The following is a 135,079-nucleotide window of genomic DNA, read 5'->3' on the forward strand; positions in this document are numbered from 1 at the left end:
AAATGCAAATTAAAACAAGGAGATACCACTACACACCTAATAGATTGATCAAAATCCAGAACACAACTCCAAATTTTCTTGAGGGTCTGTAGTAATAGGAGCTCTTATACATTGCTGGTGGGATTACACAATGGTTTAGCCAGCCACTTCAGAAGATACTTCAGCAGCTTCTTACAAAAGTAAACATACTCTTGCCATATGACCCACCAGTTGTGCTTGTTATTTACCCATTGGAATTGAAAATTTATGTCCACAGACACATGTGCAAATGTATATTTGTAGCAGCTGTATTCATAATTGCCCAAACTTGGAAGCACCTACAACGTCCCTCAGTAGGAAAGACAATGTAACTAAAATGGCTTAAACAATTTATTAAAAGATTTATATAGTGCATGTTATCAGTCTACCTGATTTTAAGACTTTGAATTGTCACCATTATCAGGTCGGCATGGTTTTGATGAAGGGAAAGAGACATATCAATGAAACAGAATAGAGAACTCAAAAATGGGCCCACAGAAATATACCTATTTTGGACTTGCTTTTGACAAATTTCTAAAAGTGGTTCAATAGAATAAAGATGGTATTTTCAATAGTAGGTTCTGGGTCAATTAAATGTAAATTTTAAAAATAAACCTTGGCCTAAGCCTCATATATCTTCTACCCAAATTAACTCAAAATTGATCATAAGCTTAAATATTCAAAACAATAAAACTTTTAGATCTAATGATAGGTGAAAATATATGATCTAGTGCTTGGCAAGGTATTCTTAATCATGAAAACAAAAGCACAATCCATTAAAGAAAATTAATTGATAAGTTGGATTACGTCTTTTATGCTTTTACTCTGCATAGTTTCCTATGAAGAAAATGGAAAGACAGTCTGCATTTTCAGAGAAAATATTCACAAAACACTAATATGTTACTGGACTTGTGCCTAAAATACATAAATGACCTTTAAACTCAACAATCAAAATGCAAACCATATAGTTAGAAATTGGGGCAAAAGACATGTAAAAGAATTTTACTGATAAGGCTAGAGAAATGTTACTAAGGACATGGAAAGATACTGAAAATTGTTAGCAATTAGGGAAATCTGAACTAATACCATGATGACATAAAATTACATACTTGTTACAAAAGTTAAAATATATAAAATTAACCATACAAAATTCTGATGAAGATGTGGAGAAACTGTAACTCATACATCTCTGATGGGTATATCACATTGTATATCCACTCTTTAGAAACCACTTTAGAAGTTTCTTTTAAAACTGAACACACAGTAATGGGTTTTTATCTTAGAGAAATGAAAAGTACCTACCCAAAAGCCTATATTTAAATATTTCCAACAGTTTTATTTGGAATAGTCACAAACAAGTCAATTTACATTTCCTTCAACAGGTGAATGGTTAAAATTTTGTGGTACATCCATACCATGGAATACTACTCAGCAATAAAAAAGAATGAAATATTGACATACACCAAAAATTGGATATTTCTCAGGGGTAGTCTAATGAAGGAAACACTTGTTTCAAATGCTCACATATGCATGATTACTTAATAAAATTATTCAAATAGAAACATTATTGTCATCTGTTAGGTATGGCAGAAGGTATTGGTGAGTGTGATTATAAAGGAGTAGCACGAGGGATATCTTTGCAATAATGGGATAGTTCTGAATTTAGATTGTTGTGGTGGCTACACCAATCTCCATATGAAATAAAATAGCATGGAATTATACACAAACTTTGTATTAATATTGATTTTCTGGATTTGATATTGTACTATAGTTATGCTAAAATTTTAATTGTGGGGAAAACTAGATGAGAGGTATGAGTAACTTTCAATACTGTCTTTGCAATATTATGTGTCTGCATGATTATTTAAATATAACTTGTTAAAAATATAAATCACCCAGAAGAAAAAGAATACTCACTTTAAATAGAATAACAAAGTTATGGTACAAGTAATAGGAAGATAAATTATAAACCTTGTGAACATGAATCAAAAGAAGGATGGCATGACAAGACTTGAGAACAGAGAAAATTACTTATGTTATTCCTAAATTTGGTTGCCGCTAACTGCAGGTTTTCAACATACATGAAACAAAAAATCAAAATAGAAATAGATCCAAAATTATTCTAGGAGACTTTAACTATACTCTCATTATTCATTAATTTATTATCTTTTTTTTTCATTTGCTGTCTCCTTTTTCTTTATTAAAACATATAGACAGAAAATATAATGGATGTGGAAGTCTGAACACTATCAATCAACTTGACTTAAATGACAGTTATGGAATACTCCATTCCACAACAGTAGATTGCAGATTCATTCACTTGAAACATTCAGCAGTATTCACCATATGCCTGACCAAAAGAAAATCTGATCAAATGTAATATAGTCATAGAAAGCATTATTTGTGGCAATAATGGAATTAAAGTAGAAATCAATAACAGAAACATCTAATAATTACCACAACATTTGGAACGTAACCAATCAACCAAAAGCTGATTGGTTTAAGAAATTTCAGTGCAAATTAGAAAATATTTTGTACTGAATGAAAAGGAAATATGATATCAAAACTGGGATGTTTCTAAATAGAACTTGGAGATTTTTAACATTGAGTGCTTATATTGGAATTACAGAAAGGTTTTAAAACAATTGAAACTTTCCTTTGAAAAAGCTAGAAAAAACAAAATGATGGCAAACAACAGTAATGAATAATAAATATGAGAGCAAAGACCAAGAAGTTGGGAAGTGGGAAACACTGAAGGGAAATTGGTAAAAGCATAGGTTTTTTAAATCATTAATTTGATAAGCTACCAGCCAAAATCTGCAAGAAAAGAGACAATACAAAATTATTCTAATTAGGAGTAAAAGAGGTGACATTACTAATACCCAAAAAACATTAAAAAATATTAAAACACTATTACAACGCTCCAAAGAACAGAAAATCTAAATAAGTCCATATTAATGAAAGCACTTAAATTTATAGTTAAATAACCTTTCAGCTTCAAAATTCTGGTGGAAAGTCAATGACCTAAATTAGGTGAGAGACATAGTGTGTCCATGGATTGGAAGACTCAGTGTAGTAAGGATGCCAGTTTTCCCCAATTTGATCAGTAGAATTAACAGTATTCTAAACACAATCTCAGAAGTTAGTACAGTGCCCTCCTACTAAGTTGTGTTCGATAAATATTTTTGTATGATTCAGTGATGAAATCAATGACAAAATGAAAATACAGGGCAGCCTGGGTGGCTTAGTGGTTCAGCGCCGCCTTCGGCCCAGGGCCTGATCCTGGAAACCTGGGATGGAGTCCCACGTCAGGCTCCCTGCATGGGGCCTGCTTCTCCCTCTGCCTGTGTCTCTGCCTCTCTCTCTGTCTCTGTGTTTCTCATGAATGAATAAATAAATAAATAAAATCTTTTTTAAAAAAGAAAATACATTATAAGTAAACCTTTTATGTAGAACCTATTTTTAAGTTTGAGGCTTCGTTGTACATCAGTTTTCATTTGTTGAATTAATATGTGAGATTTTAGTTTTTAAAAAATTCTATGCAGGGTATCATATGATTATAAAATATATTTAATTGTATTCAGTATCATGACCTAATACCATATGTTTCATACATATATTTTAAAATTTTATATATTCTATTATACATTTTCTTATTTGTTTACCAGAATGTTTTTTTATTTCTCCATGTTCCCATTGCGGATGTATTTTTTAAATGGAGGATAGATGAGAAGTAATATGTAGTGACTACCATGAGATTAATTTTATGTGTTTTGGGGACTTTTGCTAAACTCCATAATGTTGCTGCCTCAGCATCCATTTTGTATGGCCAAGAGTCTGCAGGAACCTTGACTGACACTATTCCTCCCAAGAATGCATGCCCTAGATAACAGCCCATAGAGTTACAACTAAATATAAGTTCCTGATATGACTACCTCAACTGCCCTTTTGTTTTTTTTTTATAAATTAATTTTTATTGGTGTTCAATTTACCAACATACAGAAAAACACCCAGTGCTCATCCCGTCAAGTGTCCCCCTCAGTGCAAGTGTCCCCCTCAGTGCTCGTCACCCATTCCCCCCCTACCCCCGCCCTCCTCCCCATCATCCAGAGCCTTCCCCTTGTGCACCTTATATAACACCTCCAAGAAACTGACCAAAACCCTGCTCTTTTTGGTTTGCATTGCCTAATCTGGCCGTAGCCTGAGAACCCCAAAGCACTCTACCTGAAGATCCTAATAAAGGCATGTGCCCCAGCTCCTTCCCTGCTGTCTCTGCCTGCACCCTTCCTCGAACTCTCCTTTGTGGCCCCTTGAGGATGCTATGTACCTCCACCAGGACCTGTGAATAACAAAGTTATCTATTTTACTTCCCCTGGCAGTCTTTTGTTGAGCTGTGAATCACCATTTGACAACCTGCAGTTCTTAACAAATGTTAATTTAACAAAGTTACAGCAGGCTTCAACTTGACTGGGCTAAGTGATGCCCATATAGCTGTTAAAACATTTTTTTCTGAGTGTGTCTGTGAGAGTGTAACCAGAAGAGATTAATATTTGAATGAGTAGGCTACATAGTATCTTACAACTCTGTGGATGGGCACCATCCAATCTGTTGAGGGAGTGAATAGAACAGAAAGGCAAAGGAATGCTATGCTCTAACTTTGAAACCAATAATACATTATATGTTAATGAATTTAATTTAAATAATAATAATAATAAAGGCAAAGGAATTCTCTCTCCTTCTCTCAGACATTTGAGCTCCTGGTTCCCAGGCTTCAGATTCCAGGACTTCTACCAGCACCTCTTGCCCCTCCCCTGGGCTTTCAATCTTGACTAAGAGTTAAACCATTGTTTCCCCTAGTTCCCACAAGTTCAGACTGAGACTGAATTATACCACCAGATTTTCTGTTTGTCCAGTTGACAGCATTCATAACCACATGAACCAAATCCTATAATAAATCTTCTCTCAGGGAGTCTGGGTGGCTCAGTTGGTTAAGCATCCCACTCTTGATTTTGACTCAGGTCATGATCTCAGGGTCGTGGGATCGAGACCCACGTCCAGCTGTGTGTTCAGTGCAGAGTCTGCTTGTCCCAGCTGTGTGTTCAGTGCAGAGTCTGCTTGTCCCTCTCCCTCTGCTCCTCCTTTTACTCTCTCAAATAAATAAATAAAATCTTAAAAAATAAGTCTTTTACACATTTGTATATATATGTCTGTGTGTGCATACGTATGTATATAACACATAAAGTTGTGTGTATATATGTAACAGAAACAGAACACTTTCTCTGGAGAACCCTGACTAATACAACTCTATGGGTGTGTACTCGAAGTAGTAAGAAACAACACTTAGAAATTTAAATCTCAGGGCTTAGAATGCTCAAATTAATTTTGGAAGACTGACTTTTAACAATTAGATTAAAATCCTCACTTCTATTTCATAATATTGTCAAATGTTAACTTTAAAAGTCTTGATTTTGGCTCTGGTTATGAGATTGATCCTTGCATTGGGCTCTGCACCAGGTGTGGAGCCTGCTTAAGATTCTTTTCCTCCCTTTTGCCCCTTCCCCCTCTAAAAATGAACAAGAAAGGTTTACCAGTAAAGCAGTTATACCCTACTCTGGAAAATTTATTTTTAAGAACCATTATAACTGCTTATCAGTACTTTTTTTAATTTTGAAAAAATTCCATTTATTTTTTTCATGAGACACACACAGAGGCAGAGGGAGAAGCAGGCTCCACGCAGGGAGTCCGATGTGGGACTCGATCCCAGGACTCCAGGATCACGCCCTGAGCCGAAGGCAGATGCTCAACCCTGAGCCACCCAGGTGTCCCAGCTTAGCAGTATTTTTAAGTTGGGGTATATTAATGATACTTTATTCTCCAAATAAAATATTTCCTAATATATTCACAAGTGTCTGTCATCAAGATTTTTTGTAGACTAATAGAAATAAAAATGTTTTGTTGTGTTTTTTACTATAACAGTATTAAATATGCCAATTATTGAAGAGTAAATTGCAATTGCAGGCATTAATAAAAATATTGGAAAGCAAGTAAATTATTTTATATACATTTAGAATTCATAGTAGCTGAGTATTTTCTTAAGTCTGGGAAATATGTTTAGGTAACAACACCCCTTGGTCCATCATTTTTAAAAATAAGTTTGTAGCAAACAAATCATAAGGCAACCCCTAATTTCTTACCTACTAATGTTGATAACAATTTATGTTGGCAACAACAACAAAAAAATCCTTTCCCAAGGTAAATATTTGTGATTTACCCTATAGAGAACCAAATGAAGAATTCCCATGACATACAATGGGAAGAGGCCATTTTGTCTTGAATGACATATTCTAAATATTAAATATACTTATGAAGACCTCTATATCACTGAAGATTGTCTTCATATTAAGTGGCATGGGAAGCTGTTATATAAATAAACCAAAAATGGCCCCTGTGTATTAGTCCTGTATTTCCTTCACAGCAGGCCAGAACAATTAACTTAAACACCCACTAGTGGCAAACTCCATTTTTTACACATTTAAAAATTCATACAATTTTTACAAATGTATACATTTTATGCAGTTGCTTTAAATGCAGCCCTTATAAGCATATGTTTAGCCGTTTGGGACTTGCCTGATCTGCATGCTTTGTAAAGCTGCACTTGTAAATCTGGCCACAGATAAGATAAACCCTGTGCTATAAACGACTCCAAGCCACTGCTGCCCTGTGGACTCTTGCCCAGCAAGAGTCCCATCTTGCTGCTGAGTGGTATTACACAGACAATAAGACCCTTTTCCTATTCCCTTCTTTCTTTGAAGTTTCTTTGCCTCCTCCTCTTCTGAGTGGTGAGACTCTGAAAGGTCCTATGCTGTAAGGAACTAACCCATTTCCTATTCATAGAAATCTATAAAGTACTACCTGAACAAAGCTTGTGGTATGCTACTGCCACCTTGTGGTCACATATTTTTCCTAGTTTGGCCAGAGACTTCCAAACTCACTACAGAAACTGATTCTGCTTATAAATGTTGTCTCCTTCTCTATAAAGATCATTTCAGAAATATAACAGATAATTGTCAAGAACTATTTCTAGAATCCATTTGAAGAGGCTATTACCTATTCTAATAATATTTTATTAGCACTGGAAACTATTACCATCTAGTATATTTTTCAGGACTACTCTTAAAAGTTTAATCTTTTTTTCTTTATAAGAGGGTTTATGAAATATCTACTGTGATGTAACAAACATTGCCCCCAAAATGTAGTGGCTTAGGAGAACAAACACTAATTACATCGTTCGTAGGAGTTAGAAATTTGGGTGTAGCTTAACTGGTATTTCTGGCACAGCATCTCTTGGGCTATTGAAAATAGGGAGTCTGCTCAGACTACAATTATCTTGAAGGTTTGACTGTTTGTAAGATTAACTTATAGATTGTTCAATCACATTAAAGGTCAGCAGGTTTGGCTGAGATAGAGCATTGAGGGCACTGGCCTACTCCTGGAGAGAAAGCAGGCAAACAACCTGGAGGCAGACAGCATGGAAACAGCTATATGAAGAAGACCTGGGGCACACAGAGGGTAGATTATTTGTTCTCCCAGTGCATCCCTGAGAGGCAGTATTTACAGAGACACTTCTCCAGGGACTAGGGAGCTGGTTAGCACCATTTCCCTCCGTTGCTCCTCAGGATAAACACAGAGCCATCTGTGGGAAGCATTGCAATTCTGACACAGGCTGCCTAACTTGCTTAAACCAAGCCCCACATACCTGCACCCTGATTGGACTGCCCTTCTTGGTCAAGCTTGCTTCAGTCCCAGTGTGGTGGAATCCTTTCCCAGGAGACCCTACTTGTAACACACCTCCCAACCAGGGAGTTCTACAGGGCTTAAGTTCTAGTGGAAGTAATTTCAGGTCTCATGTAACAAGCGGGCCAGAGCACACCAACTTAAAACTTGCTGCATTCAGGCCGAGGACTAAATACTGGCCCACTGTAGGCAAGAGATCTTCTGCAGATGACTGGTCTGAAGGATAGAGCAGCCAAAATACAATACCAGAGTGCACACAGCACACAATAGAGACATTTCTTGAAGCTCCAGGCCATGGACACTACATGACCTCTTCATAAAGCCATTACTCTCAGGGACAGTAAGCAAAACTGGCATTTCTAACACAGAGAAGAAGGCAGACACTTAGACAAATGCCAAGATGGAGGAATTCATTCCAAATGAAAGAACAAGATAAGGCTACAGCCAGGAGTCTAAATGAAACGAATATAAGTACCATGCCTGATGGAGAAGTTAAAGCATTAGGATTCACTGGGCTTGAGAAAGAATGGAAGACCCTTACCACAGAGATAAAAGAGTTAAAAAAGAATCAGTCAGAAATGAAGAATGTAATAAACAAGATTAGAAATAGATTGGTTGCAATGAACAGCAGGCTGGAAGAAGCAGAGGAAGGAATTAGTTACCAAGAAGACAAAATAATTAAAATCAATGAAGTTGAACAAAAGACAGAAGGAGTTATGGAACACATGAGACTAGACTTAGGGAACTCAATGACTCCATCAAACATAATAACATTCATATTATGGGAGTCCCAAAAGAAGAAGAGAGAAACAAGGGTCAGAGAATTTCTTTATTTGAGGAAATCATAACTGAAAACTTCCCTAATCTGGGGAAAGAAAAGACATCCAGATTCAGGAGGCATGGAGAACTCCCATCAAACTAAACAACAGCAGGCCAACACCAAGATATATTGTAATTAAATTTGCAAAATACAGTGATAAAAAATCTCAAAAGCAGCAGCACAACAGTCCTTAACTTACAAGGGAATACCCATAATACTAGCTGGAGATCTCACAACAGAAACTTGGCAAGCCAGAAGAAAGTGGCATGATATATTCAACATGCTGAATGGGAATAATCTGCAGCCAAGAATACTCTATCTGGCAAGGTCATCATTTGGAATATAAGGAGAAAGAGATTCCCAGACAAATGAACAATAAAAGAATTCATGACCATTAAACCAGCCCTGCAAGAAATATTAAAGGAGACTCTTTGAGTGGGAAAGACCCAAAGTGACAAAGACAAGAAAATGTCAGAGAAAATCTCCAGAAACAATGAAATAACAGGTAATACAATGGCACTAAATTCATATCTATCAATAATCACTCTGAATATAAATGGACTAAATGCTCCAATCAAAAGACATAAGGTTTCAAAATGGATTTAAAAAAAAAAAACCTTTATATGCTGCTTCTAGGAGACTCATTTTAGACCTAAAGACACCTGCCAATTGAAATGAGAGGATGAAGAAATATTTACCACACAGAACGATGGCGAAAGGAATAGCAATACTTATACTGGAAAAACTGGACTTTAAAACTAAGACTATAACAAGAGATAAAGGGTACTATATTATGATATAGTATATATAAAGGGGACAATCCAATAAGGTCTAACAATTTTAATTATTTATGCACCCAAAATGGGAGACCCAAATATATAAAAACAGTTAATAATAAACATGAAGGAACTCATTCATAATATCATAATAGTAAAGGACTTTAACACCCTACTAACATTGATGGGCAGATCATCACAAAAAATCAGCCAGGAAACAAAGGATTTTAATGACACACTGGACCAGATGGACTTAACAGATATATTCAGAACATTCCATCCTAAAACAGAATACACATTCTTTTCAAGTGCACATGGGACATTCTCCAGAATAGATCACATATTGGGTCAGAAATCAGACCTCAACAAATACAAAAAGGTTGAGATCATACCAGGCAACTTTTCTGATCACAACACTATGAAACTTGAAGTCAACCAGAAGAAAAAATTTGGGAAGACCAGAAATAAATGGAGGTTAAACAACATGCTACTAAGCAATGAATGGGTCAACCAGGAAATCAAAGAAGAAATTTTAAAATACATGGAAGCAAATGAACATGAAAACACAGTGGTACAAAACCTTTGGGATACTGCAAAAGCAGTCCTAAGAGGGAAGTATATAGCAAACAGGCCTACTTCAAGAAACAAGAAAAATTTCAAACAACCTAACACTATATCTAAAGGAGCTATAAAAAGAACAACAAACAAAGCCTAAAGCCAGCAGGAGTGAAATAATAAAGATTAGAGCAGAAATAAATGATATAGAAACTAAACACACAATAGAACAGATCAATGAAACTAGGAGCTAGTACATGGAGAAAAATAATAAAGTGATTGACCGCTAAAAAATTGATAAACCTCTAGCTAGCTAGACTTATCAGAAAGAGAAAGGATCCAAATAAATAAAATCATAAAGGAGAAAGGAGAAAGAAAAACCAACACCACAGAAATACAAAAAAAATATAAGAGAATATTGTGAAAAAATATATGCCAACGAACTGGCAAACCTAGAAGAAATGGATAAATTCCTAGAAACATATAAAATACCTAAACTGAGGGGAGCATGGGTGGCTTGGTTGGTTGGGCATCTGCCTTTGGCTCAGGTCATGATCCTGGGATCCTAGGATCCTGGGATCAAATCCCCCATTAGGCTCCCTACTCCATGGGGAGTCTGCTTCTCCCATTCCTGCTCCTCCTGCTTGTTTTCTCTCTTTCTGAAATATATATATATATATATATATATATATATATATATATATATATATATATATAAAATCCTAAACTGAAAGAGGAAGAAATGGAAAACTTGAAAAGACCAATAACCAGTGAAGAAATTGAATCAGTAATCAAAAATCTCCCAACAAACCAAAGTCCAGGGCCAGAGAGCCTCACAGGTGAATTCTACCAAACATTTAAAGAATAGTTAGTGCTTTTTCAAACTATTCCAAAATCCAGAAAAGGAAGTAAAACTTCCAAATTCATTCTATAAGACCAGCATTACCCTGATACCAAAACCAGATAAAAACGTGCCTAGCTGGTTCTTTCATTCATTTCATATGAATAGCATATGACTCTTGATCTCAGGGTCATGAGTTTGAGCCCCACATTGGATATAGAGATTACTAAAAAATAAATAACCTAAAAAAAAACAGAAAAAGACTCCACTAGAAAAGAGAACTACAATCAATATTCCTGATGAACATGGACGCAAAATTTCTCAATGAAATTCTAGCAAATTGAATCCAACAATACAGTAAAAAGAATCATTCACTGGGATCAAGTGGGATTTATTCCTGGGTTGCAAGGGTGGTTCAGTATTTGCAAATTAATCAACATGATACACTACATTAATAAAAGAAAGGTAAGAACCATATGACCCTTTAAATAGATTCAGAAAAAGCATCTGACAAAATACAACGTCCATTCATGATATAAATACCCTCAATAAAATAAGTTTAGAGGGAATATACCTAACAAAGCCTATCTATGAAAAACACACACCTAGTATCATCCTCAATGGGGAAAGCTGAGAACCTTTCCTCTATGGTCAGGAACAAGATAGGTAAGTCCACTCTTACCAGTGTTATTTAACATGGTACTGGAGGTCCTAGCCATAGCAATCAGACAAGAAGAAGAAGTAAAATGCATCCAAATCAGCAAGAAGTCAAACTCACTATTTGCAGATGACATACTACTCTATATAGAAAACCCAAAAGACTCCAATAAAATTTTGGTAAATCTGATACATGAATTCAGTAAAATCACAGGATATAAAATCAATATACATAAATCTGTTGCATTTCTATATACCAATAATGAAGCAGCAGAAATAGAAATCAAATAACCAATTCTATTTATAATTGCACCAAAAACCATAAGATACCTACAAATAAACCTAACCAGAGGTGAAAGATCTGTACTCTGAAAGGTATAGAACACTTATAAAAGAAAGTGAAAATGACACAAAGAAATGGAAAAATATTCTGTGCTCATGGATTTGAAGAATAAATATTATGAAAATGTCTATACTACCCAAAGCAATCTACACATTGAATGCAATCCCTAACAAAATACCAGTAGCATGTTTCACAGAGCTAGAACAAACAATTCTAAAATCTGTGTGGAACCACAAAAGACCCCCAAGTAGCCAAAGCAATCTTTAAAAAGAAAGGCAAAGCTGGAGGCATCACAATTCTGGACTTCAAGTTATATTACAAATACTGTGGTGATCAAATACAGTATGGTACTGGCACAAAAACAGACACATAGATCAACAGAACAGAACAGAAAATCCAGAATAAACCTACAATTATTACAAAACAGGAAAGAATATCCAATGGGAAAAAGATAGCCTTTTCAACAAATGGTATTTGGAAAACTAGATAGCAACATGCAAAAGAATGAAACTGGATCACTTACTTACACCACATACAAAAATACATTCAAAATGGATTGAAGACCTAAATATGAGATCTGCAACCACTTTTTTTCTGTCTTTTAGGTTACATTAGGATGGGACATTAGGTCCCTAATGTTTTAGGGACCCTCTTGCAGTTTTGGTGGGAATGCAAACTGGTGCAGCCACTCTGGAAAACACTATGGAGGTTCCTCAAAAAGTTAAAAATAGAACTGCTATGGGATCCCTGGGTGGCGCAGCGGTTTGGCGCCTGCCTTTAGCCCAGGGCGCGATCCTGGAGACCCGGGATCAAATCCCACATCGGGCTCCCAGTGCATGGAGCCTGCTTCTCCCTCTGCCTGTGTCTCTACCTCTCTCTCTCTCTGTGACTATCATAAAAAAAAAAAAAAATAGAACTGCTATTGTGATCCAGCAATTGCACTACTAGCTATTTACCCAAAGAATAAAAAAATACTAATTCAAAGGTATATATGCACCCCAATGCTCATTATAGCTTTATCTACAATAGATAAGCTGTGGAAACAGTTTGACCAAAGAGTGGGTAAAGAAGATGTGATGTGATGTGTGTGTGTGTGTGTGTGTGTGTGTGTGAATATTAACTGTAAAAAGTAATGAAATCTTGCCATTTGCAATGACATGGATGGAGCTAGAGAGTATTATGCTAAGCAAAATAAGTCAATCAAAGAAAGACAAATAGTATGTGATTTCACTCATATGTGGAATTTAAGAAACAAATGAGAAAATGGGGGTGGGAATGAGAGAAAGAGATGTGGTACATGAAGAAACAGAATCTTAACTATTGAGAACAAACTGATGGTGACCAGAGGAGAGGTGGGTGAGAGAATTAGTTAAATAGGTGGTGAGGATAAGGAGTGTACTTGTGATGAGCACTGAGTATTGTATGGAAATATTGAATCACTAAATTGTACAACTGAAACTAATAAAAAAATAAAGTAGAAAAAATAAGAAAAAAAAGAAAACTCATCTATATGCTGTCTGCAAAAGATTCACTTCAGATCTGAAGACACCCACAGAATAAAAGCGAAGGAATAGAAAACCATACACCATGCAAATGGAAGCAAAAAAATAATCGGGGGTAGCATTACTTATATCAGACAAAATAGACTTTAAAACAAAGACTGTAGCAAGAGAGAAAGGTGGTACATGATGATAAAGAGATCAGCTGAAGAATGGAGTATCACAATTATAAATATCTATGCAAGAAGCATGGGGACACCATGATAGATTAAAAAAATGCGAACAAACATAAAAGTAGAAATTCACAGTAATATAATAATAGTAGTGGATATTAACACCCTACTTACATCAATGGACAGATCATCCAGACAGAAAATCAGTAAGGAAAATGAGGCTTTGAACAACACATTAGAACAGAATGACCTCATAGATATATACAGAACATTGAATAAAAATACAGAGGAATACACATTCATTTCAAGTGCACATGGAACAGTTTCCAGAAGAAATCGTATGTTAGGCAACAGAACAATTGTCAAGTAATTTTAAAAGATTGAAATCATATCAAGCATCCTTTCTGACCACAGCAGTTTGAAACTAGAAATCAATTGCAAGAAAAAATCTGGAAGGAACACAGATATATGAAGGCTAAACAAAATGCTATTAAACAATGAATAGGTGAACCAACAAATCAAAGAAGAAATTTTAAAGATTTCTTAGACAAAAGGAAGTGAAAACACAATGGTCAAAACCTTTAGGATGCAAGAGAAGCAGTTTTAAAAAGGAAGTTTATAGCAATATAGACCTAGTTCAAGGAACAAGAAAAATCTCCAATAAACAACCTAATGTTAAACCTCAAGGAGATAGAAAAAAGAATGAACAGGGGCACTGGGATAGTTCAGTCAGTTGGGCATCTGATTTTTGGTTTTGGCTCAGGTCATAATCTCAGGTTTCATGGGATTGAGTTCCATGTTGGGCTTTGTGCTGAGGGCGGGGGGGGAGTCGGCTTGAGATTCTCTTCCTCTGCTCCTCCGCCATTCTTTTTCTCTCTCCCTCTCCCTAAATATTTATTTTTAAAATAAATCTTTTAAAAAATAAACAAAGGCCAAAGGTAGTAAAGGAAATAATAAAGATTTGAGCAGAAATAAACTAGAGACAAAGAAAAATGGAAAAGATCAGTGAAACCAAGAGCCAGTTATTTGGAATGATAAAATTGAGCACTCTTTAGCCAGACTTATCAAGAAAAAATGAGAGAGGACTCAAATAAAATCAGAAATTAAGGATAAATAACAACCAATGCCACAGAAACAAAGGATTTTAAGAGAATATTATAAAAAACTATATGCCAAAAAATTTGGACAACGAGGAAGAAATGAATAAATTCCTAGAAACACAACCTCACAAAACTGAAACAGGGAAAATAGAAAATTTGAACAGGACCAGATGAAATTCTAAGACCAGAATTTGGTGAATTCTGCCATACACTTAAAAAGTTTATACATATTCTTCTCAAAGTATTCCAAGATAGAAAAGGAAGGAAAACTTCCAAATTTATATGAAGACATTACTCTGAATTCAACAATACATTAAAAAATCCTCTTCCACAATAAAGTAGGATTTATTCCAGGGACACAAAGGTGGTTCAACATTTGCATATCAATCAATATAATACATCATCTTCATTATATATATACCACATCTTTCTTATCCATTCGTTTATTGATGGACATTTAGACTGCTTCCCTATCTTGGCTATTAAAAATAATGGTGTAATAAACATAGGGGTGCATATATCATTTTGAATTTGTGTTTTTAATGAATCAGCAGAAAGAGAAATTAAGAAAACTCCTTTTTACAATTGCACAAAAATAATAAAATGCCTAGGAATAAACTTAACCATGGAAGTGAAAGAACTGTTTCTGGAAACTATAAAACACTGATAAAAGAAATTGAAGGGACACCTGAGTGGCTCAGTGGTTGAGCATCTGCCTTTGGTTCAGGGCATAATCCCAGAGTCCTGGGATCGAGTCCCACATCGGGCTTCCTGCATGGAGCCTGCTTCTCCCTCTGCCTATGTCTCTGACTCTCTCTGTGTCTCTCATGAATAAATAAAATCTTAAAAAAAAAGAAATTGAAGATGACATCAACAAATGGAAAGACAAATGCTCATGGGTTGGAAGAACAAATATTGTAAAAAATGTCTATACTATCCAAAGCAATCTAACATTTAATGGAATCTCTATCAAAATACCAACAGAAAAAAAAAACCAACAGCATTTTTCATAGAACTAGAAGAAACAATCCTAATATTTGTATGGAATCACAAATACCCCAAATAGCTAGGGCAATCTTGAAAAACAAACAAACAAACCCACGGGCAGCCTGAGTGGCTCAAGGGTTTAGTGCCGCCTTCAGCCCAGGGTGTGATCCTGGAGACTGGGGATGGAGTCCCACCTCAGGCTCCCTGCAGGGAGCCCTGCTTCTCCCTCTGCCTGTGTCTCTGCCTCTCTCTCTTTCTCTGTGTCTGTCATGAATAAATAAAATCTTTAAAAAAGAAGGAAAAACAAACCCAGAAGTATTGTAATTCCAGATTTCAACTCATATAACAAAGCTGTAGTAATCAAAAGAATATGGTACTGGAATAAAATAGACTCATAGATCAATGGAATGGAATATAAATCCCAGATATAAACCAGTGATTATATGATTAATTCATCTTCAACAATGGAGGCAAGAATATGCAATGGAAAAAAAGACAGTTGCTTCAAAAAATGGTGCCCCAGGAAAACTGGACAGTTACATGTAGAAGGAGGAAATTAGACCGCTTTCATACATCATACGCAAAAGTAAACTCAAAATGAATTAAATACCTAAATGTGAGACCCGAAATCATGAAGTCCTAGAAGAGAGCACAGGCAGTAAGTTCTCAGACATTGGCCATAACAACATCTTTATAGATATGACTTCTGATGCAAGGAAAACAAAAGTGAAAATAAACTATTGGGACTGCATAAAAATAAAGCTTTTTGACAACAAAGGAAACAATGAACAAAACTAAAAGAAAACCTACTGGGGCGCCTGGGTGGCTCACTTGGTTCAGCATCAACTTTTGATTTCGGCTTGGGTCATGATCTCAGGGTACTGGAAATGAGCCCTGCATCAGGCCCCCCTGCTCAGTGGGGAGTCTGCTTGTCTCCCTCTTTCTTTTAAATAAATAAATAAATCTTTAAAGAAAGGATTAGTATCCAAAATATATAAAGAACTTATACAAGTCAACACAAAATATACAAATAATCCAAGTAAAAACATGTACAGACATATCTCCAAAGAAGACATACAGATGGCCAAAAAACAGAAAAGATGCTCAACAACACTCATCATCAGTGAAATCAAATCAAAAGCACAATGAGGTGTCACTTCACACCTATCAGAATGGCTAAAATGAAACACAAGAAACAAGTGTTGGCAAGAATATGGAGAAAGGGGAACAGTCATGCACTGTTGGTGGGAATGCAAACTGGTGCAGCCACTATGGAAAACAGTATAGTGGTTCCTCAATAAGTTAATAATACTATTACCATATGATCCAATAATCACCAGGTTTTTTTAAAAGATTTTTTAAATTTATTTATTCATAGAGACACAGAGAGAGAGAGAGAGAGAGGCAGAGACACAGGCAGAGGGAGAAGCAGGCACCATGCAGAGAGCCTGACGTGGGACTCGATCCAGGGTCTCCAGGATCATGCCCTAGGCTGCAGGTGGCTCTAAACCGCTGCCCCACCAGGGCTGCCCAATCACCAGGTTTTTACACAAATATGAAAACACTGAGTCAAAGTGATATATGCATCCTATGTTTATTGCAGTATTATTTGCAATAGCCAAACTAGGAAAGCAGCCCAAGTGTCCATGGATTGATGAATGGATAAAGAAGATGGAATACTATTCAGCTATAAAATTAATGAAATCCTGCCATTGGCAACAACATGGATGTATCTAAATGGTATAATGCTAAGTCAAATAAGCTAGTCAGAGAAAGACAAATACCATTTGATTTCATTCATATGTGGAATTTAAGAAAAATCAAACAAATGAACAAAGGGAAGAAAAAAGAGAGAGAAACCAAAAAGAAAAGAAAACAAAACAAAACCTAGAGAGAATAAACAGATGGTTAACAGAAGGAAGGTGGGTTGGGGGATGGGGGAAATAGATGGAGGGGATTAAGAGTACACTTCTGCTCCAAAGAAGACATATAGATGGCTAACAGACACATGAAAAGATGCTCAACATCACTTATCATCAGGGAAATACAAATCAAAACTACAATGAGATACCACCTCACACGTGTCAGAATGGCTCAAACGAACAACACAGGAAATAACAGATATGGTGAGGATGTAGAGAAAGGGGAACTCTCTTACGCTGTTGGTAGGAATGCAAACTGGTGCAGCCACTGTGGAAAATAGCATGGAGGTTCCTCAAAAAGTTAAAAGATAAAAATAGAGCTATCCTACGACCCAGCAATTGCACTACTAGGACACAAAAATACTGATTTGAATGGGCACACGCACCCTAATGTTTACAGCAGCAATGTCCAAATAGCCAAAATATGAAGAGTCTAAAAGTCTATCAACCAATGAATGGGTAAAGAAGTGTTGTGTATATATGTACTATATTATCATTACTCAGCCATAAAAAGAGTGAAATCTTGCCATTTGCAACTATGTGGATGAAGCTAGAGAGCATTATGCTAAGTGAAATAAGTTAGAGAAAGACAAATACAATATGATTTCACTTATACGTAGAATTTAAGAAACAAAACAAATGAGCAAAGGGGAAAAAAGAGAGGCAAACCAAGAATAGACTCCTAACTATAAAGAACAAACTGATGATTACTAGAAGGGAGGTGGGTGGGAGGGATGGGTTAAATAGATGATGGGGATTAAGGAGTGCATTTGTTCTGATGAGCACTGGGTGTCATATGTAAGTGTTGAATCACTAAATTGTACACCTGAAACTAATATAATTAACATACTAACTGTATATTAACTGTAATTTAAATAAAAACTTCTAAAAAATTACTACCATTTGTCTTCATACAACACTATCAAAATATCATTGAATATATTCCTTATGCTGTAACTTTTATTCCTCTGTGTGTGTTTGTGTGTGTGTATGTGTGTGTATGTGTGTATGTGTGTGTGTGTGTGTGTGTATATATATATATATAGTAAATAATATATATGGTAAATAATGCTTCAATAAACAAAGAGGTGTATATATCTTTTCAAATTAGTGTTTTAATTTAATTTCAGTAAATACCCAGTAATGGTATTATTGGATCATATAGTATTTCTATTTTTAACTTTTTGAGGAAACTTCACACTGTTTTTCCACAGTGGATGTACCAATTGACATTTCCACATCTTTGGCAACATTTGTTATTTCTTGTTTGTTTGATTCCAGCCATTCTGATAGGCATGAAGTGATATCTCATTGTGGTTTTGATTTGCATTTCCCTGATGATCAGTGATGGTGAACATCTTTTCATGTGTTTGTTGGACATCTATATGAGGAGGATATAACAATTACCCTCCTAATAACAGAGCCGTCAAAATATATCAAGCAAAAATCAACAGAATTGAAGGGAGAAACAATTCTTCAATAAGAACTTTCTATAATGGATAGAGCAACCAAACAGAAGAAAAGAAAGAGAAGACTCAAACAACTCACTGGACCAAATAAAACTAACACACATATAAAGTACACTCAACTCAAGAATAGGAGAATAGACATTTTCTCATAGGCACATGGAATATTCTCCAGGATAGAGTACATAGTAAACCACAAAACAAGTTTCAATTGATGTACAAAGATGGATATGATATAAAACATATTAACTGACCACGACAGGATAAAGTTAGAAATCAAAAACAGAAGAAACTAGAAAATACATAAATATATTAAACAACATAAACAATCAATAGGTCAAAGAAGCATTTACAAGGGAAATTAAAAAATACCTAGAGACAAGAGTAAATGAAAACAAGACATATCAAAACAATGGGATGAAGACAAAACAGTTCTCAGAGGGAAATCTATAGCTGTAAATGTCTACATCAAAAAAGAATTGAGATCTCAAATCAATAATCTTATTTCAACCCGAAAGGGACCAGAAAAGGAAGACTGAACTAGCCCAAAGTTAATAGGAAAAAGGAAATAATAAAGATTAAAGTGATGATAAACAAAATAAAGACTGATAAATAAATGAAATCAAAAGATGATTCTTTGAAAAGTAAAAGAAAATCACCAAATGGTTAGCTAGACTAAGAAAAAGAAGACACAAATAAGTAAAATGAGAAATGAAAGTGGCAACATTACTACTGACTTTAACAAAATTAAATGAATTGTTAGAAAAATGTTGAATCACTAAATTGTACACTTGAAACTAATATAATTAACATACTATATATTAACTGGAATTTAAAATTGTACATCATAAATTAGATGACAGAAGAATGGACAAATTCCTTGAAATACACAACTTACTTAAACTAACTCAAAAAAAAAAAAATAGAAAATCTCAATAGACCCATAACAAGTAACTGAATAACTAACATAAAACCCTCCAGCAAAATAAAATCCTGAATTACATGGCTTCACTGGTGATTTCTCTAAACATTTAAAGAAGATATAATACCAGTACTTTTAGAACTCTTTCAAAAAATTAAGAGAAGAGGGCACTTCCTACCTTATTCCATAAGGCCAGCATTACTCTGATCCCACGTCAAATAATAACATTACAAGAGGAGCACCTGGGTGGCTCAGTGGGTTGGGTGACTCTTGGTTTCAGCTCAGGTCATAATCTCAGGGTTGTGGGATCATGGGTCTCCTTGCTCAGCAGGGAGTCTGCTGGAGATCCTCTCCCTTCCCCTCCCTCTGCCCTTCCCCTCATCTCTCAAATAAATAAATAATTTTTAAAAACACCACAAGAAAGAAAGTTACAAATCAATATCCTTTATGAATATAAATGCAAAAGTATTCAACAAAATATTAGTGAACCAAATCCAGTAGCATGTTAAAAGGATCACTCACCATGACCAAGTGGAATTTATCTCAGCTATACAAGGGTGTTTCAACATAAGGAAATCAAGGTAAGATATCGCATGGGTAAAGCAAAAGAAGAAATCCTGATGATCATCTTAATTAATTCAGGAAAGGCATTTGACAAAGTGCAACACACTTTCATGATATACACTCTCAGAAAAGTAGTAGAGGGGAAATTTCTCAATGTAAGAAAGGGCACTTACGAGAATCTCACAATTAACATATTCAGTGGTGAAACAATGAAAACTATACTCCTAATGTCACTAGGAAGACAAAAATGCCCATCGTCACCATTTGCAATTCGATGTTTCACCAGAAGTACTAGTCAGAGCTATTAGATAAGAAAAAAGGAAAGGGCATCAGAATTGGAAATAAAGGAGCAAAACTACCTATATTCATAGATTATATGATCCAATTTTTAGAAAATCAAAAGAATTCAACTCTCAGTATAAGTGCACCTCATCTAAAGTTTTTATGAACAGCTCAACAGAGCCCCTATTTGTCATAGACTTTTGGGTTTATTGTTGAGATGATAGTAGCATTTTTTTAATCTTTGAAATTGTTGTAAATCTCTATATGTACTTTGCTTTTTGATTCATGAACACCAGCACAGACCTGCTTTTCCACTGTGTTTCAAATGTGAGCTAAGTAGTGCCAGTGTTCTAGTTAATAGTGCCAGGATGAATCTATCATAAAAATAATTTCAATTATTTTTCATATTTAGTAGTGAAAAATATTAATTTATTAATGGTAATACAAGTCTGGCTTAATGTAAATTGAGGATTTTTCTAGTTGCGTGTGAATACTGGCAACTTAGCAAGTTTTGAGAGTTGTTTAAATATTTAACATTAAGCTTACGTTTAAAAAAGTGAAACTGGTAAACTAAGTCTTTGTCATTTGCTTAAAAAAAGAAATTTTAATGTGTTTGGTGCATACTTTCCTAAATGAGACCTGTAAAACAATAAAAAATTAAATCATTAGGAGTAAATCTAGCCAAGGAGGCAAAAGACTTGTACACTGAGAACTATAAAACGTTGCTGAATGAAATTAAAGAAGACCTAAATAATTGCAAAGACATCTTGTGTTTATGGATTGAAAGACTTAATATTATTAAGATGAGAATACTACCCAAGATAATCTACAGATTCAATGTAATCCATATCAAAATTTCCATGACTCTCTTTGTAGAAATAGAAAAACTTATCCTAAAATTCATATAAAATCTCAGGAGACCCATATTAGTCCAAACAATCTAGAAAGAAATGAATAAATTCAGAGGACTCAGAATTCTGAACTTCCAAACTTACTACAAAGCTACGGTAAGTAAAACAGTATGGTAGAGTTATTATGGGCAGACATATAGAACAATGGGATAGGACAAAAATCCCAGAAATAAACTCTCACATATATGATCAATTCATTTTTTACAAAGTTGCCAAGACCATTCAATGAGAGAAAAGACAGTTTTCACAAATGTGCTTTAAAAACTGGATATTTACAAATAAAAGAAAAAAATTAGATCTTTAACTTACAACATATACACAAATTAACTGAAAAATGCATGAAAGACCTAAAATTATAAGGTAAAACTACAAAACTCTTAGAAGAAAACCCTGCAGAAAATCCTGATAACATTGGATCTGGTGATTTCATGGATGTGATACCAAACACACAAGAAACGAATGAAAGAACAAATTGGATTTCATGAAAATTAGGAAATTTTGTACATCAAAGGATGCTATCAATAAACCAGAAAAACAACCTTTAAACCATATATCTGATAAGAGATTAGTATCCAGGATATTTAAAGAACACCTAAAATTCAACAACAAAAAGACAACCCAATTCAAAATTGGGCAAATGACTGACATTTTTCCAAATAAGAAATAAATTGCCAGGGCAGCCCGGGTGGCTCAGTGGTTTAGCGCTGCCTTCAGTCCAGGGTGTGATCCTGGAGATCCGGGATCGAGTCCCACATCAGGCTCCTTGCATGGAGCCTGCTTCCCCCTCTACCTGTGTCTCTGCCTCTCTCTCTCTGTGTGTGTTTCTATGAATAAATAAATAAAATGTTTTTTTTAAAAAGAAGTCAATTGGAGAAGGACAAACAGTGTATGTTCTCATTCATTTGGGGAATATAAATAATAGTGAAAGGGAATATAAGGGAAGGGAGAAGAAATGTGTGGGAAATATCAGAAAGGGAGACAGAACATAAAGACTCCTAACTCTGGGAAATGAACTTGGGGTGGTGGAAGGGGAGGTGGGCGGGGGGTGGGGGTGAATGGGTGATGGGCACTGAGGGGGGCATCTTGACGGGATGAGCACTGGGTGTTATTCTGTATGTTGGTAAATTGAACACCAATAAAAAATAAATTTATTTTAAAAAAGAAATTTCCAATAAGCTCATGAAAAGATGCTTAACATTATGCATCACTAGGGAAATGTAAATAAAAACTAAAATGAGATGCTATTTCACACCTATAAGGATCTATAGTTAAAAAAAGAAAACAAGTGTTGGCAAGGATATGAAGAATTTGGAACTCTTGTGAATTCACTGCTGGTGGAAATGTAAAAATGCAGAATTGCTGTGGAAAATAGCTTGGCAACTTCTCAAAAGGCTCAACATTGAACTACCATATGACACGGCAATTCCACTCCTAGGCATATATCCAAAAGAATTCAAAACATGGACTCAAACAGATACTTGTACAATGTTCATAGCAGCTGTATTCACAATAACCAAAAGATGGAACCAGCATGAATAGAATATTATTCACTCATAAAAAGGAATGAAATTTTGATGTGTGATATAACATGGGTGAGCCTTGAAAACATTATGCTTAGTGAAATGAGCTGGACACAGATGACAAATATTGTGTCCTTTCACTTTTAGACATACCTAGAATAGGCAAGTTCATAGAGACTGATGGTAGAATAGAGGTTACCAGAGACTAGAATGGGGGAAGGGCAAGTCTTTGTTTACCTGGTAGAGAGTTTTTGTTGGGATGATGAAAAAGTTTTGGGTATTGACTTAGTGGTGATCCTTATAGAACATTGTGGAATATATTTAATGCCACTGAATCTTACAAATGGTTAAAATGATTAAAAGATTACATATACTTTACCACAATGAAAAATGAAGGAGAAATTAAGGGATACCCAAACCTATAAAAACCCAGTTTGTCACTACCAGAGCTGCCCTTCCACAAATGGTAAAAAAAGGAGTCCTTTATGCTGATATGAAAGGATACTAGATGGTAACTCAACTCCACATAAAGAAATGAAGAACAGCAGGAAAGATAACTAAATGGGTAAATGTAAAAGACAGTATTATTATATTTTGGGCTTATGACACGTTTTCCCTTATACATGTAGCATTTTGTGTATATACGTGTAAACATGATGGTTTACAGCATCATTATTCATAATAGCCAAAAATGAAAACAACCTAAATGTTCATCAACTCTTGAGTGGATAAACAAAATGTGGTATAACCATACAGTGGAATATTATTCAGCAATAAAAAGAAATGAAGTGCTCATACATGCTGCAACATAGATAAACCTTGAAAACATTACACTAAGAAAAATAGATACAAAAGGCCATTATTCTGAAATAATCAGAATAGACAAATTCATAGACATAGAATGGATTAGTAATTGCTAGCATATGAGAGGAAAGATGAATTTGGACTAACTGCTAGTAGGTATGGTTGTTTTGGGGGGTTGTCCATTGAAATGATCTGAAGTTAGATAGTGGTGATGGTTGCACTAGTGAATATACCAAAAACCACTGAATTATTTAAAATGGTGAATTTTATGTCATGTAAAATTTATCTGAATTTAAAAACCCTATATGCTTTTCTATGGCCATAAGTTATTTACAACCCTCCCACATCATGCAAAATACACTCAACTCCTACCAAGGCCCACAAAAGCCTCCTCTCATTACATCTCATTACACCATTAGCTCAAAGCCTATGATTTCATCATCTAAGTCAGATTCATATGCAGATGAAGTTTCTCAGGTGTACTTTGTTAAATAAATCACCTCAAGTATGGTTCCCCAGAATTTGAAGTTGTGTACATTTCATTTATTCAACACACAGGGTGAGACTGTATCTAAAGAAAACCCCCATAGACATTCCTATTCAAATAGGGAGAAAATGTGAGGCACAAAGGAATACATAGAAATTCTGAAATGTAACCAGGAAAATTGTATAAGTTTCTTTATTAGGACGCGGTCCCATTCCTGCCCAAAAGTAATTTTCCATGGTTCTCTCAGGGTTCTTTGTTCCAACCTCTATGTTATCCTTCCTTTTTTAAATATGATAGGCAGCCTGTATTTTCAACTGTGTAGCTTTTGCAAAAGGTTTTGGGGGTCCAAAGTCCTGTTTTTCTTTTTGTGGTGTTTCTGTCCTTGTCATTAAAAGTTGGTGCTGTGTCTGAAAATAAAATTCTTTCAAAATCATTTTTGATCTGTAAATACACATCACACCCTGAAATCTCTTCCATTCAGTTTTTCTTCCCTCTGATTTTCTTTTGGGAGGTTTGTATAATAAAGTCTTTACATTTCTTAAAAGCCCTATTTTTTGATGAAGAAATTCTCCTAAGCACACTCTTAAGCTCTTTAAAGTGCTTTTGTCCAACTTAATATTCTGAGGCACAATATTTTATCTCTCTGATACCTTGACAAAAATTTTAGAGCCTCAGCTTCACCTTGAGACCATATTTTCCTGGCAAAACCCTGGATTTGATCATTACTTAGAAGCCATTACTTAACTTTAACATATTTGGCTTTCAGGGGATGCTAAAAAATGTGCAAATCATTAGGTCTAAACTCCTTAGTGACTAATACTCCTTTTAGTTTCATCCTTCACATTTCATCATAAGCATCAAAAAAACCAGGCAACAACTTTAACACCTTACACATTTTCTTCTTTCCCTGTTATTTCAGGCAGCAATGTTGATAAACTGTTATTTTAATTGGGATATAAGTTCTTTATCAGATGTTTAATTTTGTTATTTTCTCCCAACCTTTGTCTTGACATTTCTTTTCCTTTAAGTGGTGTTTTTTTTTTTAAAGTCAGAATTGATATAAGGTATTAACAGAATTGACATTAGGTATATTTGACATATAATAGGGGCACTTGGGTAGCTCAGTCGGTTAAGCATCTGCCTTTGGCTCAGGTCATGATCCCAGGGTCCTGGGATCCAGTCCCAAGTTAGGACCCTTCCTCCCTGCTCATGATCTGTCTCTTAAATAAATAAAATGTCTAAAAAATTATGTACATATAATAAAGTGCATATGTCTAAAATGTACAATTTGATAAGTTTTTACATATGTGAAACTATCATCATTCAAGATAATGAGCACATTATTATTAACTTGGTTTTGGTCAGTTTAGAATAGTTCTCGTTTTAAAAATTATGAGTAGAAAACATTGTACCTAAAGAAAATAAAAACACTGATTTGTTTTTTTTTAATTTATTTATTTATTCATGAGACACAGAGAGAAAGAGAGAGAGAGAGAGAGAGAGGCAGAGACACAGGCAGAGGGAGAAGCAGGCTCCTTGCAGGGAGCCCGATGTGGGACTCGATCCCGAGACTCTAGGATCACGCCCTGGGCCAAAGGCAGGTGCTAAACCGCTGAGCTACTCAGGGATCCCCCACCTTTTTAAAAAGATTTTATTTATAAAAACCCTAATTTGAAAAGACACATGCACTCCTATGTTTCTTGAAGCATTATTTGCCATAGACAAATATGGAAGTAAACTATGTCCATCTAGATGACTGAATAAAGATACACACACACGGAATATTACTTAGTTGTAAAAGGATAAAATCTTGCCATTTGTAGGAACATGGATGGGTCTACAGGGTATAATGCCAAGTGAAGTAAGTCAGAGAAAGACAAATTCACTCCTAGGTGGAATTTAAAAAACAAAACAAATTAACAAAGGAAAAAAATAAACAAAATAGCAGATTCTTAGAGAACAAACTGGTGGTTGCCAGAAGGGAGGTGGGTGGATAGGTAAAGGGGATGATGAACCTGAATAATCTTTTCTTTTTTCTTCATAAAAAAAAAGATTTTGAGAGAGACCACAACTCGGAGGAGTAGGAGAAGGAGGAGAGGGAGGACTCAATCCCAGGATTCTGGGATCATGACCTGAGCCAAAGGCAGATGCTTAACCGACTGAGCCACCCAGGCACTCCTTATTAATTTTAAACAAACGTGGGGTTTTATTTCATTTTTAAAAAAACTTTTTAAAAACTATAGAACACTTCTGAAAGAAATTGAGGAAGACACAAAGAGATGGAAAAATATTCCATGCTCATGGATTGGCAGAATTAATATTGTAAAAATGTCAATGTTACCCAGGGCAATTTATACGTTTAATGCAATCCCTATCAAAATACCATGGACTCTCTTCAGAGAGTTAGAACAAATTATTTTAAGATTTGTGTGGAATCAGAAAAGACCCCGAATAGCCAGGGGAATTTTAAAAAAGAAAACCATAGCTGGGGGCATCACAATGCCAGATTTCAGGTTGTACTACAAAGCTGTGGTCATCAAGACAGTGTGGTACTGGCACAGAAACAGACACATAGATCAATGGAACAGAATAGAGAACCCAGAAATGGACCCTGAAATGTATGGTCATCTAATATTCGATAAAGGAGGAAAGACTATCCATTGGAAGAAAGACAGTCTCTTCAATAAATGGTGCTGGGAAAATTGGACATCCACATGCAGAAGAATGAAACTGGACCACTCTCTTTCACCATACACAAAGATAAACTCAAAATGGATGAGAGATCTAAATGTGAGACAAGAGTCCATCAAAATCATAGAAGAGAACACAGGCAACACCCTCTTTGAACTCGGCCACAGTAACTTCTTGCAAGATACATCCATGAAGGCAAAAGAAACAAAAGCAAAAATGAACTATTGGGACTTCATCAAGATAAGAAGCTTTTGCACAGCAAAGGATACAGTCAACAAAACTAAAAGACAACCTACAGAATGGGAGAAGATATTTGCAAATGACCTATCAGATAAAGGGCTAGTTTCCAAAATCTATAAAGAACTTATTAAACTCAACACCAAAGAAACAAACAATCCAATCATGAAATGGGCAAAAGACATGAAGAGAAATCTCACAGAGGAAGACATGGACATGGCCAACATGCACATGAGAAAATGCTCTGCATCACTTGCCATCAGGGAAATACAAATCAAAACCCCAATGAGATACCACCTCACACCAGTGAGAATGGGGAAAATTAACAAGGCAGGAAACAACAAATGTTGGAGAGGATGCGGAGAAAAGGGAACCCTCTTACACTGTTGGTAGGAATGTGAACTGGTGCAGCCACTCTGGAAAACTGTGTGGAGGTTCCTCAAAGAGTTAAAAATAGACCTGCCCTACGACCCAGCAATTGCACTGTTGGGGATTTACCCCAAAGATTCAGATGCAATGAAACGTCGGGACACCTGCACCCCGATGTTTCTATCAGCAATGGCCACAATAGCCAAACTGTGGAAGGAGCCTCGGTGTCCATCGAAAGATGAATGGATAAAGAAGATGTGGTTTATGTATACAATGGAATATTACTCAGCAATTAGAAACGACAAATACCCACCATTTGCTTCAACATGGATGGAACTGGAGGGTATTATGCTGAGTGAAATAAGTCAATCGGAGAAGGACAAACAGTGTATGTTCTCATGCATTTGGGGAATATGAATAATAGTGAAAGGGAATATAAAGGAAGGGAAAAGAAATGTTGGGAAATATCAGGAAGGGAGACAGAACATAAAGACTCCGAACTCGGGGAAACGAACTAGGGGTGGTGGAAGGGGAGGAGGGCGGGTGTTGGAGGGGAATGGGTGACGGGCACTGAGGTGGACACTTGACGGGATGAGCACTGGGTGTTTTTCTGTATGTTGGTAAATTGAACACCAATAAAAATTAATTTAAAAAAAACTTTTTAAAAAGATTTTATTTATTTACTCATGAGAAACATAGAGAAAGAGAGAGAGGCAGAGACACAGGCAGAGGGAGAAGAAGGCTCCATGCAGGAAGCCTGACGTGGGACTTGATCCTGTGTCTCCAGGATCATGCCCTGGACTGAAAGCGGCGCTAAACCGTTGAGCCACCCAGGCTGCCTCACTTACTTTTTTTTAATGTATGGTATGGTTTTGCTGATCTTCTCTAATGTGTCTGTTTTATATTTCATGGACTGATGCTTTTACCTTTATTTTTTTTTAATTTTTATTTATTTATGAGTCACACAGAGAGAGAGGCAGGCTCCATGCACCAGGAGCCCAACGTGGGATTCGATCCCGGGTCTCCAGGATCGCGCCCTGGGCCAAAGGCAGGCGCCAAACCGCTGCGCCACCCAGGGATCCCTGCTTTTACCTTTAATACCTCCTTTTTCCTTTTCCTATAGTTCTTACTATATTCTTAGCTTGGATACTAGGCTCATTAATTTTTCACCTTTTTTTTAAGTATTTAAGGGCTAATAAATGTCCCTTGGAACATTCTTTCACCATGTCTCACAGGTTTTTAATGTGTTTTCATTATCATTAAATTTTAAGATGTCCCTCATGATTTCTTACTTGATCCATAGAAGGAACCCTCATGCACTGTTGATGGGAAAAAAACCTGCAGCCTTGGTGAAAACAGGATGGGTGTTCCTCAAAAAATTAAAAGATAGAATTACCACATGATCCAGTAATTCCACTACTGGGTATATACATTTTTAAATATTTACTTATTTCAGAGAGAGAGAGAGAGAGCCAAGTGCACAAGCTGGGGAGACAGGAGAGGGAGAAGCAGACTCCCCACTGAGCAGGAAGCCCGGTGTGGGGCTTGATCTCAGGACCCTGAGATCAAGACTTGAGCTGAAAGCAGACACTTAACTAACTGAGCCACCTGGGCACCCTCTACTCCTGGATATTTACCCACAGAAAATGGCAACACTAATTCAAAAAGGTATGTGAACCCGTTTATTGCATTCTTTACAATAGCCAAGATACGGAAGCAACTCCAGTGTCCATCCAGAGATGAATGGATAAAGAAAATGTGGTATATATACACAATGGAATATTATTCAGACATTAAAAAGCATGAAATCTTGCCTTTTCAACATGGATGGAGCTAGAGAGTATAATGCTAAGTGAAATAAACCCAACAGAGAAAAATGCTGTATTTAGAAATGTGCTTTAAATTATGAAATACATGTAGATGTTTTATTTACCTTTATTAATATATAACTTAATTGCAGTGTGTAAGACAGCATGAATCCTATGCCAATTCTTTACATTAGTAAATAATTTTTTTTCTGATCTAATGCAGAATCAGTTCTCGTAACTGTTGCAAATGTTTCAAATGGATTATTTCTAGAATTCTTCAAAACAGAAATGCATATATTTCCATTTCCATTTGGTAAGGCTTGTGAGTTGGGGTGTGTAAGTCTTCTGTATGCTATTGATTTGTATATGTGAGTTCTCAATAATTGAAAAGGTGTTGAATTAGTTCACTTGGTGGATTTTCAAGTTCTCCTCAGACTTCTATTAATGCTTTGTATATTGTCAGGCTATTTTTAAATGTATATGCAATATCACATGACATTTTCAAGGAAGTAACATCCCATCAACTTTGCCATACCCTGTTGGTTAGAAGCAAGACACAGATCCTGCCCACGTTTAGAACAAGAGATAAGGATCACGATAGATCTTTCAGATCTACCTTTAGAGTCATACTTTTACAATAAATATTTTTTACTATTAAACACCTCCTGGATAATATAAGTGGCTTAGAACACTTCAACTCCATTTATACCCATCCCAACTTACATTGTCCTACATTTGACAAGGTAGACTTCATTAACTTAAAAACTTTTGCTCTGAATAAAGTACTATTAATGGAAAGACAAGCCAGACTCAGAAAACCCGTTTCCAAATAACATCTGGCAAGAGACTTGTATCAAGAATATATGAGGATTGCACTCACATGTGGAATTTTAGAAACAAAACAAACAAGCAAAGGGAAAAAAGTAAGAGAGGGAGACAAATCAAGAAACAGACTCTAATTATAGAGAACAAGCTAATGGTTACCAGAGGGGAGGAGGGCGGGGTGGGGGTGGGGGTGGGGAGAGGGGCTGGGTGAAACAGGTGATGGGGATTAAGGAGGGCACTTTTGATGAGCACAGGGTGTTGTACAAAGTGTTAAATCACTATATTGTAAACCTGAAACTAATATAACACTGTGTTAACTGACTGGAATTTTAAAAACTTAAAATAATAGGGGTGCCAACATGGTGCAGTAGGTTGGCCATCTGACTCTTGGTTTCAGCTCGGGTCATGATCTTGGGGTCATGGCACCAAGCCCTGTGTAGAGGCCCACATGCAGTGTGGATTCTGCTTGGGTTTCTCTCTGCCTCTCCCTCTGCCCCTCCCCCCCTCTAAAATAAACAGGTAGATCTTTAAAAAAAATTAAGAATATATAAAGAAATCTAAACACTCAATAGTAGGAAAAATACACCCCAATAGAAAGTGGGGAGGGGCGTAAAAGATTTGAACAGATAGTTCACCAAAAAAGATATTCAGATGGCAAATAAGCATATGAAAAGTTGCTCAAACTCTTAAGCCATTAGAGAACTGAAAATCAAATCTACAATGAGATAACACTATATACCTAGCAGAATGGCTAAACATTTAAAAAATGTATAATAATACCAAGTTCTGGGGAAGATGTGGAGCAACTGGAACTTGTACTGGTGGGAATGCAAAATGACACAGGAAGTTTGGAAAAGCTTGGTACTCATTCCCACTCCTACGCATTTACCCTATAGAAATGAATATTTATGTTCACACCACACCAGTACTTGTAAGTTTATAGAAATTTTATTCATAATTGCCCAAACTGGAAACATCTCACATGTCCATCAATTAGTGAATGGATAAAAAACTGTGGTACATTCATGCAATGAAATATAATAAAAAGGAATAAACTAATAATTCTCATAACATGGATGGATCTTAAATGCATTTCACTAAGTGAAAGAAACCAGACCAAAATATCTACATATTGCATGATTCCAAACATATGACCTCTGGAAAGGGAAAAACCATAGGGATGGAAAACAAATCAGTGGTTTTCAGGGATTGGTAAAGGGGAAAGAGGTTTACAACAAAAAGAAAAATTGAGAGAAAGTATTAGTAATAAAACTGTTTTTGAATGATACTAAAGTAGTATATATACATGATTATACTTGTCAAAACTCATAGAAATGGGGTGCTTGGGTGACTCAATGGGTTAAGCATAGGTCTTCAGTTCAGGTCATGATCTAAGGGTCCTGGGATGGAGCCAGCCTCTCTCACCCCATCCCCTGCCCGGTGGAGAGTCTGCTTTTCCCTCTGCCCCTCCCCATTGCTCCTGCGTGCTCTCAAAAAAGTAAAATCTTAAAAAAAAATAACCATAGGACTATGAATCAGGGCTGAATTTTACTGTATGTAAATTACAAATAAAGATCTCTAATAGAACAGATATGTATTTTTACCTATTCAATGAGCAGAGATTTATAAAAAGAGAGAAAGGTCATATTTTGATGAATGTGTAGAGAAATACACACATTTATACACCACTGATGGGAATATAATTTGTACAACTATATTGGGGGCAAATCAACATCTTTCAGATGCCCAAATAATGGTCTCATCACTGAAACTCAGTAATTCCAATTCTAGAAATTTACTGCAAAGAAATAATTAAGAATGTACATAATGATTAATGTACAATGTTTATTACATTTTATAGGCAAAATTGGTAATATGCAAAATGTCCAGGAGCATGTAATCATCTACCTAAATTTTGTTAGATCCATATGAAATATTATGTAACACTTAATACTGTGTTTTCAAAGGATGCTAATGACATGGAAATACACTGTTGATTTTCAAATGAAAAAAGATGGAGAACAACATACACAGTATGATGTCAATTTTGCTTTAAAATTATACACCTAAAACTAATATAACACTGTATACGAACTGGAATTAAAACAAAAACTTAAAAGGAAACATACTCAAATGCTGAGTTGTTTTCTAGGTTATAAGATTATAGGTGTTCTTTATTTTTTAATTTACACCTCTGATTTTTCAACAATGATCATGTTACTTCTATCATCAAGAAAATAAGTATTTTTAAAATTCTGAAACAACAAACAAGCCCAGCCCAATCTAGCCAAGTCCATGATCTTTTCTGTTGCCATCTTTACTTAGAAGACCACACTGTTGTCCCCTGGATGCTTGTTGTCCTCTTGTTTCTTCAAATACTGGACTCATACTACAGATGAACACCTGTCAAAGCAAGAGAGTGGAAGTATCTCTCCAAGAGCATGAAACTTCTATGTTAATACTGGCCTAAAAAAAAAAAAATACTGGCCTAGTCAGCACACAAGCTGAGATTAGTGTCAATCTCCATGACCTATATAGGGAACAGATGCTTTTAAAAGCTGTGATGCCCATATGACATAACTGGAAGTCCCCCCCCCCCCTTTTTTTTAAAAAAAAAAGGATTTTATTTATTTATTTATGAGAGACACAGAGAAGGCAGAGACATAGGGAGAGGGAGAAGCAGGCTCCTCGCAGGGAGCCTGATGTGGGACTCGATCCCAGAACTCTAGGATCACGCCCTGAGCCAAAGGTAGATGCTCAACTGCTGAGCCACCCAGGAGTCCCAAGTTCCCCTCTTCTAAATCTCTTCTATGAAAGAATCTTTTATGACTTGTCTCCAAAGCAGCTCTTCTTGTTAGATATTCTATCATGCTCTAGGGATTGACAAATAATAGGTCTAAGGGTTGACCTTTCATTGTACTAGAACCACTGTGCCCTCTGCCCCTACCCCATCCATCCTAGATGAAAAAATCCGAGCTATTTGATACTATTTGTGCTATGTCCTCTGTCCTCAACTCCTTTAAAACTCTGTCACTGATCCAGAGATTTCTAAGTTGCAAATCTTGTTCTGGGTTGTTTCTTAATAGGGGTCACAACAGAAATCTTCACAAAGGCAGCTGTACCTGAGAAGAGTGCTTGGCAGAGACTCTCAAACCAAGAGCAATGGAAGTAGTGCAACAACTCATCTTTAATCCACCTTAAAAACTGGTTTATGAAGCAAATCTCAGGGCCTCCTCCAGGGACATAAAGGATTTTATGACCTCCCTCACTTTTCTCCCCTCTCTCCATTACTAGGGGTAATAAGGAGTTCATTCCTATCTTCACTCACAAACATCAGAGATCTCAGGTTTGCTTCCTTCATTAATGTAGGTTTCTAGGTTCAGTTATCTACTAAAATATCAAATTTCTGTTACTCCAGTATGGTATTTCACAGCCTTCTTGTCTCTCCTTATATCCAGAGAAAAACATGGGTGCCACTCCAAACACTCACTGAGGCTTCATTTACTCTTTCACAACAAGGCTCCTCCCAGATGATGGCTGCTACAGATGGCCTGAGGAAAGGAAAAGAAAAAAAAAACACCTGCTGAAATCATCAGGGTGGGCAGGGAATATAATGTGGTTAATGAGAGCAAGGAGTGTGCAGAAGGGGGGCAGAAGAGTAGGCCCATCTACTAGTATTTTGTAATCAGCTGAGACATCAGGATTAAGTCCTGGGGTCCATAGGGTTACTGGCCTTGGCTACAGCTTCTCCAGTAGCTGCCATGATAGCAGGTGGGAGTGGGTATTAGGCTGATTAACATTAGTATTCCCCAACTGCAGAGGCAAGTATGACAAATTCAATCCCAATTCTAGTATTCATGACTCTCTGGGTCTTAAGAGATGGAAGAAGGAAGTGCTAATGAAAGAGAGTGATTCCTAATAGCATATACGAAGGCCAGAAAAGTGCCAGTGGAAGGACAGAGTATGGCTTGGTTTGCTGTCATCAGTGATCTCTTAGTCAAGGAGCTGAAGGAAAAAGAAATAATATGAGTGCATGCATAGGGGTTACTTTCAATTCAATCGACTGTCTTTAGTCCATGAAGCTGGGGTCTTATTGCTGAAACCCAAACTCCTCCCTGGTGGCCTATATTCTAGCAATGGAGATCTAACCATTTTTGACTACTGAAACCTAACAAAGCAAGCCTCATATCTTATTTTAGGTATTTTTTTCCTGTGAAAATGGAGTACTCTTTATGGGAAGGGACAGTTCATATATGCACACACAGTACAATTGCTGAACAGAGAAAGTAGCTGAGGGGGCCAAGCAAGTGAAAGTGAAAGGAGCGACCTGTGGTCTGGAGAGTCTCAAGAGAATGATCCTTCTGTTGAGTCATGCTTTGTGAAGCTGAGATGAAGACAGGCGGTAGTCATTCTCCACGTCCTTCCTTTTCTTCTGCCTCGCACAAAGTCTTCTACCAGATCCTCCTAAGGAATAAATATAAAGCAGACCCCACAGGAGGGGATGGGCTGTCTGAGGGCCTGCCTGGTCATTCTATCACAGTGGCTCTAAACCTTCATTGAAATATTGACTCATGAAGACTATAAAGAACAATGACTACATGAAATGTCACAGGGTTCATAGGACTCTCTTCTCCTACACTTGGCCTTCAAAGTCCTAAGGGACATCTCTCTGCATCAATCTCCAGCCCTCCTTTGCAAAGGCACAGCTGATATCTACAGTATGTCCACAAAACTGGATGTATCCTGACTTTAGAGTGGCTTTCACCAAGTGGTTTTGTTCTCCCCCCATCGATGCGAGCTTTCTTTCATCTATCCTTTATCTTAAAAGCTCAATTAGATAACCAGACGGTCTTGTCCTACTTCATCAATATGTGTGTTTTTAAAGTGTTGTGCCTGTTTTTTCCTAAAGGACAGTACCAGCATCCTCCTCAACTCAGCGACTCAGAAGCCAAAGTTCATTATGGAACGGCCAACACAAGCTTGTACCATGTAATAAAGTTAGGTCAAGGTCAGGGAAAATTTTGATCCTAAAGAAACCTTTTTGGGTCACATCAAGCTGACTAGTCTGCTGAGATATAACCACAGCATTCCATCAGTTCTAAGGGCCAGCAGCTCCCCTAGCTGTCCTTGCTTGGGACTGCTGCTCATTCTCTCACACCTGCTAGGTGACAGATCCAAAAGGGGTAAATGGATTAGCACAGGGCAAGGGGCAAGGTGCTGAGGATACAGCAGGCACTCACTCAGTAAAGGAGGGGATCATTTTAGCTGGGCATTCTGCAAGCCCACACTGCAATGCAATGTGCAAATCATAATTTTTGTAACTTCTAGTAATCCCTACCACCCTTCTGTGGCTCACACTAATATCTCACTACACCCTTTCTTCTTTTGCATCTGCACAGCTGCCATGAGCCAACCTCTAATCATTCCTCAGTCACTGAAGCCTATTATATCTGGCCCACAGCATCCATTCCCAGCCCAGCTTCTGCTATAATCCTAGGTCACTTCAATATTTATATAACTGACCATCTGACATCCTAGCTTTGCAAGTATCTTGACCATTCCCATTTTGAGATCTCAAGGTTTCAAAATCCACTCTCTGATCGTAGGTCCTATTATTCCAATTTTCCAACCATTCAACACCCATCTTGATCACATTAAGTCCTCTTTTTATTCACAGACTTTGAGCTCACTTCTGACCTAACTGCCTTACACATATAGTCTGGATTTTCAAATTCATTTCTGTGTAATCCCTCTCTCGCTAGCTGTCTACTCCTCAAACAGTATAGGTCAGTCCTAGGCAAACAAGTTTACTTGTGACAATGGCCTAAAACCACTTTATTATAATTTCCTGAGTTTCTAATCAAGTTGCAAGCTAGTTTCTCACTTAAACTGAATATATAAGTTGATATAATAGTACCTCACTTTAACATACCAAAAGGCCCAACTCTAGCCTTTTGGTCCGAATATTCCTTAGACTCTGGTTTGTCTCCAAAATCCTGTCGCTGGTCAGCTTTCTCTCCACCATTCACCTCCACAATTACAAATCTTTAACACCCTTATTAGGTACTCTTCCTAACTCCTATCCCTATGCTCCAGTGAGGAGGTAATTTCTTTCAACTAAGGCTATTATTCCTCTCTACCCATATTTTAGAGCCATAGGTTTCACCCTCCCAACCCACATCACCTCTCAGGATCTTATTCCATTTGTTACCAGCTTTCTCTCCCACATCTACGAGGACTCCCTTCTCAGTTCTTCCTGCCCCAAAGTCTGCAATTTTCTCCCACAGTAAAGGGGAAACATATGACTCACTGTAGCACCCTGATGGAATCATTTAACTTGTATTCTAGTTGTCACATCTTCTAACAGAAAGAAGGCTTCTCATGGAATAAGAATAATTAATCATATGAAATAAGAAAAGAAATATGAGCCTGTTGGGTGGTGAACGGAAAGGGGAGGCCTACCTGTCAGTGTAGGTAAGGGGATAGCTGAGGTAAAGTTGAAAGGGGAAACTGTGAATACCAGCCACAGGAGCAAACCCCAGACTGTGAGGATGAAGTTTCTGATCAATGATCATTTTGGTCCTACCCAAGGAGCAACCAGCAGCAACTGTAGTAGTAGTAGTAGTAGTAGTAGTAGTAGTAGTAGCAGCAGCCATGCAACGTCTGCAAGTAGCCAAGACTAAAATGCAGGCATAGAAACAGAGTATTTCATGGAAAACATAATATCAAATATGACATATATGTGGCACTTGTGCAGCTACTCCCCCTCCTCCCACCCTCAGCAAACATCATTGATCAGTTATAACTCTCTTTCACACTGAACTGACACCTGGCTTCAGAATCCTTTTTATAAAACATAATCAAGGCAGGTGATACCAATCGATTGGAGATGGTACTTGAGAAGAAGTATATTTGCTATCCTTACACTACACAAAAAAGTCCTCAGCAAAAGGATTAGAAGATAGGAGTAATGAAGCTTCAGGAGAAAGCATACTGAAGACAGCTTGGACGTTGTAGGCAACTGGCGGGGAAAAGCTGAGCCCATGGAGATCACAGAGCAGGCGCCCAATTAATGTCTGTTGATGATTCATTTTTTCATTCAACAAACATTTAATGAGGCCTACAATGTGCACGGGATTAGGCACCGAATACAAAGATGAATAAGGCACTGTCCTTGCCTGTAAGGAATTTAGAGTCTGGTAGACGAGAGCCATAGCCACGGACAATGATAATACAACCTGATAAGTGCTAGGACACTTAGCAGGTTGTATTATATCCATCCGAGTAGGATTTCTTCAGAAGAGCACAACTCCAGGTTGAGGTTGGATCCATGCAGTCCTCCCAGCCACCAGGGCCTGCTGTTGTTTCTGTCACATGGTGAGTATCCCAAGAACTAACAATGATAGCTATAATTTATAGAGTGCTTACGACATACACTTTACTAATATCCTCAAAGAAACCCTGCAAATTAATTATTTTATTAGATAAAGAAACTGAGGTTCAATGAGGTTAAGTAACATGCCTTAGATCACACAGCTAGTAAGTAGTTGAGTCGGGTTTCAAGTCCAGTTTTGACCAACTCCAAAGCATTTTTCTACATTTTTAGGATAACCTTTATTCAGGTGTACCACAACTTTTCAACAGGTTTCTATTTGGAAATAAGAGCAAAGGCAATAGATTAGTGATCAGGGCATGGACAAAATTCATCTGGTTTTCCAACCTATTTGGCAGAGAAGAAAAAGAAGGCAGAGAATTGACTTCATACTAGCATACCATTAAAAACCTTCATGTCAGTTAGTTTTCCTTTCTTTCTCAAACCCCAGGAACTTTGTTGACAATGTAAAATATAAGCACCTCTAGTTAACTATCTTCTTTTAATCCTTGTCATGGTCAACATCATTATCAGCAGCAACTACAGTTGATAGAGCATTTAGCGTATTTCAGACTTGTTCAAAGCAATTTACACAAGTAATCCCATTAAATCCTTATACCCACCCCCTCAAATCATCGCAAAAAATGATTATTACTCCTATTTAAATAAGACAAAGGACAGTTCCAGAGTGGTGAAAAACCATGCTTGACACCACACTGGTGAATGTAAGAGCAAATCTGAGTCTAGGCTATTTAAGTCCCAAGGCCCAAACTCTTACTGTCCTGCTTTGCTGTCCTACTCAGAGCTTCCTCTCCCAACCCTTCTTCCCTGACTGCCCTCTGTGATGGCTACTTACACAAGGTCGACTGAAAATACATAAGGTCTACTCAAATATAGTCTCCTATTAATCATTCTAATCAGAAATCCATTCTCTGAATCCCCAAGGCCACTATTCTGAACCTAGGTGGAGAATTTTCCAAAGGACATGTTCATACTGCTTTGAAAAAAGAGGAAATAAACACAACATGTACAGATTTTTGATCAGTGAATAGATTTTGCTTAGAGGTGTAACCATAAGTACTGTGAAATCCCCTAAGGAAAATAAAACAATTGAGACAGTAACAATGAGGGCCATTTCTTCCCTTGAGTGGGTTTTAGAGATAAAAGCCTCCACTTTGACTTTGGGTAACATGTGATAGAGAGGGCTGCTACTGATGAGAAGGACCAGGAACTAAGTGATCCTATTAGAAGTCTGCAGCTATTCAGATGTCTGAGAATCAACTTTTCATATACAGCTGCCATCCCAAAAGGAAAGTTGCAAAAACAGTAGTTAAGCCCTGGTCCAAAAGAAATCAATAGCGATGCCTATCTAAAAAACATGAAAGGATTTCTCATCAAGGCCAGGGATGGAGGTAGGTGAATGCACATTCTCCAGAGTCTGAGAGGCTTAATTTCCCCCTCTATTAATTTTCTCATGTTCTATTATGTCCACATTTTTATAGCCTCTCATTAAGAGGTTATATCCTTTTCTCCACTCCCATTCCTTCTGGCCTTAGATCATGTATCATCTTAACCCTACTACGGTATCCTTCTAACTAATCTCCCTGTCCAGATCTGAAAATCTTCCAGAACACACTATATAGCACTTCCAGAGTGACCATCAAAAGCATCTCCTACTTAAACACTCAAAATGGGATCTGCATTTCATGGAATACTACGTAAGGATCTATTGTCAGCCTACATTTCTAACCTAATTTCAAGAACTACTTGTAGTTCCCCCAGTTCATCATTCTATTTCCAATGTCCACGACTTTGCTTAAAAGGACCTTCCTTCCCTGTTTTCTTCCTGGTCAAGCTTTACTTCTTTTAAGTACCCACTTAAAAAAAAAAAAATAAGTACCCACTTAAGCTAATTATTTCCTTCAACCTCTGGCATCTCCAAACTAAATCAAATGATTTCTCTTCTCAACCCCATAGTATCTTGTACATACCTCCATTGCAGAGCATACCATACTGTTGTAATTATCTGTGCACACGTCGAACTCTCTCACTAGACTAAGAACTCCTGAGAGCAGGGACTGTGTCTAAGTCCGTCTCCATATCCCCATCATCTAGCACAGTGCCTGGCAGCTCAAAATGCAGCAGAGAGAAGAAACTGAAGATGCAGGAGAGAGAACAATAAAACAATTATTTTTTTGAGTTGGGGTACAATACAAATAAACTGATTAAGTTGAAGCTGTAAAAAAACATATTTCAGCTCAATACTGCACAGAGCTCTTCAAAGAAGAAACAAGCTGACTTAGGAAGAAGTTCCCCATTGCTAACTTTGCTGACCCTCAGGCAAAATTTAAGGCCATTTTGGGGCATATTTTAAAAGAATTTGAATTAGGATCAAAGTGAAATAAGCCGGTTTGGCTCTGAGGCTTTTAAGGTCCTTCCATTCCTGAGGTTCTAAATCTGCAACCTTATACCATATTGAAGAGAGCCATTACGCTGAGCCTACCTCATAGACCCAAGGGGGACTGGTGGCTCCCAGAATCATGGCAAGGGCTGAGGCTTCATTCCCATCCATACTAGACTGATTGCAAACTAACAACATAACACATTCTCTCGTGCCCTGCTTCCCAGGTGTCCATTGAACCTGGAGCAGGCCTAGCAAGAAGGATCTCATGACCCAAAGTATCTTCCACAACCTGCTCTCTAAAGCCTTAAGTTTTCTCCTTAAACCTTAGTGCCTTTGATTAATGTTTGTTAAAATGCCATTTAATCTAATGTGGTGAGTTGGCATTCATCAAGTGTATACTAAACGACAGATAATAGCAACACAATCCCTTCTGTACCCCCATCCCCAGAAATCATCTAGCCTGACCTTTTCCTTCCTCCAACACAAATCAAAGAATACGCACAAAATACACTGATTTTTAATTCTTGTTCTCAGTTTCCTCAACTGCAAAATATGGAGATTGTATTGAATGGTCTCCCAGATCCTTCTTACCCCAAAGAAACTCAAAGAGTTTCTAAACCTATGTTTTTCCACTTATAAAATAAACACGTGAAGTCTGTTCTTCCAAATTCACAAAATTTTTATAAGGGCCAAATAAAACCATATTTCTGAAAGGTTTCTAGGTCCTATACAAATTTAAGGAATTACTCCTGTAAATTAAGATATACTGGAGGAGATATATTGTAAATTAAGATGTACTAGAGAAGTAAACTCTGCCATTCATTTAATGAGTTATCTTAACAAATTTATTCTACCTCTCTGGGATACCTCAGAGACTTGTAGTGATGATTAAATGGGAACATGTAAAGTAGGCACACAATAATACTCAGTTTCAATTGTCCTTATTGAAATAGTCAGAATGCCAGAAATAAATGTGACCTTTAGTGCATGCAATCCAACCTCTCATTACAATGCAGGAAGATTCTCAAATTCCATTCCAAGTCGTCATAGAAACCACTAGATATCACTTCCAAGAATATTTTCATCTTTGGATGGCTCCTAAATCTGATTATCCATTAACTAGTACTGCCTTCAAAAGCAGCCAAAATCAACTATTTCTGACTCTATAAAAGATCTGAAAACAGATGCCCAAAGTCTTTATTTTGGACGCACTGTCTCCCACAATCTAAATAGCACTAATTCCTATAATGCTTCTCATGGATATTATCCAAGCTCAAATCCCTCTCAGAATTCCAGATGTTCTCTAGCTCCCTTTTGGAGGGTGCTATTAAAATTGAAACAGAACCATCAAGTGGAATAGGACTCTTACCTCTCTGATTCTAAACTTTTGTAGTGAGAACACAAGTTAGCCTTATACTGGAGGGCATAATGGTCTTCAGTGGATACATATCCTGTATACAATGGGCACTGAGTTCCCAGAAGCTTGCAGGATGGAGGAAGCACTTCTAAATGGGAAAGAAGAGGGTCAAAGGGATGCTGACAGCACTAAAAATAAATGGCTTACTACATCATTTCCCTATTATTAGAAATCACCTCTGTAATTAATACAAAACAAGGATATGGAACATTATCAATAATTCAGACTCCTAGGGCCACATGGAAGAAATGTTACCATCATATCAAAAACTACATTTTGTATGACCTTTTATATTGAAGAATCTAGTCTATGCAGATGACATCTTCTGTACTTTTCTCAAAAGAACCTCAGTTCCTAGGACATCTGCCTATTTCTTTCAGAAACTAGGAAAAATATTGAAGACAATAAGTGTAATAGACACACATTAATTATTTAAGACCTGAATAAAAGGAAAAATATACCACATTCATGTATTAGAAGATTATAAAGATGACAGCTCTTCAAAAATTAATCTGTGCCATTCCAACTGCAATTCTAATGGTATTCATGGTGAGGACTTGACAAGTTGTTTCTAAAGGTCTCCTGGAAGAATAAGCACATGAAGATAAAGACAATTTTTAAAAAAAATAGTGTACCATACTAATCACAATGTGATAAAATATACCTTAAATATAATTTTATATGTAATTATAAAGATATATAAGCTTACATATTATATGCTTATATATAATACATACATAATTATATAACACATATGTCATGTATCTATGAGGTAGTTCAGACCAGTAATGAAATTCTTAACATGAAGAATCCTAGTAAATAACTATTGGGTCAGAAAAGAAATGTAAATTATGATCAAACACACTTAACAAACAACAAAACAAAAACACCACTTTTGAGATTCAGCCAGTACTACATAGAGCCTTATGTTCCCTTATTTATTAAAAAATAATGAAAAAGAATTACTCAGTAAAGATGACAAGCGTAATGGGGAGTTAAAGGTGAAAAGAGGACAGAAAGAATATGTGAATAAATAACAGCCAAAACTTGCCAGATCTGATGAAAAGTATTAATCTATATACATCATGTAAGAAGATCAATGTATACCAAAAGGATAAATTCAAAGACATTCAAATCAAATATAGACTCATAATAATCAAATGGTCAAAGTGACTTCAGAGTCTTGAATGCAACAGAACAACTACTCATCATAAAATGGATACTACATAAATTTTCATAAACCACAGAGACCAGAAAATAGTGGGATGATTATATTCAAACTACTGAAGGAAAAAGAAAAGAATGCTGACCAAGAATTCTGTATCCAGCAAAACTAATCTTGAGAAATGAGGGAGAAATTATGACATTCCCAGATAAACCAAAATTAAAAACATTCAGTGCTAACAGACATGTCCTACAAGAGATTTGTGTTCATGTGTTTACATTGCATACAAATGTAACTTGTATAATAATAACAGCACAAAGTGGGGAGGGAACAAAGATATAGTGGGGCAAATTTTGTACACAATTGAAATTAACTTGGTGTTAATCTGAAAATAATTATTTTAAGGTAAGATGCTAATTGAAATACCAGAGCAACCATGAAAAAAATGTTAAAAAACACAGTAAAAGAAACAAAGGAATTAAAATGGTAAAGAAGCTTCTTAACATAAAAGGCAGTAGTAGATGAACAGGGAAACAAAAAGACATAAGGCATGTGGAAAACAAATACGAAAACAGCAGATATCAGTCCTACCTTATCGGTGTATTTAATTATATTAAACAAAAAAAAATAATTATATTAAACATAAATCTGGGCAGCCTGGGTGGCTCAGTGGTTTGGCATCTGCCTTTGCCCCAGGGCGTGATCCTGGAGACCCGGGATCGAGTCTCACATCGAGCTCCCCACATGGAGCCTGCTTCTCCCTCTGCCTGTGTCTCTGCTTCTCTCTGTCTCTCATGAATAAATAAAATCTTTTTAAAAACCCAAAAAACATAAATCTGCCCCACCCGTGTGTCTCTCATGAATAAATAAGTAAAATCTTTAAAAAATTAAAAAGGTATTTTATTAAAATGGAAGGATCAATCCATCAAAAAATATAAGCACCATACACACACACACACACACACACACACACACACACACACACCCCTAACAAAAGAGCAACTAAAGTAAGAAAAAAAAAAGATGGAAACAAGAAAAAATAGATAATTCAGCAATGGGAGAGTAGCTACAGGTTTGTCTTTTATTGTTATGGTTTCAAAAAACCAAATTTAGTTCCCCCGATTTTGTTTTTTTTTTCCTATTCTTTCTTTCATTTATTCCTATTCCAACTGTATTATTTCCGTCTTCCTGATTCACTTGGTTTAGTGTTCTTTTTAAATTTCTTAAGGAAGTTTGCTTATTGATTGGAGATCTTCATTTTAATACAGGTAATTACAGCTACAGTATATACAATTACATACTGTGTGTATATATATGTTTATGGTGCTTATGTTTTTTGATGGGATTGATCCTTCCATTTTAATAAAATATCCTTTTTAATTTTTAAAATATTTTACTTATTTATTCATGAGAGACACACGGTGGGGCAGATTTATGTTTAATATAGTTAAACATACTGATAAAGTAGGACTGATGTTTGCTGTTTTCCTATTTGTTTTCCACGTGTCTTATGTCTTTTTGTTTCTCTGTTCATCTAGTACTGCCTTTTATGTTAAGTAGTTTCTTTACCATTTTAATTCCTTTGTTTCTTTTTTTTTCCTTTGTTTCTTTTACTGTGTTTTTTAACATTTTTTTTCATGGTTGTTCATGAAAAAGAGAGGAAAAGCTCAAATAAATATGACCAGGAATAAGAGAGGAGACATTACCAACCTTACAGGAATAAAAGAATCACAAGGAAATACTATAAAAAAGTGTATGCCAATTAGATATCTTAGATGAAATGGGCACATTCCTTGAAAGACACAAACAACTGAACCTGACTCAAGAAGAAAAATTTGAATAGACTATAAAAATACATTAGATAATCAATCCATAAAAGTCCCCAAAAGAAGAGTCCTTGAACAGATGGCTTTAATGGTAAATTCAGTGAAACGTTTAAAGATTTAATACCAATCCCTTGCTTAAAGTTCAAAAACATTTTGAGAAGGAAACTTTCCAACTCATTCTATGAGGTCAGTATTAGTCTGATACCAAAGCCAAAGATAAAATGAGAAAACTACAGAGCAAGCTACCTTTTGAGTACAGATTTCCAAAAATGTCCAGTATAACACTAGCACACTAGATCTAGAAACGAAAATGATTATATACCATGACCAAGTCAGATTTACCTCAGTAAAGCAAAGTTGGTTTAATATCTGAAAACCAATGAATCAAATACACTGTAGTTACAGAATAAAGAGGAAATCTCATGATCATATCAACAAATGTAGAAAAAAAGCATTTGACAAATTTCATGACAACCACTCTTGATTTAAAAAATGAAAACCTCAGCAAACAACAGAAGGGAACTTTCTATTCTTGACAAAGGACATCTACAAAAAACGTATAGCCATCATTGTGATTTATGGGAGAAAGTAAGTGTATTTCCACCAAGACCAGGAAGACTGCTCTTGCCAATACTGTACAGGAGATTTTTAGCCAGAATAATTAGGCAGAAAAAAGAAATAAAACTCAATGAGATTAGAAAGAAAGAAGTACAATGATCTGTATTTGTAGGGGATATAATCTTATACATAAAAATCCTAAGGAATCTACCAAAAAAACCATACCCCACCTAATATTAAAACTATTAGAATAAAAAGAAGCAACTCTAAGCAGTTCAAAAAGCTTAGAACACACAATATCAATTAAAAATATTTTTACTTCTATATACTAGCAATGAACAATCAAAATGAAATGAGAACAATTCTATTTTCAATATCATAAAAGCAGAACACTTAGAATACTTTTTTAAACAGAAATGCAATACTTCTTATCCTAAATATTACAATGTTAAAGGAAATTAAAGACTAAATGAATGGAAAGACATCCCATGTTAACAGACTGAGAGAGTTAACATGGCAATATTCCACAAAGCAATCTACAAGTTTAACGCGACCTTCATCAAAATTCCAGATATTTTATAGCAAGTGGCAAAATGATCCTAAAATTCATATGGAAACTCAGCATCCAACAATCATGAACCAAGCTGGAGGATTCATACTTCCAGATTTCAAAACTTACTACAAAACTAAAATAATCAAAACTGTGTGATCTGGGTATAAGGATATAGAGACAAATGAAAAAGAACTTACAGGCCCAAAATAAACCTCTGAATTTCGAATCAATGAATTTTCAATACAGGTGTCAAGATAATTCAATAGGATAGTCTTTTCAATTAGTGGTGGTAGGACAATTAAATATCTACATGCGAAAGGATAAAGTTGAACTTCTACCTCACACCACATATAAAAATAAATGCCAAATGGATTAGACTTCAATGTAAGATAATGGTTTGTTTCTTTGTTATGACACCAAAATCAAAAGCGACCAAAAAATAGGTAAAATGGATTTCATCAATATTAAAAATTTACATTCTGTAAACAAAGTTAAAAGACAACATAGAAAATGGGGAAAATATTTGCAAATCACATACCCAAGAGGAGTCTATTATCCAGTTATATAAAGAATTCTCACAACAATGAACAAAAACACCTATAACCCAATTCTAATGAACAAAGGATTTGAATAAACATTTCTGCAAAGAAATACAAATGGCCAATAAGCAGATAAAAAGTTGCTCAACACAGAAATACTAGTCAAAACCACAAAGAGAAAAAAAAAAAAAAAAACCACAAAGAGATACTTCACATCCACTAGGGTGGCTATGATAAAAGAAAGTAACAAGGGAGAAGGGAGTAAGTTGAAATCCTCATACACTGCTGGTGATACTGTAAAATGGTGCAGCCACTTTAATAAGGTTTGTCAAAATTACAACATTAAAACATAGTTGCCCTATTACAAAGAAATTCCACTGCTAAGTGTATGTATACCAAGGGAAATGAAAATATGTCCACATAAAAACTTGTACGTGAATGTTTACAGTGCTGCTATCTGTAACAGACAAAAGGTGGAAACCCAAATGTCCTTCAACAGATGAATAAATGAAATGAAGTTAAATCCATAAAGTAGAATTTATTCAGACATAAAACAGATGAAGTATGAATATATATATACTATAATATGGATAAACCACCAAAACATGCTAAATGATAGAAGCCAGATATAAAGGCCATATAGTCCATTCAAATGAATGTCTAGAATAGACCAATCCATAGGGACAGAAGTTAGATTAGCGGTTGCAGGGATTGTGAAAGAAGAAAATGAGGAATTACCACTAATGGGGCTTCTTTCTGAGGTGATAAAAATGTTTTACAGTAACATAGAAATGATGATTGCAACAATTCTGTGAATATACTAAAAGCCACTGAAATGTGGAGAGTAATCTCATAGTATATGAATTATATCACAATAATAATAATTCTTTACAAGAAGTTAGTTGCCATATTCAGAGTCACACTGATTAGCAGGGTTGCTAAGATAGACATTTAATCTTATTACAAAATTGAGAGGACACTTGTTAGCTATAACTCCATTGACTGGTTGCCTCCAAATAGTGGTTACCAGTATCCTGGCCATGAGTGAAAGTAAAGTATTAAGCATCAAACTGCCCGGTAATAGGCATAACATGTAAACATGTAAGCAAAGATTAGAGATAAATACCACATGGAGATCAGCCCTATCATTGAAATGTTTTCATCCACTAGGAGATGTAGGTTTTCCATGACAGTTTTCCATGATGTAAGTTTTAACATCATAAAGTCAAAAGATGATCCCATATTATAATTGGGCTAAATAACGATCTAGTAGTGAAGTAGCAGAGTCAAGACTTGACAAAGAACAGTCACTAAAAGAACCTCAAAAACAGAAGGTATGCCTACATTTGACCACAGGTGGTAAAAAGAAAAATCTCAGCAGGACCATATCTATAATACAGAGGAACTGCTGAATTAATAACTAGACAGCATATATTTCTGGCAACAGATAGGAAAATATGACAACTCACAACCAAACAAGACAACAGAATACCAAAATCTTCTTAATGTGGAAAAAGTCTGAGACTTACCAAATATATTTGAATCATCTTGGTGACTATGGTTTAGATTAATACTATTCAACAAATGATGGCTCACCATGATAAAATTCTGGGTACATTTTTTGATTAAGTGAACAATGGCAGCAGTATTAACAACTTATGGACCTATGGTTCCATAAAACAGCAAATAGCAGTACTTCCAGAACCACTTAACCCATAGGTGGCAGATCCTACCTAATACTTAATGTTTTACTAATAGACAAAATCCCAGGCAGTCAACTGAAGGGGCAAAGGGCAGCTAAATAGTTAATACTGTTAGAATAGCAACACTGAACTAAAAGTAAACCATGAACAGTTATATACATGACACATTATAATGTGCTGAGCAACATAGGTGACAACATTAAAGCACAATAATTTGCAGCAAATTCTTTAAAAGCCTCATTGTATTGGCATAGAATTGAGGGATTCTTTTTTTTTTTTTTTTTGTTAGAATTGAGGGATTCTAAGGAAATGCAACTGGAAAATACCCAGAAAAGTTGACATGTAATGCCACCCATAGAGAGACAAGGCAGAGTGGACCATGAGAACTCCATAAAGCCATACTGCTATTTGTAAGTCTTGAGACAACATCGTCAAATAAAGGAAAGAGGACTGAAGTCATAGTATAGGACATTAGTAATACGAGTTAGTGTAAATACATAAATATGTAAAAGTATAGCTATCTAGGTTTTTGATATTATCTATCATAGTGTCTGATGAGAATGCCAAATTTCCCACAGAATACTAGTATCTGATAGCAAAACTGTATTATTGCACTATAAAATCCAGTTAATGTCTCAATATTTTGAAAATGGGTGTCCAATCTGTAGCCTTATTGGGCAACATGACTGTACTATTTGCCCAGGATGGAAACAGCCCAACTAGGTAATAGGTTTTCTAAGTAAAATTAAACACTGCACCTAAAATATAGTGACTGGTGTATTGCTATGTGTTTATATGTATATGAATGAAAAATCAAAAGCCCTTAAGATCCAACAGTCTTTTTTTAAGAAGCAGCAAATTTTTTCTAAAATTTTACTAGGAAAAAAATGTTTACTAGGTCTAAACTTTGGAACAGAGCTGTGCACTAGAAATTTCCAAAGGACAAGGTCACAATTACATATAAAATATTTATTTGCTTCTCATTTGTCCACAAAGACACCAAAACTGGAAATTCATTACAACCATATACATGGCAAGATAATTATTTGCTGAGTTTATAGCTGCTGACCAGGTGTTAAATCCTGTCTGAAGAATGAATTAAGCTAGAAAAATAAAAGCCACACCATGTCTGAGATGGGCATCCTATTTCAGGACAGCAATTCTCCAGAGGTCGCTGTTGGCAATACAACAAAGCAGTGTCTACAAGAGCATACTTAGGAAGGACAGATGGATAATCAGAAAAGAGGTATGGCAGTAGCACACTTTCAAGAAAACAAAATGTTCCAAAAGCATTTATTAAAAAATTGCTAGGCTTAGTTGTACTACCAATGTAGGGAATTGACTATAAAATCTTAACTTTATGAAAATTTAAGTAATATGTCTTAGGCAGGAGAATGCTTGAAAGGAACAATGGCTACTAATAGTAAGAGATGTTAACTTACTAGAAAAACACAACCCAGTCCCATCAGGTGATAGCTGAGAGCCACGGTGTTTAGAAGAACCCCAGTTGGCTACGACCCAAAGTGTTAGCATTTATACTAAAACATCTTCTTGTTTACTTGCAGGAAAATTGTCCTTAAAGCCAATGGGTGGAGATGCTATTGCAATCATATGGTTCCTCCAAAGAGCAGGGGCACTACAGGTGACAAAATTATATTAGAACCTTTTCAGATAGCAAACATGTTGAAGATAGGAACTAATTCTAATTAGGCCTTAAAGAATTTCACTACCTAAAAGATTGTTCCCTATATTTGTTGATGGCAAACTCTCACCCAAAGTTTTGCTTTCTAGCTCGCTTGAGGAGACGTTTTATCAATGCTGTCATTAGGCAATTCTAATTTCTTATTAGTATTGAGGTGTGGTGGGAGGTACTTCACAATATGCCGAGGGGTCCTAGAAAGAACCATTGTATGGATGGGTCCCAGACTACTGGGAGACCTACCTTTTTTTAAAAATATAGATTTTATTTTTTTAAAGATTTACTTATTCATGAGAGACACAGAGAGAGAGAGGCAGAGACATAGGCAAAGGGAGAAGCAGGCTCCCCACGGGAAGCCCAATATGGGACTTGATCCCAGGACCCTGGGATCACACCCCGAACCGAAGGCAGATGCTCAACCACTGAACCTTCTAGGCGCCACTAAAAAAATAGATTAAAAAAAAAAAGATTTTTACTTACTTGAGAGAGAGAGCAAGAGAACTTATAGGGGTGAGAGGGAGAAGCAGACTCCCCGCTGAGGAGGGAGCCTGTGGAGGGGCTTGATCCCAAGACTCTGAGATCATGACCTGAGCCAAAAGCAGACATTCAACTGACTGAGCCATCTAGGCACCCCAACCTATGTGTTTTGGATTCACATACTCTAGTAAAAAATAGGAAGGGAGAAATGAAGGTAAACTAACCTTAATTTCCGAGCATGAAATCTTCAGGCACAGCACGGGGGGGGGGGGGGGGCTTCTTTTAATCATTAAAATGGCCAAGTAGCGGAAGTGTATTCATGAATCCCACCCACACTCCAAGGACATGGTAAAAAGTATATATTCCTCCCTTCTTGCGGAAAGCTTGCACAGTTTATAGTTAACCCATGCATAAAACTAGATGCTTTTCATTTAAAAATGCCTGTTTTTTTCCTTCTCTATTTTGTGGAGTCTAAAACTGACAACTCAGAAGCTGGTTTTATTCCCATCTCTGCCACTATCACTTTTAAAGCTTAAAATAAACCAAATCTTTTTGACAGGTAATTGATGGCGAGATGTGAGCCAGGAAATGAAAGGGAACCTTTCAGGGCCCTTTTAAAAACCAAGCACAGTAAAAGTACCTCATCCAAGGGGCAGACAACTCAATATAGGGAAGGTAAAAGTGAACTGGCCATTCTGGCTGGCAGTTATCAAAAATTACCTTTACCAATGTTTGTGGGCATTAAAAAGCATTTTGGGCTAAGTGTACCACAAACAAAAGGCACCAGGCTTATCCTTCCTCCCGATGAAAGCAGGGCTAGTTTTTGTTCATTTTATTGCAAAACTGTTCTGGATTATTCTTGAGGTCATTGCCCACAACATCCTGCTGGCTAAAAGCCACCTCACTACATTCTTTAGCATCTATCTGGACAACCTTCTGGTCCTGATAAGTAGAAGCCAGTCAAAGTACAGCTAAGCCAAGGACGTCCATTCCAAAAGACAGTTGGAATTTCATCAATATCTAAGAGAACCCTTAGAAGACCTAGGGCCTTGTTTACATAGTATACCACTCCCAAGGGAACAAACATTGGGTGGTGGTTCCCACTACCTTGTAGAGGCATTCTTATCTTTGAAGAATACTGGCTTCCTATCTCAGGTAAATACAGTTCCAGCTTCAATTCAAACTTCTCAGTAAGTTTACTTCTCTTAACCTTATCCTCCAGTATAAATCGTAGGAACCAAGAAGTGCTTAAAGTCAAGTTACTGAAGCAGATGGCCCACAATCTAATGTCTGTAGTTCTATTTGTTGCTTAAATATCCAGTAAGATTTTCTGAAGCATGAGAAGTCCACAAAAAAATGTTAAGATCTTATTACACCGAATTCCCCATTGTAGTCCTCGACTCCTCTCCCATCAAACTCCAAATTCAACACTGTGGTAGGACACAGCCTGGCCCATCAATCTCATAACGCACAAGACAGGGAAAGGGAGGGGAGGATGCTCAGATATAATGGAGGATTCTCAAGTTGGGACTTAACTATTCCAAGATGATGGTCCACAAACTTTTCAAAATACTGAGAAGTTTTGGAGTTATAAACTGTGACGTGGCAAAGGAATAGTTTTTTTCATAGTCACTGCTCATAACTACAGTGTCTACTAGATAGAGCTGGGTAACAGAGCTGCAACCATCTTTGACTTTGGGGGCACATATTAGGTGACAAAAACCTGTGCCCCCTGATTCCTACAGGATATGCACCCTTTCTTCCATGCTGCCCCAAACATCTCTGCTGCTCCCCATCACACTGATATCACATCCCCATCCCACAGGAAACCACTTCTCCCCTACTACTCGAGGGGCCTAAGTGGCCACCAGAAGTGGTTCCTGTCCCAGTCCTTGAATTCACCCAGTTATAGAACATCACTGTCCCACAAATAACATAGAACCATTAAGGAGACAGAGGTGAAGCTGGGCCTTGACAAGGAAATGGGGTGATGTGAAGATGGCTGCTGGGATCACATTTCTTCTTGGACTGATGCTTGATTTCTTTAGAACACTGCCTCTCTTCTTTGAAACAAGATCCATCTGGATCCTCCATCCCCTCCTCTTCTTTCCCTCTTGTCTCAAACCCTCAGGCCCTCACCCCTAGGCATCTTTCCTACCCAGTAACTCAAATAAAAAGTCCTAATAGCATCAACCTGCATGACTGGAAATGTTGACCAGCTATTCACTATGCCACATTTACTCCCTATTTCCCTCCTGTTTTTTATTAGATGGGAAGCCAAGATTCTAAAAACCCCTTAAGCATCAAAAGCAAAAATACTGGAAGGGCTCACATGGTTTGCTTCAGTTTTTAACTGAGCCCATGGAAGGCTGGACAAGCTACCCCAAACCTCAGCGTTTACACATAAAAACTGCTGAGGCCTAATCACGCAATCATCTATTTAGATGTAATACTCTATAGACTATGGACTTGTATTCCTTCTCTCAAACTGCACACCTCTACCTTGAGGCTTGGGAGGAGCACTGTCCAAACCAAAACAGCTCTGGTAGTGACAGTGACCTAAAAGGACTTTGGACCAATTTCAATCATCTTCTGATATGTACACCTATCTTATAAACTCCTCTGACTGTAACTATTACAACTGGCCCAGCATTTACACTTAAAAAAAAAAGGCAATTCTTGGGTCGCCTTGGTGGCTCAGTCTGGTTAAGCGTCTAAGCTCTTGATTTTGGCTCAGGTCATGATCTTAGGGTTGTGGGATTGAGCCCTGTATTGGGTTCCATGCTCACCGGGGAGTCTACTTGAGATTCTCTCTCTCCCCCACACTCGCTTGCTCTAAAATAAATAAGTATATATATTTTTAAAAGGCAATTCTTAAAAAGAGTTACTGATCTTCCTAGGAGCACAGTCACCACCAGATACTGAAAAGGACCTTTTTTTTTTTTAACTCACAACTGAAGCATCATTGTTAAAAAAGAGAGCCTACAAGAACAGAGACTTTGAGGCCAAAGTGCCTGACTCTGTGACATTTGGGGGCAATGTTACTAAGTGTAACTGACCTCAATTACCTTATATGAAGAAATAGGAGATAATTATTAGAATGTACTTCCTGAGCATTAAAACTGAGTTAATGCCACATACAACAGTGTGTAACGCTTATCACGTGTGCTCAGTTAAGGTGAACTGTTGTTACCAAAAGACTACTATAGAAAAAGAATACTGCATAAAATGGAATGCTGCTGGGATCCCTGGGTGGCTCAGTGGTTTGACGCCTGCCTTCGGCCCAGGGCATGATCCTGGAGTCCCGGGATTGAGTCCTGTGTCAGGCTCCCTGCATGGAGCCTGCTTCTCCCTCTGCCTGTATCTCTGCCTCCCTCTCTCTCTGTATCTCTCATGAATAAATAATACAATAAAAGCTTTTTAAAAAATGGAATGCTGCCTTTCTGAAATAGAACAAATAGATAAGAAGTAATTAAGAAGTACTGAAATGAGAAAAAGAACAGTTGAATTTGGTAGGAAGTGCTGGAAAAACTAACTAAAAGGGTAAAATAATCTTATGATCATTAGAAGCATATCATTCTGTGAAAGAGAAAGGAACAGGGGCAGCCTGGGTGGCTTAGTGGTTTAGAACCGCCTTCAGCCCAGGGCCTGATCCTGGAGACATGGGATCGAGTCCCACGTCAGGCTCCCTGGATGGCGCCTGCTTCTCCCTCTGCCTGTGTCTGCTTCTCTCTCTCTATCACGAATAAATAAATAAAATCCTTAAAAAAAAAAAAACAAAACCCTGGCAGAACTGACACAAAATAGAATAATGAAAAAGGTCAAGATGGAGCCTATTTTAGTAAATTGCTGAAGTGAGGAAGTCAGGGATCACAATGCATAGTCATTATTGTGTAGAACCAAGAAATTTGGAATATACGAAATGGCATCACAAATGAATCTAAATATGGACAGGCAGCAAATGGACACAGCTATTAGTAACATTTATAATACTTATAAATCAAAATAATTCCATAACTGTCACAGGAAAAGAGTTAACGACAGAAACCAGTGAGCCCCAAAGGAGACTCAAATTATGAGAATTTAGTATTTAACATATATAATTTTATTTACTTTTTTTAACATATAATTTTAAATGAGTAAGCAAAGGATAGGTTTTCAATACATAGTACTGGATAAATGGCTGGCCCTTTAAAACCAAATGTGAGATTATATGATGACTGACACCAAAATATGATACAAATGGAGCTGTAATTTTAATTAAACCATAAAAATACTAAAAAGAAGTTCAACTTGTAGAGCTACTCATATGATGGGTTTTCCTTTGACCTACAATGTCCTATATTATATTCACAGATTTCCTAAAACTGAACCATCCTTGCACTGCTGGCATGAATATCACTTTCCTGTATACTACTCATGAATTTGCTTGTGGATTCTTCTCACCAAATTTATATTTGGGTTCTTTGCTTGTATATCACTATCAGAAGTTGGTCTACAGATTTATTTTTCAGTTTTTATCAGGGTATTTTTCTACAATATGCTGACTTTATAACAACTATTGACTTATACATGCAGAGACTATCTCTGAAATTAGTAACAATACTTGTATCTGGAAAGAAGGAAGATTGAGAAAAAAAAAAGAAGGAAGATTGAGGACTAGAAAACCAGAAGTGGAAAGGAAACTTTTAACTATATTAACTCTAGTGCAAATTTAATTTTATATTATTTACCATGTGCATGTACTATTGTTTTTGAAAACACTAATAATCTATGAGAGTATAACTGGAACATTTCAAAGGATATCCAGCAACCTAATGAATCAAATTATTAAAACTACATACTCTTTACTCATAGATCATGATATAGAATTACTAGTGCAACTACCCAAAAACAACTATATAAGATATGTAAAAATATAAATGTGTAACACATTGTTTGCATTTAAGGGATGATACACATAGTATCATATATATATATGTATGATACTAATATACATGATACCTATATATATGTATTATAGCCATATTAATGTTTATTCAACATTTAATGAGCATCTACTACATGCTGGGCAGTTTTAAGAGTGAGAATCACAACATTCTAAAAGGACAAAAATCCTCTGTCTACAAATGCACAAATCCTTGTATATATCATCAAGAAACTTATATATCAGCAACAGCAACCAAATAGCCACTAGGCTACCAAATCAATCAGGTGTTCTACAAAAATACACCAAACATGGCAGGCCACCTTATATAATTCCAACCTAACCAGTCTCAAGTGTTAATGCTTAGTAGACTTCTACAAATTCTAAAATACCTTTGACCTCCAGGACTCTGGTAGAAATTCATTGGTTTTAAGAGATTCATATGACCTATTGAAAGTGTTGAAGTCTATAGCCTACATTACAACAATGTAATTTCAGATTCAGGCTATAATGCTTAGATAATATAACAATTATTCGATCCCAGGTACTGACAGACATATCATGTAGTCTCTTAATTAGAAAATAATCCCAAAGTATCAAATTACCAATTAAAGATCAGTCCCTAAAATTACTACTTGACCCCTTGGGATCTTTATTTGGCCTAATGTCAGAGGGACCATTCTGGGTCAAAGAAATGCCCAAGCAGAACTTAAGTCAGACACTTAACATTACTTCAACAGGTTTTTAAGTTTCTACAAAATGAAAATAATCTGGAAATTACTCCAGGTTACCAAAGTACCATGACTCCGAGAGAAAGGAATGGATGATGACCACCAACAGCTTAACATGAAATAAAAATGGACAAAATTTTATCTAGGGACATCATGAAGGAGGACAAAAAATGGACAAAATTTTATCTAGGGACATCACGAAGGCTTCACTTACGATAGGACATGATTGCTTATGCAAAATTACAGTAATTTTAGCAGAACACCTAATGTACAAAATCAGGTCTTCTGGAACCTCTAAAAGTTGAAATATATATATATATATATATATATATATATACACACACACACACACACTATATATATATAGTGGAACCTCTACAAGTTGAAATATATATATATACTACATATATAGTAATATATATATATATATATATATATATATATATATATTGCAAAGTCCATTGTGACAATACCAGAAGTTCTTTAGAGAATAATAAGATCTACCAATGTTAGCCTGCTTAGTTGTTTCCAAAGTGGGATTCTACCTTAGTATGTCACTTTGGTAAAAATTCCCGAGATACAATGTTACAAAGTCTTCCTGTCCTTTCTACCTTGGCTTTATATCTTCTATACTGTTAGGCAACCTTCCTACATACCTTACACTTAACTCTATTATACTTCCCCTAGCTTACTGAACTCTGAGAAAACTTAGAAATTACTACATGCACAGGTGTATGTCCAGTAGCCATGGCATGGGAGGCACTGAATTTATACAAGGTGAACAAAAAGCTAGTCAAGTAAATGAGAGACCGTACCTACAATTAAAAAAAAACACACATATTAGGGACACCTGGGTGGCTCAGTGGTTGGGCATCTGCCTTCAGCTCAGGGAATGGTCCCGGGATCCAGGATCCAGTCCCACATCAGGCTCCCTGCGGGAGGCCTGCTTCTCCCTCTGCCTGTGTCTCTGCTTCTCTCTTTCTGTGTCTCTAATGAATAAATGAATCAATCTTAAAAAAAAAAAACACATATTAAAGACCAGTAGGTAAAAGAAATCAATAGGTCAGTGAATGCAATCCACTTAGAAATATACACAAATATATGAAAGTTAGAGCAAAAATTAAAGGTGTATTTTGTCACTGGAAACTTCTAAACTATCAATTCTGCTACCTTCCCCCTCCAAAAAATTATATATAGAAAATCCTTGCCATTATCCTTGGATGCACCCACCCCATTCCCCCAGCAGCAACAGGTAACCACTTTTATATAATGTTTTTTTCAAACATAAGCATGTATATTTCACTAGTTTCACTTAAAGACATTCCACTGCCAGACAGCTTCCTCATTCATTTTTACCTAGTATTCCACTGTGCTAATGTACTAGTTTATCTAGTCCCACATGGATGGGCCCCTGGATTGTTTCCAATCTTTTGCTATTATAAAACACTCTTTAATATTACACAGGCAATTTGTTTCACATTTTCAGATATGTAGGATAATTTCTAGAAGAGGGGCCACTACAATTTTGATAAATATCTCCGGACGTGCCCTCTATAAGAATTATACAATTTTGCTCTACAACAAACATTCCATGAATGCCATTTTTCCCATAATTCCTTCCAATAAAGTTCTCAAATGTTAAATTTCTTTAGTTTTATTTTACATTCCTCTTATAAATGAGATTGAACTTTCTTTCATAGGTTTCATTGTCGTTTGTTTTTCTATGAATTGTCTGTTCATGCTCATTGTTCATTTTAAACTATGGTTTCGCAAGTATGACTTGGTTTTGGCATTTAGAATTTGTTTCTAAAAATACATCCAGGGGCTCCTGGATGGTTCAGTCAGTTAAGCATCTGCCTTTGGGTCAAGTCATGATCCCAGAGTCCTGGAATCAAGTCCCGTATCAGGCTCCCTGCTTGGCCAGGAGTCTGCTTCTCCCTCTCCTTCTGCCCCTTGTCCCCGCATCTGCTCTCTCTCTCAAATAAAGTCTTAAAAAAAAGACAAAGTCAAACACGTAATATTTCAAAGTTGATTAAATTTTATGTCATGACATTTATCAATCCTTTATATTAAGAATTTTGCTTTTGGTATTATGAAATGATGGACAACCTTAATATCCTTAATATTTTAGGTACTCTTTAAAGAATAATATTTTAATGTTGTTTTAGAAGTGATTTCCATTGTAATAAGCCTGTCTTCCCTTGGCTTCTATGGGAAGTTTCTGTCTCCCGAGCCCAAGACTAGTATTCCCAATTCCTGGCTGACTAGCCTAGGAGAAAGGGTCACGATGAAAGGCTTACAATTGATAAGCACTCAAGTTTTTTTTTTTTAATTTTTTATTTATTTATGATAGTCACAGAGAGAGAGAGAGAGAGAGAGAGAGGCAGAGACACAGGCAGAGGGAGAAGCAGGCTTCATGCACCGGGAGCCCGACGTGGGATTCGATCCCGGGTCTCCAGGATCGCGCCCCGGGCCAAAGGCAGGCGCCAAACCGCTGCGCCACCCAGGGATCCCAAGCACTCAAGTTTTAATATGCATAGCCAAGTAAGAACTAGAACTGGATCTACTTGATGAGGAAGAGAAATCATGAATAAGCATTCTGGATACTAACCCTTCATTGGATACGCCATTTGCAAATTAATCTTCTCCCATTCAGTGGGTTGTCTTTTAGTTTTGTTGTTTCCTTTGCTGTGCAGAGGCTTTTTATTGTGATGTAGTCTCAATCATTTATTTTTGCTTTTGTTTTCCTTGTCCAGGAGACCTATCTAGAAAAATGTTGCTATGGCCAATGTCAGAGAAATTACTGCTTGAGCTCTATTCCAGGATTTTTATGGTTTGAGGTTTCACATTTAGGGCCTTAATCCAGTTGAGTTTATTTTGTGTATGGTGTAAGAAAGTGGTCCAGTTTCATTCTTTTGCATGTAGCTGTCCAGTTTTCCCAGCACCATTTGTTGAAGAGACTATCTTTTCCCCATTGTATATTCTTGCCTATTTTGTTGAAAATTAATTGACCATATAATCATGGGTTTGTTTCTGGGCTTTATATCCTGTCCATTGAACTGTGTGTTTATTTTGTATCAGCACCATACGGTTTTGATTACTACAGTTTGTAGTATAACCTGAAACTCTGGAATTGTGATACTTCCAGCTTTTTCAAGATTAAAGCACTTTGGCTATTCAGAGTCTTTTGTGTCCCACACAAATTTTAGGATTGTTTGTTCTAGCTCTGTGAAAAATGCTGTGGCATTCTGATAAGGACTGAATCTGTGGGGCAGCCCCGGTGGCGCAGTGGTTTAGCGCCGCCTGCAGCCCGGGGTGTGATCCTGGAGGCCCGGGATCAAGTCCCACGTCGGGCTCCCTGCTTCTCCCTCTGCCTGTGTCTCTGTCTTCTCTGTCTGTGTCTCTGCCTCTCTCTCTCTCTCTCTCTGAATCAATTTTTTTTAAAAAAGGACTGAATCTGTGGATTGCTTTGGGCAGTACGGGCATTTTAATGATTCCTGTTCTTCCAATCCATGAGTATGGAGTATCTTTCCATTTGTGTTATCTTCAATTTCTTTTATCAATGTCTTATAGTTTTCAGAGTATAGGTCTCTCACCGCTTTAAGTTTATTCCTACGTATTTTATTATTTTTGGTGCAGTTGTTAATGGGACTGTTTTCTTAATTCCTCCTTCTGCTGCTCCATTATTAGTGTATAGAAATGCATCTGATAAAGGGTTAGAATAAAAATATATTAAGAACTGACACAACTCAACACAAAAGCCCCCAAATAATCCAATCAAAATGGGCAGAAGACATGAACAGACATTTCTTCAAAGATATACAGATGACCAACAGACACATGAAAAGACGCTCAACAGCATTCATCATTAGGGAAATACAAGTCAAAACCACAATGAGGTACCACTTCACACCTGTAAGAATGGCTAAAATCAACAACATAAGAAACAAGTGTTGGCAAAGACGGGGAGAAAAAGACTCGATCCTGGGACTCCAGGATCACGCTCTGGGCCGAAGGCACGTGCTAAACCGCTGAGCCACCTAGGGATCCCCAACTGCAGCATTATTTACAGTAGCCAAATTATGGAAGCAGCCCAATTATCTATCTATAGATGAATGGATAAAGAAGATCTTGTATATATACACAAAGGAATATTATTCAGCCATAAAAAATGATGTAAGAGAATGGTCTAGTTTCATTCTTCTGCATGTGGATGTCCAATTTTCCCAGCACCATTGATTGAAGAGACTGTCTTTTTTCCAGTGGATAGTCTTTCCTGCTTGGTCGAATATTAGTTGACCATAAAGTTGAGGGTCCACTTCTGGATTCTCTATTCTGTTCCATTGATCTATGTGTCTGTTTTTGTGCCAGTACTACACTGTCTTGATGACCACAGCTTTGTAGTACAACCTGAAATCTGGCATTGTGATGCCCGCGGCTCTGGTTTTGTTTTTCAATATTCCCCTGGCTATTCGGGGTCTTTTCTGACTCCACACAAATCTTAAGATGATGTGTTCCAACTCTCAGAAGAAAGTCCATGGTATTTTGATAGGGACTGCATTAAATGTGTACATTGCCCTGGGTAGCATGGACATTTTCACAAGATAAACTCAAAATGGATGAAAGATCTAACTGTGAGACAAGATTCCATCAAAATCCTAGACAAGAACACAGGCAACACCCTTTTTGAACTTGGCCACAGCAACTTCTTGCAAGAAACATCCATGAAGGCAAGAGAAACAAAAGCAAAAATCAATTATTGGGACTTTATCAAGAGAAAAAGCTTCTGCACAGCAAATGAAAGAGTCCACAAAACTAAAAGACAACCTACAGAATGGAAGAAGATATTTGCAAATGACCTATCAGATAAAGGGCTAGTATCCAAGATCTATAAAGAATTTATTAACTCAACAGCAAAGAAACAACCAATCCAATCATGAAATGGGCCAAAGACATGAACAGAAATTTCACAGGGGAAGCCATAGACATGGCAACAAGCACATGAGAAAATGCTCCACATCACTGGCCATCAGGGAAATACAAATCCAAACCACAATGAGGTAACACCTCACACCAGTGAGAATGGGGAAAATTAACAAGACAGAAAACAACAAATGTTGGAGAGGATGTGGAGAAAGGGGAACCCTCTTGCACTGTTGGTGGGAATGTGAACTGGTACAGCCACTCTGGAAAATGGTATGGAGGTTCCTCAAGGAGTTCAAAATAGATCTTCCCTAGGACCCAGCAATTGCACTGCTGGGGATTTACCCCAAAGATACAGATGCAGTGAAATGTCGGGACACCTGCACCCCAATGTTTATAGCAGCAATCTCCACAACAGCCAAACTGTGGAAGGGGCCTCGGTGTCCATCGAACGATGAATGGATAAAGAAGATGTGGTCTATGTATACAATGGAATATTACTCAGCCATTAGAAACGACAAATACCCACTATTTGCTTCGACGTGGAGGGACCTGGAGGGTATTATGCTGAGTAAAATAAGTCAATCGGAAAAGGACATTTTTTTTTGTGGATAATTTATTTTTATTGGCAAAAAGTCAGCAATGCAATAATAAACTCTCAATGTAAAATGTTCAAGCATATAGAAATACAGAGAATCTCTTCCTTAGAGCAAACCATTGTTAAACAGGTATATAATTAGCTTCCTAGAACTACCATAACAAGTTACCACAAAATGAGTGGCTTAAAAAACACAGGATTTTTTTCTCTCTCACCGTTCAGGAGGCTAGAAGTTCAAAGAAAAGAATTGGCAAAGTTGGTTCCTTCCAGCGCCTCTGAGGGAGAATCTGTTCCATGCTTCTCTCCTAATTTCTGGTGGTTGCCATTAGGCCTTGCCATTTATTGACTGGTAGCTAATGTCACACCATATCTCCATCTTCACATGGCCTTTTTCCTGTAGGTCTTCATATGACCTTTGTATACCAATCATTGGGTTGAGGGCCCACCCTAATCCACTGTGACCTCATTTTTACTTACCTGATTCTATCGGTGAAGACTCTGTTTCTATATAAGTTCACATTTTAGAGTGCCAGAAAGACATGAATTTTTGTGGGACACTATTTAATGCAGTACAATGTGTGTATGTCATCAGGCTGTTTTCTATGCATTTGCATACATATATCACTTATATGATTTTTACATAATAAATTATTCACTTAACAGTGCCCTAGAAAATCCTCTTGTAGATGTTGTGTTTCATTCCATAGATAGATTATTGTATTTTTAGATTCCCATCTATTGGTCAATGTTAAAGGCATTTCCATTTCTTTAGTATTTAAAAAATGCAGAATAAGTGACCACCTTTAGAAATATTTTTGTGCATGTATAACTATTTCTATGGGTACTGAGAAGTGAAATTATTTAGGTCAAGGACATGAGTATCTAAAAATAGTAATAGATACTGCTAAATTGATGCTGATTAACATCAGTTACTTTTTTGGCTTCTTTTTTTTTTTTTATAAATTTATTTTTTATTGGTGTTCAATTTGCCAACATATAGAATAACACCCAGTGCTCATCCCATCAAGTGCCCCCCTCAGTGCCTGTCACCCAGTCACCCCCATCCCCCGCCCACCTCCCTTTCTACCACCCAAGTTCGTTTCCCAGAGTTAAGAGTCTCTCATGTTCTGTCTCCCTCTCTGATGACCATATGGTCTCATTTATTTGGGGAATATAAAAATTAGTGAAAGTGAATAAAGGGGAAAGGAGAGAAAATGAGTGAAAATATCAGTGAGGATGACAAAACATGAGAGACACCTAACTTGGAAATGAATGAGGGGTAGTGAAAGGGGAAGTGGGCGGGGGGTGGGGTACTGGGTGATGGGCAATGAGGGGGGCACTTGGCAGGATGAGCACTGGTTGTTATGTTCTATGTTGGCAAATTGAACTCCAATAAAAAACTGAAAACAAGAAAAAAGAAGAAAAAAATGAAAGCTGGCTATTTGTAACAACACGGATGGAGCTAGAGAGTATAATACTAAGTAAAATGAGTCAGAGAAAGACAAACACCATATGATCTCACTCATATGTGCAATTTAAGAAACAAAGCAAATAAAAAAAAAGAGAGTCAAAAAGAGACTCTTAACTATAGATAACTAATTGGTTACCAGATGGAAGGTGGGTAGGGGATGGGTGAAATAGGTTAAAAAGATTAAGAGTACATTTATCTTGATGAGCACTGAGTACTAAATATATAGTTGTTGAATCGCTCTATGGTATATTTGAAACTAATAACACTATATGTTAATTATTCTGGAATTAAAATGTAAAAAATATAATTAAAAAAAGAAACTGTGAGGTAGCAAAAGGTCTATGGTAAAGAAGGACATGGGGGAGGGAACAAAAACAATCAGAGGCAAGGTGATGACAGAGCAGAAATGCAGACCAAATATGGCCAATAAAGAAATATAGAGGGGTTTTCCAAATGTCTCCATTTCCTGATGGTTTTCTAGTTCTCATCTCAGAGAGGTATAACCTACTCACCAGTTCATTTCATGGATTTCCACTAAAATCCCTACCTCCTGTTATCCCCTGTAGCCTTGCAAATTATGACACCCCCTCCCCCACCTCCGGTTGGATGAAACTGTATAATAAGTCTGGTTTTTGTCCCCTTTTGGTAGCTCAGAGCTCCAAAAAAACTTTAGAGAAAAGGAATATTCTTTTGTTATTAATCAGAAGCCCCTTTTGACCACACCTGAGTTTATGCTTATGAGATGACTCAAGGTGGGCCCTAGGATAGTTTCCAGAGAGAAGGGATGGCCACGCCAGAAAGACCAAGCACAGGCTGGAACTTTCAACCCTGCCACCTAGACCTCTAAGGAGAGAAGGGCTGGAGACTGCACTTAATGAAGTGGCCAAGGACATAATAAGACGCAATAAATCTCTGGACACCTAGATCTCAAGGAGCTTCCTGATTGGTAAACATACTGATGTGCCAAAAAGGCGATGGTACTAGAGTCCAAAGCAAGAGAGCACAGAAGTTCCTTATCTATGATGCCCCTGAGACCCTGTTCTGTGTTATCTCTTTCATTTGGCTATTCCTGAGCTGTATCCTTTATAATAAAACTGTTTAAGTATAGAGCTTTGAGAGAGTTCTGAAAATTGTCCTAGCAAATTAACAAACCTGAGATGATCATGGGAACCTCTGAATTTGGCCAGTTGGTCAGAAATACGTGGACCTAAGACTTGCTGAAGGGAAGGCAGTCTTCAGGAAGGTTCTGCCCTTAACTATAGGATGTGGCATTAACTTGGGGTAATTAGCCTCAGAAATGAACTAATTGCAGGACAGTCAGATGGTGTCAGAACACTATCAATTTCTCATTGTTAAACTACCAAATAAGTACATTATTCACTTTCTCTCAATATAGTGTATTTTCACTAAGAAAAAGAGAATCAAGGAAACCAAAACACTCTCCCCAAAATAACAATTAATTATCTAATCCCATATCAAAAGATAAGCAATGTGAACATTTTGGTGTGCAGATATCAACATTTTTTAAAGATTTACTTATTTATTTGAGAAAGAGAGAAAACATGAACCAGGGGAGGGGCAGAGAGGAGGAGAGACAAGCAGACTCCCTGATGAGCGGGAGCCTGACCCAGGGCTTGATCCCAGGACCCCAAGATCATGATCCGAATCAAAACCAAGAGTTGGATGTTTAACCAACTAAGCCACCCAGGTTCCTCAACATTTTAAACTTTACCAGGAAAGTGCATCAAAGAGGTTACAGCAAGTCCTTTAATTTCTGATAATGGGCAAAGAGGATTACCTCCTAAAGTGAATTATGTCAAGATAGCACAGTTAATCTGTTTTTAAATCTTGTCAAATGGAAAGGCTAATTATTTTATTTATTTATTTTTAAAGATTTTATTTATTTATTCATGAGAGACACAGAGAGGGCAGAGACCTAGGCAGAGGGAGAAGCAGGCTCCCTGTGGGGAGCCCGATGCAGAACTCAATCCCAGGACCCCAGGATCACGACCTGAGCTGAAGGCAGATGCTCAGCTACTGTGTCTCCCAGGTGCCTGTGACCTAGTTTTAAAGAACACTACCTAAGGGAAACTGCCAACCCCCAGGTGAAGTTGAACGGGTAGTGTGACATGCCCATTTTTTACACCATATGTGAAAAAGGTAACACTATGAATAAGCCAAAATTATGAAGCAGCAGAAGCTATGAGGTCATAAAAGCATTTATAAACATGCTGTGTTAGCCTATGGATTTTTTTTAAAAAACAGACTAATAGCTCAAAGTCAGGCTCCTTGTAGAGAGCTGAAAATCCTGTCAATATTGGGCTGTTTTCCCACTAGGCAACAACAATCAAGCCAAGGAATAATGACCTCCTTTGTATCAAAGGTGCCTGTTCCATGGACCCACAATCACAAACACTCCCTACTAATCCTCTCAGAAGTATCAGCTGCTCTTTACCATCCAATTTGTACTCTTGTTTTTAAGAGTAGAGAAATCCCTTTCCAAGGTCTCTATCAAAAGTAGATAACAAAAGAAAAGCTCCCCTGCACCCCCCCCCCCCACAAAAACCCTTAAGCAGCATTTGAAGAAAAAAGAAAATAAAGATCAGAACCATGTTACACATTGACCCCATAGGCATCTGCAACTGAAATCCCAGAAGGTGGAGAAGCCAGTTGTTAATGGATGCATTAGAAACCAGAAGAAATGAAGCAGGGCCAAAAACAAGCAGAGTAGTAAGAGTAGACAAACAAATCACTAAACACTCTTAAAAATATAGAGAACAAACTGGTGATTGACAAAGGGGAGGTGGGTGGGGATATGGGAGAAATGGGTGAAGGAGATTAAAAGAACACTTACCATGATGAGCACGGAGTAATATACAGAATCACTGAATCATTACATTGTATACCTGAAACTAATAACACTGTATGTTTAATTATACTTGAATAAAAACAAATAAAATAAAAAACAATTTCTATACCAAATTGGGGAAAATATTTGCAACATATAGCAGATTCAAAATCTGAATGAAGGGCAGCCCTGGTGGCACAGCGGTTTAGCGCCACCTGTAGCCCAGGGCGTGATCCTGGAGACCCCGGATCGAGTCCCACGTCAGGCTCTCTGTATGGTGCCTGCATCTCCCTCTGCCTCTCTGTCTCTATGAATAAATAAATAAAATCTTTAAAAAAATCTGAATGAAAAAGAAACTCAAAAAGTCCCAAGGAAGTTTTTAAATTTTTCTCTCATTCAGAATCAAAGAAATAAAAACTAAGACATCACCTTTGCAATTGGCAGATTTTTACAAAACTCTAATACAGTGTATTGGGGAGGATATGAAAAAAATAGGCATTTTCCTACGTTATTAGAGGGAGTGTACATGTAATTAAACCTTAGGAAACAAATATAGATATGTGCAGAGATTTGTGTACAGAGATTCACATCAATATCATTTGCATATTAAAAGAGCAGTAATTGAACAAGAATCCAATAAAAATTAAAATTTTTCATTAATGTAGTAGTATATTATGTGTTATTTAAAAAATGTTATTAAAGTATATTTAATGGCATGGCACATGTTTGAGATCTGCTAAGTTGAAAAGATCAGGCAACAAGATTTCATTAATGATCCTAAATTCTACAAAAAATCTGAATGAAAAAGATTGCTGCTCCAACCAAAACAGAAACAAAATAGTAAAAAATAAATAAAAATAAAAAATAACATTAAGAATAGCAAATTTAGGAAACTTACTTAAAAATCCTTGAAAAGCGGGATCCCTGGGTGGCGCAGCGGTTTGGCGCCTGCCTTTGGCCCAGGGCGCGATCCCGGAGACCCGGGATCGAATCCCACGTCGGGCTCCCGGTGCATGGAGCCTGCTTCTCCCTCTGCCTGTGTCTCTGCCTCTCTCTCTATCTCTCTGTGACTATCATAAATAAATAAAAATTAAAAAAAAATTTAAAAAAAAAATCCTTGAAAAGTAAAAGCTTTTCTTCTAGAAATGCAAGGTAGGTTCATTATTAAGAAAGCTATTAAATATAATACAACAAAAAGTAAAAAAATTCACTTCCATGTCAAAATAATCACTTATCCAGATCACATTTTTGGATATCACTGGAAGTATTAATTCCTCCTATCCCGAATGAGAAATTTAGGTTTTGACACAGCAAATTACCCAAATCACAGCCTCCTACCTTGACTTAGGATAGTGATACATCTAATGTAATTTCTGTGTTAGATTCACTTATGGGCCTAAGTAGTGTAGAATATATAGGTTGGTGAAGAAGGTAAACAAACACTATAGAGTTGATAATGTAAGGATAAGAAAAAAATGGCATATATATTCCGAGTCATGCAAAGAAAAACCTACTGTATTAAAACCAGACAAAGATGCTACAAAAAAAGAAAACTTCAGGCGAATAGCAAATCACACTCAACAATAAAGGATCATTAACCATGATCAAGTGGGATTTATTCCAGGGTGCAAGGATGGTTCAATATTTGCAAAGTCAATGTGATACATCACCATTAACTAAACAAAGGCTAAAAATCATAAGACTGTCTCAATAAATGCAGAAAAAGCACTTGACAAAATTCAACATCCATTCATGATATGAACTCTCAATGAAGTGGGTTTAGAGAGAATATATCTCAACATAAATAAAGCCATATATGAAAAACCCTAACATCATACTCAATTGTGAAAACCTGAGAGCTTTTCCACTGAAAGCAGGAACAGGATAAGGACGGCCACTCTTACCACTTTTATTTGACATAGTAGTGAAAGCCCTAGCAACACAGAAATCGGTTCTGTTTCTAAACACTAATTATGAAGTAGCAGAAAGAGAAATTAAGAAAACAATCCCATTTACAACTAGGCCAAAAATAATACATACAAATAAACGTAACCAAGGAGATGAAAGACCTGTACTTTGGAAACTATAAAATGTTGATAAAAAAAAAAAAAAACAAACAACTGAAGATGACACAAATGGAAGCACATCCCATTCTCACGCAGTGAGAGAATTAATAGTTCAAAGGTCCATGCTACCCAAAGCAATCTACAGATTCAATGTAATTCCTAACAAAATAGCAACAGTAATTTTTATAGAACCAGAACAAATAATACTAAAATTTACATGGGGGGGGGGGGTGCCTGAGAGGCACAGTCAGTTAATTGTTTGACTCTTGGTTTCAGCTCAGGTCGTGATCTCAGGGTGTGTGTGTGCACACGCACACACACACACACAACACACACACAAATATTACTCAGCCATAGAAAAGAATGGGATCCTGGCATTTGCAACAACTCGGACCTAGAGGGTATGACACTAAGCAGAATAAGTCAGACAAAGACAAATACCATATGATTCCACTTACATGTGGAATCTAAAAACAAACAAATGAACAAAAAGCAGAAAAGGACCTATAAATACAGAGACAAACTAGTGTTTGCCAGCAGGGAGGAGAGTAGAAGGACAGGCAGAATGGGTGCAGGGGAGTGGGAGATACAGGCTTCCAGTTATGGAAGGAGTAAGTCAGAGGGATAAAAGGTACAGTATAGGGAATACAGTCAATGGTACTGTAATGGCATTGTATAGTGACAGAAGGTAGCTACGCTTGTGGTGAACACAGTGTAACATATAGGCTTGCCAAATCACTATGTTGTATACCTGAGACTAATGTAACATTGTGTCCACTATACTTCATCAAAAAATATATAAAGGAAATTCCATGGCAAGGAAGAGGATCCTCTAAGGGATGGTAATAACATGTCCCATGAAAATGCTATTACTTTACCAAGAAATCAAGCCAATATTTAGATGACTTTTAAGTCATGCGCATCATGCATAGATCACAAGACACTTTCCAGTGCTGATGCAAGTGCAGTTGTGTTACTGTATCACAGGAGTTATGAATAAAAATCACCCTCAGTGTTTGCCTTAATGTATCACCTCAAATCTTCTTGTTCTTCTCATATGTATCATGTAGAGTGGGGATAGCATACCCATGGGCTGAATCCAGGCTGTTTTTGTAAATGACATTTTTCTTGGAATGCAGCCCTGCCCATTTGTTTCCATACTGTCTACATCTGCTTTCATGCTATGGAGTGGGGAGATGTATTAAAATTAGATAAAGTCATAATTAGGAAACATGAGTTATAACTTTTTGGATACCTGAGAATGGCTAAGTTTTAAAATGGTTATTCCTGAAAGGGAAAAACTGGGGGAACCATGTATGATAAATTATTAACTACAATGAGGCATATAAAAACAGTTCTTTCTGTATACACAGACCAATTTGGGAATGTGCTGTTTTTGGTGAACTTAATCTGAGTGGGAAGAAATCCAGAGGAAAACGGACCATTATGAAATTCTGTACTTTCTAGGATTAGCTAGTTCTAAATTCAAGTCCCACAGAAGAGAAAATGGATGCGGGTGAGTGGGGGGGAAGACAAAGATTTGTAGACACAGTACATTTAACCTATGCCAGGAGTTGGCAAACTTTCTGTGAAGGGCCAGATGATAATAATTCAGGCTGTGGCCCATACAGCCCATCACAACTACTCAACACTACTGTAACACAAAAGGCAACCACAGACAATAGAGAACAAGCATGATCCTATGTTCCAATGAAACTGTATTTACAAAAACAAGTTGCTGCCATGTGGGCTATAGAATGCTAGACCTTAGTCTATGCCAACTATCTGGACACTATCACTTTACTAGCAACAAAATTTACCTAAGTATTAATTGATAGGTATCCCTGTTATTTTCCACTTGATACATACAGAGTAATTTTATCAGCACTGTTTGCTGGCAGAATGCAATGTTTATGTTGAATTCCAACTGGGACATACTGATCTGCACAGCAAGCTGCTCTAGCTCTTGATGCACCTGCACCTGAGTTAACATTCTATAAGCAATGGATTTTTTTAAATTAATTTTTATTGGTGTTCAATTTACCAACATACAGAAAAACACCCAGTGCTCATCCCGTCAAGTGTCCACCTCAGTGCCCGTCACCCATTCCCCTCCAACACCCGCCCTCCTCCCCTTCCACCACCCCTAGTTCGTTACCCCAAGTTAGGAGTCTTTATGTTCTGTCTCCCTTCCTGATATTTCCCAACATTTCTTTTCCCTTCCTTTATATTCCCTTTCACTATTATTTATATTCCCCAAATGAATGAGAACATACACTGTTAAGCAATGGATTTTCAGTTGTGACTCCAACTCTTGCTATTCCTTTTTGTTTGGTATAGAGGAAAACATAACCTCATAGAAATTGTCTGACATAAACATCATGCAAGAGGATGGGGGTAATAATAAAAGGTGAAAAGACAAAGATAAGCACACAGTGCATAGCTGTGGGGAAAAATAAATACTAGTTCATCCAAAGTGGTTATTCCTAGAAACTAAAGTGACCTACACATCCCTCGTGCCATCTCTTTTGCATATCTGAATCCACCTTTGAAAACAAACTCTTCACATGTGCCCCTATGTACTGGAAGAAGACAGTGATAAGGGACCCATGAGGAGGCAGGCATTCTCAACAACCAAGAAGTATGCTAGCCACATTCTAGTGCTTCAAGTATAGTAAGGTAGTTAAGATCTTTGGAGCGTGACACATACAGCTCCACCACTGGCTCCCTGAAGCATGTTGGTGACATCACCTTTCCAATTCTCAGTTTTATTATTTGTAAAGTAGGAACAGATCATACTTCCCAGAGTTACTGTTAAGTTAAAATGAGACAACAAATATGTGTAAAGTTCTCGCTTAGAACATTAAAAGGCATTTGTAACTAACTGATAATCACTGTTATTATTATGACCTCAGGCAGAAAATTTTCAGAAGTTGTGCATGAGTGCTACTACAGGGGTGATGGCTAATCTAAAGAGAGAGACAAAAGAAAAAAAGAACCACAACAGACTTGCTGTCGCAAAAATATAGAGCGGAGGCGCCTGGGTGGCTCAGTCGGTTAAACATCTGCCTCTAGCTTGGGTCATGATCCCATGGTCCTGGTGGCTCCCCTGCAACGGTGGGGCGCCTGCTTCTCCTCTCCCTTAGCAGCTTCCCCTCCTTGTGCACTCTGTCCAATAAATAAATAAAAATCTTAAAAAAAATAAAGAGCAGATAATGGTGACAGGGAAACCCCAGGGAAAGAACTGGAGTTCAGATAGAAGCCAGATTTATACAACCGATTTTGGCCCATATAGAGAAAGACGGAAGACTTGTTTTTTGACAGCATGCTAACATTCATATCCTTATACAAAACCAGTATCATTTTAATATAAGTTGTGAAGGACATAGAACGTGGAAACTCCCTTTATATCAAAGACTATCAGGCAGCCCGGGTGGCTCAGTGGTTTAGCGCCTTCAGCCCGGGGCATGATCCTGGAGACACCAGATCGAGTGCCATGTCGGGCTCCCTGCATGGAGCCTGCTTCTCCCTCTGCCTGTGTCTCCGCCTCTCTGTCTGTCTGTGTCTCTCATTAATAAATAAAATCTTAAAAAAAACAAAGACTATCTCAGGCTTCTCCTTAGGGAAAAGACCATTTTCCTATCATTCAGGTTCCCTGTGCAGGCTAATGATCTAACTCTGTCAGTAGGAATTATCCAAATACTACAGAGAGTTTATAAGGAACTTATGCTATGAAGGCACCATCTCAAGACCATGCTCATAGGAAAAGATGACCCTTATTACTTTTATGAAAAATGGCAGACACCAAGGAATGATCTGGCATTCCTTAAAAAAGCTTAAAGTAGTGGTGGCCTCTGCAGAGATATCACAGGAATGGTCATACTATATATGCTGCCTATTTTAACTCTGGATCATTTAAGTGCTCCCTGAAGCCTATCAGGGGACTGACCCCTTAGGAGCCAAAAATGAATACCAGTCCAAATGGTTTGAGTGCAATCCAGAAGACCCTGCTGCCTCTGAAATTAGTAATCCAAAGTGCTATATACTTCACTGATGCTGAAATAATGAGCCTCTGCTATGGCCAGAATTTTGACAAGATGTATAAAGTTCCACTCTCAATATAAACTCCCAACAAGTCTGGTTAAAAAGAATAGACTCTCCCCATAAGGAGAGTATAATTAGTATTATTAGTATTATACTTGGGAACCCTTTTAGTTCCAATCCTTTGTAGGGGTGATCACAGACTGTGTAACCCCCAATTGTTTTGAGGAGGATATACTACAGAATAAACTATAGGCTTTAAAGGTATTGGCTCCTGAAAATGACATTTCTACGAGTTTCCCTGACAGGAGTCAAGGCAGTCATTCCTTTCTTCCCCTATCTACCTAATTCATTGTGTTACCTTATTCACCAAGAATATCCCCTCTTCTGCTACATGTGGACTCATGTAGAAGAGCTGGTAGACTTTCTAAAACACTTTCCAAAAGACATCTTTCAGAATTCAGTCTAGTGAGGGGTTACAAGAAGGAAAAAGATTGCTTTCATCATCTATGACCTTCGCATTCTCAGCTCGGTCAGCCTCCACTGTACTAAAAGACAGTAGCAAGTATTAAAAGGAAGAATGGAGAGGGGAGGGAGGCGTTCTGTGTGGCTCAGTGAGTTAAGCATCTGACTCGAGACACTTGATTTTGGTTCAGGTCATGATCTCAGGGTCATGAAATTGGGCGCCATGTGGAGCTCTGAGCTCAGTGGGGCATCTGCTTGAGATTCTCTCTCTCTCTCTCTCTCTCTCAGCCCTTCCCCTAACTCATGCTCACTCACTTGCTCTCTCTCTCAAATAAATAAATCTTTTAAAAAGAAGGGAGAATGAGAAGCAGAGAAAAAACACAGGTGTTCCTTAGTCCAAACCACCCGTTTTAAACATAATTTTTATACCGTAATGGAAAAACTTGTGATGTAACATTTATGATACTTTATGCTTTTAATAGTTCGTTATTCCTTTGTCTACTCTCATGAGAATAAAAGTTCCACGATGGCAGAACTTTGTTAATATTTAGAATGGTCTCTGGCCCCTAGTGAGCACTTAATAACTATCTGTTGAAAGAAGGGAAAAAGTGCCACATCACAACCATCTCTTCTCTACCACCAACTAGGGAACCCCCACCCAAACCACTGGCAACTTACCAAGGCTTCCACCTCACAAGGACATCTATGGCAATGGAGGAGATTCATTCTGGCTTGCTGATGAACCCACTGGGCAGGAAGCCGCAATGTAAGTGACAGGTAGGTGGTAGTGTTGACCAAGGACAAGGTTTCTGGCTGCCCAGGAATCTGCATTTTTTAGAGGCATCCTAGGTGATTTTCTGCATAAACAAATTTTACACCATGAACATTTCCTTCATTGGGCAGGAACAATCTCAGAGGCTATTATAAAAAAATGTTTCACTGTGGAATGAAAACATTTCTTTAAAAAAAAAGATTTTATTTATTTATTCATGAAAGACAGAGACATAGGCAGAGGGAGAAGCAGGCTCCCCATAGGGAGCTGGATGTGGGACTCAATCCTGGAACCCCAGGATCACGTCCCAAGCCAAAGACAGACGCCCAACAGCTGAGCCATCCAAGCATCCTGGAATGAAAACATTTCTGTCTCACATGGCTTCCCTGGACTCAAATGGAACCTAAAGGAAGCACTGTGTAGAAGACACAGTACCTGGCTTATATTTAAATCCACTTCCTACACTAGTTATAATCTTAGGCAAGATAAGCAATCAGCAAAAATGGGAGAATGAAAAAAATGAAAGGTTAGATACATTACTTTCTAGTGTAGTCTAAACATTTTAAGACCTTTTTTATTCATACCACAATGGGGAAAATATCAATTAATTGCCTAATACCTACTAAAATTACCTTCCCTGCACCTTTCCACTAACTGGGCTAGCCTGCCAAAGCCACTTACCAGACTTCACAACGATTTGATAACCATGTACAGGATGTTGGTTTAAGTCTCTCCCAATTTTCTAGTAACCTCACTGGGCTAGACGGGGCTCAATATACCTCTTCACCAATGGCATGGCTTCTGATCACATCTGGTGTCACCTATAGGATAAGAAAGAAGGAAGAAGAAACAAATGTAAGGCAGAATAGCCAAGGTTTGAGATATATCTTCGATTTACTTTTACCACCTTAGTCAAGTAACCTAGCCCATACCATGGACCTCAGACTTTGTTTTTATCTGGCAGACTGCTGCAATACCCACAACTATTTTTTTCCTACAACTATTTTTTAATAAGGATTCTCATATTCATTTTAAATGAGATAACTTGGGTACAGAGGCACCAAGTAACTGGCTGTCTCAAAGGGTTAGAACTCATCTATTCTAATGCTCATCTTCCTAGCTGCCTGCAAGTCTTTCCCCTCTTTAGACTTTAATATCCCTCCTCTGAGGGAGGATAAACTTGATTTCTTAGGGACCCTTCTGCATCTGGCAATTATGAATGACCCTCCGTTCTATAATCCTGGCTTAAAGAGTTCCCTTAAAGTGGATGAAACCTCCATCTATCTAGCCAGTGGATGGCATTTGGTTCACACTAATGAGGAAAGATAACAAAACCCTGGGCTATGGGCCAAGGCCTGCCATTCACAATCTCAAATCCCACCAGGACTCACTTTCCCTGTATGTTAAAAGGAACTGAACATATCTATTGCCTTATGAGCTGCCTGGGTTACAAAAATGATCAAAGGGCCCTAGGTAGACCAATGGCTACTCCCCTAAGATTCAACAACTAGGAGGAACGGGACTCTAAGACCTAAGACCCACACAGGATAAGTCAAAGATCCCCAAGGGTCCTTTCTTTCTAAGAAAGCAACCTACTGCCTCTAAGTTTCCCAGTCCCTAGCTGCTTAGCATGAAAAGCAACACAGAAATCTGGCAATCCAGCAATGGCTATGAAAATCAGTAGATGCGGAACGGCTGGGTGGCTCAGCAGTTAAAAGTGTCTGCCTTCAGCTCAGGGCATGATCCTGGACTCCCAAGATCGAGTCCTGAAGCAGGCTCCATGCAGGGAGCCTGCCTCTCCCTCTCTCTGTGTCTCTCATGAATAAATAAATAAAATCTTTTAAAAAATCATTAGATGCTGACAACACCAGCTAATGCAAACTTCGTTTCCTGTTACCCAGTGAGGCAGACAACCCTCGAGGCCCAGGAAAATTCAAGGAGCCGTTTCTCAGGGCTCATTTTTAACTGTTTCATTTCCCATCAGCAAACTGTCTTACAATCTACTAATCACAAGGGCCAGGCAGAAAGCTCTCCTGCCATTAAGTGGGGGAAGATTTCATGCTGCCAAGCATTGGAGAAGGGGAGCAGAAGCCTTGAGGAGTTTGAGCCATCTCTTTGTTGGATAAAGTAAAGCAGCCATTACTAGAGCAGAATCTGCACACCTACAAAGTGGCAGCTGCCACTAGCAATTATTTAGCTTATTAAAGCCCATGGGGACAAGAATGGGAAAGAAATTTGTGGAGGGCATACTTGGGAAAGAAATGGTAACTGTAAATGTAAATGTGGACTCACTACCGTGAAATGCCCGCACAAAGAAGCCAAGAATAGTTAGTTAGTGCCTTTTTCTGAAGACAGAAATCTGATTTCCACCACTCCTTTCTCCCACTCCACCTGGCTCTTTTCTAAACTAAACTAACTTCTCTGGTTTCCAGCCCCCTTGCTGCCCAATTTATTTCACTTCTGTTTAAGTCAACAAATTTCAAAATAGAAATACTTTCAATGTTTGTCTAACTTTGAAAGTCCTAAATGCACACTGTGAAAAAAAATCCAGAATCCCAGAATGTTTAACACTCAGAGTATATATATATAAAAAAAAAAAAAAAACACTCAGAGTATGTTCTTCCAATTACTTTCATGAACACAAACACTGATTTTTATTTTACAAAAATTGGCTGAAAACCATACTACTGCTCTCTAGCTCTTTTTCAATTAATATATTTGAAAATATTCCAAGTAAAATATTCATCTACAAGACTACTTTTTATTTTTAACGCCATATTGTAATATCACATGAATACATCAAAATTTATCTACCCAAATTATTATTCATGAATAGCTGTTTTCTTTCCATTTTTATTGCTATGAATGTTGTAAACATTCCCAAACCTACATCTTTTAGAATATCCTTAGAATAGTTCCTTAGGATTTTAGCATATTTCAGGGTATACCCCTAGAAATGAAATTGCATGGTCAAAAGACATACAATATTTATTCTGCTACAACACATATTGCCAAACTGCCCCTACGAAGGATTACACTCAAACTGGATAACCTCACCAACACTAGTATAGCATTTTTTAATAATTGCCCATGTGATAGATATCAAATGCCATAATGCATTTTTTATGAGTACAAACATTTATTACTTAAGAGAATTACAAAGACGAGTAAGATACAGTCTCTGCCCTTGAGCTTAAATGAAGGGAGACAGACACAAACAGGTAACATTTACCACTGTCATGTTCATGATGGAGACAAATTAAAATTTCAGTTCATGGTGCTTCCTAAATTGACTCTGCATCTATTGCTAATAGAAAAGATCTAAAAAAAATATTATTTGAAAGTACTCCAAGTTAAAAATCTATCTGCTAAAATTCCAAGGAGTTGTACTAATGCTAAATCACCTCAGTGGTATTTTGATGTGACTTTGTTGTTTTCCTTCATCAAGTCTAAAAGTTAAGCACCAAGTAGAAGCTGCTCAGAAAATGACCTGTCATCCCTCCGCCCAGGCAGTGAAGTGAATGAAATAGGGCAATGTATTATGCGAAAGTTTCACTTGACTCTGGGCCTGGACTTCCATCTTTCCTTTTCCTACCGTTTCCAGTAAACGGTGAGCTGTAATCACTTTCTTTCAGACACCAAAAGGCTTCTCTTCCTGCAATCTCACTGCCAGGCAGATCTGCTTATGCATTGTTAGGCTGCAGTAGTATCCATTCCAACTTGAAAAATACAGATAAGAATAAAAAGAAACTGTTTTTCAGTATCACGAGTCAGATACAGATGAGCTCAAATTGGACACTACCACAAGCATTTTAAAAGCCTATCCAACAAAGATGGATGGGTATGCAATAAAGCAAATATAGCAAATTGTTCATTGTAACATCCAGTTGGTAGGTAGATAGGTTTCAATGTACAATTTTTCAACTTCTTTATATGTATATTTGATTTTTTTTTTATAAGACAATACAGGGGAAAATCCAACAAGCAGCTTGAAAAACAAGGCTGTAAGGGCCTTTTGCCCTATTTTACTCCTAGAATGAGACTATATTCTTTCCTTTTTGTTTTGTTTTAGATCTAGCTTTCTTGACTTGGGAGCTCTCAACTTTTTAATGACATGAAATGAATCACAATATACCCACAGGCAGGTTCCCAAGACAATGTGTGGGAGGTTAGGGAGGGTAATGGGGAAGGCCCTAAGCTCTTGGAAGTCCAGGCTTCCTAACTGTATTAAGAAGTCTAAGTAACTGAATATTTCAGAAACTCAATTTCTTTGTGTATTAGCATTCAGACCCTGTAAACATTTGCCTTGGCCTACCATTCTGCCTTATCTCACATCAGTTTGTTACTTTCCATATTCTCATGGCAAAGAGCTGTGTAGGAAGGGGGGATGTCAAGGGATGATAAGGCACCAAGGTATGATATGGTGAACGAAGTGAATTCTTCAGGTTAGGATATAACAAAAGGAATTTCTAGAAATGAAGCTCCAAACTTGATGTTGAAGTACATGGTATAACTGACTAACTGTAGGACCCTGGTGAAGGCCTTATAATCAATCTAGTTTGAAGTGTGTTCTAGCAGGCCCACCTGCAAAATAGGAAAAAGACCTGTTATAAGCAATAACAAATGAGGTAAATAAATAAATGAGTTTCTGAGACGCTAAAAATATCTTTGGTGAATGCAGAGGAACATGAAACCATCAGGGAGGCATTCTTTTTCTGTAAAGGACAGGTTTTATGTGCCACCAGGTCTGATGTAGTTACTCAACTTTGCTGTCGCAGGCCAAAAAAGGCCACAAAGAGGGATGCCTGGGGCTCAGCGGTTGGGGGTCTGCCTTCGGCCCAGGGCATGATCCTGGGGTCCTGGGATTGAGTCCTGCATTGGGCTCCCTGCATCTCTCTCTGCCTCTCTCTCTCTCTGTCTCTTATGAATAAATAAAATTTTTAAAAAGCCACAGAAAAATATCAACAAATAACATGTGTTCCAGTATAACTGTATTTGCAAAACCAAGCAGTCCATGGGTTGTATTTACCTACCCCTGATCTAGAATGTGCAGCTCTACCTAGGAACACCATTTGAAGGATGACATGAGGAGGAGTGAAAAGGAGATGAATCTACAGATAGGAACCATTTAGCAAACACTGGGCAGTGAGGATGAGGCTCCTGATCTGTTACCCAGGCCCCACCAAGGAAGAGATGGTCAGCAGCAGCAACAATAGCAATAGTAAATACCAAGGACTGAAATTCAAACACAAAAATAGCATCATCTCAGAAAAACTCCTAAGACAGATACAGAACTAGAAAGAAATAGCAAGCTTCTGACCACATGCATTTTGATTAAACAGTTGACAGTCCAGAGCCTGTGGAGATCACCTTAGCAGGCACACGATAAATGTTTATTGATGAGTCATTCATTTATTCATCCAATAAACATTTACTGAGGCCTACTAATGTGCCAGGCTGGGCTCTGGAGAAGAAGACATTGTCCCTGCCCTCAAGGAGCTTACAGTCTAGTTGAGAACACAGGAAGGGAGACAGGCATATACACAGACAATTACAATACAACCTGGTAAGTGCTAGAACACTTATCAGGTTGTATTATAATGGCCGATGTAAAATTTCTTCCCAGAGGGCGCTGCTCCAGGCTGCTGCTAGCTGTAACATCAAGAGAAGGGAGGAACAAATTATAAATATCAAAAGTTAAAGGCTTTTAGGCTATTTCAAATATTCAGGCTCTCCCTAACTCCTGATCAGAGATGGGTTTGGGAACTAGACACTGGCTTGTTGTAAAATGGGACTCCTACACTTAAAATAAGCAAAGACATCCATTAAAGAATCTTCTCAACCACCTCCTGTACAGTATAAACTCTGCTGTTTTGTTTTGCTTATTATACATCCCTTGACCGCCCCCATACATGTAAGCCTCATTTAACATCTGCAACTAACAAAATGCTGAAAAATGGAGCTTATGTATAACTGGAATAACCCAGTGTAACTGGATGGCAAGGAGCAATAAGTAACAAATCACTTGGCACTTCTAAATCCTATAATTCCCACCCCTCACTTTTGAAAAAGTGAAAATTAGAATGTTGTTAAATATATAAGATAGTACACAGCTCATGTTTTGGGAATGATAATTTAGAAAGGTTTCCTTAATAAATATAATTAAACAGATTCTCTGAACCACAAATAACAGACCCAGTTTCAGGAAACCTTCTAAGACACCCCACCCCAAAACCTTTAAGAATATCTATTCTAAATTACATATATAATAAGAAAATAAATAAGAAATAAAACAAGGAGGCAATACACTCTTCCCAACTGCTTTTCAACATTGAGTGATAATAGTAAGAGACTCCTTGAGGAGAGATTACTGGTGTTAACTAGTCATTTGGTTCAGATGGTTTTATACAAAGGATGGAATTTTTGTGTCCCATACTGTTCTTAATAAGGCTTAGGGTTTTAATGGCTCTTTTGTCCCTTTGCCAGCAAATTGAGCTGATGACATCAACAGATTGTTGCCATTTACACTGAGATCCCTGTCTCTGAGGCCACTATTTTATATGCTTAATATACTATTTCCCCCCCAAAGTCATTATATTGCTCTTGCCTACACTGTTCCATTCTGCCACTGTCAGCCCACACTCACAATGCCTTCTCATGTGTTGGTTTGTTCCTACTAGCATTTTACACCCCCAGAGCTTAATGTTACCTATAAATGTGGATGTTACACTATGTCCACATCCTCCTTCAGATCACTCAGAAGTATTCAAAGGAATATCAGTCCCAGATCAGATGGGGGAGAAGGTTCTGTTTTGTGTCTTGTCTAAGTTGGTTTCTTTTTATGTCTTGTCTAAGTTGGTTTCTTTTTAAAGACAAGACGTTGCCATGTCTTCTTCCCACACCCATAGCCAAAGACATAGCTATCTGTTTAAAGGAAGACAAATGTTATCACAAAGTGGATAGCAAGAATCTGACATGTATACCACAGAGCAGTTGTCTTTGGAATCACATCATTTCTTAAGACTCAATGGCAATACATGCCAGAAGTACATGTGCAACAAACCGCTTTTGTCATTTGCAATAAATGACAAGGGATAATAAATCCTTATACAGAACACACAATATACAGCTCTTACAAATACATACATTCAGACCCAAATTGAATAGTTCACAAAGGGAAGAACTAATAATTAACATTTGAGAATCCAGTCTCACCAGGAATCAGAGAAGTGGACAATAAAACAAAGATACCATTCTCTTACATACAGGGTAGCAAAAAAATTCTTCTAAATAACCAGGTACAAAAAAATGACATAGTATTCTGGAATGTTACTATAGCAAGTCTTAATAATGTTCAAACTTTTTGATGAACAATTCTAATTCTGGAACTCCATCCTATAAAGAAATAACTCAAAATAGGTAAATAATAAAAACTAAATGAAAATGAAAAGACATTCATCACATCATTTAAAATACTGAAAATTTAAAAATATTTCCATACAACAAGATATCATGAAACCATTAGATGACAATTGCAAAGAATGTTTAACGTGGAAAAATGTATGTTATAATGTTAAACAAAACACAACATAAAATAGTACAAATTTATGATCAACTGTAGAAAAATGCAGGGAATGAAAAGATGTGAACACATTTATAAACACAGGGTTATCTCTAGGAGGTCAAAATACAGATCCTTGGGATCCCTGGGTGGTGCAGCGGTTTGGCGCCTGCCTTTGGCCCAGGGCGCGATCCTGGAGACCCGGGATCGAATCCCACATCGGGCTCCCGGTGCATGGAGCCTGCTTCTCCCTCTGCCTGTGTCTCTGCCTCTCTCTCTCTCTCTCTGGGACTATCATAAGTAAATAAAAAAAAAGTACAGATCCTTTTCCCCCAAACTTGATGGTTATCCTCAAAGCTGCAATGACTATCAATTTCTAGATTGAGGGAACTATTCAAACTTAAACAATGGAAGAAAAATCACAAAATAGGAAAAATCACAAAATAGGAAAAAGATTTGACCACTTGCTTGAATCTCTCCTAATCCAAAATTTAAATACAACAATTAAAAGGCAAACAATAGTATGTATGTAACATTGCAGAAATCTGAGTAATACCCTTTATTTGAAGAACACTTTCAAACAGATAATAATAACACTAAACTAAAACTCCAACAGATAAATCAGTACAAGATCTGAACTAACATCACATGGAAGAAAATTAAACTGCTAAGAAATACGTGGAGGAAAAAGGAATCCAAACTCACTAGTAACCAAAGAAATGCAAAATTAAAATAATACTAGTTTTTGTCCATAACATATATATATATTTTAAAATAAACACCACTCAATGCTTGTTTAAGTAAAAATTGGTACGACCTTTACAGAATGAAATCTGTCAATACATACTGTTAAAGGTGTAGACATAGTAATTCCACTTCAGTGAATCTATTCCAACCAATAATAAAAGAAATGCATGTATTTTCAGTATTTTATTGTAAGAAAAAAAAGCAATAACCTTTCCTTTATTATTGGACATTTGTATTACCACACCAAAATATTAATAATGTGTAAGAAAAAATTCTCTACTGCAGCAAAAGACTGCTGTGTCAAAGCATTTGACCAGATCTCAAATCAGGCAAAACAAGAAGGGTGTGTCCAGTCTGCGGCAGTCGGCCATTTTAAACCCTCTGCAGAACAAAAAGCATAGAAGACAAGGGTAGATAAAGATAGCCACCCCAGTAGGCTCCCAACCAACAATTCATTACTTTTTGTCTTCTACATATGTAACCCTGTATGAGGCACTGAGTAAAAAGTAGCCAAGTGCAAACAGGTCTCCTAGCTTAAAAAGCATAGGTAAATTGCAAACAAAATTTGAAATCATAAAAGGGTCCTTTAAATGTGAACCCTCATCTCAGGCGATTAAAGCATAATTAAGAGCACAGCATTATGGAGTCATACAACCTGGATAAAAATCCAGTTTCAGCCATCCAAATGGATGTAAAGCCTTGGACAAGTTACTTGATCTTGTGTCCCCCATATTTCTCATTTGTAAAATATAAATAATAGCACTGCTACTTCATAAGATTGTCAAGGGTACTAAATGAGGTAAGGCATGTGTAAAAAACACGTAGATCAGTACCTGGCACATAGTTTTAAGTGCTATAGACGTTTAAATATAATTATTACTATAAGCAGAGAAATAGACCCAGGGAAGGAAAAGAACCAATATGAGATCACAGCCAGGATTACTGGGAAAGAACTGTCTCTTCAATTTTGAATCTTTGTGCTACATATTTAAGTGCTAAACTATTATTTTTAGCGATTTACAGTAGATCCTCACTGACAGCCCTCTGAGATCCACAACGGTACAGCAACCTAAAAAAAAAAAATCTTCCCCCTAGGCTAAAGTTTTAGAGAAAAAAATAATTTAGAGGAAAGGATATGAACCCTGGTCACCTTCATACCATCATTACCATTTACCCAAATCCTAGGTTTAAACACAGCCAAATCCTCACCCCTATATTCTGCAGGGGGTGGAAATCAAGGGCTTCTGACCAACATAACAGAATTCTCACGGTACTGCAATCACTGTGTTCTGCTACTCTGATGGGATGAGAGAACGTGTCCAGAGCTAAGTACAGCGGCCCAAAGTCTGACAGAGCCCTCCAAATGTGTATTGCTGGAATGTGGCCTGTCTCCAATGCTTCCGTTTTCCACACACAGCCAGCTGCCGAAACCTTTGAGAGTCATCATCGCCTCTGCATTTTCAAACCCGAGTTATCAATGGGCCAGCGAAAGGCTTAGATTCTGGGTTAATTTCTAGTGAATCTGGCCACAGCCTAGGACAACTCCCACTCGGTAGATCACCCAACCAGAAAGGTAGATTCTATTTCTCTGCAGGGCTCCCTAGCCCAAGATGGCCAAGCAAAGACAACTTACCTCCCCCCTCGCCATTTTGCAATCTTAATTACACGAGGGTGCGCGCCTCCCCTCCCCGTCATTCCGTCTGAAACACGCCTGCGCTACTCTCTCCTCCCAAAGCCAACCGTCACAATGTCGTCTCAAACACGCATGCGCTACTTCACTCTCCCAACTGCGGCTGCCAACTGCGTACTAGAAACTTTGCTTTCTTAGATATGCATTTGACGTCCCCCCGCCCCCAACGCCCCAAGCTTGGGCGTGCTTACCTCCCACTCTCCCCAACTGGGGCCCCTTCCCTCTCACATCAGGCCTTCTCAAATATACGAGCTTGATCCCGCGCCTCCCCCAACCTCTCAAATACACATGCGCGGCAACACGAGCCTCTCCTATTCCCTGCCCTCCCTCCTACGTTTCTTAGATATACACGCCTGATGCTATCTGGGCGTATTTCTCGCCATAGTTGTGCCTCACTACTCAAGGAGAGACACTACCAGCATTTCCTCATTGGGGTAGGTGTGATAAACTAGGGAAGTGGAATACTGGAAAGACGGCATTGCTGGTAACCACAGAGAGCAAATCTAGATGGAATCCGCCCCGGCCCCCAGGGAGGAGCTGGAGTATCCTCAGACTCCCTAATTAGATCCACCACCCAGAACAAAGGCAGAGAAAGCTCTCATAATTGGATGGGCCTAGTCCTAAAGCCAATCCTTTAAATACACTTTCTGCTGCATACGAGGAACCCCAAATTTTTAAACAGAACATTATGAAAAATACCGACGCTCATGTACCTCAACCCTAATTAGAGAGGAGTCTATATAGCCTTTCACAGTGGAAACGCTCAACATCCTTTTGTAGGTCTGAAACCCATGCTCTCCCCCACTTTTTCCTCCTGTGAACCGGAAGAACACACAGATCAAGGATCTCCCTGCTAAGAGTTCCCTCCGCCGCCCTCCATGTTCTTTTCCTACCTCCTGGCAGAATCGAGTGTCGTAGCATGAATTCTTAGCGCTTGCTGCTGCAAGACAGGGTACAGGGAACGGCGGCACAGAGTTCGCAGATCTAGGGCGGCTGCACAGACCAAGGTAGAACTGGACAGTCAACTGAGCGACACCCGCGCCTCCGGCCGCAGCGCTGATGCCAGTTAAAGGACTGCCTCTCCAGGGTCGCCGCAGTTTGCGTCTGGCGCATGCGCTGAGTACGCCCTCTTCTCTCCACCCCCACCCACTACCGCTTTTCCGAGGTTAACCTTTTAGCCCGCTTCACCTTTTCCCCAGGGCCCAGGACCCTAGCCTATCCTGCTTCTTCTTTTCCTTTCCTTGGTCTCACCGGCCTCCATCACCATCCCTTCTTTAGCCCATTTTTCCTTTGTCAATCCCTCTCCTATTCTTAGCTCAGCGTTTCATTGCTAAGTCCCCTGTTGGCTGTTTTTATTTGCTCTTTGTATTCTTTTCGTTGTAAGTTTTATTGAGATATAATTTTGTGTCATACAATGCCCCACCTTAAGGTGTACAATGCAATGGATTTTAGTATATTGACATAGTTGTACAGCCATCCCCACCACTTTAGAACTTCCTTTAGAAAAAGAAACCTCACACTATTAACATATCTTTGTGTTCTTTACATTTTTATTTAAACATGTAATGTTTTAACATCGACATTTTTGTTTTTATAGCTGTAACAATGTGTCATTCTAACTATTTTTCCATGTTTCTAATTCTCATATTTATCTTTTTAAATAAATGGGCATTCATTTTTTAAGTATTGTAAAATTGAAGTCAGCATATAATAATTCTTGCAGATGTAGTTACTTGCTCTTTCCACTTCTCTTCCTTTTGATAAATTTCCCTAATCTACAATGGTCCCATCTGAAAAGAAATTCAAAAAGGAGGCATAAGCTGTAAATTTTGAACCCTATAAAATAGAGTCTTGGGCCTACCTATTTATCTGAACTTTCCAGTTCATAAGCAGTTCCTCAGAAGTGGTAAAGGAGAAATTTGGAGACCTCTGGTGTATCTGCCCATTTTAGGCTAACATTCTGAGGCTCTATTTCCCTCTTTTCACTCACCTTATACCCTCTCTTAGAGGATGTGATGGTTAATTTTATATGCCAACTTGGCTGGGCCATGGTGCCCAGATATGTGGTCAAATATTATTCTGGATGTTTCTGTGAGGGTGGTTTTGGATGAGATTAACATTTAAATCTGTGGACTTTGAGTGAAGCAGATTACCTTCCATAAGGTGGGTGGCCTTATCCATTAGTTGAAGGCCTGAATAGAAGAAAAGACTAACCTTCCCCAAGCAAGAGAGAATTCTGCCAGCACGTAGCCTTTAGACTTGAACTGCAACATCAATTCTTCTAATTGATAAACCCTATTTTACTTCCAGAACTATGGCTACAAATGAGTACAGAAAGTGGACTTTTTGACTTTCCAACTTCTCAAACAAGAAGGATAATTAAGGAACGCCTGGGTGGCATTGGGTGAGAGTCTGCCTTCAACTCAAGGCATGATACCAGGGTTCTGGGATCAAGTCCCACATTGGGCTCCCCACAGGGAGCCTGCTTCTCCCTTTGCCTGTGTCTCTGCCTCTCTTTCTGTGTCTCTCATGAATAAATAAATAAATAAAATCTTAAAAAAAGAAGGATAATTAAATGAAGATTGAGTAAGCCAGTTCAGAGTACCCAGCTCAGTGGTACATACAATAAAGGGATTATTCAACCAGGAGTTGGGAAACAAGAGATGTAGTCCTAGCTCTGTCACTGTCTTAACTTGATCTTGGGAAGATTACTTCTTCTTTTGGGCTTAACAGAGTTTATCTAGTAATTATTGAAGAGAAAGATTTTAAGCAAGAGAATGATGTGGTCAACTTTGCATTTTAGAAAATCACTTGGTCAAGAGATAATGTAGACCTGCTTTAGAGGAGTTGTGGGATGAGAGAAATGTTATGCCTTAGAGAAATATTTAAAATGTTAAAGCATTTTGTAATGATAAAGGGGGTGATTTATCAAGAAACTATGACAACTAAAAACATATATGAACCTAACAAAAGATCGCCCAAATGGGAAGAAACAGACAACATTGAATAGATGAATAAATAATCCAACACTAATAATGGGAGACTTTAATATTCTATTCTCAATAATGGATCCTACAAGTAGACGGAAAATCAGCAATGATATAGAAAACTGGAACAATACTACCAGTCAAAGTGATCTAATTGACATCTAGAGAATACTCCAAAATAACATGCTAGGGAATGCAGAACAAACATTCTTCTCAAGCACTCATGAAACATTTTCTAAGACAGACCATATGCTAGACCATAAAGCAAGCTTCAATAAATGTAAAATGATTGAAATTATACAAAATATATTCTCTAATAATAATAGAATAAAATTACAGATCGATAATAGAAGGAAATTTTGGGAAATTACAGAAATGTGGAAATTCGATATTGCAGTCCTGAATATCCAATGGCTTAAAAAAGTAATCACAAAGAAAATTAATAAACACTTTGAGATAAATGGAAAAGAAAACACAACATACCAAAATTTGTGGCATGCAGCTCAGAGGCCATAGCAGTGAAATATGGGAGTAGTGCTCAGAGGGATATATATAGCTGTAAATACCATACAAAAACAGGAGAGGGGCAGCCAGGGTGGCTCAGCGGTTTAGTGCCGCCTTCGGCCCAGGGCATGATCCTGAAGACCTGGATCAAGTCCAACATAGGGCTCCCTGCGTGGAGCCTGCTTCTCCCTCTGTCTCTGCCTCTCTCTCTCTCTCTCTCATGAATAAATAAATAAAATCTTTAAAAATATATAAATAAAAATAAAAACAGGAGAGATCTCAAGTCAATAACCTAATCCTCCACCTTAAGAAACTGAACATAGAAGATCAAGCTAAGTTTAAAGCAACAGAAGGAAAGAATAAAGATTAGAGTGAAAATAAATGAAATAAAGAGTTGAAAAAAAAAGCTAGAGAAAATTGACAAAGACAAAAGTGGCTTTTTCAAAGATCAGGAAAATTGAAAAAATCTTTAGCTGGACTGGCCACGAAAAAGAGAAAGGTGAAGCAGTGGTGGTGGAGGGGGTTGGGGTGGGGAATTTGAAATGTGTAAGTGTATAAGGTAGACCAAAAGATGGTATAGGTAAGAGAGGGCTAAATGTTCATTCTCTGAAATGAAAAATCATATATAAATTGAAACATCTAAAGTTGTAACATCAAGAACTCATAAGTAGTATTTATAGCTATGACTATTTTTTTATTTATTTTTTAGTTATGACTCTTTAAATCAGTGTGTTTTATTTTTTTTTAATTTTTATTTATTTATTATAGTCACAGAGAGAGAGGCAGAGACACAGGCAGAGGGAGAGAAGCAGGCTCCATGCACCGGGAGCCTGACGTGGGATTCGATCCCGGGTCTCCAGGATCGCGCCCTGGGCCAAAGGCAGGCGCCAAACCGCTGCGCCACCCAGGGATCCCAAATCAGTGTGTTTTAAACTGTGAGTTACAATCATTTAATGTATTTGAGAGATCAGTTTCATAGGTCACCACCAGCAGTTACTACAACATGAATAGAAAATATCATAGACAAATTATGGAAAGAATCCAAATGTCCATCAACTGATGAATGGATAAAGAATATGTGGTATATATATAAATATTTCATTGTGAAGAATGAATTCTTGCCACTTGCAACAAAGTGGATGGAGCTAGAAAGTAGTATGCTAGTGAAATAAGTCAGTCAGAGAAACACAAACACCATATGATTTCACTCATATATAGAATTTAAGAAACAAAACAGAGGAACATGGGGGGGGGGGGGGAAGAGGCAAACCAGGAAACAGACTTAACTATGCAGAACAAGCTGAGAGTTACTGAAGGGGAGGTGGGTCAAGGTACAGGTTAAATAGATGATGGGTATTAAGGAGGGCACTTGTAGTGATGAGCACTGGGTGTTGCACGTAAATGAAGTCACTAAATTCTTCACCTGAAACTAATATTACACTGTATATTAACTAACCGGAATTTAATTAAAACTTTAAAAAGAAAAAAAAAGGTATTTGCCTCAAGGGGGGAAAAGAGTTGCGGATGCACACAAATTCATCACCTAAATCCAAAATTTCATGTTGTCTTCCCATATATTAAACTGAATTAGATTTTCAGGATCTCAAGTCTCAAGAAAAACAGGAAAGAATATATTTCCTTATAGAAATCATTTGTGGGGCCCTTGGGTGGTTCAGTCGGTTAAGTGTCTGCCTTTGTCTTGGATCATGGTCCAGGAGTCCTGGGATCCAGCCACACATCAGTTGGGCTCTCTGTTCAGCAGGGAGTCTACTTTTCCCTCTGCTCCTCACCCGGCTCTGGCTCTCCCTCTCAAATAAATAAATAAAATCTTTTTTAAAAAAGAAATAATTTGCTCTCCTAATTCAAACTTTATGTCATAGTGTCTAGTGTTCTATACATATAGAATGAATATTATTTCCTCTTTCTTCTTTTTTTACCCAACAGTCCTAGGCTAGGAAACACAGCTGGTGGTATAATGAACCTAAGGTATATAGATATAGACATAAATTTCATAGTTACTTCATCATTTTAAGTTCCCTTTTGCCGTATGCATTATTACACATTCCAGTGTGTGTAGCTTACATTATTATATGATCCTAATTTTTAGGTGAGTCTATTTTAAATATATTGGAAATTTCTAAATTAAAAAAATTTTAAGGTCTTATGTATTTATTCAAGAGAGACACACAGAGAGAGGCAGAGACATAGGCAGAGGGAGAAGCAGGCTTTACGCAGGGAGCCCGGTGTGGGACTCGATCCAGGTCTTCAGGATCATGCCCTGGGCCGAAGACAGGTCCCAAACTGCTGAGCCATGCAGGCATCCCTAAATTTAAAAAAAAAGTTAATGGATAGAGAACTTGTTAGATTTTCTAGTTGTATCAAGTTATGGTAGTTTGTGTATTATAAGAAATTTGTCCATTTTATTAGGTTATCAAATTTATTGGCATAAATAAATGATTCTTTTAATATCTAAAATAAAAAACATCAAAGTGCATTGCACACATTAAAAGTAAATTTTTTTTCTTAAATTTTTTGAGTTCTAACACACATATCTTCTATTGTGATGTAGTATGCATATCTTCATGTCTCAAAGTTGTTTGAAAATCAATACTTAAACTATGTACATATATTACTTCTATAAAAGTATAAACCTTAAGGGAGACATAAATGTGATAATAAGGTTAATTTAATAAGTATATATCAAATTTTGAACCACAGAGAGAATTTTTGCCTTTTGCAACCATTTATGCAGCATCATTTAATTGTTAGGAATAAAACTCTTTTCATTACTATGTATACATGGCAACTGCTCATGCTTTTTGGCTGTAAACATTAATTTTTGAAAATATTTATCTTTACTCAAAATGGATGAAAGATCTAAATGTGAGACAAGATTCCATCAAAATCCTAGAGGAGAACACAGGCAACACCCTTTTTGAACTTGGCCACAGCAACTTCTTGCAAGATACATCCATGAAGGCAAGAGAAATAAAAGCAAAAATGAATTATTGGGACTTCATCAAGATAAGAAACTCCTGCACAGCAAAAGAAACAGTCAACAAAACTAAAAGACATCCTACAGAATGGGAGAAGATATTTGCAAATGACCTATCAGATAAAGGGCTAGTATCCAAGATCTATAAAGAATTTATTAACTCAACAGCAAAGAAACAACCAATCCAATCATGAAATGGGCCAAAGACATGAACAGAAATTTCACAGAGGAAGACATAGACATGGCCAAGAAGCACATGAGAAAATGCTCCACATCACTTGCCATCAGGGAAATACAAATCCAAACCACAATGAGATACCACTTCACACCAGTGAGAATGGGGAAAATTAAGGCAGGAAACAACAAATGTTGGAGAGGATGTGGAGAAAGGGGAACCCTCTTGCACTGTTGGTGGGAATGTGAACTGGTACAGCCACTCTGGAAAATGGTATGGAAGTTCCTCAAAGAGTTCAAAATAGATCTGCCCTATGACCCAGCAATTGCACAGCTGGGGATTTACCCCAAAGATACAGATGCAATGAAATGCCGGGACACCTGCACCCCGATGTTTATAGCAGCAATCTCCACAACAGCCAAACTGTGGAAGGGGCCTCAGTGCCCATCGAAAGATGAATGGATAAAGAAGATGTGGTCTATGTATACAATGGAATATTACTCAGCAATTAGAAACGACAAATACCCACCATTTGCTTCGACATGGATGGAACTGGAGGGTATTATGCTGAGTGAAATAAGTCAACCGGAGAAGGACAAACATTATATGGTCTCATTCATTTGGGGAATATAAAAAATAGTGAAAGGGAATAAAGGGAAAGGAGAGAAAATGAGTGAAAATATCAGTGAGTGTGACAAAACATGAGAGACACCTAACTCTGGGAAATCAACAAGGGGCAGTTGAAGGGGAAGTGGGCGGGGGTTTGTGGTGACTGGGTGATGGGCACTGAGGGGGGCACTTGGCGGGATGAGCACTGGGTGTTATGCTATATGTTGGCAAATTGAACTCCAATAAAAAAATTTAAAAACTAAAAATAAATAAAAAAGAAAATATTTATCTTTCTCATTGCATTTATGGAACTGGTGGCACATTCCAACCAAGTCATTTTGAAAATAAAGACCAACGGCTACACATGCTATTCTTATGTCTGTGTTTTACCAAATACGTTTGTATTGCCTGTCTGATAAAAATTCAGATGCAAAGCATATAGTTAACTAGTAACTTAAAGAAAAATATTGTGAGTTTTTTAAATTACCAACAAACTAAACTCATTTCAAAAATAGTAAAGTACAGGGGAGGAAAATAAGAAGAAAAAAACTGTATTCAGTCATATAAACCCAAAATAGCTATGGTTGATATTTCAGTGTCTAGTATTCCATACTTATTTGTATATCTATATAAATGAACATGTCCGTAAATCTTGATATAGTTTATATAAGACAAACAATTTAGAAAACAATAAAGAGGAAATGTGTCCAATTTTAAATTATGGTTGTATAACTTATTTTCCAATTAATAATCTGTTCTTTATACTGACTGCTTCACCCCTGTTATGTTTTTTAACTTAAGTGGTGGTGATTATGTTGAAAACTAGGATTCCTTCAATAAAATATGAAAGATTGTGAGTAAATCCCACTGTGGCATTTTATTTATTTATTTATTTATTTATTTATTTATTTTTAATTTTTAAAAAATATTTTATTTATTTATTCATGAGAGACAGAGAGAGTGAGAGAGAGGCAGAGACACAGGCAGAGGGAGAAACAGGCTCCACGCAGGAAGTCTGACATGGGACTGATTCCGAGACTCCAGGATCACACCCTGGACTGAAGTCGGAGCTAAACCGCTGAGCCTCATGGGATGTCCCTTATTTATTTTTAAAGATTTTATTTATTTATTTGACAGAGAGAGAGGGGGAGAGCAGGAAGCAGGGGGAGAGGCAGAGTGAGAAGCAGATCCCGCGTTAAGCAGGGAATCTGACTGGGGGCTGGATCAGGAACCCAGTGATAATGACCTGAGCCTATGGCGCTTAACTGACTCAGCCACCCAGGTACCCCTTACCGTGGCATTTTAAAGATTTTTTCTACCTTACATACCTTACTTATATCTTTATGAACATTTGTATTTTATTTTTTAAAACAAAAAGGACATTAGTCTAATTTGCTATAATTTGTTTCTTTCCTTTACTAGATTAATTTCATACAGATTTTTCCTATGTCCGTAGGGAATATACAAAAACGTCATCCACTAGATCACAAAGAAGACCTAACTCTTAATTACAAGGAACCGTACAGGGTATATTTTCTGGACTGGGAGGGATTCAAACAAACTTAAAGATCCAAGTATTTATCATTTTAAAAAACACACCAACACTCAGCCCTGCTTTTGGCTTCAAGGATAGAAAAAGTCAGGGGGGAAGGGCAGCTGGAATGCCGGTGACACATAATTGGGGCCATGCGCAAACCTTGTGTGACGTTGCTGAGGCCCCTAGAGAAAACCGGCCACTTGTTTCTAAGCCGCCCTAAGGGGAGTTGCCTCTGAGCCTCTGGGGCAGTGGTGGGCCCGCTCACCCTAAGATCTCACTGCCACCATGAGCAGTAAGGAATGTTTCAGGTGTGGACGCTCTGGCCACTGGGCCAGGGGATGCCCTAGAGTAGGAGGGAGTCGAGGGCGTGGAGCTAGAGGCCGTGGCAGAGGTTCTCCGTGCAGTTCCACCAATCTACCTGACATCTGTTACCGCTGTGGTAAGTCTGGTCATCATGCTAAGAATTGTGACCTTCTCGAAGACATCTGCTACAACTGTGGGAGAAGTGGCCACATCGCTAAAGACTGTATTGAGCCTAAAAGAGAGAGAGAGCAGTGCTGTTACACTTGTGGCCGACCAGGCCATCTGGCTCGTGATTGTGACCGTCAGGAAGAGCAGAAGTGCTACTCTTGTGGTGAATATGGCCACATTCAGAAAGACTGTACCCAAGTTAAGTGTTACCGTTGTGGCGAGACAGGCCACGTGGCCATCAACTGCAGCAAAACGAGTGAAGTCAACTGTTACCGCTGTGGCGAGTCGGGACATCTGGCCCGGGAATGCCCTATTGAGGCCACCGCTTAATATTTCCCCTTTGTCTTCCCCCTCTTCCGTTTACTGATTGATAATTGTATTATTTTCTCTGAAACCTCTTCACTGACCAAAAGTTGATAAATGGAGGCTAATCCCAGGTCAGTGAGCTTTAATTACCACGTTGAAGGAGGAAACGGCTGGAAAAATCTCAAAAAAAGTTGTTCACTTTTAGATGTCTTATACTGTAATGTGTTTCCGCGCCACTGGTGAACCTGATTATTGGACAGTCATACTAGGCATTAGGCAACTTCTAGGGTCTTCATACTTTGATTTAACATGTAACAAACTGCTACTGTGTGCCAGCCACTATGGAGGAATTGGGGATATATCAGTGAACAAATCAGATCAAGTTTGGGAACATAGGCCTAGAATCTATTAACAAATAATATAGAGTGTCAGTGAAGATAAATTGCTACAGAGAAAAAAAACACAGGTAGAAGGATATAATGTGCTGGGGAGGGGACATGTGTTTCTGTCTTAGATGCACAAGGCACCCTGAGGAAGTGACATTTCTTCAGAGATTCATTGATAAATAAAGCTGATTCTAAAAATGTCTATGACCTTGCCAAAGTAATTTTAACTTTACTATATATTGATTGCTTTGAATTATCTGATTTCATTAGCTTTTAAATAATGTTGAAAGATATCTCTATCTGGCCCTACATAGAGTATACACTTTAATGAAAATAAACCAGAAAATGTGTATAATGTAAGTAGTTTTGAAAGAGAGAGAGAGCAATGAGAAATGAAAAAAAAAACCTTAACAGCAAGTGGTTGACATAAACATATTTATGACAAAGTTTGGACTTACATATTTTTCAAATCTAAGGAAACAAATGTAAACATTGACATTAAACATTGATTGGGACTTTGACGATTAAAAAATACCCATTTGCATAGATAGGAAAATTATATTTATATTTAGGAGTTTCTGAAAAGTGTGTTGTCACAGATATAAAAATGTTGTTTCAAATGCTGGAATCTATTCTTAAAAAAATCAAATCTGAGAGATGCCTGGGTGGTTCAGTGGTTAAGCGTCTGCCTTCAGCCCAGGGTGTAATCCTGGAGTCCCGGGATCCAGTCCCGCATCGGGCTCCCTGCATGGAGCCGCTTCTCTCTGTGTGTCTGTCATGAATAAATAAAATCTTAAAAAAAATCAAATCTGAAAAACAATTGAGAATCTATAACGTAGAAAAGGTACTTTTAAATTCTAAATAAAACCTGGGATGGGGAAGTAACTATAATTGAAGTTGTAATGGAAAAATTATTTGTAAAATAATAACTTCATGTCATGCCTAGGATATGATAGAATTTATATTAGAAAAGATAGTGTACAGGGTACAATTTTTGGTCTATAAACTCATGAGGTCAAGGAAATTTAACTGATATTATAACTGAAGCCAATTTCTTTTATGAATCTCCATAAAACTTCATGTGTAATCTTTCATTCCCATCTAAAAGATCCCTTCAATGCAGCTGAGTTTCAACTTCTGTGACTGTATTGGGTTCCTAGAAATTGATTCCATCTTTGTGTGCTGTTGCAACAAGATAAACTCCGGCACACTCACACTCTCAGCCCCTAAGTGAGGCAATCCTCCGTTCAATCTTCCAAGACGCAACATGAAACCCCTACATCACTCTGAGCCAAACAATTCTCCAGTCTTATCACTGAGACTCATGCTGGGAGCTCTAGGAAAGGAGAAACACAGATCTCTGCATTTGAATCCCCCCAAACAATCTGGAGTTTCATTTCCCATGTCCTCAGGAGATTGGCCCAGAGTTGGAGGGGGAAAATACACCATGTTGCTTTTAAAGAACACATTTAACATTGAAGTCTTCTTTACATTCCTTCTGGGCATTTTTTTCTATTTTAGGAGGAAAGGAAGCCTTACTTTGACTCATTAGTATCCCTGTGTCAGAAGTTACAAAATGGTAGCCCTTTTACTAAATCAGATCCATACTATGTTTAGTCTGACCTACATGTTGTTTAACAATATTCATGAATTAGATGCCAACATTTAAAAATTGCAACATTTTCTGTAGAAATTCTCATTTTTGATCTCTCTAGAACATAAAGATCAGGAAGCAATAGTCACCCATTTCTGGGTGGAAGCTTTCAGCTGAAGGTGAGTAGCATTTTCTCCCTATAGGCAGGTCACATGTCCCCATCCACTCTTCCCCATAATCTTGCAAAAACCCAACAAGCAGTTCCTTTCTCATTAACTTTATTTGCCAGGCTCCTCTAGTTGCTTGAGTCTATAACCTTTGCTGTATGCTTGGGGATCAGTGGAAACAACATTCACCACAGAAGTTCAGTTAAAGCTGTTTATATTCTCATATTTGTAGATACAAACTGGAAAGCACATTATCTTAATAGAGGCCAAAAAAATTTTAATCAAATTCAAGTTCCTTTCTAATTTAAAAACAAAATAACAGAACATCTCTGTAACTTAAAATAAGGGGGCACCTCAGTGAGTTGAGCGTCTGCCTTTGGCTCAGGTCATGATCCCAGGGTACTGGAATCAAGTTCCACATCAGGCTCCCTGCAGGGAGCCTATGTCTCCCTCTGCCTATGTCTCTGCCTCTCTCTGTGTCTCTCATTAAATAAATAAATAAATAAATAAATAAATAAATCTTAAAATAGGGCTAATGGGGCTTCTTCTTCCAAGAAGATTGAATAGATGCACTTTTACCTATTCCCATTCAGTGCAATAGAAACCTCAAACATTATAAAACAAACATGAGAAGACTCTGAAAGATAGAAAAAGATGGGTAAAGGCCTTTGGATCAAAGGAACTACATTGCAGTGAGTTCCCTGTTTTCTTTTCTTTTTTTTTTTTCTTTTTGCCTCATATATCCTTCTTTTTTTTTTTAAATTTTATTTATTTATGATAAGCACACAGTGAGAGAGAGAGAGAAGCAGAGACATAGGCAGAGGGAGAAGCGGGCTCCATGCACCGGGAGCCCGACGTGGGATTCGATCCCAGGTCTCCAGGATCGCGCCCCGGGCCAAAGGCAGGCGCCAAACCGCTGCGCCACCCAGGGATCCCTGCCTCATATATCCTGAACTTGAAGCTGAAGAAATTTTAACAGGCACAGAAATAAAAAGGCCCAACAAAAGCCTGCTTTCACTAGCCAAAGGGCCAGGAGAGAGGCAGCCTAGAAAGATAGAAAACTTTTATACAATAATTGCTTTACTTCAGCCGAACATCACAAGTAAAACTATGGCCCCACCCCCCACCAGCGAAAGCCTAATGGGGAGCCTAGGCTTACCCTGATAATGCTGCAACAAAGTGCCCCAGCACCTCAGTTGGAGTGCTGTGCAGAGAAAGCCCATCAGTAATGAAGTGGCTTTTTGAAAAGATTTTAAAAATTGATAAAACCTCCAGCAAAACTAACCAAGAAAAAAAAAGAGGAGAGATAAATTATCAGTATTGGGCATGAAATAGGGGATATCACTATCAAGCCTGCAGACATCAAAGGAATAATAAAGGATTATGATAAGAAACTATACACACATAAATTGTACAACTTAGATGAAATGGACCAATTCTTTGAAAAAAACAAGCTATCACAACTCACCCAATATAAAATGGGTAATGTGACTAGCTCTTCAGCTATTAAGGAAATTGAATTAGTAAATAAATATTCCCCCTCAAAAAAATCTCCAGGCACATATGATGTCACTGTAAAATTCTATCAAATTTTTGAGAAAGAATTCATACCAATTGACACCAATAAAAAGCCTCAAGAGTAGTCCATTTTCACTAGGCAAAGGTCCAGGGGGAGACAGCCTGGGAATATAGAAAATAGAAGAGCAAGGAACATTTCCCAATACATTTTATAAAACTAGAATTACCTTAATAAAAAATTAGACAATGACAGAACAAAAAACAAAACCACAGATCAATAGCTCTTATGAATATAATGCAAAAATCCTTGACAAAATATTAGCAAATAAAATTCAGCAATATATCAAACGAATTACATATCATACCCAAATGAGATTTTTTCCCAAGGACATAAGATTGGTTCAGGACTCAAAAATCCATAAATATAAGCCAATGTATAAATAAACTAAAGAAAAAACCACATACTCATGTAAATTAATGCAGGAAAGGCACTTGATAAAATCCAATATTCATTCATGATATAAGCTCTCAGAAAAATAGGAATATAGGGGAACTTCCTCAACATGATAAAGAACATCTACAAAACAACTACAGTTAACATATTTAATAGTGAAAGACAGAATGCTTATTTTTGGAGATCAAGAAAAAGGCAAGGATATCAGCTCTCACGACTCTTATTCAACATTGTGAGGGTAGTTCAAGTTACTGCAATAAGGTAATAGTGGGAAATGGAAGGCATACAAATTGGAGAGAAACAACTAAAATTCTTCCTGTTGGCAGGTGACATGATTGTCTATGTAGAAAATCCCAAGTAATCTCCAAAAGACCCTTCCTAGAACTAATAATTTCAACAAAGTTGCAAGATAGAAGAAAAACACAAAAATCTATTGTATTTCCATATACTAGCAACAAATACTGCAACTAAAAAAGGAATACTAGTTTTAATCACTCAAAAGAGAGAAATATCTAAGTGTCAATTTAATAAACATGTACAATAATTGTATGCTGAAAAAAAACAATTGTATGCTGAAAGGTACAAAACGCTGATGAAAGAAATCAAAGGCCTAAATAAATGGAGAAACAAGTTGATGCAAATCCTATAGAAATCTCAGCAAGATTTTTTTTGTATATATAGATTATTCACTTACAGGCAAAGGGAAAGGAAATAGAATAGCTAAAACAATTTTGAAAAACAAGAATAAAGTGGGAGAAATTGGTCTATCCAGTTTCAAGACTTATTTAATTGCCATAGTAATCAAAATTGAGTGGTATAGGTGGAGAAATAGATATGTGTAGATCAATGTAATAGAATAGAAAACACAGAAGTCGATTCTTATAAATATGCCCAACTGAACTGTGATAAAGGTGTAGAATCAGGGGATACCTGGGTGGCTCAGTGGTTTAGCACCTGTCTTCGGCCCAGGGCATGATCCTGGAGTCCCAGGATCGAGTCCCGCATTGGGCTCCTTGCATGGAGCCTGCTTCTCCCTCTTCCTGTGTCTCTGCCTCTCTCTCTCTCTGTGTGTTTCTCATGAACAAATAAATAAAATCTTTAAAAAAGGTGTAGAATCAGTTTAATGGAGTAAAGAAAAAGGAATCTTACACAAAAATCAATTAAAAGCAACCACACACTCAATTGTAAAATGTAAACTATAAAACTTTTAGGAAAAAAAAAGTTTTTGGGATCTATGGGTAAGTAATGAGTTCCTAAGCATAACAACAAAAACACAACCAAAGGAAAAATTGATAAATTGGACATGAAATTTTGAAGCTTTTGCTCTGAAATACCCAACAGACAGAATGAAAAGACAAGCTGCAGAATTGTAGAAAATATGTATAAACCACATATCCAAGAAAGGACTAGTATTTAGAATATATAAAACAACTCTTAAAACTCAACAGTTGCAAATTTGAACAACCCAGTTACAAAATGGGTAAAACACATGAAGAGACTTCTCACTAAAGAAAATATACAGATGTCAAATAAAGAAACATTAAGATATTCAATATCATTATCCACTAGGGAAATGCAAGCTAAAACCACAGTAAGATATCACAACATACTTATCAGGACTGCTAAAATAAAAAAAAATAGTGGGAACATCAAATGTTGGCAAGAATGTAGAGAAATTGAATTATTTATACATTGCTGGTAGGAATATAAAATGGTACAGCCACTCTTGAAAATAGTTCGGCAGCTTCTTTAAAAAGTACACATGCAACCACCATACAACCTAGCAATTGTACTCTTGGGCATGTAACCAGAATAATGAATACTTCACGTAAAAAAACCTGTACACAAAGCTTATAGCAGCTTTATTTGCCAATAAATGGAAACAATGCAGCTGCCCTTCAATGAGTGTATGGTCAAATTGTAGTATAGCCATAATGCATTATTACTCAAAATAAGAAAGAATAAACTATCAATTCATAAAAAAATGTAGACGAATCTCCAGAGAAATAATATTGACTGAAAAAAGGACAATTCCCAAAGATCATATACTGTATGATGCTGTTTATGTAACATTTGGGAAATCATACAGTTAGAGAAATGGATAACAAATTAGTGATCATCGAGGATTAAGTAGGGAGTGAGAGTGAGAAGAAAGTGGGTGTGGCTATAGAAGCATAACATAAGGGATGCAAATAGTGATGGAAATGTCTGAGTTTTGACTGTATCAATGCCACTTTTCTAGTTGTGATATTGCACTATTTTTTTATGTAACCATTGGGGAAAACTGGGTACATGCGATATTTATGTATTACTTCTAACAACTATATGTAAATCTATGATTGTCCTAAAATGAAAAGTTTAATTTTAAAAAATAGAGCTTCACAATGGAAAAACCTGACAAACACTACCTAAAACAGGTGATCAATTTCAACATGCACAGTCACAAATAATGTTGATAGTAGGTACTCATTTTTAATTAAGTTTTTTATTTTAATTCTAGTATAATTAACATACAGTGTATAGTAGTTTCAGGTGTACAATATAGTGATTCAGCAATTCTGTACATTACTCAGGGCTCATCAAAATAAGTATATTCTTTAGTTCCCATTACCTATTTCATCTACCCCCTCACCCATTTCCCTTATGGTAACCATGCTTGTTCTCTAGAGTATGTTTCTTGGTTTGCCTTTCTCTCTTTTATTGTTGCTTCGCTCATTTGTTTTGTCTCTTAAATTTCACATATGAGTGAGATCAGTCTTTCTCTAATTTATTATGCTTAGCATTATACTCTCTAGTTCCATTCATGTCATTGAAAATGGCAAGATTTCATTCCTTTTTATGGCTGAGTAATATTCCATTATATGTATGTATACACCACATCTTCTTTCTCCATTTACTTATTGATGGACACTAGGACTGCTTCCATAATTTGGCTATTATAAATAATACTTCAATAAACATGAGGATATGTGTATCCCCTTGAATTAGTGTTTTTGTATTTTGGGGGTAAATACCCAGTGCTATGATTACTGGTTTGTAGAGTAGTTGTATTTTAAAGCTCTTTGAGGAATCTCCATATTGTTTTCCAGAGTGACTTTACCAGTTTGCATTCCCACCAACAGTGAATAAGGGTTCCTTTTTTTCTCCACATCCTTGCCAAAACTTCTTATTTTTTTGTGTTTTTGATTTTAGCCATTCTGACAGGTGTAAGGTGATATCTCAGTGTAGTTTTTGATTTGCAGTTCCGTGATGATGAGTGATATTGAAGTATGTACCCTTTTAAAAATATTTTATTTATTCATGAGAGATACATAAAGAGAGAGGCAGAGACACAGGCAGAGGGAGAAGCAGGCTCCCCTCAATGTGGGACTTGATCCCGAACCCCAGGATCACACCCTGGACTGAAGGCAGGTACTTAACCGCTGAGCCATCCAGGCATCCCTGTACCCTTTATATAATATGATTAAAACAACACTGTACCTTGCCATCTTTCTCCTACAAACATGTAACCCTAGTCTAATCTTGAGAAAAACATCAGATAAATTCTGAAAGGATTCCTACAAAATATATGACCTGTACTCCCCCAAACTGTCAAAGTCATCAAAAATGAGGGAAGTGTCAAAATGATCACAGTCAAGATGAATCTAAGGAGACATGACAAGTAAATATAATGAGATATCCTGTATAGAATCTTGGAAGAGAAAAAGGACATTAGTTTAAAAGTAAGGGAATCTGAATGAATTATGGATGTTAGCTAATAATTAAGTATCAATATTGGTTCATTAATTATAACAAATGTACCATACTGATAAAAACTGTTAATAATAGGGGAAACTGGGTGCAAGGTATATGGTGACTCCCTATACTATATTCCCCCTTTTTTATAAGGCTAACACTTCTAAAAATTAAAGTGTATTAAATATTAGGGCTCTTGGGTGAGAGGATTCTGGGAAGATGGTTGGGTAGGAAGCATCAGGAATCTGTCTTCCCTCCTAGACAACTGCACTGGCAGAAACTGTCTGATGTAACTATTTTGGAATTCTGGAGTGTATTGAAAGATCAAAACTTCCAGGGGAAGGCTTGGATAGCAAATTGAAGTTAATTTTGGTCAATTTCAGCTCTTAAAATGGTAGCAGCCACTCATTTCCCATCCCCAGCCAAAGGCAGGCAGCTATGCATGTGTCCCTGGAGCAGTTTACACACAGCTTGCAGGAGCCATGGTAGGCAAAAAAGACCATGTTCTCCAACTATCAAGGATCTGCCTTCTGATCATCAACTGTTGGTTTGAATCATACAGACAAAAAAGCAGTGGCCACTGTTGTTGCATCTCCCTGTATTGTTACAAATCCCATCCTCTTTGGCTGAAGTGACTCTCAGTGGATTTAAAGGGCTGGTACCTTTTCCCCTCCTCTCCCCTTTGATTCCTCATTTTTCCCCTTTAGAGAGCCAGATATTAGAGATCAGGAAATGTAAAAACAACTTTATGTATGGGGAAATTAGAAAGTGAGCATGCATGCCCACAGAAAGGCTCAAAAAAGACATGAGAAGATCTTAAGTTCCTACCACAGGCTGAACCTCAGCATAGAGACAGCCTAAAACAATTATAGCAAAAGACAGCAAAACCTGTGGAAGAGGGAGAATCTGATTTTTGGAATTACTTCATTATTAGATTCAAATGTCTAGTTTTCAACAACAAAAAATCACAAGCCATATAAAGAAAAGAAGTATTCAAAGGGAAAAAAATCAACAAAAATTGTCCCTGAAAAACACTTGATGTCAAATCTACTAGAAAAATATTTTAAGCAACAGTCTTAAAGATGTTCAGTTAATTAAAGGAAGATGTGGAGAAAGTCATAAAAATAATGAATAGCAAAATGGAAGTATCAATAAGGAGACAGAAAATCTAAAAAGGGGGTATCCCTGGGTGGTTCAGTGGTTTAGCACCTGCCTTTGGCCCAGGGTGTGATCCTGGAGTCCTGGGATCTAGTCCCACATCAGGCTCCCTGCATGGAGCCTGCTTCTCCCTCTGCTTGTGTCTCTGCCCCCTTCTCTCTGTGTGTGCGTCTCTCATGAATAAATAAATAGAATCTTAAAAAAAGAAAAAATCTAAAAAGAAACCAAAAAAGAAATTCTGGAGCTGAAAAGCACAATAACTAAAATTTAAAAATCACCAGAAGGATTCAAAGGCAGATTTGAACAGACATAAAAAATAATCAGTAAACTTCAAGATGGGGCAATGGAAGGTATTGAGTTTGATTAACAGAAATAAAAAGAATAATGAAAAGTGAACATGAGCTGAAGGGACCTGTGAGATACCATTAAGAAGCTTTTTTACACATTGTGGGAATTTCAGAGGGAGAAGAGAGAAGAAAGGAGCAGAGAGATTATTTGAAGAAATAATGGCTGGAGATATCCCAAATTTGATGAAAGATATGAATACAAACATCCAAGATGCTTAAAGAATTCTAAGTAAGATGAACTCAAAGGGATCAAACTTACAAATGCCAAAGGAAAAGAGAATATTGAAAGCAGCAAGAGAGAAGCAACTCATCACATACAAGGGAATCTTCAATACATATTATCAGCAGGTTTCTCATCAAAAACTTTGGAGATCAGAGGTGGTATCCTGATACATTCAAAGAAAAGTCCCAGGAAGCAAGGATTCTATATTCAGTAAAATTGTCCTTCAAAAGTGAGGGAGAAATTAAGACATTCCCAGATAAACAAAAGCTGAGTTTTTTAAAAAAGAATTTATGTATTTATTCATGAGACACACACACACACAGAGAGAAGCAGAGACACGGGCAGAGGGAGAAGCAGGCTCCATGCAGGAAGCCTGATGTGGGACTGGATCCCAGGACTCCAGGACCACGCCCTGAGCCAAAGGCAAATGCTCAACCGCTGAGCCACCCAGGCATCCCTAAAGATGTTAATAGTAGGCAATTATAAGAGGTACTATTATTATAATTTTGATTTGTAACTCCAAAATTTTTCTACATGATTTAAGAAGCTAACACATTTTAAAAGATTGTTAGTTTGTGTTTTGTGACACACAGTGTATAAAGATAATTTTGTCACATTGACAACTGAAAGAGGTGGAGATAGAGTTGTGAAGGAACAGAATTTTTGTATGTTATCAAAGTTAAGCAGTTATTTTTTTTAAAGATTGTATTTATTTATTCATGATAGAGATAGAGATAGATAGAGAGAGAGAGAGAGAGGCAGAGACACAGGCAGAGAGAGACGCAGGCTCCATGCCAGGAGCCCGATGCGGGACTCGATCCCGGGACTCCAGGATCGCGCCCTGGGCCAAAGGCAGGCGCCAAACCGCTGAGCCACCCAGGGATCCCCAAGTTAAGTAGTTATATATTAAAATTAGGATACTGAATGTAACCCTTGGTAACCGCAAATTAAATAGCTACAGAAAATACATAAAAGGAAATGAGGAAGGAAATTAAACATTTCACTACAAAAATCAACTAAACACAAAATGATACAGTAATGCATGCGACGAGGGACAAAAGCTATAAGATATATAGAAAACAGATTGTAAAATGACAGAAGTCCCTCATTATCAGTAATTACCTTAAGTGTAAATGGTTAAACTCTGTCAAAAGGAAAGAATGGATAAAAACACACGAGCCAAATATATACTGTCTACAAGAGATTAATTTTTAAATTAGTTAATTAAAAGTTTTTATTTTAATTTCACTCAGTTAACAAACAGTATTATATTAGTTTCATGTGATTCAACAATTCTATACATGACTCAGTGCTCATCAGAACAAGTGGACTTCTTAATCCCCATCACCTGTTTAACCCATTCTGCTACTCTCCTCCCCTCTGGTAACCATCAGTTTGTTCTTACAAGAGACTCATTTTAGATATAAAGATACAAATACATTGGAAGTGAAAGCATGGAAAAAGGTATTCCATGCAAATTATAACCAAAAGAGATCAGGGATGACCATACTAATATCAGCCAAAATAGACTTAATTTATTTTTATTTTTAAAAACCGTTTTTACAAATATTTTATTTATTTATTTATTTATTTATTTATTTATTTATTTATTTATTTACTTACTTACTTACTTACTTACTTACTTTTATTTGAGAGAGAGAGAGAAAGCACAAGCAGGGACGGGGCAGAGGGAGAAGCAGACTTCCTGCTGAGCAGGGAGCCTGACATGGGGCTTGATTCCAGGACCCTGAGATCATGACCTGAGCCAAAGACAGCTGCCTAACTGTCTGAGCCATCCAGGTGCCCCCAAAATAGACTTTAAATCAAGAAACTTTACAGAAGACAAAAATATAATTATATATTAATAAAAGATTCAGTACAGTTATATCTTATTGACTAAGGTATGAAGAAATGAAGATAGAGAAATGAGTCACTGCCAGAGAAGCTGCCCAAAATTCAGAGAAATGCCCTGGCATCTCTCTTCCTCCCAACCATGGAGACTTTTCTCCAAGAGGCTGAGAGCAGGAAAAATAGAATAGTTTTGAGGGCAAACACAGCCAGGAGCAGCACAGACTTCAAAAAGCTGCACCCCAGGGACGAGAGTGAACAAGAAGTAACATATCCCCTTTCATTACAGCTTATTAGACCACTGCTCCATTTTAAATACAGATGACTCTAAGCCACTATATTCATAACAGAGTACAAGTTAGACCATCTGGAACTATGTTGGAAGAATTAATGTCATGATTGATAAGATGACTGGCACGGCATCATATTTCCCCCCACTTTTTCTTCTTACCATATACTTGTAGAGCCATGTATTTTGTTGTGCTTTAGATATTCATAAAAAAACTTTTCTAGGGTTTTTAAAAAATTGTGATAAAAAGCGTTAACATAAATTTTACCATCTTAATCACTTTTAAGTGTATAGTTCAGTAGTGTTAAGTATATTCACAGAGATTGAAAGAATGGATAAAAACACACAATCCAGTCAGAAGTTTTTCATTTTACAAAACTAAAATTCCACACCCACTAAACAAGAACTCTCAAAAATAAAATAAAATAAAAAATAAACAATAACTCTCTATTTCCCCCCAATCCTCAGTCCCTGGTAACCACCATTTTTACTTTCTGTTTCTATGAATTCCTCACGGATTTTATACATACACATGCATACACACACACACAAACATGAACAGAGAGACATTAAATAAAATATGACAAGATGTTAACATTTGTTGAATTCACATAGTGGTATACAGAGTACACTGCATTATTCTTTTAGCTTTTCTGTGTTTGAATTTTTTCGTAATAAAAATGTGAATAAAAAGTAAATGATTTGGCATGACAAAAATAGTAGTGATAAGATAAAAATGGACATCTCCAGTGAAACAAAAACTGAAAGATTTTGCCACTAGAACAGTGGAACTAAAGGAAGTTCTAAAGAATGTTCTTCAAGAAGAGAAAAATGATATCAGATACTAGATCAGATATAATGAATTGATGAAGAGCAGTGAAAACTGTGTGTACTTTGTGAAAATAATAATGTCATTGACACTAGAGATGAAGGTGATATATTATTTGAGGGTAGCAGTGATTCAGTTTTAATTCAGTGAATGCCTAAAATTAAGAAAGTTCTCTACATACACTGGTGATAAAAACCATCTTGCCCTAGAGGTAGTGATTTCCTGGGCTTTGAGGATAAAGACAAAAAGTTTTCAAAGATAAAATAAAGATAAAAATCTAGTATGGCAGCTCCTCAAAAAATTAAAAATAATATTAGCATATGACTCAGCAATTCCACTTTTGGGGATATATCCAAAATAATTGAAAGTAGGGTTCTGAAGAAATATTTGTATGTAGCATATATAATTCACAGTAGTATTGTTCACAGTAGCTAAGAGGTGGAAGCAACCAAAGTGCCCATCAACGAGGAATAAATAAACAAAATGTGGCATATACATACAATGGAATATTATTCAGCCTTAACAAGGAAGGAAATTCTGACATGTACCATGAGATGGATGGACCCTGAAGATATTATGCTAAGCGAAATAACCCAGACACATAAGGGCAAATTTTACATGGTTCAACAAAATGAAAAGACAACCTACAAAATGGGAAAAAATATTTGCACACTATGTATCTGATAAAGGGTTAATATCCAAAATATATAAAACATTTATACAATGAATTAAATAGCAAAAAATAATCGATTAAAAATGGACAAAGGACTTGAATATCTTTCCAAAGATATACAAATGGCTAACAGGTTATATGAAATATTGCTCAATATCACTAAACATCATGGAAATGTAAATCAAAATCACAATGAAATATTATCTGACAGAATTGTTAATATAAAAAAGAAAAAGATATCAAGTATTGTCAAGGATGTGGAGAAAATAGAACCCCTGTACACTGGTAGAAATGTAAATTGATAGTCATTTTTTTTTTCAAAAAAATTTAAAGTATAATTACATTGTGATATAGCAATCCCACTTTTGGGTGTATATCCAAAGGAAATGAAAACAGGATTTCAAAGAGATATCTGCACCCCCATGTTGACTAAAGCATCATTCACAGTAGCCAAGACATGGAAACAAAGTGTTGTATGGATGAGGAAAATGAGGGTCACGGAGATGAAAATACAGCATAAAGAATACAGTTAATGATATTATAATGACATTGTATATGACAGATGTTGACTACACTTATTGTGCAGCATTAAGTAGCATATAGACTTGCTAAATTAATGTGTTCTACACTTGAAACTAATATAATATTGTATCTCCATTATACTTTAATAAAAAAAAGAAAATGTGAATATTATTTGGTCATGAAAAAGAAGGAAATTCTGCTATTTGCATCAACATAGATGAAACTGGAGAGCATTATAAAGTGAAGAAAGCTGGAAAGAGAAAGACAAATACTGTGTGGTGTCATCTATATGTGGAATCTTAAAAAAAAGTAAACTCACAGAAGCAAATAGTACAATGATGGTTACCAGTAGCTGAGTGGTGGGGCATATATGGGGAGATATCGGTGAAAGGATACAAACCTTCAGTTATAAAATGAATAAGTTCTGAGGATCTAATGTGCAACTTAGTGGCTGTAGTTATAACATTGTATTGTGTTCTTGAAACTTGCTAATAGATCTTGAGCATGCTAACCAAAAATAAATAAATAAATAAAAAGGCGATTGTGAGGTTGTTAATTAACTTGATTGTCGTAATCATTTTACAATGCATATGTACATTAAATCATCAAGTTGTACACATTAAATATATATGTAATTTGGGGCACTTGGGTGGCTCAGTGGTTGAGCTCTGCCTTTAGCTCAGATCGTGATCCTGAGGTCTTGGGATCAAGTCCCTCATCAGGCTCCACACAGGGAGTCTGCTTCTCCCTCTGCCTGTGTCTCTGCCTCTCTCTCTGCGTCTCTCATGAATAAATACATAAATAAAATCTTTAAAAAAAATAAGGGGATTCCCGGGTGGCTCAGCGGCTTAGCACCTGCCTTCGGCCTAGGGCGTCATCCTGGAGACCCGGGATCATCGAGTCCCACGTCAGGCTCCCTGCATGGAGCCTGCTTCTCCCTCTGCCTGTGTCTCTCCCTCTCTCTCTCTGTCTCTCGTGAATAAATAAATAAAATTTTAATAAATAAATAAATAATAAATAAATATATGTAATTTTACATGTTCATTATACCTTAATAAAGCTGGAAAAATGGTTGAGATGGTAAATATTATATGAATTAAGAATTAATTCTTTAATTAATTAAGAATAAACAGTAGTGAAAGTAATACTTCTAGTTGTATTTCTAGTGTGGGTAAATGAACGTTGATTTGTTATTATTATTACTGTATATGTTAAAAATATGCCCTGTTAGAGCAGAGCATCTATGTATATTTCATGATAATAATTTTCAGAAAATAATTTATAAAGATGTCAATTTTTCTTAATTGACTATTTAACAGGTCCTAACAAATATACTTACATGGATTCTTTATTTGATTGGTTTTTGAACTAGACAACCTGATCCCTTAAATCATGTGGAAAAATATACATGTAAAAAGATGCAAGAAAGGAACAGAGAAAATCTCTCCAGGACCAATGGCAAAAAAAGTGATAAAATGGCAGTAAATACATATGCATAAATAATTAAGCTGAATGTAAATGGACTAAACACTCTAATCAAAAGACATGGGGCATCAGAATGGATTAAAAAAATAAGACCCATCTATATGCTGCCTACAAGACACTCATTTTAGACCTAGGGTACCTGCCAATTGAAAGTGAAGGGATGGGACGCCTGGATGACTCAGTGGTTGAGCATCTGCCTTTGGCTCAGGTCCTGATCCCAGGATCCGGTATTGAGTCCCATATCAGGCTCCTTGTGGGGAGCCAGCTTCTCCCTCTGCCTATGTCTCTGCCTCTCTCTCTCTCTGTGTCTCTCATGAATAAATAAATAAAATCTTTAAAAAATGAAAGTGAAGGGATGGAGAAATATTTATCACATAAATGGATATCAAAAGAAAGCTGGGGTAGCAATACTTACACCAGAGAAACTAAACTTTAAAACAAAGACTATAACAAGAGATGAAGAAAGGCATTATATCATAATAAAGGGGACAATCCAACAAGAAATACTAACAATTACAAACCTATATGCACCCTACATGGGAGCACTCAAATATATAAAACAGTTAATTACAAATATAAAGGAACTCATTCATAATAATACCATAATAGTAGGACTTTAATACCTCACTTACATCAATGGACAGATGATCTACTAAACAGAAAATCAACTAGGAAACCATGGCTTTGAGTGACATACTGGACCAGATGGACTTAAAAGATATATACAGACATTTCTTTTTTAAAAAAGATTTTATTTATTTATTCATGAGACACACACACACACACACACACACACACACACAGAGGCAGAGACACAGGCAGAGGGGGAAGCAGGCTCCATGCAGGAAGCCTGATGTGGGACTTGATCCCGGGTCTCTAGGATCAGGCCCTGGGCTGAAGGCGGCACTAAACTGCGGAGCCACCCGGTTTGCCCTATATAGAACATTTCATTCTAAAACAGCAGAATACACATTCTTTTCAAGTGCACATGGGACATTCTCCAGAATAGATCACATACTAGGTCACAAATCAGGCCTCAACAAATATAAAAGATTGAAATCATACCATGCATCTTTTCTGACCATAAGGCTATGAAACTAGAAAGAAACCACAAGAAAATATTTAGAAAAACACAAATACAGGGATGCCTGGGTGGCTTAGTTTGGGTAAGCATCTGTCTTCAGCTCAGGTCATGATCCTAGGGTCCTGGGCTCAAGTGTTGGGCTCAGCTCCCTTCTTTGCAGGGAGCCTGCTTCTCCCTCTGCCTCATCATTGCCTCTGCTGTGCTCTCTTAATGTCTCTCTCTCTCTCTCAAATAAATAAAATAATTTTAAAAAAGAAAAAACACAAATACATGGAGGTTAAATAACATGCTACTAAAGAATGAATGGGTCAGCTGGGAAATCAAAGAAGAAATTAAAAAAAAATGTGGAAATAAATGAAACTGAAAACACAATGGTCTAAAACCTTTGGGAGGCAGCAAAAGCAATCCTAAGAGGGAAGTACGGCAATACAGACATACCTTAAGAAGGAAGAAAAATCTCAAATAAACAGCCTAATTACACCTCAAGGAGCTGGAAAAAGAACAATGGATAAAGCTAAAGCCAGCAGAAGGAAGGAAATAATAAAGATAAGAGCAGAAATAGATGACATAGAAACTAAAACAAAAACAATAGAACACATCAATGAGGGACACCTGGATGGCTCAGTGGTTGAGCATCTGCCTTTGGCTCAGGGCGTGATCCCAGGATCTGGGATTGAGTCCCACATTGGGCTCGTTGTGGGGAGCCTGATTCTTCCTCTGCCTATGTCTCTGCCTCTCTCTCTGTCTCTCATAAATAAATAAATAAATAAATAAACAAACAAACAAACAAACAAACAAATAAATAATCTAAAAAAAAAGAGAACACATCAATGAAACCAGGAGCTGGTTAGTTGAAAAACTTAGTAAAATCGATAAGCCCATAGCCAGACTTATCAAAAAGAATAGAGAAAGGCCCTAAATAAATAAAATCAGTAATGAGAGAGGAGAAATAACAACCAACACCACAGAAATACAAACAACTATAGAAGAATATTACGAAAAAACATATGCCAACAAATTGGGCAACCTGGAAGAAATGGATAAATTCTTAGAAACATATAAACTATCAAAATTAAAATAGGAAGAAATAGAAAATTTGAATTGACCAAAGAAATTGAGTCAGTAATCAAAAATCTCGCAACAAAGTTCAGGGCCAGAAGTCTTCATAGGGGAATTCCACCAAATATTTATTTATTTTTTTTCCACCAAATATTTAAAGAAGAGTTAATACCTATTCTTCTCAAACTATATTGAAAAATAGAAATGGAAGGAAAACTTCCAAATTTGTTCTATGATGTCAGCACTACCTTGATACCAAAACCAGATAAGGACTCCACTAAGAAATAGAACTCATTCAGTTCCCTCTCCTTCCCTTATGATCCCTTGCATTATTCCTCCTTATATTCCACATATGAGTAAAACCATATAATTGTCTTTCTTTGACTGACTTATTTCACTTAGCATTATACCCTTCAGTTTCATTCACGTTGATGTAAATGGGGGAAAATCAGAGAGGAAGACAAACTGTGAGAGACTTTTAACTCTGGGAAACAAACTGAGGGTTGCTGAAGGGGAGGTTGGCCAGGGGGATGGGGTAACTGGGTGATGGGCATTAAGGAGGGTACATGATGTGATGAGCACTGGGTGTCATACTATATGCTGGCAAATTGAAATTTAATTTAAAAATTAAGTAAAAAAGAAAGAGAAGTCCAGGGCAATATCCCTGATGAACATGGATGCAAAAATTCTTAATAAAATACTAGCAAACTTAATCCAACGATACATTAAAAGAATCATTCACCACTATCAAGTGGAATTTATTCCTGGGTTGCAAGAGGGTTCAGTAATTGCAAATCTATCAACATGATACACCACATTTTAATAAAAGAACCACATGATCCATTCAATAGATGCAGAAAAAAGCATTTGACAAAATACAACATCAATTTATAATAAAAACCCTCAACAGAGTTAGAGGGAACATACCTCAACATAATAACGGCCACCCACAGAAAACCCACAGCTAATATCATCCTCAATGGGGAAAGACTGAGAGCTTTTCCTCTATGGTCAGGAACAAGACAGGGATTTATTTAGCACTGTTATTTAACATAGTACTGGAAGGCCTAGCCACCAATCAGACAACAAAAAGAAATAAAAGGAATCCAAATCAGCAAGGAAGAAGTAAAACTGTCACTATTTGCAGAAGACATGATACTCTTTTTTTTAAAAGATTTTATTTATTTATTAGAGAGAGAGAGAAAGAGAGAGAGAGGCAGAGACACAGTCAGAGGGAGAAGCAGGCTCCATGCAGGGAGCCCAACGTGGGACTCAATCCCGGAACTCTGGGATCACACCCTTGGCCAAAGGCAGCGCTAAACCACTGAGCCCTCCAGGCTGCCCGAAATTATATTCTTATACAGAAAACCCAAAAGACTACGCCAAAAAATTGCTAGAACTGATAAATAAATTCAGTAAAGTTGCAGGACACAAAATCAACCTACAGAAATCTGTTGCATTTCTGTAAACAATAATGAAGCAGCAGAAATAAAAATCAAGGAATCAATCCCATTTATAATTGCACCAAAACCCCTAAGATACCTAGGAATAAACATAACCAAAGAGGTAAAAGACCTGTACTCTGAAAACTATAGAATGCAGATGTAAGAAATTGAAGATGACAGAAAGAAATGGAAAGACATTCCATAATCATGGATTGGAAGAGTAAATATGGTAAAAATGTCTATATTACTCTAAGCGATCCACTACACCTAATTGCATTTAATATAATCCCTATCAAAACACCCACAGCATTTTTCACGGAGGTAGAACTAACAATCCTAAAATTTGTATGGAACCATAAAGACTCTGAATATACAAAGGAATCTTGAAAAAGAAAAGCAAAGCTTGAGGCAAAACAATTCCAGATTTTAAGTTATATTACAAAGCTGTCATGATCAAAAGAGTATGGTACTGGCAGAAAACTAGACACATACTTCAATGGAACAGAATAGAAAACTCAGATATAAACCCACAACTATATGGTCAATTAATACTCAACAAAGCAAGAAGGAATATTCAATGGGAAAAAAATCTCTTCAACAAATGGTGTTGGGAAAACTTGGGCAGCAACATATAAAAGAATGAAACTGTACCACTTTCCTACATCATACACAAAAATAAATACAAAATGGATTAAAGACCTAAATGTAAGACAGGGAATCATTAAAATCCTAGAGGAGAACACAGGCAGTAACCTTTTTGACATTGGCCATAGCAACTTTTTAGATATGTTTCCTGAGGCAAGGGAAACAAAAGCAAAAATAAACTATTGGGACTTTACCCAAATAAAAATGTTCTGCACAGTGAGGGAAATAATCAACAAAATCAAAAGGCAACCTACAGAATGGGGAACAATATTTGCAAATGACATATCTGATAAAGGGCTAGTCTCCAAAATATATAAAGAACTTAGAAAATGCAACACCCACAAAAATGAATGATCTAATTTAAAAATGGGCAGAAAGCATGAATAGGCATTTTCCCAAAGAAGACATGAAGGTGGTCAAGAGACACATGAAAAGATGCTCAATATCACTTACCATCAGGGAAATAAAAATTAAAAAAAACTACCAAGAATTATCACCTCACACCTGTCAGAATGGCCAAAATCAACAACACAAGATACAAATGTCGGTAAGATGTGGAAAAAAGGGAAACCTTTTGCACTGTTGGTGGGAATGCAAACTGATGTGGCCACTCTGGAACACAATATGTAGTTTTCCCAAAAAGTTAAAAATATAATTACCCTATAAGCCAGCAAATGCACTACTGGGTATTTACCTAAAGAATACAAAAATACTAATTCGAATGGATACATGTACAATGATGTTTATAGCAGCATTATCCACAATAGCCAAATTACAGGAACAGTCTAAATGTCCATCAACTGCTGAATGGATAAAGAGGTAATATGTATGTATATAAGTGCATTCATACATACATACAATGGAATATTACTGAGCCATTAAAAAGGATGAAATCCTGCCATTTGCAATCATGTGGTTGGAGCTAGAGAGTATTATGCTAAGTGAAATAAGTTAGTCAGAGAAACAAATGTCATATGATTCACTCATATTTGGAATTTCAGAAACAAACCAAATGAGCATAAGGAAAAGAAGACAGAGGCAAACCAAGAAACAGACGCTTAACTATAGAGAACAAACTGATGGTTACCAGAAGGAGGTGGGTGGGTTTTAAATAGGTGATGGAGGTTAAGTAGTGTACTTGTGGTGGGCAGTGGGCATTGTATGGAAGTGCTGAATCACTATATTGTACACTTGAAACTTGTACACATGCTAACTAATGAATTTCAATAAAAACTTTTAAAAAAGAAAAAACATGCTTCCTTAAATGAGTAGTTCTTCTTGAATGTTCCTGGAAGGTCAGGATCATACAATGACACTGTTCTAAATTCTATTCAACGATGAATGAAGCCTTATTTCTAGCTCATAGCTTACCTTTTAAACTTACTCTAATTCTTGTTGATTTTGAGATGTATGTTTGATGATAGTATTGTGGTTATGCTTAAAAAGGAGAATCCTTGCTTTTTAGAAGTATATACCAAAATTTTTACCAGTAAAATTATATGTCTGGAATTTGCTTCAAAATATTCTGAATATTGGAGTGGGGGCAGTGATGATATGAAGGATTAGTGGAGATGTGGAATAAGCAAGATTGGCCATGATGTGATGATTGCTGAAGTTGGATCAAAATGAAGTGGGTTCATTTTGATATTCTGTCTGTGTTTATCTGTGCTTAATGAGTAATCACTGATATCAGAGTTTTCTTTCCCTACCCTGTCAGGATTTCCCCATCCCCTCCTCCAGCAGCCTTATGACTGGGCACATTAGAAACTGCCTCAAGCTAGGTATGGTATACACTAATAACTCATGGAGAATGTATAGAGAATGCAACTAAATATAGTTCTGAAGGTGCTGGTGTAGATAATGAACCAAAATTTTAAAGAGGTTGAAAATGACCCTAATGAATGCAGTACATTCTGTTCAATCCCAAGTCTCCCACTGGAGAGATGCCTACACTTCTTCTCCCCTCCATAATTCCTTCTACACTTTAGCTCCAAGTTATATGCACTTATGCCATAAATTCCCAATTCTAGTAAGTCTTGAAAGGGAACAGATGTCACTCAGAATGATTGAAAAATGATAGAATCTGGAAATTTCAGAGAAGGTGGACCAAATATTCCAGAAAACTCACAAAAATGACAGCAATGGGATATTATGAAGGTGTAAGTCTACTACATTCTAGAGAGAAGGAGACAAATAACAGCAACATAATTTTGGAAGAAGGAAACAATGAAACTGACTTTGCGTACCTGAGACAGCTGAATCCCAAGTAATGGAGAAAACTTAAAAGTAATCCAATTCACCCTGAGAAACCCCCAAAAGGGTCAGGAATTGGCAGCACTGAGTATTCCTGAGTATGAGAATGAAGATGATGATAAAAAGCAATGGTTGACTGTCTAAATTTTATCTAAAATTAGTTAAATTTCTGGATTCCCACCCCACTGAGCACAGCCAGTCAACTTCCTTTCTTCCAACTTGGCTAAAGATTGGAGATTCATTTTTCAGAGGAGGTAAAACAATTTCTGGAGCAGGGAACCCCAGCACAACTGAAGTGAGAAGTACTATATTTAAAATCATAAAATTAATTTTATGAAAGTTTACATACTCAATATTGATACCCACCTCATCCCAGTCTCTGAGATTATTGCCATTTAGATTTACTACAGGGGAAAAATTGAATGGCTCTTTGTGAGGAATCTGATCACTCCAACAGAAAAAGACTAAAAGATGTTGACATGGGGAGTTGCTCCCCAAAGTAGAGCAATCAGAACACCTACAGAGTAAATTAATCTCTAAATCCCATCCACGTGCACAGAACCTCTAATCAGCTTCCTAGTATTCAAATCTTAAGTACAAGTAGTGAACCATGGATCATTACGCATTTGAGGAAATATGAATATAAATAATACGAAAGAGGACCAAAATCAATAGAGAAAGTAATTTTGGAAAAAACAGAGGCCATACATGGAAAGGAAAACTTAAGGAAATCTAAACATTCCATTTCTCTAACATTTCTTTAGCATGTTTCATGGTGTGTCTTCCTTCTTTGGGACTCACTTTATCACCTCAGCAAAATCCTGAGTCACCTTCAAATCTGGTGTGTGCTAGATATTCCTACCTCTAGTAAATTGCTCATGTATATGCCTTGCCTATCTGGAAGCAATTGAACTTTCTTTTAAAAATTTGCATCTTAATTAAGTATTTAGAAATAAAGGGCCTTGACATCTATAATTTATTCTCAAGTGATTTAACAATAGCAACAACAACAGCGTAAGGTATATGGGAATTCCTTGTACTATTACTGCAACTTTTCTACAGAAAACTTTTACATTTACATTACATGAACATTTTCATTTACAAAAACACAAGTTTTACATTTAAAAAAAAACAAAAGGTAAAAAAAATTTGTGTTAGAGAACACATATATACCTACAGCTCTATGTGACAACCTTCCCTAGGGATTTACCACAGGAAATTTTATTTAGAAACTGCTCAGCTGGTACAGTTCCAATTTCCCATTTGAAATACTCTCTTCCTGCACCCCAATGTTTACAGCAGCAATGTCTGCAATAGCCAAACTGTGGAAGGAGCCTCGGTGTTTATCAAAAGATGAATGGATAAAGAAGATGTGGTCTATATATACAATGGAATATTACTCAGCCATTAGAAATGAAGAATACCCACGATTTGCTTCAACGTGGATAGAACTGGATGGAGGGTATTATGCTGAGTGAAGTAAGTCAATCGGAGAAGGACAAACATTATATGGTTTCATTCATTCGGGGAATATGAAAAATAGTGAAAGGGATTAAAGGGGAAAGGAGAGAAAATGAGTGGGAAATATCAGAGAGGGTGACAGAATGAACATGAGAGAATCCTAACTCCGGAAAATGAACAAGGGGTAGTGGAAGGGGAGGTGGGCAGGGGGATGGGGTAACTGGGTGATGGGCACTGTGGGGGACACTGGACCGGATAAGCACCGTGTGTTATACTATATGTTGACAAATTGAACTCCAATTAAATAAAATGGATATGATCTTTAAAAAAAATGAAATACTATCTCTTGAAGGTCACTGCACCCAGTGATTCTAAGGGAAAGAATTCAGCTATCATATCCCTCTCCCTTTGAAAGAATATTTCAAACACCATCGCAGCTGATGCCAAGTTCATCTTGATTTCTTTGTGTGATTTTTCAAACAATCTGAATGCCAGAAATGTACATTTCTTGGCTCAGACTTAAGGTATGTTTAGATTTAGGTAATGTTGAATATGACTCTATAGTTCCATTATCATGGAAAAGCCCCCGAAAGGTAATCATTATAAATACTGCACCCATGTGGGTCCAACCGTTTCAAGGAGTTGTATTCAAGGAAGATATTCAAAAGATCTTAAATAATTTAAAAATATTTTACATTTTTATCTTATGTCCCTTTCAGAATATAAAATAGAATCCAATTTATACATGCCAGCAATACTTTTTAAAAATTAGATTTAAATTCAATTTACTTAACATATAGTGTATTATTAGTTTTTGGGGTAGAATTTAGTGATTTATCAGTTGCATATAACACCCAGTGCTCGTTCCATCAAGTGCATCCTTAATGCCCATCACCCAATTACCCCATCTCCCCACCCGCCTCCCCTCTAGCAACCCTGTTTCCTATAGTTAAGAGTCTCATGGTTTGCCTCCCTCTCTGTTTTTATCTTATTTTTTTCTTCCCTTCCCCTATGTTCATCTGTTTTGTTTCCTAAATTCCACATATGAGTGAAGTCATATGGTATCTTTCTCTCACTTATTTCACTTAGCATAGAAGCCTCTAGTTCCATCCACCTCTTTGCAAATGGCAAGATTTCATTCTTTTTTTGATGGCTAATATTCCATTGTATATATATACATATATATGTGGTATATACCACATCTTTATTCAATCTTTTGTCGTTGGATATCTGGGCTCTTTCCATATTTTGGCTATTGTGGACATTTCATTGATACTTTATATATCCTCTCTCTTTTCAATTTTCTTTTTTTAAAAAGATTTTATTTATTCATTCATGAGAGACACACACACAGAGAGAGAGAGGCAGAGACACAGGCAGAGGAAGCAGGCTCCATGCAGGGAGCCTGACGTGGGACTCGATCCCGGGTCTCCAGAATCATGCCCTGGGCTGAAGGCGGCACTAAACCATTGAGCCACCTGGGCTGCCCTCTTCAATTTTCTTGCACGCCCCACCCTAACATGTCTGGGGCCTCTCATCTGCAAAAATGCCTTCAAATATTCTTGTCCCCCCCCCCTCTTTCTCCCCAGTATCTTCTGGTTCTTTATAATGTAGGTTAGTTTTGCTTCTCTCTTTACATACTTCATCTTGTTTGCCCACCTTTGATATACTGTCTTCCTCAGTTTATTTTTCTATTTCTGCATTGCAAAATGTCTAAGAACTCACTTGGTAGGAAATTAGTCTCCTGAATGAGGCTGATAAACTGGAAAGATTCCATCTTTTTACTTCCTTGAGGGAGAGAAAAAACTTGAGAAACCTGACACCTTAATAATTTTTTGCCCCTTCACTTAAGCAAAAAGAGAAAAAGCATCCAGGAACCAACCTCTAGGGCAATACAAATAATTCCACCTGAAATTCATTTTCCCCATGGGGCTGCTTTTAGTAGACCAAACTTGCAGGAAAATTTGCATATATTATTCTTTAAAAACTATTTGTTGGGTTTTGAAATGCAGAAAAATACGAAGGAGAAACAAAAGAACTATAATTCAATGCCCAGATAAACTTCCAATAACAGGAGCCCCGCTGAGGAGCCAGAGGTTGGGCCGCGGCTGCCTCCGCGTCTGCTCCCGGTCCCCGGCCCGGCGGCGGCATGGCGTGCGGGGCGACGTTGAAGCGGCCCATGGAGTTCGAGGCGGCGCTGCTGAGCCCTGGTTCCCCGAAGCGGCGGCGCTGCGCCCCCCTGCCGGGCCCCACTCCCGGCCTCAGGCCCCCGGACGCGAGCCGCCGCCGCTGCTCCAGACGCAGCCCCCGCCGCCGGCTCTGCCGCAGTGCGCCCCGCCCGGCAGCGAGCGGCGCCTTCCGACCCCGGAACAAATCTTTCAGAACATAAAACAAGAATATAGTCGTTATCAGAGGTGGAGACATTTAGAAGTTGTTCTTAATCAGAGTGAAGCTTGTACTTCAGAAAGTCGGCTTCATTCCTCAGCACTCACAGCACCTAGTTCTCCAGGTTCCTCCTGGATGAAGAAGGACCAGCTCACCTTTACCCTCCGAAAAGTTGGAATAATATGTGAGCGTCTCTTAAAAGACTGTGAAGATAAAATTCGGGAGGAGTATGAGCAAATCCTCAATACCAAACTAGCAGAACAATATGAATCTTTTGTGAAATTCACACATGATCAGATTATGCGACGATATGGGACAAGGCCAACAAGCAACATGTCCTGAAGCTTTCTTGCATATATGGGTACCAGGTTTGACCTCAAGAGATGGCTGCTGTACACCTTTTGCAACTTGTTTGTTATCACATTTCAGCTCCAACTTTGCATCCTGAGAACACTTAAACGTTTCTGCAGGTCCATTTTATACAACTTGAAAGACCTTAAAACTTTCTGGTTGCCACAAGCATATCTTTCTTTTCTGCTCATCCAATAAACAGCTGTGCCCTACTGTGATAGATTTTCCAAACAAAAATACCTGGAGCGGCAGTTTAGTAAAATATGCCTTCAGTGGCACTCAACAAATGGAGTTTCCCCAAGCACAGTTCTGTAAGAAGTGTGTGTGAGAGTGTGTGTATATATGCGTGTGTGTGTGTTTTTTAAGTTATTATTTGTATTGTGCAATTTTTTTTGATCTTGGGGATTCTGGCTGTGAATTTGATGCACGACAATTATGGTTAAAAACATTTGCTTGGTCTACAGAAGATCATTAATGTTTTGTGACCATATAAGTTGTAACGGTGGATTGTTTTATGTGTAGGTATTATTGTTAAATACAGGGACTGTTTCCAGGTACAGAATATGAATCATAAGTTAGGATGGACATTAGATGTGATTATGATGACATAGCAAAGGTCTGTGGTCCTAGGTCTACAAATGCGTGGTGAGGAATTAGGACAAACTGGAGACAGGCCGTTTGACACATGGACTGCCTAGCTGTGTTGAAAAATACTTTGACTCCAAGCCTTAAAATACCCACGTGGAGTCTGTGCTCACCTCATTCACACAGAGAGCTCCCTGGACACTGAACCTCTAAAAAGAAAAAGTCTGCCCTGAAGCAGGAGCATCAGAGTTTGCTTGGGAGCACAACATAGGTGAGCAAGGGGCGGGGCCAGCCCCTGGTGGCGCTGCTACTTGTGAGGAGCCACTTCATCTTTGTATCGGTTATTAAAAACAGAATTTGGATCCTTTGGTCAGGCTCCCCAAAATTCTTTTTAAAAAGTGACCATGTTGAACTGCTTGAGCTTTGTTTTGGCAACCCCCTGCCCAAAGTTGCTTACAGAATGTTCTTCACCTTGTTTCCAAGGCTGTGGAACAGAAAGTAGCCTCTGTTTTGAGGAGGTGGAAGTTTAAGTATACATTTATTTTTTACTGTGACTTGTTCAGGACCACATTTTACAAAATGCCTTGTTTCCTTTATTATTGTTTCTGGAAAGGAAAGTTCTATTAAAATTGTTTTAGTTTAAATATAGAATAGTTTTATTAATTAGGACTTATTTTGAAAAATTCTGAGTTTAATTCAAATGTATGCCAGTACCTTCCAAAGTAAGGTAATATTCAGAGACAGTTCTGATCAGATGGCTTAGAGAAATTTTGGAATATTCATATTCAAAGATTCTTTATTAATGAATGTCTTTGACTTAAATCTAACCAAAAACTGCAACATTATTCTTTGTACATTTTCATTACATAGTGTTAACAAGCTTAGTTGCAAACAAATAAAATACTTAAGCTATTTGTTTACCTTGCCTTCTTAAAAAAAAACTTCCAATAACAGTATTTTTTTGACAGGGAAAATAACTTTATTTTGTTTGAAAGTGTGGGAAGATGTCAGGTCTCAGAACTCTGGAGCTGCTTTTTGGTGCCAGTAGTCTTGGTGACCTTGAGCATATTGAAACTCACAATCTCTCTCAAGGGCTGGCACTCACCCATTGTGACAACGTTGCCAATGTTGACATCCTTGAAGCAGGGGGGCAGGTGCAAGGACATGTTCTTATGGCATTTTTTGAAGCAGTTGTACTTTTGGATGTAGTGGAGGTAATCTTGGCAGATGACAATGGTCCTGTGTATCTTCACTTTGATCACCACACCAGATAGAATCTGCCCTTGGATGGAGACATTATTAGGAAAGGGGCATTTCTTGTCAATGGCATCTTGAATCCCAGAGCAATGTTTTTGTAGTATCATGAGAGCTTCTCCTTGTTAGTTTCTCCAAGCAGGACCCTCTTATTTTGAAAGATGGTCAGCTGCTTTTGTTGGGCATGCTAACGTCTGCCATCTTCCCAGCCACTCAAAGATAGTGTTTTTAAAAGGTTTTATTTACTCATGACACACACACACACACACACACAGAGAGAGAGAGAGAGAGGCAGAGACATAGGCAGAGGGAGAAGTAGGCTTCTTGCAGGAAGCCTGGTGTGGGACTTGATCCCAGACTCTGGGATCACGCCCTGAGCCAAAGACAGATGCTCAACTGCTGAGCCACCCAGGCATCCCCAAAGATAATATTTTAATAATAAAATAAATACATGCATATGTCCAGAAAATTCAAACAAAATAGAAGGATAAAAAGAAATGTTTTCCTTCATCATCCTGCTCCCCAGTTTTTCTCCTTGAAGGTAAAGAAACTGACAACAGTTTCTTGTGTACTCTTCCAGAAACACATTAATGCATATGCTAGCATAAGTGTACTCCATAGTATCATCTCAAAAGCTCTAGACAATAGTGCGGTCTGAAAATTCTTTTCCTAAATCAAGATGATAAAAGAAAACTAGTGACAATGTTTAACTATATCTGAGCCTTGTGCTCTTGGAGATTAGAGTTGGTTGAGAAATCCCTACTCTTTTGTGTTCTGAGAAATGGCTAACCATAAAAGGTCACTCTACCCTCATGTATTCCCATTCTGCTTCGTAACTTAAATAAAATTTGCTGTCCACCTTGCCTCATGGCTCCCTTGTTTATCTGCCTCTATAAAACTCAGGCCCCCTTCCTTTTCTTTGAGACATTCTTCCACAGAAATGATAATTTTTCCTTATTGCAATAGCCTGAATAAAAAAATCCCTTTACTTGTCTAGTGCATTTGTCTTTCACATTAATGTCAAAAAATTATTCTGACACCATTAAAAATGGTAAGGCAGACTTTATTCAAGTGCCTGTTTTAATGGCGATGGGAGTCAGTGGGCAGAAAATTACTATGAGGAAGCATCAGAGGTAAGGGAGGATTCTGATTTGATAGGATTCTTGCTGAAGGGAGGTCAATGTGATTAAATACCAAGAGTAAGATATAAGGAATTTAATCAGATGTCAAGAATGATCATAAATTGAGTATGGAGATTCTCGTTAAACCAACTTATGAGGATTTCTGATAAAATTGGGCAATGCAAAGATGGACATGGAAGTTCAAAGGTTGAGGCCTAGTTGGAAAGAGGTTTTGGAGGAACCTGACTAAAAATTGGGTCAGGAAGAGATTCTTTGTTACTAGCCATTGTGGAATTCTACCTTCTTTCCATAAGCAAAGACTAACTCTGAACATTAGGCTAAAATCTATATGTGACTCTTACTCTTGGATCTTCCCAATTTCCAATGTTAAACTACAAGAAGTAAGGTGCCAGGGAATCTTTGGGTTCCTGGGCAGAGCTTCCAAATACCTAAAGATGCATTCTTAAAATATTTTTAACACTATCATTTATCTATAATAGGTCTCTAGAAATGGTTACTGATCAGCAAATCCAGCATCTCTCAGCAAAGAGTAATAAAAATTACCACTATTTTTTTACAGGCTTTGCCCTGTTATTTACCTCTGTTTTTCTTATTAGTATTATTTCTACAACCTCAAGAGCCAATCCTTCAGTGTTGCCTTTTTCCATAATTTATTCTTTTTTTTAAAAGATTTTATTTATTCATGAGAGAGAGAGAGAGAGAGACAGAGAGACAGAGAGACAGAGAGAGAAGCAGGCTCCATGCAGAGAGCCTGACATGGGACTCCATCCAGCGTCTCCAGGATCATGCCCTGGGCTGAAGGTGGCGCTAAACCGCTGAGCCACCCGGGCTGCCCTCCATCGTTTATTCTATCCTTATTGGTATGACAATGAAAGGCTATGTGGGGCAATAGAAAGAGCACAGTACTTGGAATCTAATATAAGCTCCAGAACTGCCCTAGATGCCAACAAAAATGAAGAGGACTGAATTATCCAGAAATGGAAGTTGCCAAGTTTATCTATAATGGCAGGGGAGAATCAACAAGAAGTCTCATGGCAATAAAATTCTGACCTGTCTCCTTGCTTCTATCCTTGCCTGCAAACAGTTCGTACTTGGCACAGTTAATGAATAGATGATGTACTTTTGTTTCTCTCCTGAAAATGCAATAGCTTCTCACTTCACTGAATAAAAGCCAACTTCCTTATCATGGCCTGTAGGGCTGTGTATAATCAGACTTAGCAATTCTCTGCCATCATCTCCTAATATTCTAACTATCTCACACTCATTACAGGAACATTGGTCTTCTTGTTCTTCAAACATGTCTCAGGGAATTATAATTGTTTTTTGTACCTGAACATCTTCCCCTAGATTATCATATGGATTGTTCTCTGACTTTCTTCAAGTTCTTTCTCAAATGTCACTTCCTCAAAGAGGCATTCATTAATGGCCAAATATAAAAGACAGATGCCCACACTATGTATCCAACAACATATTATATATTCCTATTGATTTATTTAGTGTTTGTTTTCTTCTATTAGAATGTAAGATTCATTTGGGCAGAAGATAACATCTATTTTTTTCATTGTTGTATCCCGCACCTGGAATGTGACTGCCATATGTCAAGCAACCAAAAAAAATATGCTGAGTGAATAATAATGGAAGATTAGCATTCCATTGTCTCTTCTTCAAATACTGAAGCTTACCTTTGTAATTCATAAGTAGTTGCCTTGTGTCTTCTGGAACAAGGGCAAGAGCCCTGTGTTTTCTAGGTCTCACTTCCCAACTCTAAAAAAAAAGGGGCTGGATGCAGCACACCTGTGTTTTCTCCCTCACTGACTGAGGACAGGGTTGGGGCTTAGTATGAGGGAATACAGGGAAGTGGAATCCTGGGCCCAAAGGACTGGAAGCCCACTGTTTTTGATACACACAGGCCCCACACCAGGGACAATGGCAAAAAGAGAGCACCTACACATCGATGGAAAGTCTGGCCTAGGAGAGGCCCAAGGGAAAAGAGAGCACTCCCTTTTCTGCTCCAGGAAAATATACAGCTCCGTAACAACTCAGCACTTACAAAACAGCCTGAAAACAGGAAGACCCAGAAACCAAATAATAGGAATGACCAAGCAGCTAAAACAAGGCATTTCCTTATTTTTTCCACGAAAATTTCACTTAAACATCTCTACATGTCATTGAGCTCAGTAAATATAGAATCCACAGGACACTTTCCAAATTCCCCTCCCCTTTGCTTCCTGTGACACTTCCCTCCACACAAATAGAAGAGCAGCAAGAGTGGAAAAAAGGGGCACCTTTGCTCAGTGCCCTTTGTATTAATTGTCAGGATCAATGGGAACTGAATCACAGGCACAGGTTTGAAGGGGGAAACGACTTGAGAATGAGCAAGGGCAAATTTCTTTTTCACAATAATTTAACTTTTGACGCTTTTTGAGTCCCCACAACCCACACTTCACATCACCACAACCACTAAAGAGAAAGGGGTCCCAGTTCATATGCAACTTCTACTCGGGAGACTCAACAGTGAGCTCTGGGGCCCCAACCCATTACTTCGAGAGCCCCTACCTGAAGAAGGAGGCCCTGCCTCTCCTCCAAGCCCCAGAAGTTGTCCAGTTCCTACTGAGATAACAAAAAGTTCCTGAGGGTCATCCACATCCTTGACTATGCCTGCCTGATCTAAAGAAGGGAGATCAGTTTCTCCCCATGGCTACCTTCCCAGCCAACCAGAACTGACTTTTTTAGAAATGAGCACAGCCAGGGAGTGCCTATAGCACAGTGCCTGTAGCCCCTGAGCCCCTGAGATGGGCTCTGGTGGGTTCCCACAGCTCCTGGCTTCCTTGAGCCTGGGACTAGTTCCCTGGGTTGGAATCTCCTCTTGAGCACTTGCCTGCCTAGCTATGTTGGAAACTCTGAGAGGGCAGGGACCATGTCCCACTTGTTCACAGTTTGGTCCCAGTAACTTAGTCACCATTTGTTGAATAAATGAAATAGCTGAGACATTCAGTGGCTCCTGGTGGGGTGGTCAAGTTAGAGCCCCAGCTCAGCTGCTTGGTAGTCAGACATGTTTGTGACCTCTTCTCCTGTGGTGTGTGGGTGTGGGTGTATGCATGTTCCCCCAGGAGCTCACTGATGGTGGTTTTCACAAACTGGTTTTCGTTTATGCCACAACTCTGCTCCTTGGGGACTGGCTCTCTTCCTCACCATCTCCACCCCTCACCAGGAAAGATACCTCCTGAGGAGGTCCCCAGCTCTTCCCCACTCCAAGCTCCTTTCTGCCCGTAGATCTCTGTGAGCTTCAACAAGTCTTTCTTTCCTTATCTAGAAAATGGAGAGTTTGGGCTACACGGAGGGCAAGGAGCTAATCAGTGTCACAGTTATTCATCTCTATGATGTCTGAACATGGCTGCCTCCTGAACACGTCTGGGGTTGGGAGCAGGGACTGCAGGGCTCCAGACCCCACTCTCCCACCATTGTGACTTGAGTTGTGCATTCTATTCCATGAAAATGCCTGTTGCCTACCCAGGTACTTCCAGGACAGTGAAGATGCTTATCCAGACCTGGGCCTTGCCAGAGGAGCCAAGGCTCAGAGACAGTAGGAAACAGACAGGAAGATCTTCCTGACTGTAAAGATAATTAAGAACAGTAGCCATTTACCAAGGAGTGTTGTGGGTTTCCCTTTCCTGGCAATCACAGGAATGTGGAGGCTAGTGGGCCCCTAGAGATCATCTGGTCTAATCCCTTCATTGTATAGATAAGGAAATAATGACCAACAGGGAGGAAATTGCCTGCCCAGGGTCACTGAGCAGCAAAGTGAAAGGGCAGAGACGCAGACCTGCCATCAAGGTTTACCAGCCAGAGCACATTTCATTGCTCCAAGCTGAGGGCTCCTACAACCACAAGACAGCCCAACAGTATCTTTGCTGCACAGATGAAGACTCCCTGATGCCTTCGGAGAGTAAATGGTTTATAAGAGGGAGGGGTGAGGCCAAAGGCCCCTGTTCTCAGGGTGCCTGGGCCCAGGCTGCTCCCTGGACACTGCCTTGCCTTCTCTGAGAACAAGAGGGACCACTTTCACTCTGCAGTGTCTGATGGCTGCTCCTTCCTGGGGTCCAGGATCTCTTCTCCCAAAGACTCACTGTATTTCTAGCACACCTATCCTCCAGAAGGTCTCCGACTCAGGCAGTCAGTAGGTAGGCCCTCCCTTTGGGGAGGACCTTCCAAATGCCTCTGGGTGAGTCCTCAGCTGGGGCAGGTCACCAATATCCAGAGCCAAGGTCCTTGCACTCAGGAGCTTTTGAGTGAGTGGGAGACTGAGGCACATGTACCCAATGGCAGATACTTGGGAGAAAGGAAATGGGCCAGTGCAGTCAGAGGAGGTGGGATTGCATGGGTCTTTCACAGATCCTGGGTAGTACTTGGATTAAGAGGTGGTCAGGGGATGCCTTCCCTGACTCCTTCCTAAAGTTTCTCTTACGTCTTTGGAGGCAGGACAGGTGGGGGTGGCAGAGTATGGTTGTCAAGGCACATACAGTTAGGAGTTTGGACTCTTGACATGAGTTATTGACCTGACTCCGTGCCTCATTAGCTGGGTGACATTGAGCTCTTCATTTCACCACTTTGAATCTCAGTCTCCTCATCTTAAGGAGGCCTCACACAGCTCAGGGCAGAGCTCATAGGAAGTCTAGGAAGAGCTTAGGGGTCAATAGTTTGTTTCCAGGGTAATTTAAATTCCTTATTATGTTGGAATATTGTGGGGACCCACTTGGAACCCTAGAGTTGGTATAAAGATTATTTTTAGCTAAAGACACGTGAGATTCAACAGATAACGGGGGGGAAATCCTTCTTGGGGCTTCCCGTATTTGGCTAAAAGCAGCAACTTCTGGGAAATGAGGCAGACATAAATTCCTTCTCAGGCCATCTACACCCAGAAGGTAGACTGTGAATAAAATCTACCTGAAATCTCTTCTCCAGGAGAATCTTTTGGCTCTGAAGGAGACAGAAAGACCATTCACATGTGTAGAGATAAACACTATCACAAATCTTCCTATCAACTGTTTGTTCTCCTGAAAACTCATTTATCTTTCTAAAAAGGCATTTGTTTTCCAGCAAGTGCCTTTCTCCCCTAGCCTTCACCTAGTAAGATGGCATATAAGCACCAAACTCCAATCACTCCTTTGAGTTATGATCACTCAGTTTTTGCCATGTATATGGAGGTTGCACATGGAAATAAACCCTGGTTTTCCCCTCCTGTTAGTCTGTGTTTTATAGGCTTAATTTACATACCTCACTTACTGAGTTTAAGAGAGTAGAAGAAAAGTTTTTCCTCCCCTACAATATTCAGAAAGTGGAATGTATAGATTGATGTATAGATTTTATTTAGATCCTGACCCAAATAAACTGTTAAAAAAAAGACCAGTCCTTCATGATGTTGATGATACATTTGAACGTTTGAACACTGATAGGGTATTTGATGATATTATGGGTTTATCCTTAATTATTTTAAAATAACACTGTAAAAAATAAAAAATAAAAAAATAACACTGTAGTTATGTTAAAAAGATAATCCTAATGTTCCAAAGTCACATACTGAACGCTTGCAGATACAATGATGTGACAATATGGCTTGGAGTTAATAATTGTTGATGCTGGGTGGTGTGCACAAGAGGGCTCATTATGCTATTCTACTTGCGTGTAGGCTTGAAATTTTCCATAACAAAAGGCTTTAAACATGAAATAGAAAAACGGTGGATTAAGGAGGTATTTATCCAAATGGGGTTATCTGTCCGACTTTGGAAGGCTTTTCATTATAGAGCACAGCCATCACAAATTTAAGAAAATGTGTAATTTGTGAGCACCAGAGGCAGTGCTGGCAGAGGCTTAGGACGAAAGACAAAGGTTTTGCCCCTTGTTTCAGCCCCCTCATTAGGCAGCATCTGTGCTGCTCTTCTCAGCCTGTGGCGGTCTAGTTGCCAGGCAATGGAAGCCAGAAGCCCTTTTCTTGGGAGAGAGAAAGGGGGAAAGGGAGGGAGAGAAGCAAGAAGGGGGGGAAGGTAGAAAGAAGTTGCCCAGGGGAAGGCTTGTCCCTGCCTAGAGGCCTGGCTCAGGGTGAAAAATGGGGATGGGGGTCCCTTGTCCGATGCCAGTTTCCCACAGCCCCCACTTTCCATGGTTTATCTCTAGGGGACAGCCCTGCTCTTAGAGCTTGAGGCCCTACAGAAGGGGTAGAGGAATGCATGCATGTGTATCTCCTGTGAAGTCCAGTGAGATCTGAGATTAAGATACCAGTTAGCCCCCACTCACAGAGTCAGAATTCTGATCAGCCCTCTCTCTCCTGGGGGATGCTCCTGAACTCTTATTATGTTAAAACATTCTAGGAAAGCAGCTTGTCAAACGGAAAATCTGTACTGATCATCACCCTGAGCTGAGGCCATCCCAAAAAGCAGGAGGGCAGAAGGCTTCTTCTTCTTCATGGTGGACAACCCTGTCCTCACTGTCTTTTGAGGAGGGGAAGCAGAAGCCTGGTGTGCTGCACAGTAGCCTGGCAGTCTCACGGATGCTGACTGTGTTGGGGAGCCTTGTGCTCTGGCATTGGTTCAGACCCAACTGTCACTGAAATGTTGTGCGGATCTGAGCCCATCTGACTCTCAGTTTTCTGACCTCTAGAAGTAGGGAGTTATTGTGTATGGTCCCTTGTCTCCCCTCAGACTCAGGTGGGCTGGGATTACAGTGCACAGCCCCCTACACCCAGGGCAGGAATTGCTCTCACCCTGAGTCAAAGGAGCCTGGCCCACCCCACTCCCACCCACCAGGCCAGCCTGGAGGAACCTACGTAGCCAGTGATCTCTGTCACTGGTCACTGGAAGGTGAGGGCACTTCCTAGAGCCACCCTACTGTGATCATGGGCTGTCTTCTGCTGGGCTTGGAGGTGGGATTCAGGGAGGCTCCAGGCAGGAAAAATGGGGGGGGGGTTGTGAGGTCAAGGCAGCTGCCCCAGAGATCAGCCTTTCAAGACCTGGCATCTGAGAAAGGAAGGGTGTCTCTATTCGATGAGAAAAACATCAGGGAGGCCAGCAGTCAGGAGCTGAGCAGGGCTCAGACAACCCCTTCTTTTTGCAGCATCTTTGTGGCTTCTGGTTGCTAGGAGCAGGCTTTTCTGTTGCTAAGCAACTAGAGCTGGTGGATTAAAACCAATTTCCTGAGCTCACTGGCAGGGGGAGGGAGAGAAAGTGCAATGCAGATGCCATGGAGAAGCCTATCCAGGCCTCCAGGCTTTGTTGGGGGATGTGGGTGGTGGGTGAAGGGAAGATGAGGCACAACTTTGAGCTGATCTCCAGGGAGAAGAGGGGTGGCAGGAATAGGGAGAGGATTAGGCACCAGGTATTCATTATAAAGCCTAAAAGAAGAGAGTGAGACTGGCAATTAAAATGCCAACTAGAGGGATCCCTGGGTGGTGCAGCGGTTTAGCGCCTGCCTTTGGCCCAGGGCCCGATCCTGGAGACCTGGGATCGAATCCCATGTCAGGCTCCCAGTGCATGGAGCCTGCTTTTCCCTCTGCCTGTGTCTCTGCCTCTCTCTCTCTCTCTCTCTGTGACTATCATCAAAAAATTAAAAAAAAATAAGATGCCAATTAGAGCACTAATCAATGCTAATGCTGCTCCTTTTTGAAACCTCAGGAAAGGGCTGTTGGTCCCTGGGGTGCTTCTGAACCACCTGACCAGGCCAGACAGGACTGGGCAGGGTTTGTCCTCCAAAAAGTGGGAGGATCAGAGTATTTTAGGGTCCACAGGGCCCCCAGGGGTTCTGGGGTTCAACCTCTTGCTGAATGCCAGAGGCCCCTCCACACCTGTCTGCTTAGGTAATAACCTCAGTATGACAGAGAGCTACTTCTTCCTGGGATAGCCCTTTTTGTACCTTACCCTTAGAAAGTACTCTGTCCCTTGTAGCCCAAGTCAGTCTCACTGTGGCTCTTCCCTCAAGGGCCAAGGGAGCTAGTCCAATCTGCCTTGCTGTAGGGACCTGTAGTTTGTCTCTTTGTGAGCCTCATACCCCACCTCTTGCCACTTCTTGGGGGACAGCCTTGGTGGAAGACTTATGGTGACTGGTGCCCTCTGGTCCCCCACTCTCAGTCTGATCTTTAGCCTCCTTAAGGGGTGGGCCACTAGGACAGACAAATTTCAAAGAGGTCTTGGATCCAATTCCTACCCTAGAGTGCAGGCTTTTTCCATCTCCCTGCTCAGGTGGAGACATCCTGGCCTAGGATCCTGTCAGTGGGCAGGTATTTATCTTTCTGGTGGTATTTTTGTTTTACAAGAGGCAGAGAGGGTCAGTGGAGGAGGGCAGTGAGTCCTCTCTGTGCTTTGTATCTGTGTCCTGATCCTGAATGTCTTCAGGCCTCATTTCCTATTTGCTGAGCAGGACTGCTCTTTGTGCTTTGGCCTGCACGGGCCTTGGCTTGTCAGTCTGACTGACAGACCACCTTCTTCATGTAGTTGCCTGTAAGTGATCAAGGGCACATTCAGCTAGGCTGAATGTTTTCTTTTTCTCTATAACACTTCCCATTCTGTAATTAATATATATATTATATATTAATATATATTATATATAAAAACATATATTTTTAAATATTATCTCATTTTTCTGTTTCTCCACCCTGTGATATAAGTCCCAAGAGGGTTGAGATTTTTCTGTTTTTAGTTCATTGCTGTATCTCAGTGTGTAGAATAGGTCTGACACAAGTAGGTACTGAACAAATATATGCTGAGTAATAAATACATGCTTACATATATAGATAAGCTATTTATATATTCATATGGCATGACATCCGAGCTAAATCCTGATGTAAAAGAAGCATGGTACAGAATAGTATGTATTATATGGTACCTTTTGTGTGGGAAAACAAAAGAGAAATATATAAAGGAAAAATTTATTTTTGTAAATGCCCAGAATGTCATTGGGAGAACAAAGAAGAAACTTGACTTAGGGCAGGAGAATTGGGTGACTGAAAGAACAGGCATAGTGTACATAACTTTTTATGGTATACCTTTTTGTGCTTTTTGAATTTTGTAACATTAACATGTATTACTTAAATGTTTTTTTTTTAATTTTTTATTTATTTATGATAGTCACAGAGAGATAGAGAGAGAGGCAGAGACACAGGCAGAGGGAGAAGCAGGCTCCATGCACCGGGAGCCTGACGTGGGATTCGATCCCGGGTCTCCAGGATCGCGCCCTGGGCCAAAGGCAGGCGCCAAACCGCTGCGCCACCGAGGGATCCCCTACTTAAATGTTTTAATGAAAAGTTTAAAGCTTAGAAAGAATTTTAACACCCCCCCCCCAATAAAAGCCAACTCATTGAATCATTTCCAACAATCTCAAGTACTATGGTTTGTCAGCTTGCCAGACCCAAATCATATGAGCCTATACCATGTGATCCCCTAATTGCCATTCTTTTAGGCATTTTATATTTAATTATCAATTATAGCTGATAACTTGCCCATATTAAATTATTATGTTCAAATAGACTATTTCAAATTAGAGGTATATGCCAAACACTTTCAGTTGCATTAGTTGCAGTAGGACCTCATTCTTTCCTATCAAAAGCTTACCAGCCACAGCCACTCTAGAAAACAGTATGGAGTTTCCTCAAGAAGTTAAAAATAGAGCTACCCTATGACCCAGCAATTGCACTACTACGTATTTACCACAGAGATACAAATACATTGATCTGAAGGGGCACCTGCATCCCAAAGTTTATAGCAGCAATGTCCACAATAGCCAAACTATTGAGAGAGTTGGGGCACCTGTGTGGCTCGGTCAGTTAAGCGTCTGCCTTTGGCTCAGATCATGATCCCGAGGTCCTGGGATAGAGCCCCGCATTGGGCTTCCTGCTCAGCAGGGAGCCTGATTCTCCCTCTCCCTCTGCCTGCTGCTCTCTCTACTTGTGCTCTCTCTCTCTCAAATAAATAAATATAATCTTAAAAAAACCCAACAAACTATTGAAAGAGTCATGATGTTCACCGACAGACGAATGAATAAAGAAGATGTGGAATATGTATGGAATAGTACTCAGCCATCAGAACAGATGACTACTTACCATTTACATTGTCATAGATGGAACTGGAGGGTATTATGATGAGTGAAATATGTCAATCAGTGAAAGACTTAACATATAGTTTCACTCATGTGTGGAATATAAGAAATAGCATAGAAGATATAGGGGAAGGAGAGAACTTAATGGAAAGAAATCAGAGAGGGAGACAAGCCATGAGATATTCTTAACTATAGGAAACAAACTGAGGGTTGCTGGAGGGGAGGCGGGTGGGGGGATGGGGTAACTGGGTGATGGGCATTAAGGAAGGCACATGATGTGATGAGCACTGGGTGTTATATGCAACTGATGAATAACTGAACTCTACATCTGAAACTAATAATGTACTATATGTTGGCTAACTGAATTTAAAAAAAAAAAGCTTACCAGTCTTTTCCTTTTCTGCAACATGAAGATACACATATCTTTGGTAGGATAAGCCCTCTAATTCATTGTCTGGGAGCATAAATTAGTATGGCTTTCCTTATGGTGTATTAATATTTACTAAAGCTTAAAAATATTCATTTTCATGACCATTCACTTAAAGATAACCTAAAGAAAATATTAGAAATTTGCATCATGTTTTATGAATAAGGATATTTGTCATGGTGTTGTTTACAATGGGAAAATATTTTAAATCATATAAATATCAAAAGAGGAAAATGGCATTAAAATATATTTTGGCAAGGCCATATGATAGAGTATCATGTAGCCATTAAAAATACATGTTTTGTGGAAAACTGAATTTAATCTTGCTAATGAATGTTTAAAAATGTGGTTAATTATATATATTAGGCACACTGTCAGGAGCAACTGTAGGAATTATGGAAAACAAAGTCAGAATATGCCAAATAAAGAATTATGAAAGTACAGAACACCAGAGTAAGCCTAAAGAATTATTAAAAATAAGACTTTAGACTGAGCTCAATGTAATAAGTGATGTAAATTAAAAATCAGTTCACTGTTCGCCAAAAGTTGGATGATGTATAACATCTATGGTTTTAATTCCGTATAAATGCGGCTGAAAATCCACTAAACTTTGTAGTCATTTACTGGCTTTCTACATGCATTCAAGGTTTTTACTTTGCTCAATGATAAAATCTGTTAATTCTATATGAATTGATGTTTCTCTTTGGCTTGCTTCCCCTCCCCCCACAATAATTTAGAAATGAGGATAGGATTCCTTGAAAGAGCCCTTCTTCTAGATGACTTTGTCAAAGAACTTGTGGCTGCCTTTGATCAGGTAAGACTCTGACTGTTTGCTAAATAGTCTCCCTTTAATCATTTGGGCTAAGTTTAATTGGGTTCCTGGGGGAAAATTCCAAACCCCTATAGCAAAATTTGAGTTACTATTTAGTAAAATAAGTAATAGGTGTTTTAAGTTCCCATCTAGTTCAGCATTAACTCCAATGGTAGAAAAATATGAGAAACCCAGAGTGTTGGCTGATTTCACTCTGTCATGTTTGGGATGGGGATACTTGAGTACCCTATATTGCAATGGCCAGAGGAAGGCTTTTTTGAGGTAGAAAAATGACTATACTTACAGGAAACTTTAGAAAAGCTCCACTCGAGCAAATGTATTATTGAAATGACTACTTCTCAAGAAATAAACTCAAGAATGAATTGGATAGCCATAAACAATGAATTAATATACTGGAGGAAAAGATTAAGAAAGTGAAAGCTCCTTTTCTTTCTCTAGGTTCTCAATGCTTCCCCACTGTTGCTTCTTCTACCCCCTCTGCTCCCTTTGTTTTTGTTTTTTTGGGGTTTTTTTGGGGGGGCTGGTTTGTTTGTTTTACCATTCCAGGCTTCAATCTGGGACTTGGAACAAGGGGGATAATGACCTCTTGAATGGATGGTTCCCAATAGATACGGGACCCAGAGATGACTTTCTTTTGGAAGGAGGAGAAGTGCTAGTTTTATCCAAAGGTCCTAATATGGGCTTTCAAAGTCTTAACTTCACCTCTGAGATTCTCAGATAACCAAACATACAAAATATAGTTAGGGAAATAGAAACAAAAGTAAAAAGCAAGGAGTCATTGGGAATTTGGTTAAGAGATTGTGTCTTAGAATGGAGGTATTGCATTCAATGCACTCTCTATCAAAATACTATCAACATTTTTTACAGGGCTGGAACAAATACTCCTAAAATTTGTATGAAATTAGAAAAGACCCCGAATAGCCAGAGGAATGTTAAAAAGAAAACTAAAGCTGGGGGAATCACAATGCCTGACTTCAAGCTATATTACAAAATTGTGATCATCAAGACAGCATGGTACTGGCACAAAAACAGACACATAGATCAATGGAACAGGGTGGAGAAACTAGAAATGGATCCTCATCTCTGTGGTCAGCTAATCTTTGGCAAAGCAGGAAAGAATATCCAATAGAAAAAGGACAGTCTCTTCAATAAGTGATGCTGGGAAAATTGGACATCCACATGCAGAAGAATGAAACTATACCATTCTCTTACAGAATACACAAAGATAAACTCAAAATGGATGAAAGACCAGGGTACCTGAGTGACTCAGTCGTTTAACATCTGCCTTTGGTTCAGGTCGTGGTCCTGGGGTTCTGGGATCAAGTCCCACATCAGGCTCCCCATAGAGAGCCTGCTTCTCCCTCTGCCTATGTCTCTGCCTCTCTCTGTGTGTCTCTCATGAGTAAATAGAAAAAAATCTTTTAAAAAATGGATGAAAGACCTAAATGTGAGACAGGGATTCATCAAAATTCTAGAGGAGAACACAGGCAGCAACCTCTTTGATTTCGGCTGCAGCAACTTCTTGCAAGACATGTCTCTAAAGGCAAGGTAAACAAAAGCAAAAATGAACTATTTTGACTTCATCAAGATAAAAAGCTTCTGTACAGCAAAGGAAACAGTCAACAAAACTAAAAGGTATCCTACAGAATGGGAGAAGATATTTGCAAGTGACATATCAGATAAAGGTCTAGTGTCCAGGATCTATAAAGAACTTATCAAACTCAACCCCTGAAAAACAAACAATCCAGTCAAGAAATGTGCAGAAGACATGAACAGATATTTCTCCAAAGAAGACATACAAAATGATCAACAGACACATACAAAAATAAGCAACATCACTGGACATCAGGGAAATACACATAAAAATAACAATGAGATATTACCTCACATCAGTCAGAATGGCTAAAATGAAGAAGTCAGGAAATGACAGATGTTGGTGAGGATGCAGAGAAAGGGGAATCCTCGTACACTATTGGTGGAAATGCAAGCTGGTACAGCCACTCTGGAAAACAGTATGGAGGTTCCTCAAAAAGTTAAAAATAGAGCTACCCTATGGCTCAGAAATTGCACTACTATTTATCCCAAAGAAACAGATTAGTAAAATGAAGGAGCACCTGCACTTCATTGTTCCTAGCAGCAATATCTACAATAGCCAAACCATGGAAGGTGAGATGTCCTTCGATAGATGAGTGGATTAAGAAGATGTGGTATATATACAGAATGGAATACTACTCAGCCATCAGAAAGGATGAATACCTACTATTTACATTGATGTGGATGGAACTTAGTATTATCCTAAGTGAAATAAGTCATTTGGAGAAAGACAATTATCATATGGTT

At 37.9% G+C, this 135,079-nt stretch overlaps 1 protein-coding gene, 1 long non-coding RNA gene and 1 pseudogene across 21 annotated transcripts; 2 read left to right on the forward strand and 1 right to left on the reverse strand.

Moving 5' to 3' along the window:
- Positions 1-31,300: 31,300 nt before the first annotated feature.
- LOC112911810 (uncharacterized) lies at positions 31,301-84,231 on the reverse strand. Of its 20 annotated transcripts, none has more exons than XR_011998304.1 (13): positions 83,818-84,231; positions 73,608-73,747; positions 72,833-73,011; positions 66,481-66,652; positions 65,589-65,646; positions 42,026-42,146; positions 41,517-41,652; positions 39,735-39,898; positions 37,894-38,019; positions 36,834-37,050; positions 34,699-34,835; positions 33,862-33,922; positions 31,301-32,774 (listed from the first exon to the last, which is right to left on the reverse strand). It is a non-coding gene; the product is annotated as an uncharacterized lncRNA (long non-coding RNA). The 20 variants fall into 20 exon arrangements; XR_011998309.1 differs by lacking the exon at positions 37,894-38,019 and adding an exon at positions 58,354-59,447; XR_011998307.1 differs by lacking the exon at positions 65,589-65,646 and adding an exon at positions 58,354-59,447 and having other exon boundaries at positions 83,818-84,075.
- Positions 84,232-92,016: 7,785 nt separating this feature from the next.
- Positions 92,017-92,532, forward strand: ZCCHC13 (zinc finger CCHC-type containing 13). The gene has a single exon (XM_072743729.1). The coding sequence runs from the start codon at positions 92,017-92,019 to the stop codon at positions 92,530-92,532; it is 516 nt and encodes a 171-aa protein (XP_072599830.1).
- Positions 92,533-117,793: 25,261 nt separating this feature from the next.
- Positions 117,794-118,637, forward strand: LOC112911814 (akirin-1 pseudogene; annotated as a pseudogene).
- The last annotated feature ends 16,442 nt before the right edge of the window (positions 118,638-135,079 follow it).

Source organism: Vulpes vulpes, chromosome X (assembly GCF_048418805.1).
Source record: "Vulpes vulpes isolate BD-2025 chromosome X, VulVul3, whole genome shotgun sequence".
In the NCBI taxonomy this organism is placed as follows: domain Eukaryota; kingdom Metazoa; phylum Chordata; class Mammalia; order Carnivora; family Canidae; genus Vulpes; species Vulpes vulpes.

What these genes read in the sequence shown, in the direction of transcription:
- ZCCHC13 (XM_072743729.1), top strand. Translation starts at nt 92,017, where the DNA reads ATGAGCAGTAAGGAATGTTTCAGGTGTGGACGCTCTGGCCACTGGGCC.